Below are 122,233 nucleotides of genomic sequence, written 5' to 3' on the forward strand. Positions count from 1 at the left end.
TGAGTTTTATATGAAAGTGAATAAGAAACAAACCAAGAAATATTGCAAAATATTATGAACTTACATGGATGCTTTGTAACCTTAAAGAACATTATGCATTGATATAGTTTTAAGTTGGAACATTACAAGATTATTCACATATTATATTTTACCGCCTCCCCAACCTGTCATTTTATTTGCTGATTATATTACATGGGATTGAGGAAAAAGAAAACACAGTATGAAATGATAATACACATAGATTCAGTAGAAAATAATATATTACACATGAATTCAGTATAAAATGATAATACACATTAAGTAAAAAATGATAATAGATATGGATTCAGCATAAAATAGCACACATGGATTTAGCATAAAATAGCACACATGGATTCAGTATAAAATTATATAACACAGCAAAATAATAACAATAATAATAATAATAATAATAATAATAACAACAACAACAACAATAATACACGTGGATTCAGTATAAATGATAATACACATGGATTAAGTATAAATGATAATACACGTGGATTAAGTATAAATGATAATACACGTGGATTCAGTATAAATGATAATACATGTGGATTCAGTATAAATGATAATACACATGGATTCAGTATAAATGATAATACACATAGATTCAGTAGAAAATAATATATTACACATGAATTCAGTATAAAATGATAATACACATTAAGTAAAAAATGATAATACACATGGATTCAGCATAAAATAGCACACATGGATTCAGCATAAAATAGCACATATGGATTCAGTATAAGATTATATAACACAGCAAAATAATAACAATAATAATAATAATAACAACAACAATAATACACGTGGCTTTGGTATAAATGATAATACACGTGGATTCAGTATAAATGATAATACACGTGGATTCAGTATAAATGATAATACACGTGGATCTTCCTGACACTGAAATAAGGTAAGAATGAAAGCTACAAAATAAATGGTAATATACCAGTCAAGTTTAATATGGTAACACAAGTACCACATGATATAGACAGAGTAACAAAACTTTTATGTATACAAAGATTATATGCAATTGCATGTATAATTTTTTTAAAGTAGTGGAATATATAATGCCTTCAGGATTATGAAAGATGGTGGAGGAGGTTAAGTTCATTCCTGGATAACATCTTTATACCTCGGTGGAGGAGGTTAATTTTCATCCCAAGATAACATCTTTATACCTTGGTGGAGGAGGTTAAGTTTCATTCCTGGATAACATCTTTATACCTTGGTGGAGGAGGTTAATTTTCATCCCAAGATAACATCTTTATACCTTGGTGGAGGAGGTTAAGTTTCATTCCTGGATAACATCTTTATACCTTGGGGGAGGAGGTTAAGTTTCATTCCTGGATAACAACTTTATACCTTGGTGGAGGAGGTTAATTTTCATCCCAAGATAACATCTTTATACCTTGGTGGAGGAGGTTAATTTTCATCCCAAGATAACATCTTTATACATTGGTGGAGGAGGTTAAGTTTCACCCCAAGATAACATCTTTATACCTTGGTGGAGGAGGTTAATTTTCATCCCAAGATGACATCTTTATACCTTGGTGGAGGAGGTTAAGTTTCATTCTTGGATAACATCTTTATACCTTGGTGGAAGAGGTTAATTTTCATCCCAAGATAACATCTTTTTATCACTGGCAATAAAACTGCCTGCCAAGTTTTCACTTTCTTTTCCTGAATGTCATGGGATATGACTTTCTCATATGTGTAAAACTTCATATGTAATTTATAATCATGTATATGTATACCCTATATTGCTTTCTCGAAAGATTGCACCCAATGAAGAACAAAAATACTACATTATAAACACACAGACACACACACAAACACACACATTTTCAGACAGAAAATAGGCGCAATTCTATACAAATTAAACACTGACACAAATGGAAACTTAAAGCAGGACATCTTAAATATCACATCAAACGTAAAAAATAACAGCAACAAATAAGGTGGCAACACATGCATAAGATGGCAACAAACGAATAAGGTGGCAACACATGCATAAGATGGCAACAAACGAATAAGGTGGCAACACATGCATAAGATGGCAACAAACGAATAAGGTGGCAACACATGAAAATTTAGTCTTTGTTGAAGGAGAAAGCCAAATAAAATGATTTCCTACAAAGTAGTAATGGGTGTTTTGCAAGATCATTATCCACGGTGTATGAATAAGACCTTATCACATACATTTTTTGTGCGCAACAAGTTTTAACTTTTAGAAGAGGTCAGAAACATAACTTTTATTTCAATGATTTGCAGATTGATCTGAGAAAAGTATTTGCATTTACTTAAATATTGCAAGTATTTCTTAATTAGATAATGGTCTTTTTAACGTTACTTTCATATATCCAAATAGATCTTTGCCATGTACAACAATGTAAATATACCATTTTAGACAAATAAAGTGAAACAGTACTGTAATTATTGTTCTTACCTTAGTGGCTATTGGGTCTGAAACTTGTACTTTCATTTCGAGATGCTAATTTACGACATTGGGGGTCAGCAAAATCACTTAGACTGTCGAGTAGTCAAATTCTGATTTAGTAAATATCAGAAATACATCACATTTACTTAATGACTTGTATTTAAAGACTGGAATTTTTCTGAGTCAATAAAACAATGGGCTAACCTACAACACTGATTTTATCAACGCTTGCTTTAATAATATTTGAAAGCAAACCCAGGAAAGTTCAAATTCGGCTCGGGCAAGCTCAAGGCTCTTGCCCACAGGCAAGTCCAACAAACTGAGTTGAAGAGTGTTATTGTTCCATTTATAATGCCACAAAACATATTTCCAACTTGCAGTCGGTGTCGAGTTGATGTTCAGGTCCCAAAAAAAGCCGTTTGTAAGCTGGCTGAGTTTAAATATTGTTTTGATGCACGTTGCAGTCTTTGTGTAAGGTGTTAATTGATAATAATATAACTTGTGCGATTTCATTGACATGCGTGTTTGGAAATAAATAGCACTTGTCACTAACAATTAACAACCATGATTTTAATAAAAGCATAATCAATGAACCAAAAACATAACACCAACACGAAGTGTTTATGATCTGTTGTTTATGTGACAATTAACCAGGGAACAATAGTCATATATAAAATACTGATTAGCAACAATTAAATGGGTAAAATGTGTTCTCAATCTCGAAAGTCGACTAGTCAAATATTTTGATGTATGTCGCTGATTTAAACGTGACTAGATGACAATGGTGATGTGCATTGATAATTGTGACGTGTATTGATAATTGTGATATGTATTGATAATTGTGATGTGTACTGATAGTTGTGATGTGTATTGATATCTGTATTCACAAATCTTTCAGCTGCAAGAATAAGTTAATCATTACACAGAGTATAATTTTTCTTGATGAAATGAGTCTCCTCTCTTATTTAGGCAAGAAAAAGAAACTGGATGAAGTTTCTAGCTCTAATGAACCCTTTTTACAGAAAAATAAGCAGTATGATGCTGCTAAACATACAAGAAAGTGTCAATCATCGTGTAAAATATTGTTTGAAACCATTTTCTACCTGATCATTTTTAAGCAAAGCTTTTCAGAAACAAGTTAGACAATTACTGGAACTTTTCATCACAAAGATTTCTCTATGAACAAAAACTATTACGGTTTTAAGGTTATATTTGATTGTATCACTGAAGTTAAAGGATCTAATGGAATAAATAATGAGCAATAATGACTTTTGATTGGTTCATTCTTGGTATGATGTCCTTAATAAAGTCGTCCAAAGCTTGATAGCAAAAATTACCCATTTTAAAAATGAGTTATAAATCACAGCATTTAAATAACCTTCCCGTTGTTTTACCGTGGCTGAATGTCTAAGTGTGTAACATCTGAATACTGAAACTTCGACATTTCTCAAGAAATCAAATGTTTTTTTATAACACAATTTATACATTTATATATTTTAAGGTGATTCATAGTTAGACTGAGGCAAAAGCTTGGTCCTGTCTTAATGCGCTTATAAAACTAGGGCCTACATTTATGTACTGAACGTACTGTACTTCACTCTAAATGTTTTGCAGGCCATGAAGAACTTTCTTGAAAATAAACTTTTAACACATAATACAGATTTATACAGTACAATTAATGCCCAAAAAACTAATTGTTTTATTTTTTCTGTGTTCAAAATCTTGGTGAGCAAACTGAAAGCAATCTTGTGTTTGAATGATGCAATATTGCGGTGGTGGATTACACCACGAAATAAAAAAAGACAATACCTCAAGGTCAGAAACGTCTTTCAGAGTGAGAAAACTAAATTATAGACGACAGTTTCTTTACAAACTATGTTTCTGATATGTTAGCTAATCTACAGACATATCAGAAACTTGGCTTGCGAAGAATGGATGGCGAAAGGTCGTGATAAAATCAGCGTCTCTCAAACGAAATTCTTTGTGAATCACAAGCTTGTCATTGATGATGTATGGAGCTAATCATCCGCAGACTGTGAAATATATATTCATGAATCTTCTATGATCTGCGAGAAGTGGTCAAGTTTCCTGAAAGTGGAACAAGTCTGCATGTTTGAGATAGTATTGAATATTTGCACCTCTTTAGCCTTAAGTTGCCATATGAGCTCATGTCTGGAGTGTATACTGCTTGTAGTCATTAAGAGCCCCTGTTGCTTGCATGGCAAAACCAGTTCCAATAGCCCCAGCAAACATACAGGGCACTGCCAAGAACGATAACCATGCCAGGAGACCCAATCCAGACAAACCATGACCACTGAAATAATAATAATGGTAATAATAATAATAGCCAGCATACAGATTTTTCATGTTGCATGAATTTTACACTTTCTGTAGATCATCGAAAACTTGGAACAGTTAATGTTGAGCTTTTTGATAAAACATAAATTTGGTTTATATTCTTTTATGGCCAATACTGTCTAGCTTGCTAGAAACCACCCACCCACCCACACACACACACACACACACACCCACACACCCACCCACCCACACACACACACACACACACACACACACACACACACACACCGTGCAATGTTGGATAGTTTTCTTTGCTAGGAATGCTTACATTTTGCACTGCGACATACATTCATAGTGTCAAACGCAATGTCAACCAGTTACGTCACGAGAAGCCAGTCAGTAACACTCTGAGTTTCCAATTTCAGATTACTATCGAGTGCAGACACTAAGCAAACAATATTGGAGCAAGTAATATCTGTGTATTTTTATATTGCTGGACATGACCCTCATAACTGTCCATATTATATTTTAGGTGCCAAAAAAGTGATATGCTGTCTTCAGCAACACCTACTGAGAGATTAAAGGTACCATTTATAACTTTCTGGGGCATCTTATTTCAAAGCAAAAGCCTAGGCAGATATTTTGGCCAAAAATAGAGACATTTTACAATATTTAAATATTAAACAATATACAGACCAAGCTTGAATGAAAGTGGTTTTGGGACTGAAATGGTGATTTGCTTGAAGAAATTTATTTCTTCATTGCTCAGACATATCAAAGAAGGTAAATTTGTTATGAGTATAACAAATGAGTTCTTGTGTTGTTGGACCTTACATGTAACTCCCATGGCATAACACGATATTCCTTATGCACCACTGACTTTGAGATATATTGTACTCTGTAGCAAATGAAATCAAACTTTGTATTTATGCGTCAGTGTTGCTACAGATACAGAAATGATAATTTTTTTATAAAATAGTTGCAAGTTTTGTAATCTTTTAAAGGCGCCACTACACTAATGTATCCAATGAGTATTTACAGCAGCCTATTGTAATCCGTAAAAAAAAATCATTAATATAGTCCTCTGACTTTCATGGAGATTTGCCAGTTAGTGAATAATATTACATACTGCAACAGAGAGCACCATTAAAGCCTAAAGAGAAAATAACATATTTATTGAGTTCATCCTATTGGTTTTTACGTAGGATGACAAAAGCAAACAAATGCATTTCAGCCGGTTCCTGAAAGGTCGTTTGCACAAAGAAATTTTAGTCATTTCATTAAAATCTAATTTTTCCAAAAAATTCGACATTATCAATGCTGATCTCTTATATTTTGATGGTCGTGGCGGTAGCCACATTGGATGAACGACTGGCGCCATTTTCATTTATGGCCAAGTAGATATCATAAGAAGGATATCTGTTAAAAACCACATGTTGATATAGCCAACCATTTGGGGAGTAGTATAGATAACTTTTTTCAAGATATGACTTTCCATTCAGGTGGAGTAGCAATAACAATATTTCAAGATGGCTGTTGTGCCGGCCATACAGGACATCAGATCGTACTCCCTGCCAGAGACAGACATCTAAGGTAAAAGTATTTCGGCACAAAAGTCCATTCCAACTAGTGTCTTGCACAGATGGTCTCCGCTACCAGAAATATCAGAAGAAAAAAAAAACGAGATCTATTTGCTGGTCTACGACAGCTGGGGCTCTCGCCCTTATCTACCATAGTCGGGACTCATCGCTAGTATTGAAAGAAGGAAGCAGAACAAACCTTGTGCATCCTGCAGCTAGTCTAGCACCCCATAACATCAGTACGCCACCAAAGAGGGCAGCTGGTATGCTTGGGCCATGTGCCGTTGCCATGGTATTCGACAAAAGAGCAGATATTGCACCGCCCAGAATGGCACCCGAGACGTAGAAAACCTGTTAATAATAATAATAATAGCAACAACAACAATAATAATAGCAAAACTAACCACCACTATCACTTAGCAAAACTAACCACCACTTTCACTGTCGTTATCCTCATAATCATCATCTGAACGTTTATAAATCATATATATATATATATATATATATATATATATATATATATATATATATATATATATTCATATGCTTTTAAAGTACATGCAAAGTTCTAAACTTGTGTTGAAATGTATTTCTTATGCTCTATTAACCTGAAGCTTAACCATGTATACCATGTATCTCAAGTTTTACCAACTTACGCAATCGCGCTGTCGACGGCTCAAACTTTGGTGCGATGTTAGCATTCTAGGAGGATGCAACCGGAGAACTCGTAAAAGCACTGACCTTGGATGGGCGACCACTTTAGCATGTGCTGGAACCGAGGACTGAAGCCGGAACCATAGAAATGAAAAGCAAGCGTGATACTGTTCACCCATCTAGAATAATAATCTTTAGTGTTACTGTTCACCCATCTAGAATAATAATCTTTAGTGTATAGTTCTTAATCTGGGGAGTGCGTGCAAGCATTGCCTACCTGCCACCAATTCCCCACTCCAGTCCGTTTCTTTTCAAGGTACGGGAATATTTCTTGTAGTTTTTTCGTCACCAACCACTGGGAGACCACTGTAACATAACTGGAACTGCCACCTAGCGAATCCTTGACAGCAAACACAATTGGAAGCTGAAGCAGGCCGATTATAATGCCTACAAATAGATAAAGCCATGATTGTTGATAACATCGTCCAACTACAAATTGTGTAATAGCAGATTCATTATATATTTATTTCAGTTTTCCTCCTGGCCAGGCCAGAACATAAACTTTCTAAAACATTAAATTGCAAATGCAATGTGTAGTTTAGAATAAAAAATTACAGGCTGTCTACGGTTAATCAAGATAGCTCTTACTCTTTCTTGGAAGCCGATTTTATCCATAATGATTTACCATACGGGTTTGTCTCAAGTTTCTCAACATGAAATGGTTTCGTTTTACTGGGACCTTATTTATTCTCTACCTCACTCATTTCCATCTGTGGAAACAAAAAATTTAACACTTGTTATTTCCTAACTAGGATGTGTTCATAGAACAAGAATGCCCCAGCACAGTTTCTAAAAACTGACCTATGAGCAAAACTAAATTAAGGTGTGATGTACATGTGCGCATCTGACGGACAGAGCTAGCACTCTAGAACTTACTAGTCTTATTGAGATGCTGGGGCGTAAAAGCAACTTTTATTTAAAGATTGCGTTTATTAATAAATGCATATACCAATAAGTAAATCGCCTCTTTTAATATACTAATGATATCTGATGTTAATACCAGGAATTAAGTTCATGATAAAAATGTGGATAGCTTAATGAATCGTAAGATTTTGCTTTTGTACATAATAATAATAATAATAATAATAATAATAATAATAATAATAATAATAATAATAATAATATATGAAAGCATTTATAGACTGAAAAAATATGACGGGTTTCAAAACGCCAGTGTGCTGCAAATTGAAGCATTTATTACAATGCAATACTCCGCTCCGGTGGCCTAGTGGTTAGAGCGTCCGCCTCGGATGCGGGAGGTCGCGTGTTCAAACCCCGGTCGAGTCATACCAAAGACTTACAAAAATGGTACTAACAGCTATCTCGCTTGGCGCTCAGCATTGAGAGGTTAGTGTTAGAGCTGGTCGGCCTGGTGTCAGGATAATGTGACTGGGTGGTACGTCTTGTTACATGTCTGCGGCATGATGCCCCAGTGCTAGACATCACTATAAACTCTCACACTGCAGACATCGTAGCGATATGACTGAAACATTGTTAAAGTTACGTTAAAACATCTAAATCACACACACACACACACACTGCAATACAATACAAGGAGGTCCAGATTGATCAGGAAGCCAGGTTATGCAGGGGACCGGTTAAGGAAAGTTTCACTGTGATTCCAGTGATGGAATATCATAAAAACTTGATGATGATAAACCATGTCTGGAATGGGATTTCTTTCAAACTTATATAGAAAACAGACTACAAATAGCTGAAACAAATTCATGCCAGGAAACAATAGTGTTCAATGTACATATTAACGGTTATGGAATATTGTACACAATATTGTATTCATGTATGTATATAATATATAATGAAACTTCAAGAGTGTACAATTTGAATTTATTTTTATATAATGCACATTTATGCAAAATGTTAATCTCATTAGAGGTTTGCTTGTACCTAGCTCAAATAAATAAATAGATTAATTAATCAATTTAATAATAATAATAATAATAATAATAATAATAATAATAATAATAAATCGTGCAGCAAAACTAAAAGCCAAAAATTACGACAAATTGAAAAAATTCAAAACAATTATACCCAAAAGGTATTTCACGTCCAAAGTTTCTATTTACATGATTGAAAAATGTTCTTGGCGGAAAGATGAGCACAGTGTTGACATGAATGCAAACAGATGTAAAGAATAACACTGCGCAGTTGTGATAAAACATGTATATAACAATCTGAAGATCAGGCTCCAGTTTCACTAAATTTCCAAACATGTTCTCTCAAATGGAGATATTGCTTTATCGGGTTATCTTGTATATGAAATTTATGGCCATACTGTGATTTTTGTGATATGTATATATAATATAGAAGATGAAATATCATTGTTAAGTTTTATAACTGTACACAAAGAAGTCATTTTATTTGTTAAAATCCAGTTGAGGAATTCCTTTAAAAAAATATTTTCCTCAGATCTCAAGCAAAACTAATTTCAGAAATATATTATGATTGTATTTTAATCCTTACGCCTGCTTAACGCTAAGACTTTCAATTCGAAACCAAGTTTTAAGGAAGATGTTGAAACTTTCAATTTGAGGAAGAAAGTTGGAGATGTTTAGTGAAACAGGGGGAGGCTCCATTTTCAGACACCACCAGTTAACACAATAATGTGGCCAAAAGATTAAAATAGGGTAACCAACTGTTGATACTGAATTTTCGATGAAATCTACATTGGGTGTACACTCATACGTACGTTTTATAATCAATAGTAATAGTTTTAGAGGTTCCCTTATGATATCACATACACATATCAGTGTTTGCGTTGCCGTCTATTGACTGACCACTGTTATATAACGCAATATGACTTTATCTTATTTCTGAAAGATATCATAGCAATCAGTATCAAACCCTGATAAATATATAAAAGACTTTAACCATTTTTTTAAAAAAAATCAATTTTAATAAATTTGCAAAGTAGCACTTTGAAAAAATGAAAAATTATGAACATACTGTATGTACTCACTCATAAGTCGATTACACTGCAAATAACAAATATCCAGATGTGCTGTGACATAATGCGACTGCAGATCAAGGTCTATGCTGCTTGTTTTACTTATCACTCTTAAAAAACTGCACAGATCCAGATCTGTCTGAGCATTAGGCGACGGCAGATCTGGGTATGTGTACTTTGCAGTATGGCCGTCTTATAAGCGAATAATTATGGTATTTTATCAGCTTCAATTCAGAGTTTTGTCAGGTTTTCCTCCGCAAAACCTTCTGACAGACTGAGTAATTACTATGGTCAAGACTTTTTACATGACACGGGGATAAGGTCAGAGTTAATCGAATGTTTTCACCAACCAGAAATATAATTGTAATCAGGTTAAAAACATGTTGAAGTTACAATTAAACTTTTCAATACCGCACATTGGGACTAAACATTCTGACCGTTTCATAAAGTAGACAGGTGTCAAAAGGGGGCATAACTGGTGTTAGAACCGTCTTTATTATACAGAGGATCCGATTGATAAGAAATGTTTTACTGCATTATAAATTACTTCCTGATGTATAGACCCTAGTTGTACTGAAACCCACTACTTAGAACCCCTACGTGCAGGACAGTGATGATCTAATTTTTATCAGACTGTGCTGTTGGTATGTGTCTGTTGAAGAATTATCGTATGGTATCGTTATATTTTAAGAAATATGACGTGTAAATCGAATGAAACCTGTATATATTTTGATAGCATTAAGTCACTGATTGATGCAGCAAGCCTTGAAAATACTCTTTGTGTCAATGGATACATATTGTGCCGATGATAAGAGATTTACACGTCTGAACTGTATTTCATATTTTAAATTGGAATGTCATCCTGCTAAGTGATTCAATCTGATTAAAATCAGATCTCCCCTGTCGTACATCCGTCCGATTTTAATCAGATTACTAATGTATTATTATTGTGATACTGCGCGTGTGCGTGCTTGTGTGCGCGTGTGTTGTGATGGGTGGTTTAGATGGGTTCTGGGAGTGGACATTTATGCAAGGAGTTGGAATCAGTCAGCCATTTTGAAACTGCTTTGCCTTAGTATTACTTGAAACGAGCAGAAAAGTGAGCAAACAAACACACAAACAAACGCACAGTTGCATTGTTCAACTGTATAGCCAGCAGCGACAAGGGCAGCTTTGCCTACCATCGATATAATTTTGAATAAGTGTATGCGTCAAAGTATCGAGAACAAAATTTGTATTGATTGTTACTGATCCAATGCTTTGTTTCCAAAAGAGAGATAGTGGTGGTGGTGGTGGGGGGGGGGGGGGAGAAGGGAGTGAAGAGCATTATTTACCAGAACTTGAAGGTCGCCAAGCCACAGCCACAAATATATTATCGCCATGAAGTAGAGTTCTCTGAAGACAAAATATAAAACACCTCAAAATTTGATGTCTAATGTAAATATCTATAAATGACCCTATGGCGGTAAATATTAGTATAGCTAATACGACCAAATTCTCTCGATAATAACAAATCCTGCATCTAACGATCCTCTGTTCTAATATATGAAGAATGCGTTTGACCTACTTATAAAATACTTATTAATTTTTTTTGGGAGGGGGGCGGGTTAATAATCAGCGTTATTGCCAGTTGGAATGCAACTAAAGGTGTCTAGATATAAATGTTAACCATAACAATATGAACTTTAAATAACGTGCAGATTTGTTTTTCTAGGTTGAGGAAGAAATTTATTCTTTATTTAATAATGTTATCAACGGTTTTAACCAATCAAAAGTCGTTATTCGTTCGTTTGAACAGATTATTTACCCGTAAAATGTCCTCATTGCTCTGCTTGTGTGTGTGTGTGTGTGTGTGTGTGTGATTTGGATTTTCTAACGTAGCTTTAACAACTTTTCTGTCATATCGCTACGATGTCTGCAGTGTGGCAGTTTATAGTGATGTCTAGCACCGGGGCATCATGCCGCAGACATGTAGCATGATTTTCCACCCAGTCACATTATATTGACACCAGGCCGACCAGTCATAAGACTAACCTCTGATCGCCAAGCGAGGCAGCTGTAAGTACCATTTTTGTAAGTCTTTGGTATGATTCGGTCGGGGATCAAACCCACGACCTCCCGCATCCGAGGCGGACGCTCTAACCACTAGGCCGCCGGAGCGGTCACATTGCTCTGTTATCTTAATGGGTAAAAATGGTCACGAAGGAAGACTATCATGTGTTTAAATGTTTTGAGAACATGTACCAAATTAAGCAGAAAAATATTAATGTTCTTCTTTTCTTGCGGGTTTCTTTATTTCAAATAAGTAAAGCATAAATTACAGTGAGAATTCCATCACGGAAACGGAGGCAAGGACCACGTAATGTGATTCCGATTTGGATAATCTGTGTGTTAAATAAAGATATATAGTTATGCAAATATATCAGACAGAACGGAAAGTGTTATCTCTGGATTCCTATAGAAGAATGCTTGATAATACTAGGCAGAATAATTACTTAAATACAAACAATACTATCATACAGGTTGGAGAATTTTTAATTTGTACTCTACGGAGATTCGAAGCCAGGTCAGCGGGTAAAGGGCACCCATCGCCTTGCCTAGGCACACGAGCCCATATTCCTTCACGACTAAGCACACATCACCAAAAAAATGATGTTCCTCAGTCGGTGTTATATGCTCTCGCGTGTAAGAGACACACTCGCATGACGACCTAGTAATTAATTATCATGTATCTACACAGTCAATCCGGATTACTATGAAAGAAATCAATTTATATAGATTTAATTATAGAGAATCTCCGTAGAGTACGAATTAAAAAATTTCTAATTCTCTAACCTGTATCATAGTACACACACACACACACACACACACACACACACACACACTTACATTTGGGTTCAGGTTACTCAGATCTTTCTGCCAATCCCAGAATATTTCAAGGATAAGTACAACGGCCCCAATAAGAAGTCCCATGGGTAGTGCAATGGCGATGAATGGCCACTTCAACGTTGAATGTACCCTGGAAATTTAAATGAAATTATATTCGAGAGAAAAAATAAATAAATAAAAGTTGGCATCATTATTCTTCTATAGTGGCAACCCTTTTCTGTCATTAAAGAGCTCTTTGGAATTTTCTTTTTTTCTTGTGTGGGGAGGGTTAGATTCACAAAATTGCAGCAGCGGCAAACATGTAGTCAACTGTTTTAAAAAAGAATATGTTGTTTTGTCAGTAAGGATAGGCAGATTACATTAAAAAAAATACATAGCACAGCCTGACATCATTTACTTTGAACATAACATGTAAGCATGTACATGACAGAATTTTCTGACGATATGATTGTCAATAAACTTTGAGAAAAGATGAATAAACAATAGCGTACTTACTGATGATTCTCGGGACATTTCTTTGGCCTTGAGATTTTTGAAATAAATGGGCCAATCAGGCCGTAGGTAAGAGCTCCAAACAAGCAGCCTGTTAATGTGAAAACTGAAAAAGTACGAATATTTTTTTAGTTAATAGACTCAACTTCACTCTAGAATTATAAAAAAGAGAACTTTGTTACACGAGAGCGAAATGAGATTGATACTGCTGTGAAAACTATATGCACACTTTGCAACCTTAGTAACAGTGTGTTTTCAACAATGTTCAATTCAACAAGTATGCATATGTGCAACAAGATGTAAAATTAAACACGCATATTTGCAACAAGCTGTACAGTTAAAACATCCATGCATATTGATATGTTTATTTAATTTGTATTGTTTGCTTGTTTTAATGATTATATGTTATGTATATCTGTATTTTGTACTTGACCTTTGTTAAAAGTCAAGTTAATGGTGTACCTGACCAGTGACACTTATTTTGTAAACAACATAATGCATAGTTATTATTTCTGTATGGCTGTTGAGTAACTATTCAGATAATTATTAAATGTAAAGATATTTACTACCATCTGAGTTAAAGACACAGACTTGATTCTGATCTTAAAAACTTTCCATAATTTAAATTTTCCATTAACATTGTGTATCCAGAAAATGGTAATTGCTACCTAGGTCAAGTAGAGGGTTATACAATCTTGTTTACCTAAGAATTATACAATCTTTCCCTAACATCAAAAGCAGAATCAGTCTAATTGTTGTGTTCAGGTTGTTTCAATTTAGCTGGATTTACTTATTCAAATTATTATTCATTGAAATTACAAAGTGCTCAAATATTCTTGGATTAAACATAATTTTTGGAATTATTGTGGTAATACAGACATGGGCATTTTGGATTATACTACTGTCATAATCAAAAGATTCGCAACACATCGCCACACTCCAGTCCGTTGGCTCGTTAGTACATTCAAAACTGCGTACACAGCAACACATTCAAAATTGGAATTTATCTAGAATACCATTGGAATTTTCAATTTTGGGATGTAGTTCACAATACTCCAAGTTCTTTTTTACATTTTTACTTTGTATTCTAGGGAATTAATTTATTAGTTGAATTTTATAAAACTTGTTGGTTTTCGCTTTTTCTGTTACTTTGTTTAAGTCTATAAAGTAGTAACAATATTTACCACAAGATGTATATTAAACATGTATATTTGCAACAAGATGTAAAATCAAACATGCACGCATATTTGCAACATGACGTACAGATAAACATGCATATTTGTAACAAGCTGTACAGTTAAACATGCATGCATATTCGCAACAACATGTAAAATTAAACATGCATATTTGCACCAAAAAAAATAAAAACATGCATGCATATTTGCAACAACATGTAAAATTAAACATGCATATTTGCACCAAAAAAAATAAAAACATGCATGCATATTTACAACAAACTGTAAATTTAGTCATGCACATTTGCCACAAAACGTACAGTTACATACGCATGCGCATGCATATTTGTAATAAGACGTAAAGTTAGACATGCATATTTACAACAAGGTTGAAGCACATTTCCTTTCAGAATCAGTACTTTTTTCTCCAAGTAAATTAATTCTAATGGTAAATATTTTCCATGAATAGCAATAATTCTAACTGTAATTTTGTATAAGTTCTTGTTGTGTGACTTGAAAGCATTTATTTATTTTTTGTTAAAAGTAAAAAGTATATCGATACAGTCGAATAATGATACCACAGCGTCTCGCCTGTGAACGGTGTTAGGATTCTGCAAAAGGGGCTGCAGCAGTAATTCCTCATACCCAAATAGGTACACACTATAAAACCGTAATAATATTTTTAATATTTTACCAAAATTTCGGTTTATTAAAGCCACATATACAAAAGATTTGTGACTTTAAAAACTTTAACACAACACCCTAAAATTGTTAACAACCCCCACTACACTCACACCCCAGTCACTGACAGCATTGCAGCCGCTGTAAAAGTGATACATATTGTCTCACCCCACCCCACCCCAACATTTGCTGGAGAGCCAGTAATAATAGCGCTGTGAACAATATTTAGGAATGCCGTATACTTATTTATTAGTCCTAGTATTCATGTTGTAGGACAAATACTAGAAGACAAAGTATTTCTTACTCGAATTTGTGCTCCACGCCCCTACTTGAGCCAAAACCATCCCTGGGCACTGTAAAAGAAAAAATGCAAGACACTAATGGGCATATATAAGCTATGCATGGCTGACTCAGAACAATACGTATTTGAAATAAAAAGAGAGGGAAAGGTTACTAAATATGCTGCTGAAGTTAGGATACATATACATAAGCATTGCATACATGAGATTCTTTCTGCGCGCAGTTCACATGACAGCACGTTGTTCCAGATAAAATATAATACATTGAATTTGAAGCAATTCGAATTTCAACTCAGAGACACAGATTGTTGCTCGATTGGTTTATCGGACTATATGTCGCTCGCTCGATCAATTGATAGATAAAATCGATTAAAAGTGCTAAAGTTCACGATCGAGGTCAAACTGTCGGTCGAAGTTCAAAAGGAATTGCAGCTTCAAAATGACTAACCCTGAGTTGTTCTCTCTCTCTCTCTCTCTCTCTGCTTTTGACCAGCACATGTGTTCAATGCCAGTCACTCTCAAATTGTCTTAACATCAACGTTTGCTAATATGTTTAGACAAATATTTGGGTGGGTTTTTTGTGTATCTTTCCAGTCGTAAATGCAAAGACTGACTTTCCACCTAAATGCGTACGTTTATTTCGGTTTTCCATACATGCTGCTTTTCGCAGTTTAAACAGTACCTGACATAATTCACAAATTTTTATCACATTCATTTTATTTTAAAGCTGGTATTGTTTTCACAATTTCTGAATTAAATATAAAATCACACAGATTTTAAGTATCGAGTTAAAACAACCCGGTTTGCTCCTACGAGGGCTCTCATAAAAACGTCCTTCATCCGCTTATTTCTTTTCTAAGCTGTAACCATAGCACATGTTCCAAACGCTTCAGACATATTTTGCTGCATCTGAAGCAACTCGATTTTCCACCTCAGAGAAACGGATTGTTTGTTGCTCGATCGAAACTGACAGATAGAGAGATAGTTTGATATATAAATGGTTGAATGCAACTGGTACCGAAAACAAATGTATGTATATAGTCATATATTCATCAGTCAATTCATATTTATGAACCTACCTATCATACTAATTAAACAAATACCTAACTAACCATTAATTGGTTATCAACGAGATACATAACTAACCATTAACTAACCATTGATTGATTACTCAACGAGATTATTGTTCTTGCCTAGGCGAACGACGACAAGAAATATTTAATGTTTGTTATTCCGTATTAAAAACAAATTCAGGTGTCATAAATAATCGTCTTGTTTCTAAGAATGATATGATGTAAATCGCTGGCGTGTCAATCAAGTTCGACCGTAGATCGTAGAAAAACCAATATAAAATCAACTTAGAAACATTAACATCTCATTCCCAATGAACCGCACCTGTTTTGTTTATGTAAATCGATATCATCAGTGTGATATACTGAATTTAACCCAAGACAGTTATTTTTTATATTGTCTTGGCTCAGCACCAGTGGATATAACACGAGGAACTGTGTTACCATTATTATTATTATTATTATTATTATTATTATTATTATTATTATTATTATTATTATATAGAATATAAGTAAGATTTAAAGTGAATTATTGGGACACTTATTAGACTTGGTTGCAATAAATAGAACACAAGCGGTAATAAGACGAGAACTTACTTAAAACACAAGTAGTAATAAGACGAGCACTTACTTAAAATACCATCGGTAATAAGGCGATTACATAGAGTGTGAATATGAAAATTTCAGGTGACTCATTATGTGGAAATATGATAATCATGTATGAATAAACATTTTGTCTTCTTCAGACTGTGTCAACCATCTCTAACACAATATCACACAATCGATATTCGTTTGCAAATCGAAGATCGACTTCTTAAAAATCGAGCAAAAACCACCAAAGAGAAATATTTTATCGACTAGTAAAAAGAAAATTGTTGCATGCTTTCTGCGGGAAGGTAGTTTTGCCGTATTTTCAATAGATACTGGCATGCTTGAAATACAATGTACCGTATGTAGTTGCATTTAAGTCAAATTCAATTACAAACAACATAGACCCTGATCTGCAGTCGCAAAATGCGCTGGCACATCCGAGTCAATTTATTTGTTTTACTAATTACTCATAACAAACTGCATAGACCCAGATATGCACGTGCATTTGCGATGGAAGATCTGGGTTTGTGTAGTATGCAGTGGTTCTTGACTTTTAAGCAAATGTATACGGTACACAAACATAATCAAGTCCATAGCAATTCACTGTGTTTCATCCATGCTTAAATATACAACAAGAATATAAACATTATATGCTTAGACCATATTATAAAATCTTAAAAAGTTTCATATCAACAAAACGGAACATGACAATTTTGCAAATTTAGTAAATGCCAAATATTGGCATCTTAAAATTGTCGCGAATAATCTCCTGGAAGTATACTACCTTGCATAATGACATCCGACCTTGCTGATCGTGGCTAATTCAATTCGAAGAAGAAAAAAATGTACTCTCCATAAAGGTTTGCCAGATTTACTGCGATCACGTGCTGCTACAGCTAAGTAACAACTAAATGAATGGATCGGCAAAAAAGCACATTTGTATAATTAAGAAAACACGCAAAAACTGATGAGAAATCAGGCCTAAAGAATGGAAGCAAGAGTATAAAAGAAAGAAACAATGCAGGAATAGAGGAAGTTAAACGGAATGAATATCTACCGCTCCTGAAAGGGTCATGCCGATTCCGAGAACGAATGGCCCTATCATACTGGTAAGGATCCCTTTCTCCTTAAAACAACTCACAAATTCGTCGCTCACTGCGATGAAATAAGACTTTGTCGCCGGAATGACGGAAAGCAGACTAAAAATGATTTGACCTAAAAGGTAAAATAAAAAGGATTTGCAATGACTTCATCAAACTTTGAGGAACATGATTAAGTCTTATTGCTCTGGTAAAGAAAAGATTTGGATGAGGGTGTTTATTTACTGTTGTTTTCGGTCAGGGAATCAGTTCAAGAATCATTAAATTGTAGTCCTTTTAAACTAATTTTTGGACATACAGTCTGTGGACCAATGAAGTAATTAAAAGAAAAACTTTTTTTCAACAATTATTGGTCTTGACTATGTCTTTGATTTCAACTGTAATTTGTCAAAGGCTCGTGAAGTAGCAGGAGGTAATTTTCACTCTACTCAGTCAAAAATTAAATTAATGTATGATCGTAATACCAAAGAAAGATGTTTTCAGTCCGGTGATATAGTTCTGGCTCTATACCTCAAAATCCTCTTCTAGCAAAATTTGATGGTTTTAAATAATTGAAAAGAAAGTAAATGACTTAAATTGAATCATTGACACTCCTTGAAGGAGGAAACAGAAACAACTTTATCATACAAATATGTTCAAGGAGTATTTTGGTAAAGATAGTACAGTTAATCATTCAATTAATTTAGTTGTACCTGTCCCACACATTGAGGATATAGACGATGGAATGCAATCTGACTGTAGTGACTGATTTAACTGATCTTCGGTATTCAGAAATATTAAACAATCTGGACCAGAAACATTCACATCTACAACCACAGCAAAAGAGTGAATACAAATATTATTATGTGAATATGATCACTTGTTTTCTGATGTTCCACCGTGAACATGAAAATTAATCATGACGTTTTGTGATTAAAGGTTTTACATCTGTGAAACAGCGTCATTACAGGATGAGTCCTATAATGAAGGAAAGTTTGAGGGGAAAAAATCAGATATTTGCTGGAGAATGATTTCTTAGAACCAAGTAAAACTAAATGGAGCTCTTGTATTCTTGTGTCGAAACCAGATAGTACATTCCGTATGTGCACTGACTATAGAAAAGTCAACAGAGTCACCAAAACGGATATATTTCCAATGCAAAAATGAATGTCTGCATTGACAAAACCAAAATTGTCAAAAATGTCACAAAGTTTGACCTTTTCAGAGGATTCTGTCAAATTCCACTCATGCAAAAAGCAAATGAAATTGTGGTATTTACAACTCTGGATAAGCTTTTTCAATATAAAATTCTCCGTCTACATTACAGCGTTTAATGAACATAATAACATCTGTTCTGTGTAATTGTTACTTGTACATCGATGACGTAATAATCTACAACGATACCTGGAAAGATCACTAGCAAACCACTCGGAAATTCTTTTGTCGACTCAGCGATGCAAATCTGACAGTTAAATTAGGTAAAGGTGAACTTTGCCGTGCTTGTGTTACCTGTTAGGATATATTGTGTGACACGGTCAAGTCAAAACTGAAGCAGTGAAGTGCAATGCTATCTCTCAATTCCAGGTGCCTGTTAGTAAAAGGTGATGCGATTTTGGGGTATGATGGATATTATCGGAAATTTTTATTTTAAAATTTTCATAATTGCCAAGCCTTTGACAAATTGATTAGCAAGAAACCCAGATTTCACTGGTCTGACTAGTGTCATGAATCTTTTAACAAATCAAAAGCCATACGTAAAGGTTCACTAATTCTTTCAGCATCAGATTTCAACCAATTATTTAAAGTGGGGTATTGATCGAAGAAGACAAAAATGGTGTACATAATCTAGTTTCGCATCTTGATAAAATCCTTTTAAAAAACATTCGCGAGAGAAATTCTTCCACAATCGATTTGATTTTGGGTTTGCAACATTTAGAAGTGTATGTTAATTCAGCCCCCAATTGCATTAGCGATCGCAACTCCCTTACTTTCATTAACAAAATAAAAAAAAACAAAAATCAGAGATTGTTGAAATGGAGTTTAACGCTGTAGGAAAAGATTATGTGATTGCAGATGCCCTCTTGAATGTACAGAAATACTAGATTCAATATTGCCTTATTTTGTGTCACTCTTGATACATCTGTAAACGTTTAATGTGCGCATCATTGCTGTAATCCGTAAATTAAAGGCAAATAATAACGTAAATGCATCCGAATGTGTGCTAATCATTTTTTGTTCTGTCTTTTGTGTATTTTTAAAATATTTTTCCAACTAACTTAATAATAAAAATACACACGATGACCAGAAGACTGTGCAAAAGTAGAATCAGACAGACTTATCAGTTTTTATATAATTTTCTAATAGGTGTCATTTAAGTCTGACCTGAATTTTTTTTCCTAAATATTTTAAATGCGAACCGCATGGAACATTCTAGGAAAATGAGGAACCATCAATATGTTTCATAAACCAAGAATGCCTCGCCCCAACGACCTAGATGAAAAAATTTTTTAGACGGGACTTTAAAAAACAGGTAAAGAAGTTGGAATTTTAGGTAATGAATTTGACAAATTCTTCTCAGTGTCTGCTTCAAACGGTAATAGAGCTTGAATGATGACATCGATGACGAAAATGATGATGATGATACTACATAATAATAATAATAATAATAATAGTAATAATAATAATGATGATAATCGTTCGGTTTTGCGGGTTTAATACCATTTTTCAACACATGATATTTTATACGTAGTGGCCAGTATCTTCGGTGAAAAAGGAACTGGAAAACCACCAACCCATGGGAAGCTACTGGCAAGCTTTCTCATATACCGCAAGTTGCCGAGTCGAGACCAACACACGCAGACAGAGGTGAGATATCAGTGATCTGTAAAGGCAAGCCATTAGATCGCTCGGCCACCCGGGGAACCCAATACTTCTACTACTACTACTACTACTATTGCTACTACTACTGCTACTATTGATAATAATAATAATAATAATAATAATAATAATAATAATAATAATAATAATAATTAGTTTATTTGTATTACAGGCCATTTGCCCATGATACAAATCCATACATCTTGTGGTACAATACGATGTTTTAGTCAGTAACAGAAGAACATCGTATTTATTGAAAGTTGTACAATCAAGTAAACACTATTGTATTTTTTTTTTCAAATTGGGTGAAATACAAGCATATGCTACACAGAAATCACACAGTGTACATTAAAGAAAACCCCAAAGCTAAATGGATCAAACCGAAGTGTTGTGATACCGATCTCGAGTCTTTGTAGCAGGAATTGATGATAAAACCACTTCCCTAAACTTCAAGGCTTTCAAAGTCAGCATTGCAAAATTATTCATCAACATTTTACTCGTATCATTTTGTACAAAAGTCCTAAATTTGTCTAACGTTGGATTTTTATATAAAAAGGTGTGAAAATAGTTTCTTCGTAATTCTCCATACAGCGGAAAAGTAGTCATATAATGAAAGTCATATTCGATATTAACATTACAGATTGGACACATTCTCCAAACCTTTCCCTATAATTAACAATGGCTGCCATCTTCGCGTCAAACAAACAGACGAAGCATACTAGTTACAAATAGTATGCTACATTTTGTAAGAATTTGCTTCAAAATATACCTAGCATTAATACTTGCAAAGAAAGAGTTTTCTGGCACATGTATCAGGAGTTTTTGAAGAAAAATTCATTCTAGATACTTGTAGCATGATTCAGTCTTTACCTCTGTATGGTCACAGCACATCATCATCATCATCATCATCATAATAATAATAATAATAATAATAATAATAATAATAATAATAATGATAATAATAATATCAATACTAATATCAACACTACTACTACTACTACTACTACTACTACTACTAATAATAATAATAATAACAATAACAACAAACAACTCACCTGTACCAGTGGCAGCTAGAAACATCTTCAACATTATGAAGCTTTTGAATACCATTTGATCTCTGATAGATTTTGGCTCGAACACTGACAAATAAAGATGAAAGAAAAATGAAAATTCAATCTATTTTAAAATCGAATCACTTTTAATTATTATATTTCTTTTCAACCCTTCAGAAAATTAAAAAGGAAAAACAACGTGAAAACTGTGATATAAAGAGGTACCAAATAGGACTGAGTTTGTCTGTGTTTTGTTGTTGTTGCTGCTGATGCTTTAAAAAAAAATTTATATTAACGCAAAGACTTGTAATCCACCTTCTCAAAATTACGAGCACACTTGACTGTATATATTTCGCTAAACAATATAAAGTAAAATATCACATTCAGCAGAGAACAGTTTTTGCCTTTGAAATCAAAGATACTTTTTAATATGTGAAAGGATGGAAAGCGTGCTATTGTCTTATGCACACAAAAATTAATGCTAGACAAGACGCTGGGCATAATATGTGCATGCACGTGAGTAACCTAACTATCATGTACTTCAAAGTTTAAACACAATGTCTGATCTATTAGACGATTTAAGAGTAATACATTTGAATCAATGAAAATCACGTATCAACCCAGTCAGAACAGCAGACTCACGTTCATTGTAACGAAGACAGCCTATATTTAACAGCTACCTTGTATTCACAGCTTCTTATACACAGGCGTAATTGATCAATGTAATGTGTAATTGTATACTCAAGATCATGTAAGTGTGTTGGCGAGTTATCAAAGCCGCAACATAACAGTTGAGTAGTTAAAGGGGATACTTTACGGACAATGGGAATTAGCATTACAGAACCCCTTGGGACACTTTACGGACAATGGAAATTTAACATGGCGAAAAATCGTGGGTCAATCTACGGACAAGGGGAATTTAACATGGCAATAAATCGTGGGACACTCTACGGACAAGGGGAATTAACATGGGATTTTTTTTAAAAAAAAATTTTTAAAAAAGGGGTAGGCAATTCAAAGACTATCTCTTTTCGAGAAATATGGCTGGCCCTGAAAAGGGCCTTTGGGTTTTCTTCTTCTTCTAATTTCTTCTTTTCCTCCACCAAGTTCTTATTTTATCTCCTACACTCTTCTTCTCTTTCTTTTTTTTCTTCTCCTCCTCTTCTTTCTTCTTCTCTTCCTCCTCTTCTTTCTTCTTCTTTTCATTTTCTTCTTCTTTTTCAATTTTTTCGTTCCAATTGCGTATTCTTATTCTTTCCTCTTCATCCTCCTTCTCCTCCTTGATCTCTTTCATGACACCACTAATCTTGTCCTTTGCTTTCCTTAAGTTATTAATTTCCATCTTCACACGATGGGGACTATAGGAATAATGGTCTTCAACCAGTCTTAATAGCATCTGTTCCATTATTCCTAAGTTGTCTAAAACGTCTTGCAAGGTTTGTAATTTGTCCATTTGGTTTGACGCCATCTTCTTTGTATTCTTTGCAGAATGGTTTGAACAACTAATACTGTGGGTTCTTATACGAAAAGCGCGAACGTGAAGGAAAACATCCCCCTAAAACATAAAATGGATCTTACCTAGATGATGACCCAACATCGCGCGGACGTGAAGGAAAACATCCCCCTACTTTCTCATTTCATATAATATAACCCTAACTATACTCTCCACATTTGCTAAGAAACCCATAATCTACTATTCACACAAACATACCTGAGCTCTTACAAACACATACACTTCCACTATTAATAAAGAGTTAGTGTTTATTTTCACACTACTCTACCTACACAAATTGGCAAATTAATAGTTATTTCTTTTCTAGAGTATTGGGTAGCCCTGAAATCGGCTGTTTGTTTAAACTCCAGATGCACCTATCTAATGGTTGCACCTTCCTGGCCTGGCGCCGCACACGCATCTTCTTCCCCAGTCTTCTTTCACCTTTCTTCTGGGGAGCGCAGAGGGAGGATGATTCGCTTCAGCACCCCAATCCTCTGTTTCAGGAATATTAAACGACATCATCTCTTCTCTTTTCTTTTCCTCCTCTTCCCTCTGTCTTCTCTCCTCTTCTTCCTTCTTTATTCTTGCTTCTTCTACGATAGCCTCCGCTGATAGTTCGTTTACTATGCGCCTGGCATATTCCAGGTGCATCTGGAGTTCTAACAGTTTCACTATTCTGCTAGTCATTCTTCTGGCTGTGTTGATCAATCAACAAGGGTAGCTGGACTGCCGAACGAGTTTCAATTTATACTGAAAGCGCGGACGTGAAGGAAAACATCCCCCTAAAAACATAAAATTCATCTTACCTAGATCATGACCAAAAAAACAACAACAACGCGCGGACCTAAAAGAAACACTCGCTCACTTTTTTATGCTACCCATCACTTCAATAGACTATCCACATACTCAAAGCAATCCAATCTAACCCCAAATATACACCTCAAACAGCCCAAAAAACAAACATCATTTTAATCTACTATCCACACCAACCTACTTTATCACTTACAAACACAAACACACAAACTCATACCCTCACATTTTTTAAGAAAGAGTTAGTGTTTATTTTCACACTACTCTACCTACACACATTGGCAAATGGATCGTTATTTCTTTTCTAGAGTATTGGGTAGCCCTGAAAAGGGCTGTTTTTTTGTTGTTTTTTTTGCTATGGCATTCTTTTTTTAGTTTCTAAGAATGCGATGTCCTCTGAGGATAGACTTTCTGGCGATAGGTCTGCTTCTTCGGAAAGAGAAGAAGAATTCTTTGGTGTCGATACGACAATCGACAAAGCCTCTGTCAGCTTCAGGTTGCTGCTGCTGTTGCTGTTGTTGCTGCTGCTGTTGCTGCTGTCTCTGAAGTCTGTACTTCTCTGTCCATTCTTCTTTCTCCCTGTTCATTTCTTCTCTGAAGAGCTCTTCTATCAGGTCTTCAGTGATTTTTAACATTCTCACATTCTCTATTTCTTCTGGTTTCGGTATCAGACTGTGTCTGACCCTATGCAGATTCACGTAGGCTTCGTTGAGCTTAGCTAGTTTGGAGCACATCTTCTTAGGAGGATGAGTCGACAATGGATGGCTTGACTGGGAACAACCCGGTTCTTAAAGTTAAAGCGCGGACGTGAAGGAAAACATCCCCACACGGTTTTCGAGCCGCAACGTTCATGAGAGGGATAGTAAGAAATGAAAGAGCATCAATCCAACATTCTTATAGCTAAAGAAAAGACAAAGGCATTTTTTTTCTAAACACAACATTTTTTATTCAAAAATCACTTAACACTAAACAACAACATTTTTAACAATAATCCAACACTATAACATCAAACAATTTTTTTCAAATCACAAACATTTTTTTCTTCAAATACAATCTACTTTAAACAAGGCTGACAACGTTGTGAATGAAATTGTGATTTCCACTGTTGGAAATCATTAGGCCATTGATTGACACTACGTTTCCTAGCTTGAGACAAAAGATAAGCATAATGGTCACAAAACCATCGATCTACTTTCACATCGTTTCTAGCAGAAGAACGAGGATCGAAATGAGTCACTAAATGTTCTAAGGAATAGCCCAGGCTGCGATGATGCAGAAAATACACACAGTACTGTCCACACACCAAGGAATCTGTGCCTTGTAATTTCACGTTATTGAATCGGGTGGTTTGAGCATTTCTTCTCATAAAGTCGATGATATCGTCTTCCAAAGGGGGCAATCCATACGAATCGAAATATTCCACACATCCTTCTTGAGGAAAGTAGACGGTTACCCAGTGGGTTCCTGGGAGATGACTGTCGTCCGTGTTGATCACGTAAGCTTGATGGTCTTGAGGTTTGCGATGAGGGAGTTCATCTTTAGCACAGACGACAGGATTCCAAGAAGCCGTATACGAACTGTGGTTCAAAAGGTAATAAAGTTCCCAGGTATCCATTTGTGTGGGTTTTTTTCTTCTTCACAGGTAATAATAAGTCGTCAATTCGATCCTGACTTTTTGCTTGAAAATGTCTGACGAATAAACGGTTATTCGTTCTGTTTCCTCACTCTGATTCAGGAGAGCTTCGATACGATGGATCTCTTGAGTGGTTAATGGTGGACAAGAATGTTCACGCAAGTCTTTATACCACTGGTGCAACACGTCTTTGTCCGAGATGAGACTCCAAGCTTCGTCCAGATACTCGTCCAATTTTTCTTCTTGACTTAACATCAGGCATTTATCGTGTTGAATTTGACTGGGATGATCGTTTTGACATCCATAGCAATTTTTCTTGATCAATTCCGTCATTTTGTCGACCAAGTGTTTGGCAAAACAGGAGACTAAATGGGCTTCTTGTTCTGGCCATCTCGACTTCATCATGATTACTTCTTCTTTTTCCAGGGTCTCCTCACATTCCATCTCCAAAGTTTCTCCACTAGGTAAAGAGGGATAACAGTCTTCCATGGTTTCTAGTAATCTAGAATGACTTCTCTCAAACTGTTGATTTCTATGGTATTATCAAATTCTGCATACAGGATGACGTTCACTGTATCGTCCAGTGGCTTTGCAAACTGAAGTTCCACACGAATCTGGCCTGATTTTATAGGGTGGAAATGTCCCTCGTCGCTGCCCTGGTCTGGAGTGAAATCGAAAGCCCACAAAGCATAGCCTCCTGCATAATCGTCGTACGTAATGCCGTGACTGGTGTTGGTTCCTAACTGGCCCGTGGCTTCGTACAAGGACAAGTACGATCTCAAGTAATTGTTCTTGGCAAAGTCGGGTTCGAAAGGTCTGGTACACAAGGTCTTGCCATCGCGACTGACTTCGATTTTCTTCACGTTGAAGTGCTGAAAGTTGAAAGGATTTTTAGCGAAGTGTCCGTTGAAGGTTGAATTCTCGACCATGCCAAGGATTAAACGTTTGGGTAACTGTCCTTGAAACAGATGATCTTCGATCATGGAATGATGGTTAGCGGGAATGGTGAACGTTTTCACTTCCACACGTCGTATGGGATACTTGGCGGTTGTTCTGCTCAACGTTTGACTGATGTCGTTACCTACTTTGGGTAACACTTCCACGCGTCGTACGTAGAGTTTGGCCTCTTCGATTTTGCTTTTAGGAGCCTTAGTAGCATCAGCCAACAAATGGAAAGCGGTACTGCTTCGATTCAGTCTGAGGCGGACATTGACCCCGTTCAGCAAATACTTCTCTTGCAACCACATGTCCAAATGCAAACGATCCATCAGTTCTAAACTCCTCTTGTCTAAGATTTTGATTTCTCTTTGCTCAAAGCCACTATTGGTTCCATCTACAAGGTCGAACTTGCCCGCTTCGTCAGGTTCCCACAGCACACAGGCATTGAGATGGGTATCCTTGGCATCTATTCCGTACGTCAAGAGATTTTCCAGGTAGGCACGGTAAGGGTAAGTATCCATGCTGCTGCTGACCAGTTTGTTATTCAAGTACAAGTCCACTGAGCTGAACAAGGAATGCATGAAATTGTTGACGGGAGCTATATTCTCAGTGTCATCTATTCCACCATCATCCTTATCTAGAACTTTGACTTTCAAGTACAAGTAACTGCTATTCAAATCGATGTAATCTTCGGGTTGTCCTTTGATTTCAAACTCGATGGGAGCGGAATCGGTCAATGAGGAGACGGGATGAAATTCCACCCACTGGGATTCTTGCATCGTCATCATGGTGGGGGGCATGGTAAACAGATCCAGTTCCGTTTTGGAACAAGCGCAAGACTCTCGGTGCATCATTTTGTTCTGTTCTTTCTCAATAATCGAAAACGTCTAAGTCTCGAACGGTTCTTCTTTTCTTGGCCTTTCTCGCTTGAAGTCTGGTGAAAGGGTGTTTTCTTCGTCGTCTCTTTCTGCCTTGTCCTTGCTGAATGCCTGACTCGGTAGCGTGCAGGGCATTTATAGGTGTGTCTCGTCGACCTAAAATGTCTTTACCCGTTTGCAGCAAGACATTTTTGCCTGCCCTCATGAAGGCTTCTTTAGGGTTTTGTTTGTCGATGATGACATTTTGGAGAAATTCTTTGCCTTGCGTCAGTGCCGCATCTTTCAAGGCGTGCAATCCGCGTGTCACCATCGGTTTCAACACTGGGGCCACCGAACGAAAGGCCGATTTTAACATGTCTCCTAAACCGTGTCCTCGCTGTCGAGCAACCCCTCGGTACACTGGATACATGACTTACTTACGAGTCGTGAGAGAACCGTTTTCGAAAATGGAGTTTCACCGTGACTTTTCCTTTGGTGAATGGAATATTTTGTCCCAAATCTCCTTTTATAGTAATGTTGGCCGTGTCCAAATACGACTTGCTGACCGGCAAATAGTGAGGATGGACAAATTCGCGGTGAACGTGGTAAGTGTTTCCACCTTCCTCGTCAGCGTTCGCGGCAGAATCCACTTTGAAAGGAATGACACGCAGTAACGGCACGGAGGTGTGTCCCACCACGTTGTACTCCACCACATCGGAGTACACGAACATCAAATTCAGTCCTTGGTTCAGTTCTACCGGGGCACGAAATAACTTGTTAAAAGACTCGTTGTCGTAAACGCTGGGTAATTCGTTGTTCTTGAGTATGGTCATTCTCAGGTTCATGTCTCCGCCCAACATGTCAAACAATTCAGGACAAAATAAAATGGACAGGATTTTAGTCCGTTCAAATTTCATCAAGAAGCGACGAGCTACTTTGTGGTACTCCATGGTGACACTTTTGTTCTTGACAATGTCAAAAGCTTTCCCAAACACGCCATTAAACTTGGTAGCTATGGTGTTGACCAAATGTTGACCACTAAAATAATAGCCTGGGAGAATGAACAAGTGGTAGGTCGACTTTTGAGTTTTCTCATTATAGGTTTTAATGTCAGATATGGTAACTCTCTTATCCAACTCCTGTTGCAATTGCTCGTCAAGAACTTCCACATCAAATTTATTTTGATTGGGAAGGACATTGAGGACTTGGGTCGGGTGAATCATTTCCACTAAAGCCACTTCCCAATGGGCTTCGTGGTCTAAGGGGATGGCTTGAGGTAATTTGGCCGTGTAACAGCACAACGTGTTATTGGGAAACACCTCCATGGAACTGTCACTGGGTAAGGTCAAGTAAAATTGGTTTTGGTGACTCATAATTCTAGAGTTCTGTGGCTGTCCGAGGGGTTAGTGGACGTCAGAGGCGTGTCTCCACCCAAAATGGGGTTCTGGTTGTGGTTGTGACTGACACTGGCACTGGACACAAGGTTCCCGGGGTTCCCGTTCGAGGAGAATTTCAGGGAGGGATTGGGAAGCAGGTAACCGATGCAACTGCTCAATAAAATGGTCCACAATTGTTTGTCTCCTTGTTGCAAACTCAAATTGGCAATGGCTGCCCCGATGACACAATACACCACGAAGATTTGGCAGAAAAAGACGATTTGCGTTTTAGGCACACGTTCTCCACACCACACCCACAAGGGTTGTTTTTGTAAATCTTGCACAGAAGAGCTAGGGGAAGAAGGAGTGGTCGACGTAGCTGCGTCTGATGTGTGAAAGGGCATGATGGTCACTTCTTCTTTTTATAGTCGATGACTTGCGAAGCGTCGATCCAAGAATCGAAACTGGGTGGATATCCTTTCCAACGTACTTTGACTTCTTTGACACGTCGTTTGCCCACTTTACGGGTTCTGCGTTCGAGAATGCTTTCGATGTCGTACACGTCGTCTTCTTTTTTGGTCACACGTTGTAACTCGGGCAAATAAAACGTTCCTTTGAGTACTTCTCCGTTCATGTCTTCCAATTTATAGACGGCAGGATGACGGCCATGCACTCGTCCAGTGACGCGAAACAATTCGGTCGTCCAGTTAGGTAAGTAACCTTTGTCGAAAGTGCGTTTGGTTTTGCCAATGCGCACCCAATCTCCTACGGTCAACTCTCCACTTTTCTTAGGGACAGCCCTCGTCGGGGACGTACCGAACAGGCGCTCAAACACCAGCACTTCGTTGTCGGGAGTCACGTCTTGCGGGGCACGTCCGATGCTTCGATGGTAAGATTGGTTGTACGCTTGCACCAGGTGCGGTAAGATGTCGATGTACTTCAGAGTGTGGTGATGCGTAAAATATTTCCACATGGGTTCTTTCAAAGTGCGTTGAAAACGTTCCACGATGCTGGCTTTGGTTTCGGGATTCTCGGTGGTAAAAAAATGAATGTCACGTTTCTTTAATTCTTTTTGGAAAGCTTGGTTCAGAAATTCGGTGCCTTTGTCCGTTTGCCATCGAAGAGGGTGACGACCGCTTTGTTTCAACACCCGTTGCAGGGCTCGCACTAACTCGCTGCTCGATTTGGAAGTCAAGGGCACGACCCAGGCAAATTTGGAAAAGACGTCGATGACACAAAACAAATATTTGTAGCCACGATTGTAGCTGGCCAAATGAGAGACATCGGCTAAATCGGCTTGCCATTGATGATCGATGCCTTCCACTCGGGTGCGACTTCTGGCAAACTTGCGTCGAATGGGTTTGTGTAAAGTGTAGGTAGCTTGTTCTTGTAACCATCGTTGCACTTGAGGTAAACGGAGACTTTTCAGTCGAGTTTTGGCAGCACGATACAATTTTTGAACTCCTGCGTAACCTGCAGGATGTGAGGGATCGTAGTAAATGCTGGCTAAGACTTTTTCCATTTTTTATTTTGTGTTGGCGTGTTAATAAGTCACCCACTCTTCGGTGATGCTACTTTGGGTGGGTCGAAAGGGTGGTTTGGAAACGGATTTACGTGTCCGATGGGCTACGGGAGTAGAAGTCGAAGGTAGTGGTGGTGGTGGTGGTGGCAATGGAATGGCTTTGGTCTTCTTTTCTTTTTTCGCTTCTGGTTTCCCTTCTTTCTTTTTCACTTCTGTCGAAGGAGGCGTGGACATCATCTTTTTAACCCAAGCTTTCATTTCTTCTCGTTGGGGTGTAGGGGACGGGGTCAATAAGGATGCTGCAATCTTACTCGAAATGGGAGCTGCTGACGGTGTTTGAAACACTTCGCGCATCTCTTCTTCCTCAGGTCTTTGTGGGGTAGCATCTCTGGTGACCCTTGGGGATGGTAGTGGTGGTAATGATGATGATGGTGCTGGACTTTTCATCAAGGTCTTAAAATCTTTTAGAGTGGGTAAAGCTGTTTCGTCTAAAGCTTTCTGGTGAAAGAGTTGCAGTCGTTGCAAGAGTTGACCGTACTTTTGCGATTTTTCTGTTTCGGACAAATCTTGGCGATCCATCAAGGACTGCAATTCGTGTTGTAACTGGGACATCTCGCTCAAATTGGGATTGGGAGGTAAATGCGGGGTGCGTTGTTCTTGCCACCGATGGTATTCCATCCATCGTTTGTAAGGCACTAAAGCTAGTTTTCGTCCTTCCATGGGGTTGTCAGGGGTCGATTCTGAGATCTTGGGACTTTCGAAGGCCTTTTTATCTTGCTCCCATCAGTCCTCCCAACATGGTTCCCAAGACTCCTTTCAGTATGGGGCCTAACAAGAGAGGCAAAATGCCTCCACGTTGAACCAACATCTTCTTTTTTTGACGAATGGGAATTTTCTTTTGAACCATTTGGCGAAGAACGTGACGATGTTTGCCTAAGCATTGTTTCTGGTGTTTGGACAAAGGGATCGTGCCTTTCAAAACGTTCAAACAACATTCGCAGACGGTATCGATGACCTCTTTGGAGGCCGTTTGAATGAGTTTTTTTCGTAGGGGTGGAGAAGCTTTGGACAGGACAGATAACAGGTCCCCATGTTTGGCTAAACGTGGTGGCAGTCCTTTCCTTTTCTTTCCTTGGGGTTTTCTGGAGGGTGACATTTTTGCTTGTGGGTTCCGGGACATTCACCGAACAGACACTAACGTCGATGACTTAACGCACACCCTTTTATCTTTTTTTTGGGACTATCGCTTTGTCATAAAGGTGACAATGTTTTTCCCAAAATCGCCAAGGAATCCTCCCCTTTGTTGACGCCTCTTTTTCTTGGAACGACTGTGTCTTTTCTTAGGGTAATGTCGATGCTTGGCTAAGCGCTTTGTCGGATGACGCGTCTGCCTTTGTCTCTTTCTTTTGTGGCTTCTTGGAGGTGACATCTTTTACAAGTTCACTGATACCCCGACTTGGTCACAGGCTCTTTTTATACTGGAACGCGTCGCCACTGATTGTCTTTACGTTTTATCAGTTTGAGGACAGGCATGACACGTCGTGCAGGGGTACGCAACGGACTAAATCGAGCCAGTTCTTGCTTGGACAAATCCAGTAAACTTTGTAACATGCCCGATCTTTCTTGGACTTTGATTTTGGGAGAAGGTACTTTGTGAGCAGCAGCCACTGCCACTAAATTGGAGGGTCCTGCCACTGGGGAAGTTCTTTTGGGGGTCATCAACGGAGATGTTCTTGGTGTGATCAACGTCTCCAAGTACTCTTCAGTTCTGGGTGTCATCAACGGAGAAGTGGATGAACGTGAGGATGCCGGAGACGCAGTCACTGCTGTGGCAGGTCGTGGTTTGCGAGTGTAAGGTTGCGTCCTGGCCGAAGTGCCTCTCTTGGGACTAGTTTTCTTCTGTGGACTTTTCTTTTTCTGGGGGCTTCTTTTCTTTTTCCGGGGTGGTGGTGTCTGGTAAGAGGAGGGTCCTGCCACTGGAGAAGTTATTCTTCTTGGGGACCTGGTCTTTTTCTTTTTCTTCTTGGGGCTTCGTTGAACTTTTGTCTTGGGGATAACTTTGGGGGCATTAGGATCCCATCTTAAGAGTGAACGAATGATGACCCCTCCTAGAGTACCGCTCCCTCCAGGTTTCAAAATGATTTGTTTTTTGGTTTGAGTGTCGATGCGGGGATCGGCCAGTTGGACCAAAGCGACTTTGTTTCGATCGAAAAAGCGTTGGGTTTGATGAGGAATCTGAATGATTCCTTGGAGTAATTGACGTGCCGTCACTGTAAACCATCGTAAGACTTCTTTGAGACTAGCTACTAAGACACGAGCTCGTGTTTGTGGATCTTTTTCTCGACTGATGCCTTACAAGGCACGAATCAATTTGACGAGAAGATGCGACTGAAGGGACGTCATGTTCGCACTGAGTGTGAGACAGACGAAAAAGGGTCTGAGGTTTTTATAGATTTTTTGATGGGGAGTGAAATGAAGTCGAGGACGGAGACGTGTACAGGACAGGCCCTCCGTCTTGGCACCAGTGGTGAAACAAGTGGGTACGAAATCGCAAATCCTCGGGAGTGGTAGGTTTCAAATCGACGAGTAAATAGGCGTGTGGCGTTTGAGTGGCATCGTCGTACGCCTGAGTCAGCCAAGGCGTTCCTAACTGTTTGGCTAAGACTTGCACTTGCGATTTATCTCGAGGGCTTTTAAACAAGACCACGTAATGCGCATTGAGACTGATGGTGCGATGGGCTTTACTTTGTTGAAACAAATTTTGGGTGATGTAAACGACACTGGCATTACGGTGATGCCCTTTGCGCGTGAACCACAATTTAATTTCTTCTTCGTCTTCTCCTAACATGTCGTCGAAAATGACCAAATGGGTTAGACGGGAGTCAGAGACGATGCCGTCGTCTTCTTTAGGAATGCCTTCCACAAACACGATGGAATCGCCTTGACTTTCTCGCAAAAGGCTGTACGCCGATTGCCACTCTTTGTAACACCACACGATCCGTTGAGGGGGCCGATCGATCAAATGATGTTTATGCTCGATCAAACGTTTGACGAATTCGGTTTTGCCTGAACCGCTAGGTCCAGCAATGAGCATGTTAAAGGGATGGCGAAGATACAAAGCCTCCCAACTGGCACGATCTAAGTGTTCGTCGATGACTTTGACAGTAGAGGAAGAGGGAGCAGAGACAGCAGAGGTAGCCATGGTGTGAGAAATGTCACTTGTGACACGAAAAACAAACAAGACAAGAGTTTATATACTTTTTTCAGAACACGTTTATTGAATGTTTCAAATATGAACACGAAAGACAAAAATACATACAACCCAAATAGTGATGTACAGGAATATAAAACACAGCAAAGTGATCAAAGTGGAATATAAACAAGTGTCTGTACAACATGTTTTGGGTAACCAAGATGTCCTAGGGACAGTGTGTAATGTTCTTACAGTCTCTACATGAGGTATTGTCACACAAGTGTCCTCCCGGAATGACCTTTCAGGAATGTCCATGACAGTCCTGTCCTGAAGCGAGTGGTTGTTCTCGGTGACGGGTTCTTCTGGCACCGTCACTAACACAGGTTGAAAAGTAACTTTTTTCCTTGAACAACTCTTGTGCATACTGGGCCACTTCTTGTGTCCAAACCTCAAAACCCCCCTTTTTCCAGTCACGAACATCTGTCCAATGAGGGTGTAAGTCACAAGCTACACACACATCGTCATACACGTCTTGGGTAGCTAAAAGTTGACGAATCTTTTTTTCCTGTTGAGGTCGAGAAGTATCCAGATGAAACCGCAAGGCTTTGAGCAAAAGGAGTTTTTCGTGACCATTTAAGGCCATGGAGGTGGTAAGTACTGATCGTAAAGAGTCCACAAAGAATCGGCTGGTAAACGAAATCCCAGAAAACAAGTCACTAAGACACACACCACTTGTCGTCCCAAATTGAATGGATACAGTTCTTGCAATAATCGATGGTAATGATCCACGGTTTGAATATGGTTATTGAGTTCCTTCCACGGAATCTGTTGGATTACATACGACATAAGTCGTGGCATAGCTGCCTGTTTTTATAGTCTCTTTGTTTCGAAAAGAATACACGTACTTTCTAGCCAGTGATGTTCGTTTTCCAGTGGGTAATGTAAATCTTGCATACTGTAACCGAAACGTCAGAGTTCGATTAGAAGTTTCCTCTTCCGCTAAGTAGATTCCACGTAAAATATGTTGGTAATCCTTTACCTCGTCTTCCTCAATGGGTTGCTCTAGGTGAATCTCGAAGTAACCAAAATGATCAACACGTGAATCATCGGGGGCCTGGAAGTATTGAACAAGGTCTGACCACTGAAACAATTTCTGACGAATCAGTTCTCTTATACCCTTCAGGTACCAGTGGTTAAAGATCTGGTGACGTAACGGATGCAATTGTTCTTTACGTTTGACTTGTATTTTCACCAGCTCTCGGTAAATGCGTTCTCTCAACTACACAGGCAAAGCACGAATGTTCTCTAGCAAAGTATCCATGAATAGGTCATACTAAATCCTCTTTGGTCTGACACAAGAAATGTACTCTTTGCACAAACATGGTTTCACTTCAGTGTCGAATTTAAATCGTTGAGTCACTAATCTACACATTACAATTCGTTCAGAAGTTTCCTCTTTCACCAAGTTGACATTGTGTTCAAGATGTTGGTAATTCGTTAACTCTTCCTCTGGAATTCGATGCAGTACGTTTACAATGTAGTAGATAAAATCGTCAATACCAAACCATTCCTTTTTATAACCAGGAGGTCGTTGATCAATGTCTGTCCAATGGAACACTTTCAATTGAATCAGTCCTTGTATAGCCTTCAGGTACCAGTGGTTCAAACACCGGTGACGTATCGGATGCAATTGTTCTTTACGTTTCACTTGTATTTTGACCAGTTCTCGATAAATGCGTTCTCTCAACGCCACAGGCAAAGCACGAATGTTCTCTTGTAAAGTATCCATGAACAGATTATTATGGTAAAAAGTTACTTCAATGTCTCGGTCCCACTAAAGGTAAGTAATGACAATTCGGTGACCATCGAGCATGTTCTACGTAGGCCGAATCTTGCGGTTCCCAGTGGTGAAGTGACACACTGCAACTGAAGCACTTGACTTTATCTCCTTCGCCCAAGTAGAAAAATCCGGCTCTGGCTAATTCTTAGGGGGTCGGTCCTCCCAGATACTTAGGCCATTTTCCTTTGAACGATTGAAGACGATTTTCAAAGTCGCAGTATTCCGACAAACGCACAGGAAACGAATATTCGTTTTTCACAGGTTCGTTTCGATGAGGGTTGAGTGAAATGGGCAGGAGTTTGCTCAGGGCTGGATGACATCCGTAGGGAGGTAAACGTGAAGGTGAACATTCCCCTTTAAAACGAAACCCAGTAAAATGTCCAAGAGGACGAGCGGCATCACTTTCGCATCCCACAGGTTTGACACGCACAGCATCACTTTCCATGATAGGGGTAGGGGCACTAAAGTTCCCATGATGCTTTACGGCATCGCTCAGGTCACAAGGTACAGCATCGGTCCCATCGCAAGGCTCACAATCGCATTCCACTTCCGAAGCCTCACACTTGAATTGTGCCCTTCTAAACAACTTGTTCTGTGTTTCTCTGAAAGTATTCATCTTGTTCGCTCAGTCTTGGTAGTCACAATGAACTATCGATTTTGCCTAGGGTTCCTTTTTATATACAGACCAATACCGACGTGACCGTACGGTAAGGTGAAATGATTGGGAAGTCGAACTCGCTTCTGGTATACAATTTGATAGATTTTTTCCAAGGGTCGACTGACGATGTGGTGAGTGGGTAAACGTACAATCTTGTTCGGTTGGTGAGTAGTCACTTTAAAGTTTCCATCCTCTCCCGATTGCAAGGCTTCTTTCAATACCCCAAAGTTGACCACTCGACTGGTACGATAATTCAGAGTCAGTCCTTTCACTTTGCACGTCGTGTGCACTTCTCCTTGTTTGTCCCGGTATTCGTAGCCGTAATTTTTGGGACCGCCACTGACGAAACTTAAAATCTTGTCGTCGGGATGCTCGTCTGTCCAGGCTCCTAAACGGTCTCCTTCGATGTTAGGGTGATGTTGAATCGGGTGATGGATGTAAATGCAACTGTCCGTGTCAAAGTACAGGACGCGTTCCCCTAACAGTTCTAAAGCCTCGTACAATTTTAAGCGAGCATGGGCTGTCACGTAAGCCGCAATGATGACATTTCCAAAAGGGTCGTCTTGTACAAAGTCCAGATCTTCTTCGTAATTGACCAAGATCAAATTCTCTCGAACGACGTCCACGTGTTTCATGTATTTGGTTTTGTCGTGAATCATCTGGAAGTAGCGGGAAGGTTCTGTCAAATATTCCGTCTTGGGTAAACACGGTCGTTGTGCCATTTTACCCCACAAGCAATTTAACATCACTTTGGCAAACGATCGCCTGCCTTCGTTTTTCTCGATGTGGTCTAAAGTGATGCCTTCTTGTTCGTAGTATTTCTCTTTGAATTGTATTTGGTCTTCGGGAGTGTGACACCAGGAAGGATAGCCGCTGGCTTCTTGTTTCAGTTTCAAAAAGGCATCCACGTAGTCAGCGAAAATGCCTTTCTGACTGGGATCCCCCTTGTGGTACTGTTGTGTCTTGGGAAAGTGGCAAATTTCGTACACTTCTAACAGTTGGTATCCCATGTCCAGAGCTTTGAACAATTCTACGCTGACCCAGGTTCCCGTCAAGGCCCATTCTTCCTGGCTGTGCTGACAAGGTTGGTCTTGGTTGCACGTTTCGGCACAAGTACGGCACAAGGGAAACATCAGTTTGCCTTGACAATGGTGAGGTAAGACGGGATGGTATAGGTTCGTGGGAGGCAAAACTTTGCACTTGATCAAGCCTTCGTATTGTCGAATGTTTTTCAGGTCGATGTGTTCCGTCAGCAATTGCGGGTGCCCTACAGGAAAGCGACAATATTTGCACACGTAGGGATACAGCGAACACACGTCCAAGTATTTGATTTCTTCTCCTTTCTCTTCCTCGGCTTGGTACAGCAAACAGGTGGCATTGGTCCTTCCTCCGTACAAACTATCCCTCGGGTTCAGCGGGTCCATGAACTGGTAACTTTCCACGAGGCGTTTAAACTCGGGATCGGTTTTCAAACGGTGATCGTACTCGTGTTCCCACATTTCCACCACTTGGTATCCTTGCTGTTCTAACTTTAGGCGTCGCTGACAAGTGTCCTGGTACAAGTCTTCCATGGTTCGTTGCAAAAACTGATTTTTAGTGTCACGGTCAGGGTAACAGACGGGACATCCGTGAAATAAGCAACCGTTAAACTCGTACACGATCTTGGGGTTTTCTAAGTCCCAGCCATCGACCGAATACGTTCCGATGGTTTTTTCGCCCCCTCCGTTGCGGGCATGCTGAATCCACTTGTCTTCCTTGTCGCACAAGTAATGTAACCAACGTAGGGCTTTGACCGAGTATTGACGCTTGACAAAGTGGGTCGTTTGAGGGCTGATGACAGCCACGGTGTTTTCAGGCATGAATCGTTGTCGATACACTAGGGAACACGCTTTGGCAATGGTGCAAGCTTCTTTCAAAGGATCGACCCCTCCGTGTTCCATGAACAGTTCTCGAAATTTTCCACAGCAACGTCGTAAAATGTCCACGTCGGAACGACAATACTTTAGCATTTCTTCCTGAAAGTCGAAAGGGTCCGAGGCGTGAATCTGGTACCAAGCGTAGAAAGCTTCTCGTTGTTCGGTACGCATGTTGTCGGGGTCGTAATAGTGAGCCTCAGGTAAATGGGGTAGAACGGCGTGTTGATTGGCTTCCGTATTGAAAAAGTGTGGAAAGTACCCTTTAGCCATTTCTGTCATTCCAAACGTTTTAGGCATTCGACTCAAAGGCATGGCCAAATAGCTCATCGAATCTTTAAACTGTACTTGTCCCACTTGCATGAAAATGATTTTGGCTCCGTTCAAAGTCACTTTAGGACGCTCGGTGCCTTGTTCCGTATAGTATCTGAGAAGAAACTGTCCATCGTATCCGGAGAAATTGTGAGCCATCACCGTGGCATGGCGATGACAATCTCCGTAACGTTCGATGTCCTCTTGGCTCCACGTCTTGTCGACGGGGTCTAAGACCCATTGGGCAAAATCGGCTAACGTGTTTGGTCCCCGAAAGATTTTTTCACGCCCTCCGGGAATCTTGCTACAGTGAGGGCAATGACTGAAGATAGGTTCTTGAATGCACTTCTCGCACGCTCGATGAGCCACGCAGAAATTAGGAATGTGAATGCCAGTCTCTTGCATGCATTCGAAATCGAAAAAGATGAAATTGCCTTTCTTCTTGTGACCGTCCTCTTTCTCTGGTGGGGGTTGGTATTTTTGCACGTAACATTCGTGTTCCAAGTCCACGATGTGGTGACAAATGTGACATTTTTTCTTTCCTGAACATACGTGTGCCTTGGTATTATTGGTACGTATGCCTTGTCCACACGTAGGGCACAATCTCAGGAGTTGACAAGCGCATTTCTTCTGTGAACCTTGCGTCTTCAAATGTTGTTGGTAACAGGTAGGGCTGACAAACGTGCGCAGACAAGTGGAACAAGGCACTGGTTCTTCGCTCAGACAGGGTGGAGAGGCCAAACATCCTGAGCATTTCCATCCACAATGTTTGTGTTGCTCTCGATTATTATAACCATAGTCACATTTCTCACAGTAATAACCGTATCCCAGGAATCCGGTGATACTGGTAATGGTATCGAAATGGTCATCGTGATGATAAACATGAATGTATTTTCCGTCCTTAAAATCTTGGCCTCGAAACAATAGAGGCCCGCGCATTTCTTGAGGGTGCACTTTCAAGGTGTATCGTGGAGCTAGGACATCTTGCAATTTTTGCATCTCAGGAATGCCGCAGGGTGTGTCTTTGGGCAGTCCGGCTTGTTGTAACAGGAGTTCTGCTTCGTTTCGTTGTTTGGCTCGGTCGGAACGTTGAATAGTGTCCCAGGTTCTTTTCCATTCTACCGTGTTGTTCTTGTTGGCATAGGTTCGTCCCACCACGATGGCACGGGCTAAACACATCTGGTCTTGAGGGTTGTTAATTCGGACGAGACTCTTTTTGGTGTTGCGAAGGTCGTCCACCAATAACATCTTTTTGCGTCCAGTCCCTTGAGGAGGAGAGACGTGGGTCATGTCCAGTGTGGCTTTACCATCGGTGATGTCAAACTGATCATTAGATTGTTGTACGTGTTGAATCTTGTCCATGACTTTGGAAGCAGTTAATTCTGCAGGGGTGCTAAACTCGATCCAAACAGGGGATTTCAAACCGTCGTGTTGTATGGAAAGTCTCAAGCGATCGTCTTCTTTGGGTTGACATTGTCGCTTGAGTGAAGTGAGCAAAGAATCCCACACCTCGGTGATGAACACTTCTGCTTTCTCTAACGGCACGTCGGACTTGAAATCTTTAAACTTCACCGTGTATTTGTAAGCCGTAGTTCTAAATTTTCTAGAGGAGCGCTTTTCCGTCTCTCGAATGGAATAGTACTTTTCAGGGTTGACTAAGGGTAATGAACTTGGTTTAGAGGGTTGGGATTGTGGTTCACTCATGTCCTCTTCAAAATCACTGGCATGAATTTGTGCCAAGATTTCAGCCCTGGTACGAGGCGATAGATCACGTTTCTGCCTCTTACTTTCTTCTTCTTTCTTCTCGAATGAATGGGATCGTTTCATCTTGAAAGCAAAAAGTCAAATGACTCAAGTTCAAACACCATAAACTACTTTATAGTCATAGCAGACCAGCGTATATAAAAGGGTGTGTGTCTTGTCCTTTCACTATTCATTTCACTCTCAAGCCGAGCACAACGATGGAAGAGACTAACCAGATGGAACGTTTCGTCAGAGCTTTGCGAGGGGTCATTAGAAAATTCTCTTCAGACCAGCCTACGGACTACTCTCCTTCCTTTAGAGATAAAAGTCAAGATACTTGCTATATCTGTCAGAAGAAAGGGCATTGGTCTTCAGAGTGTCCAGACCGTCAAAAAAGAAAAAAAAAACAGGGGATAAAAAAGACAAAAGTCAAGATACCTGTTATTATTGTAAAGAAAAAGGACATTGGTCTCCAGATTGCCCAAAAAAGAAACAAGAGGAGTCAGAAGAAAAGAGGAATTCTTCAGAAGAAGAGAGGGATTCTTCAGAGGAAGAGAGGGATTCTTCTGAGGAAGAAAGAAGACAGGTGAAGAAAAAGAAACAGGAGAAAAAAAGAAGAAGGGATGAAAGCGAGGAGGAAGAAGAAGAGGAAAAGAGTGTGACGGTGAAGAAATTAAAAAAACAGAGAGACTAAACAAGGAGAAAAGAAGAAATCAATGAACTTTTAATTAAAGTGTTGTGATGTGAATTGTAAATTGGGTTGTAAAAAAAATGGAGAAAAGAATAAATGAATGATATAAGGTAAGAGTCTTTGAGTTTTGATTTTAAAATAAGAAGCTACACTCACGCACTCATACACAGAGACGTACTATAAGGGTAACATGGGTGAGTTTTTTTGAGTTATTGGCAAATTGAAATTGTATTTCTTTTCGAGAAATGTGGGTGGCCCTGAAAAGGGCCTTTTTTGGTGTTGGGGTGAGTTTAAGCAATCAATTTTAACTGCCTTAAGCCTTTGCCACGGCCAAGGCCTACTTCTGGACTGCGTAATGATGATAATGATTGGGTTGAAATCACTAAGGGTGGTACGGTAGGCTTAGTCACAGGGTTGACATGTTTGGCTCGGGAAGGTCGTATTCTCTTCGGTCGTGATAAAGAAGTCTGATACATTTGTTTCAGACTTCTTAACTCCGCTAAAATGTCCAACAGTACCGTGACCGTTTGATTTTCACCCTCTTGTTTCTTTGCTGCTACTTCTTCTTGCTGTTGTTTTTTTCTTACCTCTTCTTCTTGTTGCTGTTGCTGTAGGAGAAAAGCTTGTTCCGCTTCCTTTTGTCGTTGTATAAATTTCTCCAATTCTTCTTTCTGTCTCTGTCTAAAATTCTCCACTTGCGGTAATGAAGAAGGTAACGCAGGTTCCGGAACAAATTCTTGCGAGGAGAGAAAATCCACAAAATCCCAATTCACCTCTTCTGAAAGTAAGTCCGGGTTCCCTTGGGCGGTCTCCCCTGCTGGTGCACCCCACTGGATCGTTTTCTGAGTTTCCGTCATGTTGAATCACTATCGCATAGATTGACTGCACACAAGCGCTAGCGAATCTATATTGACTACGTGACGTCACAGACTGCTCTCTTCGGATTGGATGCGGGCTGACTGAATTCTGTAACGCGTGTTCGGATTGGTGAATGAACTCAATCCGTTTCAATCCTTTCTGTCCCTATAAATAAGCGCAGTTCACTGCATTGATTCACCTATTCTCGGAGCCTCAACATGTGGACCGACGTTGAATCTTCAACCCTTGTGTCAACAATGATGTTCAGGACGGACATGCTCATGTATGTCCGATCCAAGTGGACCGTTGTCTACAGGACCAACAGCAGTCTGTGGATAAGAAGAGTCTATATAGAGAGACAAGGTTGCCTCAAGAGGACTCTGATGTATGGCCCTGCTGTAAGACGAAGTTTGAGGAAAAGAAGATGTCGCAAATGCCCTTTATGTTAAGGGAATATTAACATAAACCAAAGGCCCTTTTCAGGGCCAGCCATATTTCTCGAAAAGAGATAGTCTTTGAATTGCCTACCCCTTTTTAAAAAAAATTTTTTTAAAAAAAATCCCATGTTAATTCCCCTTGTCCGTAGAGTGTCCCACGATTTATTGCCATGTTAAATTCCCCTTGTCCGTAGATTGACCCACGATTTTTCGCCATGTTAAATTTCCATTGTCCGTAAAGTGTCCCAAGGGGTTCTGTAATGCTAATTCCCATTGTCCGTAAAGTATCCCCTTTAACTACTCAGTTGGGATTTAAACAAAAATAAATATAAATGTACAGATTTTAGTGAAATTAAATTTATGTAATGAATTTCAGTAAAATTTAAGATTTTGGGACAATAGCTATTATTAAAATTCACCAAAGGAACACTGTCAATGATTGGTGCAGAGAGTGTCACCTGGTCAAGGAAGAAAACACCGTGTCCGCCTCATGCGACCGCGTTTCTTTATTTTAATTGATTCGGTTATATAAAATAAACATCTTCTAACAACAAGAGCATTTGATGCATAATATTAATATATATATATATATATATATATATATATATATATATATATATATATATATATATATATATATATATATATATATATATATATATATATATATATAGTCAAATGGACACAACTTCGCTATTCAGTTATTTTCAACAACTCGACCGAGACGATATCTTCACGTTCGCGTCGTTAAGAGACTAAATACAGTTTAGTTTTCGTCTTTGTATATCTGAACTGAATCACTGAATCAAAACAAACTATATATCTTCCCCGCCATATTACATATTGGTTGCCTTTCATTCCCGATGATATATGGGCCATTAGTTTAATAAAACCTCATTACAAAAATCCTGACTTTTTGTACCAAACGCTAAATTTCAATGACTAAGCGTTATATAAATGACGCATACCTAATTGTATTTTCTGCAGGTGCTGTTACGACTGGCATAAATAAGTTTACTATACTGTCTTCACGATGACTTGGCATTAAAATACCCTTTTGACTTCATTTACCATCAAGACGATCGTAGTTAAGAAATGACTGAAATTAAGCAATACACGATATATCACACTATGTTGCTTTTCCCACAGTTTGAAAACCCCCACTATGCAATTAGATTATAAAAGCCCCCACCCCCATAAAATATACAAAGAAAAACAACAAAAACGTAATAAAACAAGCAACCCAAACACTGAAAATAAACAATCAAGCAGAAACGGTTCAAGTCAATTAGCAACTAAATATTTACAAAACCGTCAGATCTCTTTTGCTTTCAGAACCAGGCCGTTGATGAGATTAAATATTCTTCATTCTCAAACTTAGACTAAATTTAAACATTCTGATTTCTGATTGGTCAGAATTAGAGCATTGACCAATCAGAAGTCAGAATTTTGATCTGTGTCTGAGTTTGAGTAACAGAACGGACCTGAAACCTAAAGACTTAAGCTCCAGCTTCATAAATGAAGAAAAAAACAAAACAACCAAAAACAATTTTTCCCATCAAATTGAGATTCTGCATGATCGTGACATAATAATTTTGACAGTATTGGAACTTTTATGAGGTGCATTAGCAACGATGAAAATAAACTGTTTAGTTCAACTGGAAAAAAAAAATTATTCGTGAAGAAAGATCTGATGAATTGAAACTGACAAGAAAATTCTTAATATTTTCCTCAGTCCTCAAAATTTAAAAAAAAAAAAAAAACTATTTGCAGGAGAACTCAGTATAACATGACTACTTAATCCCTGACGGGTTTCCAGTGTTCAGTGAAGAAATCACTGTTGCAATAATCAGTAACAAAGATATCAAAGCAAACAAATCAAATTTGAAAAAAAAAATAGCTTTTAATATAATTCGGGTTTTTAAATTGTGATATTTATTGGGTTGAAGACAATACCGAGCACTATTACCTCTTTTGTCTGACACATGTTTCTCGAATTTTACTGTTTCAATTTCTCACATATACATCAGTTTAAATGATAACAGAATATTCATCCGAACACAGTGGCTACAATTTCATGAAACGAAGTGTTTAACTTGTCTGTGGTACTCGTGCAAGAGTCGTGACATACTTAGCTCCCTTACTTTGAAGGATGCTGGAAAGGGGATCCAAGTTACATTGTCACTTAAACTCTTTTGATGAAATTTTACGTAAGCAGTCATAACGGAAAGAAACAAAATATACGTGACGTATTCCAGGTCATTACCACTGGATCTTTGCCGGAGGAGCGGGATAGGGTGGATGATGTCGAGGATTATGAGTCTAAAACGCCCCTCCCCCAAAAGAATTATGGATATGGAATGAAAATTTAGGTATCAAAGAATTTGCTGCAGCTGACACACGTGGTCAAAGGTCGGGGTCTCAAGCAAAAAGCACAATTCTCTTAAAATTTACTCACGATTGTAACAAGCAGCAATGACGCTAAAGTGGTTAGTGTGCAAGTTTTGAGGGTCCGAGTCTCGTTTAGACCAGGTCAGTTCTACAGACGGGTCGTGCCTCTGCTCAAGACAGTTTACTCCTAGTTTCTCAAAACAATATATCCCTTAACATGTTGATTTTCCTCTGCCACGGCCCCAATCAACCACTCAATACGTCTTTGCCACGGCCCCAATCAACCATTCAATACGTCTTTGCCGCGGCCCCAATCAACCACTCAATACGTCTTTACCACGGCCCCAATCAACCACTCAATACGTCTTTGCCACGGTTCCAATCAACCACTCAATACGTCTTTTCCACGGCCCCAATCAACCACTCAATACGTCTTTACCACGGCCCCAATCAACCACTCAATACGTCTTTGCCACGGTTCCAATCAACCACTCAATACGTCTTTTCCACGGCCCCAATCAACCACTCAATACGTCTTTACCACGGCCCCAATCAACCACTCAATACGTCTTTGCCACGGTTCCAATCAACCACTCAATACGTCTTTGCCACGGCCCCAATCAACCACTCAATACGTCTTTTCCACGGCCCCAATCAACCACTCAATACGTCTTTGCCGCGGCCCCAATCAACCACTCAATACGTCTTTGCCGCGGCCCCAATCAACCACTCAATACGTCTTTGCCGCGGCCCCAATCAACCACTCAATACGTCTTTGCCACGGCCCTAATCAACCACGCAATACGTCTTTGCCACGGCCCCAATCAACCACTCAATACGTCTTTGCTACGGCCCCAATCAACCACTCAATACGTCTTTCCGCGGCCTCAATCAACCACTCAATACGTCTTTGCCGCGACCCCAATCAACCACTCAATATGTCTTTGCCACGGCCCAAATCAACCACTCAATACGTCTTTGCCGCGGCCCCAATCAACCACTTAATACGTCTTTGCCGCGGCCCCAGTCAACCACTCAATACGTCTTTGCCGCGACCCAATCAACCACTCAATACATCTTTGCCACGGCCCCAATCAACCACTCAATACGTCTTTGCCACGGCCCTAATCAACCACGCAATACGTCTTTGCCACGGCCCCAATCAACCACTCAATACGTCTTTGCTACGGCCCCAATCAACCACTCAATACGTCTTTCCGCGGCCTCAATCAACCACTCAATACGCCATTTGCCGCGGCCCCAATCAACCACTCAATACGTCTTTGCCACGGCCCCAATCAAGCACTCAATACGTCTTTGCCACGGCCCCAATCAACCACTCAATATGTCTTTGCCGCGGCCCCAATTAACCACTTTGTTTTTCCTACCGTGCGCTTTGTAGACAATAAAATTGTTTACAACCATCTGTCATGATTCAGATCGGTAGCAGCACTACGATGTACGGATATTATTAGGTTTATAGTTTTCGATAAGTTGCTTGACCGGCAAGGCAAACTATAGTGTACAAAGACATATTCAATGTGAATATTTTCCATTCATTTGATGTAAAATCCTTGCTTAATCAGGGTATAAGCATAAATTATCCTGTTAGTTGAATATACATCATCGTATTGTATGTTACAGAAAGCGTGACTCACAATTGTATCTATTTAAATCTCAACATAAAGATCACATTTACTAGTCAAGATTTGAATGACATATTCTAGTAGACAAATTATATCTGAAATAAACGGCTAGATATAAATATCATAGTGCAGGTTAACAAGCTATCATTTGAATGGAGAAAATATCTAATGACAGAAAGCTGAAATTTTCATCTCGAGCGGTGAAGTAATAAATAAATGAATAAAGAGAAGAGACAGTCACTGTGTTAAATCTTTACTATATTTTATGTTTCTAAATTGTTGCAAGAAATACATATTTGATAATCATTCGGACCAACTCTGTTATTTCTGCGATAAATATATAGTCTTCGGATGTATGACAGCGTAAAAGGTTACGGGGAAGAAAAAAACATGTTCATCAGAAATGTCTCCGCAAAAACTGAACCGAACTCTATTCTGACTACCATGGCTAATTCTGAGATTCAATTTATTGAAGGACTGACCGAGAAGTTACGAATGAAACAAAAACCCAACTAGTTAAATGCATTTGCTACTTTGAGATCAAGCCTTGTTTCCTAAATAGCTTAGGTGGTCTTAATGGCAGCTATCGGTACACATTCAAAGTATAATTTGTAGGATTAACCTAGAAGTTCCGAATACTTAGATGCTTATACTGGCAGCCATGATACGGAGACAGACGTTATAATGATGTTATCACCGTAACCACTTTCTAAAGGTCACTTGGAATGTTGGTTTGTATAACATAATCTCAACAATCAACTGTACTCCAAATGGAACTATTTCATTGCCGCTGACGATAAGTCCTTGATTTCAGTTTTACTACCAAGAAATATCGCAAAACGTCGTGGGACGAGTTCTAACAAGTTAGGTACATATAATATTCCAGAGAATTACAATAACGCTTTGCTTTGACGATGCTCCATAGTTCAACGACATTTTACTTTTACGAATTCACGTTTTTAAGCCCTACAGTCGTACATATGTATCTATATGGTAGAGATCAGGATATCTCCCAGAGGGGAGGTCACTCGGGCTAGGACACATACATTATATACAGGACATAAAAATATAGAAAATTCGTTTCGTAGGGGAGAAACAAAAGCTCAACTGGCCAGACCTTTGCTCGAACCAACCCTTTCATCACATGGTTCTTGTAATATTTCCCCCACCTTCCCGTATTTTCTTTAAATAATTTTTTTAAATACAACCCGTGTCTTAATGAAACTTGGTCATGCAAACCCAAGGGACTTTATATAGGTGATCCCACTGCTGTCACCGATTGCCACAGTGTGAGATCTGACCCAGAAACTTCTTAACGCTAAACTCTGCCATCAGAACCATCCAATACGCCTAGCTAGTCTTGCAACATGTATGAAGCATATACGCATAATTTCAGTACTTCAAGGTACGTAGTAACTGATATAATTTTTGTCACTATGACACAGCAAATTCACTGACCATTGGATTTACACAATAAAGCCAATTTTGTTTCCTTGTTGAAAAAAAAAAGTGCTGACTAATTGTTGATGAGGCGTATTTCTTTTTGTCATATGTTTTTCTCGTACTGACATTAAAAATACCCCATATCAATCACATTAGCTTACAGCGTTGTATGTATATCGTTACATTCATTATTTCCTATTTCAGTCTATTTTTATGCATAGCGAAGAAATATTCACATCAACACGCTTGCATTTCCTATTCAAAAATGAGAATATCTAAAAATGTACAGATTAACGGAATGATATGATTTCTGTATCGCTGTACTTTTAACTGCAAGTTGTTTGACTATAATATGTATTATCGGAATAATATTAAGCATATAAGTATAATCTGTAAGTTAGAATTAGGTAAGTGTATTCTCTCTCTCTCTGTTTGCATTGTAAAGCGGATTGTGTTGGTGAAAAGAAGAATAGGTTGCCGTTGCCATCCCTAATACAAATTTGCGGGAAACTAGGGGTGGTTTGGGGCTGAGTAAACGAAACGATAACTTAAACAATGGGGATGGCAATGAGTGCATCTCCCTTCATCTGTCATTTTCCTTCGGTAAATTAGAAACAGCTCGTAATTAGCATCTCGAAAGCGGAAATGACGAAAATGATAATGACAATGCTGAAGAAGACGAAGATGAAGAACTGGAACTGGAAAAAGCAAATTAAGTATGACGGAATCGACAAAAAATAACAGACATGGAAACCGAACAGAAAAATGAAACTGTCCTTACAGAAAACAAAGCGACTAATATATCGGAAGCCGGGGGGGGGGGGGGCGGGGCAGTGCCCCCAACTAACTAAACATTTTTTCTTTAAACAACCACTAATAACAAAAAATAACCCATATACATAGTGTAATAATTAGAAGAAAGCGGCCACCTGAAGGAAACAAAAATGGAAGGAACAAACTTCCGAATTACTTCAATCAACACTAATGGATTAGATAAAGATAAAGTCAAAATAAATTAATATGCTTGACTGAGTATAATGTAATCCTTTTACAGGAGACTCATAATAATTTTACCATAGAATTTATAGCCATGATTGAAGAAGAAATGAATGTAATTGTAATTTTAAATAATTTTAAGCAAGATGATATACGAGCAGGGGTAGCCACAATTATTAAAAACAAAATTGGTTTCTGTTGGGAAAGAATAGAAGAAGGGGACAATTTGAAGGGAAGGGCAATACATATATACTTTTAAATAAATTACATATAATCAACGTATATTGTCCAGCCACCAGATACAAGAGACATGAATTCATCCAAAATTAAGTAAACATATCAGTGACTACACAATGAAACAATTAGTTATAGGAGGTGATTTTAACTAGGTGGGGGAGAGTGCAGATAGAACAGGGGGACTATCAACAAATGACTACATTTCAAGGGAAATAATGGAAAAACTTTTGAAAGACCACAATCTAGTGGATATATATAGAAGATTAAATTTATTAAATACAGAATACACACATGAATACAAAAACAAGGAGGCTAGTAGATTGGATAAATTTTATGTTACTAAATATGAAGAAAAAATACACAAAAAGCAGAAATTATTGATTTCATAATTTCAGATCACAAATTAGTAAATTTAGAATTGAATTTAAATAATAGGTAAAATGGGGGAAAGGGGTCTGGAAACTAAATAATAGAATACTAGAAGAAGATGGTTTTGTGAGAGAAGTTAAAAATGAATTAATCAAAATAAAGAATGAAAAAGGGGACATTATAAGTAATATATTATCAGATTGGGACGTACTAAAAGATAAAATAGCAATTTATCATTCAAAGAAGCGTAGAGAAATACAATAAATGGAAAAAGAAGAATTAACTAAGACTTAAAGTTAAAACATTAACAGATGAGAATAGGAAAACATATACGGATTGGTTGAATCAAATAGCAGAGGAAGAAAGAACAAGTTTAGAGATAAGAGCAGGAAAGTTTAATAACATTTATAAAAAGGCAGAAGGTCTGTATAAAAGTGAGGAGAGGAGGAGAGAAAACTATAGATAAATTAAAAGATAATGGGATAGAAATTAAGGATAAAAAAGAAATAATGGGGAAAATAAGAGAATACTACACTAACTTATATACGTCTCAAAACGTAGATACACAGGTAATATTAGATTTTTTAGAGGGGTACCATGTGAAATGATATCGTCAGAACACAGAAACCTGTGTGACGATTTCATCACAAATGAAGAAATAATATCCACCATTAAAGAACTAGCAAAAGGCAAATCTCCAGGGAGAGATGGACTCACTGCGGAATTCTTCAAAAAATTCCAAAGTGAGTTAGCGCCGATTCTTGAATGTTTATATAATAATATACTTTTAAAAAATGATACCATGTCTAAATCCATGAGGGTAGGGTTAATAACAATTGTATACAAAGGGAAGGGGGACAGTGAAGAACTTAAAAATTGGAGGCCCATCTCCCTCCTAAATGCAGACTATAAAATATTAAGTAGAATTTTAGTAAATAGAGTTTAAAAAGGAATGAATGAAATAATACATATAAATCAAACTTGTTGGGGGAAAGGTAGAAACATTCAAAGTAATATTTTAAATATAAGAACTATAATTGACTTTGTAAATGAAACGGGTACGAAAAGTGCTATGGTACTTTTTGACCAAGAGAAAGCTTTCGACAGATTAGAACATAACTACATACAAAAAGTATTAGAAAAATTTGGTTTTGGAACAAACTTCCTAAACTGGACCAAAATCCTGTATAACAAAATAACTGCAAGTGTACAGGTCAATGGAGCTGTAACGGAAAAATTTGACATAGAAAGATCAGTGAGGCAAGGTTGCCCAGTATCAATGCTATTATATGTAATAGCAATAGAAATTCAAAGTATTAAAATCAGAACCAACAAAAGAATAGAAGGTATAAAAATTCCAAATTTAAAAGAAGAGTTTAAATGCTTCAACATGCTTATGATTGTACAAACTTTACTAAAGACTCCAATTCCTTTGAACACTTGGAAAAGGAATACGAATCTTTCGGAAAAGTGTCGGGGTCAAAAATCAATCATGACAAAACTGAGATACTAAAAATAGGGAACTGGAGGGGAAACCACCCGGGTTTAACACCACACTTAATTAAAGACAGGGTTAAAGCCCTAGGAATTTTTTTTTTTTAAAATGAAGAAAAGGAAAACTGCAAAAATGTAAAAATGAAAATAAATGAAAATATCAAAATCTGGGCACTTACGCCATTATGCATAATGGAGCGAACACAAGTTGCAAAAACGTATTTATATTCTAATATGACTTATCTTTTAAATTCTGTAGATGTAGGGAACAATGAACTTGACAAAATTGATAATGACATTATAAAATATATTTGGAATTTTAAAACATATTATGTTAAAAAATCTGCACTATATAGAGCCATGAATAAGGGAGGGCTGGCATTACCAAGCCCAATTTTAATTAAATATTCCAATATTTTAAATAGATTTAAAAATCTAAATAACCAACCAAAAACTCTTTGGGAAGCGTTATATATTTATTGGTTTGGTTTTACCATTAGGAATAGAAGTGATATTTACAAAAATAATAAGTTAGTCAAAAAACTGGAAGTACCAAGGAATTTTAGGAATATAAAAGAACTTTTATGTAAATATAGGGATGTTGATGAACTATGGGGAATTGAAACGAAGAAAACTTATAACTGGATAAGGGAAAATTTAACCCTAAGAATAAAAAATAAAGTAGAAGAAGAAAATATCTCCGTTAATTGGGATAGAGTTTGGAGGCATTGGGCCAACATCGGCTCACCCAAGATTCAAAGTATAATATTCAAATACTTACATAACGCATGGTTAAGTGGAGAAGTCGCACTACGAAGAAGAATGATTAGAACAACTGTTAAATGCCCCATGTACAAAAAAGCAAATTTTACGAAATATCATGCTATAGCACAGTGCGAAGAAAGAAAAAAAAATGAAAGAATTCAATTGATAATGGAAATCTATAAGAATGAGAAATACAGAAGAAATCAAATCCTATATTTAGACGGCAACTTCGATAAAAATTTAATAAGGAAGATTACAGATTATATAACTAAAAGAACGATGGCATGGACTTGGGGTGAGGATAAGGGGAGTGGGAGGGGGCGCTTCGGAGGGCACCCTTTATGGATGTCACCTTGAAACGGACCGGAGATCCCAATCTCGCTCCTTGACTCTGAGGCTCTCTGGGCCGTGAGGCAACAGGAATCTCTAGATGTGTTTTAAGATTATAATAAATGTAACAATTCTAAAAATAAATAAGTGTGTACCTTAAAAGCTATCTTTTTAGATTAGGGAAAGTTTTAAATACTCTAAAAAAATATAAACAGGGAGGGACAGGGATCCTTAATGGGGAAAGTACGAGATAAGGACATCATGGGGCTATGTCACATGGCGCCACGCGAAGTGAACAGGCCTATGAAAGAGTTTTGGAAAACTACCCCAGGTAGGAAAACTTACATGAATAACATAAAAACAAAGACTCTCGTGTAGTTTTCTCTTCTATTTCTTTCCTTCAACTGTACAGCTCCCGTACTGTACAGTTAATCCCCTTTGTATGTGAAACTTAAATCCTCTTGGAACTTTGGTAATAATCCAATAAATAATTAGAGGCGGCCTAACTCGAGTTGAGAGAAATACAAATGAAGAAAGAATGTGTGGATCCCAACTCGAGCACAGCCGACCTCAGTCAATAAATCAATTATGCGAAGAACGACACAGATTAGCACTCACATAAAACAATAGGGATTTTTCTTTCTTTCTTCAATCAAACCAGTATTACACCGTTACTTCGCCGAAATTCAAAATTCAAATGAATTAATATAAAAGTAAAGTTTTGATCCAATTATCATCTGGATCGCAAGACAACTGGAGACGATTTGACAATAACTGACTATCCCTACACGAAAACTATATATATAGCACACATACAATATAGCATATACTCATATAGCACACATACGATATAGCATATACTCATATAGCACACATACAATATAGCATATACTCATATAGCACACATACAATATAGCATATACTCATATAGCACACATGGGATATAGGCGACCTTTAGCCAAGGTCTACTTGGAATCTAGGGAAGGGATTTCGAGTTAGGTGATAGAAACCCACTCGGAAGAACAACCCTATAGATAACACTAGGGATTTAAATACCCCATCTAAAATTTAATCTAAATAAATTTTTGATCTAAATTCTATCTTAAAGTAAAACAAACAACATATCTGCGGGGGGGGGGGTAACACTTACACATAAAACACCTTTTATTTATTTTTTTATACGTGGGGGGGAACATCTGTCTGGTGCCCCCCCACCACCCCCCCCAAAAAAAGTAATTAGCATCACTTAACTTTCTTGTAATTAGTGATATATTTTGACTCCCTGACCAAAATCAGGGATATTTGTTTATGTTGCAACCTAACGGTAGACAACCGGAAATACGGTTTGTTCAAGAGCCGAAACATAAGCACTTTCATGACGCCTTCATGTCAATCATTTTGCTAAAAGCTTCACGTACTATGACTAAATATTCCGGACCCATGTGTCCCTCCAAACTTTGACATACGCTTGTAGGCATGACTGAGGACGAAACAGTTTTATTTGTAATTAATCTCAGTTATATTTGTATCCGTGTATTTTATCAGTACCCATTATAGTGTTATTATGATGCATTTATAACGGTCAGTATAATTAACGAATTCGACCAGATGCCGACCAATTTTTGAAGCTTCATTCAGACAGATTCTCGTGCTGTTCTGTCAGGTCTCCGCTGACCTAGTGCGAGGGAAATCTCACAGAACCAGTGAGATCCTCGTTGAATTAAACTAATTGCTGTGGGCGTTTGCAATTCTCAGTCAAAAATATTACCCTCTTCTTTATAAATTGCCCAAAGCTTGCAAGTAAGAAACTTTAAGCACTAAAGTATTTAAATCTTACGATGTCTGTTTTTGCATAACGCTTCAATTTCATATTCAAATGAATCATAATCAGCCAACCTTTCTCATGTTCAATAACGTTATGGAAAAAGTACTTTTTCGAACCGATAAATATAGAATGATTGACAGCTTTACTGTATTCACGCTTCCCATATTCAAGTACGACTATTTCTGATTTTAGCGAAGAGACTGAATATACGAAGTTTTAGTACCTTCATGTGTGTTTTTAAAACAATTTTTTATTTATTTTGTACGAATATTTCAGGCCGACGGATAAGGATAATACATCAGCAGAAAGTTTAATTGACCAAAGGAAAAGAAATAGTACTATTAAACAATATTGAATGAAATATTTTAATGAATTTGGAGTATGCATCTTTTGTATATACCTCTCCATTTTAAGGTTTTATAAGATTTTCGTGATTGCCTGTTTGATTATGGGAAGTCCGTGTTGGAGAAATAGTCCTCAGCCCGAGAAATTAGCCAATTACTAGGAGCAAATGTCAAAGAGTGAAGTGTTGATGAGATTTCATGATAACATGGTTTAGTTCAGGTCAAAGCCGCATAAAATGGAGCCAAGTAGTTCCTTTTAAAATCTAATTGTGTTGATACATTGTGTATCTCCATGTGAAGGATTTGTGCTAGAGGCTGATAATTTTTACAATGGAATAATTTAGAAAGGATTGTTCCATTATCTGGAGATGCCCTTTATTGTTGCTATGATGGTAAATATGGTGTCGAGTTACAGGTGAAATGAGGCTTAAAATCTTGCGATGACTCTTCTAGGGTAGAGTAAGAAAAATAGTTCCCCATATTTGGTGCTTGAATGGTATATTGTCAAGGCATGAAATACTGGAGCTACGTTACTGAAATGTAATAAATAAACACCATGTAGTTGTGTGGATGGTATGCAACTGTGAAGTTGTGATGTAAATGTGTCGTGGTGATATTTGTGGTCATGCACTGATTAGAGGAAAAGCACTTAAAGTCAGGGTGCGTTGGAATTCCCGGTTGTTGTCGAGAAACCCTTGAATATAAGGAGAAAACAAGTGACTTCTAGCATGCTTCTTGCAAGGGTTGAATTCGCTCAGTAAAGAGACCCTCTTGGCTTTTAACACTATAATAAATACACAGTAAAATTGATCTCTAACATTGACGTTCTCCAGTGTTAATTTGTAATCCGGCATACGTGTGAATAGCTTCATTGTAAAGTCAGGGAAATTGCAGACACGCATTAAGAAATGTATAAGGCTCTCTTTTAAAAGCCATTTCAGAGAGAGAGAGACAGACAGACATACAGTCAGACGGACAGAGATTTCACGACCTTTCCCCTTTTCAGCAGCGATTCCAAATACAATCCCAGCTGTAAACACCGTCACCACTTTTAGTATGGCTAACAATCTTGTCCTCATATTATGAGAAAGGGTATACCCTGAATCGAAAACCATCTTTGCTGCAAGCGAAATTTCGTTTGTCTTCTTTTCGTCCATCTCATCCACGGTACGAATCTGTTGAATTTCACTGATCTCCATTACCATTTAGAAAATTCAAAACAAGGTCTCAAGATTTTCATGGGCTGTTCAGGCCAGTGATTTGTCGTAGCTTATCAGGTAACATCCTTTTCATTTTCGTTCTATATGTCATGTGCACATTGCTAAAAGTTGATATCATCGAAACTTGAACAATGGGAACGCTGATAAAGTATTGAAATAGGATGTTTTCTTTTCTTTAGAATCTCACTCGGTATGCACATTTCAATTCCTTGATTTGACCTATTGCTACAGTTATAAAGCTACGAAACATAGATAACGTACAATTTAATATAAAGCAGGTAATAAATCATGATTCGCTGATACATCTGTTCAAAATTTCGTGCGCATGGCGCGGGTGGATCACAACAGCGTTGAACTAACATAGTTACACGCCAGAAACAAATGATGATGATGTCCACTAATATTGTAACTATTATGGAAAGAGTTAAACGATTAAACAACCTTGGTTGGATATTTATCGAGAAGGAAATTACCAAATCACATATAAAGTAAATACAGTCTGTAGTAATACTTGCAAATTTTGTAAGTTATTAGATAAAAATGTACACTTCGACAAATACCCAACTAAGTGCATTGAATGCTTATGATTCATATTGTCTTCTGTCTGTCGTCAAATCAGCAGATATCTTAAACAAATCGTTTGACTTTGGGTAGCACAAAGTTTTCTTTCACTACCTTCTTCACATGGCGCCAGAATATCAATCCGCATCTTTGCTAGAAAAGAATCGTTGACCAACTCGATTCATTGCCGATGTAAAACTATATGTAACCCTTGACCTGCGAAGATGACCTAGCCAGTACATAGTCACAACAATCGAAATAATAAAGGTGGCTATAAATGTCAACTCAGCAAATATTTGCTTTGCTTTCGTTGATATTGCTTTCTACGCCTTTCGGTCTTTCCAAAAAGTGCGTTTATATTTAGGTTGATCCTCTGCTCGTACACACTATAATCATGCCTCACAAAAACAGCTCTTCTGATTCTCCAAAAAACACCGTCAAGCTAAAAACGCAGTAATTTATGTAGCTAATGTTGCTTCTAAAACCTGCCACGTGCTTTGTTTAATATCAGAGGCGAGTGTTGGAGTGCAGAGAGGAATGCGCTATTAGCGTTTGAACATCTTATCGGCGATTTTATCTACGGTTGGAGATTTTGAATAGAAAGTCACATGGGGGATTTCTTCTTGTTGTCGCTATTATGTTGGAAGGACCTGATACAGACAAACATTGACTGATAGAAAACCGAAAGTAGATCTCAGAATTTATAATTTTGTATAAAATTTCGGCTCAATATCATATGACCTTTTTCTAACAAATCACATTGCGCAAAACGCAGTAAATTCATAACAATGGGAACTATTTTCCGATATTTGTTCAGTTTTGTTGTTTAAAAACTAAAGAGAAGCATTCTTACGGCACATGTGGACAACGCTAATTACCCGTTTAACTTTAAATGCAAACACGTTTTAATAGCTTTCGAAAGAAAAAGGAAGACGGTTCTAATGGACGATTTTAACTTCCACTGATTATTAATGACTTCTAAAATTTATATGACACACTTTGGCAAATATAAACCAAAGAGTGTTCTCATCTTGTTGTCATGCCTTAATCTGAGTATGCTTAAACATATTTTAGCCTTTGTGATAGCTAAAATTATTTGATTCAAATTTTCTCCAAATATTAGACTACTTGAACTGACTGATTTATCCTGTACTTATCCTGTACAAGAATAACAACAACAACAATAATACTATTACTACTACTACTACTACTACTACTGCTACTACTACTACTACTACTAATAATAATAATAATAATAATAATAATAATAATTACATATTCTTTGATGATCAATCAGTAGAGAATTTAGGTAATGGTGCTGAATGCGATCCATTATAACAGTAATAATTACACATTCAAAACGTAGTGCAGCAGATATGTGAAATGATGCGGATTAAAGTGGCTTTGGTGATATAAGTATGAAATAGGCATACAGATAAGGTATGTCACACACAATAATGCCAAATTTTTTAGTCATCACAGATTTTTTTCCTGGGACGGAAATAATAGCCATTTCCAAGATGGCTGTCATCAATTTAAATGTTGTCATAAATCTGGTAAAGAGAATCCACTAGTGCGGTTGTACATCGATTAGGCTGCAATATTCAATTATATTTGCATGCATAATAATTGTACAAGGATCATATAGATTTATATAATTTATATATTTTATATTTTAAGGTTGAAACATATTAAGTGTTATTCTTGTTGTTTGTTTTTCTTTCAGGTGATAACCCAATGTTGGTGACAATGACAAAGATATACAAAATCGTGGATCATCATCAACTTGGGATGTCAAGTACGCAGCATTATATAGACAGGGATATATTTGTTCTTTGTCAGATGGACACGGCCGTCGTACTCAACTGTCCAGCTAACTCAAGACACTGGAGAAGATTACAATACTATTGGCTGCTTAACAATATAGTTTTCACACCTGGATGAAGGTGAAGGCATTGAGGCTACCACACCTGGATAATTGTGAGTACAATGAGGCTACCGCTAATGGTGCGGAGATATTTTGTGTGAAGAAAACCATATGAGCCGCAACATTTTTTAGCTATATGTGTTTGAAATATGTATTTTCATTTCCGAACCTAAACAATTCAGGTACTAAATCATTAATGAGTGTTCCAAATCAAAACTGTAAAAGGTCAGAAATTCCATCAATAGAACATTGTGTATACATACTTTAGTTACAAACATGAAAAGTTCTCAAAGATTCTTTTAACTAAAAGGTAATTTTTCATAATCGACCAATCATGGCCAGTCAAACCCATCTCTACTCATGTCATGTTTACCCCGACCCAGAGTAGCCCAGTTGGAAACATGTATAATCAAGGTAATTCTGACAAGCCATTGTTTGATGTTAAACATTGCCGAAGGCTAGCACTAATCCATTACGTAAGATTGACGTAGCTAGAAGTGGAGAGCCGGACCTCGGAGTTGCGAAGCCAATTATCACCTAGGTGTGGAAATGTTTGTCCAAGATCAAAAGAAGTTGCCTGAAGAAGTGGGAGTGTCTTAACTTCTTTTCCCTGCAGACAGACAGACAGGTTGAACTGGCCGCTAAGACGATTGGACAGGGTCACAACGCCACCCAATCAGAATCGAGATAGAGGAGAGACCCTGATTTGAGTAGAATGATATCTCCGCGTCTTCCGGCAAGAATTAGTTCGCTTAGAGAAATTACCCAGAGTGGAGGTTAGCGTAACTCCGAATAGCCATTCGTTATTGGCGGGAAAATCTTAGAGCAGGAAATTCTAAGTACAGAGAGAGCTTCAAATAAGGAAGCTTTGAGGGACAGACCAGTTACAGTTTGGTCCCGTAGTCTCAGATAGAGAGACGGAAGAAAGGAGAACAAAAGGAGAGAAGTTAGGAAGCTTTGAGGGACAGACCATTACAGTTTGGTCCCGTAGTCTCAGATAGAGAGACAGAAGAAAGGAGAAGTTGAAGTCTGGGAGCGAAATTGGAGGAGGAGATAGTAGAGACGGAAACGGAGTTGAAGGAGGTGTTAGAGGAACGGAAATAAGGAAGGAATTAGCGGGAAAGAAAGAGATGAGTAGATGCAAGGACAGGGGGAAAATCGAACTGACACTGTAAATCACGGGATGAATTAGGCTGTCACTTGGTCGAGGGAAAGACGAGTGATTGGAAGTTATCGTTTTAATTAATCGAATTTATTAAATTGTTATTGATTGAATTTTCATCTTCGTGTTCTCTATAATTTAACCGTCGGCATTGCTGACTGGGGGCTCAGAGCTGTAAATCTACCTCGTCACTAATTTAACTTTCTAACCTCACGAGCCAGGGTGGAACGTTCATCATAATTTAATTAAATTATATTGGAAGAACCCCACCCCAATGCGTGCAAACGTCACAACTCAATTTTATATTTTTACGTTTAGACTCTTACAAAATGCGACAAGAAAAGAGTTAAGACAATAAGCTTTGTAAAATTTAAAGAATAATTTATTTCTCAAGAAAAACAAGATAACAATGAGAAAAAGAACTTACGGTTTTAAGAATCAAATCCAAAAATAATCCAAGAATTAAAAATAGAAGTCCTCGTAATAAAATGTCCTAATGAAACTGAGTTCGAATCCCGATGAAATACAAAATCGAAGGCGATGACGTATGCTGTGGTCTGCATCGTACTGATGTATCAACAGTTCTTTGCTGAATCACAAAAAATAATATTCCAGTGTTTGAACTCTGTATAAATTTCAATAACTGTCTTTGTCCATGAATTAATTTAGAGCACAGGTATTTCAAGGATAAAATAATCTATTAGAACACAAATAATGTGAAGGAAAATGAGAAATTCGACTCAAACTGGTCACAACACAACAAAACACATTTAAGTGTCAGTGGTTTAAAGCCCGACTGCCCAAATTCTCTATAGAAAACAGTTATACACTAATTTAAGACTCAAAACAGATTCCCGGATAAGGGTCACATGGTCATCTTTCTAGAACAAGATGGAAACTTTTTATATGCCTAACATCACGCACTCCTAGAATGGCCTCAATTTCACTTATGAATCTTAGTCTGAGAAAGAATTTAATTTTTTTTTTAAAAAAGAAGACGTTACCTTCAACTCTTACTGATTCTGAATCAATGTCTGGAATTAGGTCAGCATTAGATATAAAGTTTCTATTATTAGATGTTTACGAAAAACAGTCAGGTCAAAATGAATTTCTGGAAAATGTCACATCCAGTAAATAAAGTTACATTACAATAGCATATAATGGAATAAACAAAAAACTAAAAGTAACAAACATGCAATTAAAATAAATCAAATATAAATTAAATCAAATATGCATGACAATATTCACCCTTTTCTAGACTGGTTCCCATCCTTCCATATATTTAGTACCCTAATTCGTTAAACAAACATCGTTAAATGTTGTGATCAAAATCTTTTGTTAATATTTAAAGTTCACGAATTCGGTCATTTTCGCATATTTGCGAAATGATATTTACGAGATTTGAGCATTGGCATTCACCCATATACTGACATACACCCATATATTTGCTATGCTTGTAAATTCTTAGATTGATTACATATTAGTTTATGATGAGAGAGAATGATATCAAATTTGAGTGATGTTAAAAGTAACACGAGGCAAGGACCCTGTAAGAGAATATGCGATACTCTTCTTGAACTAAAGTTGATCATGCAGCATGCCAGTATGCCTATTTCGCTTTCTGTACGCATGTCTGTTACAGTCAGTTTAATATACATATTTATAAAAGTTCAGCTGTATTATTTACCAAATCATTAATGTACTACTATGTAACAATATATGTATATATAATTGAAGTTATAACCATTAAGTTGCGACATCCAGCACTTTTATGATAACGTTTATATTACTGTCCTATAATAAAGGTAGTTAGTCCACTGAAACTGAGCAGGCTGCTCAGATTTTGTTATCGTCACCTTGTCCTAATAGACTACACAGTATTGCTGCTGCTCGGATTTTGTTATCGTCACATTGTTCTAATAGACTACACAGTATTGCTGCTGCTCGGATTTTGTTATCGTCACATTGTCCTAATAGACTACACAGTATTGCTGCTGCTCGGATTTTGTTATCGTCACATTGTCCTAATAGACTACACAGTATTGCTGCTGCTCAGATTTTGTTATCGTCACCTTGTCCTAATAGACTACACAGTATTGCTGCTGCTCGGATTTTGTTATCGTCACCTTGTCCTAATAGATTACACAGCATTGCTGTTGCTCGGATTTTGTTATCGTCACCTTGTCCTAATAGATTACACAGTATTGCTGCTGCTCGGATTTTGTTATCGTCACATTGTCCTAATAGATTACACGGTATTGCTGCTGCTCAGATTATGTTATCGTCACATTGTCCGAATGGATTACACAGTATTGCTGCTGCTCAGATTTTGTTATCGTCACATTGTCCTAATAGATTACACAGTACTGCTGCTGCATAGATTCTGTTATCGTCACATTGTCCTAATAGATTACACAGTATTGCTGCTGCTCAGATTATGTTATCGTCACATTTTTGTGAACAAAAGAATGAAATTCATCCCCTATATCTCCAGAGGCACATAATTCACATTTTCTGTTTTTTATATATCCGAATGTTTCCACCTTCTAGTTTCAATTGGAAACCTGTGATTCATTGTAAGGTATTTTATTCAAATTATTCTATACTTTTGTGGCTTACGTTTTATAAAAGGTTCGAAATTAGTTTATATTTTTGTGGCATATGTGTTCAAAATGATTAGTTAAATATTTAATGAATTCTGCTTTTAGAGTGATCAAAAACTATAATACAAAGTTTGCTATGTTCATCTTTCAGCCAACCAACAGAGAAGAATGATAACCATTCAGTCTTAAATCACATAAAATTTGTTTGCTAAAAACCATTTAAAAAATTGCGACGTGGTGTACCTTATCACTTTAAAAAAAAGTTTTACTCTTATTTTCAGACACTAGTCTATCTCAGTATATAACGGCTCTAAATTTGATTGATATTATCAGTTATGTGTTTCCAAAAGAGAAACAGTAAAATTGCCTTGCTACAAAAAATATTGCTATTTTTTATTTACAGGTAATTGTTATCCATTGACTGGAGAAAGGGAATTTGAACAGGTAAAAAAGAAACACACACACACACACTTATACTATGTATCGTCTGTAGTCACTTATAAGTCGAGTCAAACTGCAAACAACAGATATCCAGATCTGCCATAGCATAATGCCCCTGCAGATCAGGGTCTATCTTGTTTGTTCTACTTATTACTCCAAACAAACTGTACATAAAAACAATCATATACGGTTTATGATATTTAAACATTTGCAAGAACACTCAGGGCAGACTTTGAACTAAAAGCCTGAACATATTCCTGTGCACTGCGACCTTCAGTCTCAGACCAAGATAAACTTGTGAGGGTATTGTGCCATGATAATGATATGATTATAATTTTTAATGTAGTGACTTCTACAAGGAAAACTAAGACCGTCCTCTCCAAAATAGCTTCTGACTGTGTCTAAAAGTTATGAGTTTCTGATTGTGTAAAATATGTATAGTTTTTGTGATGATTGCTTAGTAGATGAATCTACTTATCGATTTATCTATTATTCTCATTTTAAGACTGGAACATATCGTTCCAATTACTTTATTCTGCTATTCGAATTTCAAGATTGTCTTTGACAAAACAGATTATATTCCTTATTATGACTTTGTATTATCTACTTCCTTTTATTAAACGGATTAAAACATAATTGACCACGGAGATGATACCATGTATCGGGTGTTGGTTTTTATATTAGTGTGTATCATAGATTGCTAACATCAAAGATTTGAATGAGTTTTCTTACCAAGAAGTGCCGAATGGAGAACCAAGAAGTGCCGAATGGAGAAAGATTGAAAACTGATATATAAATGCTATTTTCGTGACAACAGCAATAACAAACATCATACGTTTACGGTTTGGATCTGATATCCTGAGATAAATCTAGAGCTCATTCAGTGCCTCTCAAGAGCAATACAGTGACATGAAATATAATGTTGTTCAAGAAAATAAATCTAACGAAAAAAAATTGAAGGACAACATATTTTCTGAGTCATACTGCCTGCATCCATGATCAAAAAAATTACTCGGACAAGTATTCACCATGTTCGTAACTCTCAGTTAACGTATCTGCAATATAAATGTAATGAGTGATTGATTGTGTCAGCCAGTCTTTCAGTGTGAAGATTTTGATTATCTGTGTCAGTCAGTCTTTCTGTGTGTAGACTTTGTTTGTCTGTGTCAGTCAGTCTTTCAGTGTGTAGGCTTGGATGTTCTTTTTCAGCCAGTCTTTCAGTGTGAAGATTTAGATTATCTGTGTCAGTCAGTCTTTCTGTGTGTAGACTTTGATTGTCTGTGTCAGCCAGTCTTTATGTGTGTAGACTTTGTATGTGTCAGCCAGTCTTTTAGTGTGAAGACTTTGATTGTCTGTGTCAGCCAGTCTTGGACTTGGATGTTTAGACTATCAACTAGTGACATTAATACATATTCTGTAGCATATACATGTACATGAGTTTTTGTCAATTGCTGATTCACGTCGTATTTAAGTTCTGTCGTTTCTTAATTGATGCGTTGCTGTTTTGTTTGCTTATTGGCTATTTGTAATATTAGCAGACTTAACAGGGGTGGATATGGTGTTGCTTAATATAGCGTATAGTACATAATAAGTGAAAAATTGTTCATTAGTAACTTAAGAAACTGTCATTCATATGTTAGGGACAATCCAGGAAATAGATCACGGGACTGAGATAGTATCCAACTACAACAATATAATTATCTTGTTGCATGACGACTAAGCAATATGCAACGAGTGTTACATGTTGCATATACCTTAGGCCTTGTGAACAATTCACGTGGCAAGCACCACGATGCCATATAATGGGGACTGCCATTTTGGTCTTCTTCTGTCAACCCTGTCCCTTGATAGTCATATGACATTATTCATGAGTGTCAATGGCATTTCGTTTTCACTACATACAGACTCCACATTACTATAGAATACTGGATACTTAGCTGAAAGAAATGGGGCATCACTATTACCGTAAATTTATTTCAGCAATTTCTTCCTACTCAGAGTACCATCCCCACCCACCTGTACTAAATTACGCATTATCAATAGCCCTTAATTCAAGAAATGATTTCAAATTAGAGATCTCCTCTGGAACAGGGCTGGGTGGGGTGAGATAATACGAATGGGGGGGGGGATCTATAATCGAGAAAAGCGCTGTTGCGTGCTCCTTTCTCCACAACAATAATTATTTACGTCTAAATATCAATATTTGACAGTAGGACAATAGCTGTGTTAGATTCGAGACAGCTGTATAACGTCGTACATAAAGCTTATTAGGTTTAAATCGATATTAAGCCAGAGACCTAAGTATAGAATTCATACATAGGTAAGAAATATACCTGTATAATCAAGTTTACGGACGGAGTTTAAAGTACACCAAAGTTCTAAATTGTCAAACTTAAAACTGGATATAAAGACAATTTGTGATTCATCATGCAGACTGTATAATAAAAAACTAATAACGCCTAGAATTTTACATTTATTATTGCCAATAAAATGTCCCGATCTATTTTTTCTTCTAAAGTCATCTCACGAAATAGTTTCTCATACTTAATTCGGCGGATTATTATTAGACTGAGATTTGTAATTTCGTCCTGTCAGTGGTTTTACATATAGGAAATTTACGTGCATATTTGTTGTTTTATATAGGTAATATATTATATTAGTAGCTCGTATAAGTAATTGAAAAGGAGATCAATTATTTAAGAACATATATCACGGATTGTTAAATTTAACGTTTGTCAAAATACCAGGGATGATATTCATCCTATATGTGAAACCGGTATTCCAATCCATTCCCTCGTTTACCTGATAAACAGTTATATAAACACACTAATACGAACTCTTTAAACGTATTACGCATTACAAAAAGTACTATGCGTACCCTAGCTGCTTGCAACGTGTCCATCTTGATTAACCCATCATGCAAAAGTCCATCCGTCACTAGACGTTTGTTACCATGATTTAAAAAACCTAAATGAAATTTGGCTAGTCTATTTGTCTGCGTATGTAGATGACCCGATATTATTTTTAAGCAATCACAAAGAATTTCTGATTTGTTTGCACATTATTTGGAACTTTGAAGAATTAAATTTTTTTGACAAAGACCTTGTTGTCACATTTAATTAAAATCTACTTGAGATAGACAAATACAATTTCCAATACGTATCTGTATTTGCGTTTGAGTGACTTGATTATCTTTTCGGGCCATATTTTCATTTTTTTAAATCAAAGTCTATAATGTTCGGGACTTTAGACAGACCAGTGACATTCTGTAGGCAATTTTTCATCATTTGCAAATGACCTGAGTAGAGTACTTTCTCTTTTGATAGCCATGGTGAGCAAAAGATGAAATTTCTCGACGAGTTTCGTAAATTGCATTTTAAATGAGCACAAATAGAAGATTATATTTATCACATGATGAAAAATACAGTTGTTCATTAAAAGAACAATATATGTTAGTGATCGACTTTTAAGTAAAGTTGATGCCTCGAACATAACGCTTCTGCCTTACATGACACAATGACGTCATTTATAACGTTACGAAGCATTATCAAACCTGGGTAATTGGAAAAGAAAAACTGTATTGTTGTATAACTTAGTTGTCATGTGGAAAAGAACAACTTCAGAATAAAGAGGAGTTTAGACGGAAAAACGAGTCAGGAAAAATGAATTTTATGTATGTATTAGATCTTGTCGGTAAAGAATAAATACTTGTTAGTGATAAAGTATGCATGTGATGACGGGGCAAAATACAGGCAAAACCTGTATTTAAAAAAACAGTAAAGTGACTAAAATTTTGTTCTCATAGGTGCCCTTATACAGAGGTCGAATATATCAACAAAGCTAGGAAAATAGGCCCACAATATTGTCATGTATGAGTATGTGTCCATTTTAAAGAAGTTTCTGCTGAGACAAGTTTCTCTGCATGTTGATAAGTACCCCAAAAATATAAAATTAGTCATGTGTTTCCTTTTTCATGAGAAATATACAAAATTGACAATGAAGTCCCCACAATTACTGAAATTCCCAAAGAAATGCAGAATGCGCAGAGGTGGTGAAGATAATGACAACATCAATAATAAATATATAGATAAAAAAAAACTTTAACGATACGCTTACCTCGTCCTTTTTCCAGAGCAAATCCAAAGACTATACCGGTGATGAAACAAATGCTAAGTTTAACCACGACCACAGGAAGAGACATTGTCTGCTTTTCATCATTTGCGTCGTCTTGCATCTTAAGCTTCGTGCAACTTCCATTGCTACTGGAACCAGTCGAACTACTATCAGACACTTTGTTTTCGTTTTGGAACGATCCTTTCTCACTCATTTTGAAATAAGATAATGTGTATATATTTTTCTATACTGTGTTATTCCACAGTATATAGTGTACACTAAGAGGAAAACTGATCAGCGTTGAATAAGCCTTACTCCCGCCAGAAAAGAGTAAATGCGCGTGATGTAACTTCGCCCAGAATTATCAGTTCAATGACCTAAATTAACCCCCATAAACACTTCTATGGCTTTTATCTATCAATACCTACATACGCCACCCTTACAAACCTGCTTAGGTAGAATGAACGGTTTACTACAGTTCCAAAGATAATATCCCGGGTTTTTTGTTTGTCGTTTTAAAAAAAAAAAAACATTTTTATTTAGGATACGACTTAACCAACCATAGCCGCTTGTAGGTGAATGCGTGTCAGATTTAATTATCGTTCTGCATTAATGCACAGTTGTACAATATAGCAAATACTCACTTCGTACGCGAAAATTTATAAAAGAAGAACTGATTGCAGTTTCGCGTTCTGTTGGTCAATTCAGCAATCTTCTCTATTATTATTATTCGTGATTTTTATGCCGAGTTTTGCAGCTTTGGACGTTTACAATGTAACTGATTAAAGCGACTGTAACATATATTTCACTCAAGACCCGTTCTTTCATTCGTTATTGACAATCTAATTGCCTGTGTTATTGAATATTATATTAAAATACCAAACACTTGGAAAGAGAATGCATATAGTATACTCGAAGTGGTATATTATCAACAGTAATCAATAGAGGTCCCTACCTGCAGTGTTTAAACAAGAATATCTACACATGAAATGTGGAATTCTGCTTCTAATCGCGTCACTGTTATAATGAATACATTTGCGCTTTTGTTAACACAAAAATTTAGAAGGTGAAGGTCACCCTGTCAAATTGTAGGACACAGTCTGGGATACAGGTAGCGATTATCTACCTATTCCTCAAAGCTGTGTAACTCATCGTTAGATGTGGCAATCGATATATCTCAGGGTTTTTTTTCCCCCCAGTCAATAATACTGAATTATTGTCAGTGTGTCCTGACTGTATTGACCACCAGTACATTTGATGCACATTCTTCAATTTAAATGAAAATTTAATTACATATACTTTAAACAAGAGGTAATTTACCAATTTACTTACTGTTTTCTCACGATAGAAAAATGCTCACGTATGTTAACAAACCTTGAAATCGACATCTACCAGTTTTTCTCTCTCTCTATCTCTTTCTCTTTCTCAATAAATTACCACGTTTGCTTTCATTTTTCGAAGGCGTATACCATTTTAGATTAAAATGAAACGAAAACGGTTGTTGTTCAGAACTTCCCTTAGTGATAAATTATTATAGTGAAACGTAACCAATGATAGTTATTTAATATATTGGTCATTTCCCTTATGAAAAGTAGAAGAATGCTAAACATGTAAAGAAAACGAGCATCTGTGCTTTTTGGAACCAGTCTAAGCCGTAACTTTGTATTAGAGAGTTGGATAATCCAGTACAAAATTAATCACACTTGCCTCCAGAGGTTAATAGTGCGTGCTATTGAATGTGGGTATGAGAGATACCTATAATTGGATATATACTGCTAACATATGTGCATCACTCTTTTTCCCGCCAATATCAGACGACACTGTGCGCTGGTGATGGAAGCCTTGGTTGGGTACATCGCAGCTTATTTAATATGAACGACCTTACATATCATCTTAATATCTTTCTTTTAAAATGTGTAGTTTTGAATTGTTTTAATATAACCTTTCACATAACTGATAGCTTCATTCATTCATTCATTCATTCTCATGTATTGCATGTCCAATGTATGTATGTACGTACGTACGTATGTGTGTATATATATATATATATATATATATATATATATATATATATATATATATATATATATATATATATATATAATGTTGTAAAATATGTGATATGTGTGTACTGTGGAATTAGATCCGGGTTTATCCACAAAGCAATGGAACGATCGGGTTACAGTACAAGTCAGGTAAACTTGCAAATCATCATATGGCTGATGAATTAAAAAATCACGTTCGCATTTTGATTAATAATAATGAATGGGTCGTTGTTACATTCACTGTGGCCGAGTCGGTTAAATATTATTTTTCGCCCTTGACAAACCTTCCATATTCCGTCCCCCCCCCCCTTCCCGGGGGCATCGCTTATTATAAACTTTAAAAAATGAACACTACATAATGTGACTTTGTTCAGTAGTATTAATACACTTTCGGCTTGATAAAAATATTAATTTCATTACTACAAAAAATTCGGGCACCGCTTTTTGACGCTCCCCCTCCAAAAGAAATATCTTGATGCCAGAGAGAGAGAGAGAGAGAGAGAAATGATAGTTCCGGATCAACATAATGCGCACTTGGGATAAATCATTTTTGTCTCATCCGTGCTAGGCAAAGACATCGTCATCAGCGCGGTGCTAGTCAAAAGCGGCGTCGTCAGTATGGTGCTCTAGCATTTTTAGTGTTTGACACTTAAGTTTCTCAAGTTTATGTACTGAGACGGGGTATGGTTGGGTTAGGGAATATATCAGCAGGTCAGACACTGGGTCATGTCGAACAATTGTTTTCATTGCATAGTTTACAAATTTTGTTTTTAAAGAAAATATATTGCTATGCGTGATATTGGTTTGCTAATAGATTCTCTTCAAAGTAAACCCGCGTCCTCTCTTTATATCGTTTGCAATTGTTATTTTGGGCTTTAATACAGCGTTGGCAACCAACAGTTGTCATTGTTGCTATTTTTGTTCTTTTATGCGGCTCGAAAACATATACCCATCACAGTCTGGACCCTTAGAACATCTGAATATTCATATACTGGCAAAATGGGTACTTCGCCTAACCGGAACAAAACAGTTTTGAAACAAACGAACAAATAAAAAGACATACCTAGAATCCTGAGAAATTTATTATAATGCAAATATTTGGAAAGTTTTTACAGGACAGGCGGTTTTTTTTTCTCCAAAGTAAGTCAGCTGTCGGTTTGAAACGTCCACCAAACATTCGTCGAACGCAAGGAAAAATGAATATTCGCTTTTATTTTCTCTGTCTTTTTCAAGTCAGTATTTTCTTCTAATTTCATTACCATGGAAACTCTATTCTAATGCTGAAAAATGTTTTGGTTGTACTAAAACGGAACCACAAAATGTGTACATGTAAACTGATACTGAAATACAATGTTTCGAACAAAAACATAAATGTGAATATAATAATATAAATATCACACATTCCATAGATTGCGCGAGAAATGAAAGAGCACTTGGAAGGTTTGAAATTATAAAAGGCACGAGGAATGAGGCGGGGACAAAAGTTAAACTTAGGTTTCAAATGTACATTATGCGAATACAATGCAGCCTTTGAAAGCACAAGACTCCATTTACTTACACGAATTTCGTTGTGCAAATCCATACAGACGAAACTAATTAAGGCCAGTAGCCTCGAAACGGTGTTAGAAGATACAAGGTATACATCATAATTTAGACAAGAAAAAGTACCATAAATACTCGCGTATAAGTTCAGTTCGTCTCATAATACGCCCGCAGATCTGAGTCTATGCAGCTTGTTAGGAGTGAACAGTAGAACATACACCATAGACCCTGATATAAAGAACCCAATTATGATAACATGGTCACATAAATGGAGTGGAATAATTCGTGGAACTTTGGTACCTTAATGCTGCCTAATTATTTAAAAACTAGTCAAGTCGTTAACGAAACATCAAGCAATCACGAGTAGTTTTACGCGTAATTTCTCGACTACTTTCCATTGTCCATAGCCTGCTTCATCTTCAAAATGTATTGCTAAAGGTTTTTTTCCCTATGTTCATCGTGTACGTGCATTTCTATTCGTGTTGTCCGCATCTGGAAGGTAGTCCGCGACCGCTCAAGTGAATATACTAGTTTGAACCTTGCTTTGTTTTAATGTATAGCACATAACGTTTTACTCCTGAGGAAAGTACGTTTTGTTTTTATATCTTCTGAATTCACAGAACAAATATAATCAATAAGAAAAAGGAGAATCAGCAGCAAATTTGAAACTTAAAATCTGTTTTCATTCATTTCCTTTTCAAAACCTCATAGATGCGCATATTCAAAGCGAAGGACTAGTATGCAGCCAACTTCATGCAACATATTTGCCATAAAATTGACCAACGTGACTGTGTATGAAGAATGACTACTGTATACAAAAAAATAGCTACTATACTACCCACGTAATGCCGAAATACATGAAAAGAGCACGTATAGGGCTAGGCCGATAAATCGGACCTCCAAATCCGAGTTGGTGTTGAATAATAATTTGTAGTCCTTCAGTATCAACACAGAAGAGAGAGAGAGAGAGAGAGAGAGAGAGAGAGAGAGAGAGAGAGAGAGAGAGAATGCAGATTTTAGAGTAAATAACTATATTCCCAACCGCGTAATAAACAATGTTTCTAAATGCATCGGTCAATTTGAAAGATCGTGTTCGTCAGGCACAGAAAAATTATGGTACGGTGCAGAGATAATATTTTTGCCCAGCCTTTGCAGAATTAATGGAATATACATCGTGTCTTATTGCCTTCAGCGTAGTGTAACTACAAAGCTGAGATTCAGATTCTAACAAACACCGAATTTCACACACTAGGAACACTTTAATCTCCACTTTAACAGAACTACTATAAAAACATACTATTTATCTTAGAACTGGGGTGGTATATATACTAGGACTTTTTGGAATACTTTCGTCTCTATACCGACATGTTAATTTGCATGAATTTGAAGTAGGTTTAGCCACACACAGACACGTTATTAATTATTAAGGCAATGTTTAATTACTCAAATAATGTTTGGACTTTCTGACCAAAAAATATTGCTCTAAGCTCACAAATCGAATATAAATTGTTAATACATTCAAGCTTGTACGATCAGGAATCCATTGGAGACAGACATTTGAACGGATATATGATCATCATCAGGGCAAGTGATGCTAATTTGACGACCAACTGTATGTCCAGAGGACATTTGATTTATCGGGATGAAGGGTCCTCTGTGCGAGCGATTGTAATATAAAGTACATGTCCCAGAACATTTCATTCATCCAGATGAATGAATAGACAGGATAAGCATATACAGCTATTTCCTTTTTACCGTACCATGTTGGTAATATAAATCTCTTTGCTTGAATGTGAAGGCTTTTCAGTCTTCCAAACTTATTGTGAAACAGTAATTCCGAAAATAATACCGATCAATGAAGAAATTATACGGGGTATATAAAAAATGTTGCCTATAATCTCGCTATATTTTCAACTGAACTTAACCAATCATTCATTTGTTGTTAGGATTTTTTTTTTTTTGTTGAATGAACTAGCGCATGCGCAATGGCTTTACTGTCTCACGTTCAACAATTATATATATATATATGGGTTACTTTATTGATATAACACTGGGTCACTGAGTCGAACATCGATAAGAGGAAATTTACTATCTATCCAAAGGAATGTGGACCAAATTAATTATAGCCCTGGACAAAAATTTGCTTTGATAAAGCTAGTGTGACGAGAATTAAAATAGTAACGCATAAACAGGGAATAGAAAATTAACACATATACGCAGTATTCGTTTGGCAGTTACATAACTAGAAACAAAAACACCAGTAGATGACTAAAATGACGATGGTGATAATGACAATGACAAGAAGAAATAAGAAAAAAGTGAATAATTTAAAATTTTATATTTTTCTTAAATTGTAGAAATGTAAATATTTAAAATTCTCATACAAAGGTAGATAATGTATAATTGCAATTTATTAATGATTGTAATCTCTAACTGTCAAGGAAATTGAATACCATATTGAATTTTTCAAAACTACCGCTACTACAGTTGATACGAGTTCTTGCAGGTAAGAAACAACGCCTGTTTACGACTTTACTCACATAAGTAAACACTATTATAATTCAATTCAAGTTGCAAGGTCGATTGTATATAAAGATATGGAGATTACATATATAATTAATTAATAGCTTTCAGCAAAGCATATGATAATGTTTGCAAAGATGTGAGTAAGTCACCTTGTCTGTTAATATCCATTATATACATTTGCAGGGTACAAAGGCTTCAAACACACACTGCTCCTGCTACTACTACTACTATTGACACTACTGCTACTAATATATTTATATATGTATGCATATTTGGTATGCAAATGAGATAGGTAGGCTGGTAGGTAGGTAGTGTTATATTTATTATTTAATTATTGTGAACAATTGTTCCACCTTATTGGATTTATGACAATTATTCCACTTTATTGGATTTATGACACCGGCTCAGACTTACTGAGGACACAATTATTATGGAGTTTATGTATTATTGCAATCATTGTGCGATGTAAAACATTGGAAAAAGACATTTTTAAGACACTATATTAAGTTCTTCTTCAAGGGGAAGGCACAATAGCAAATTATAATACATACATGCATATTAAAGTAATAGGTAAAACATTCATGCAATACAAGTTTCCTAATTTTTGACGCAGTATTTAAATATCTGGTCAAGGTTTGAAAACATAATTGACCAAAAAATATTAACTTTATTTTACCCTTTTAAAAAACGTTATGAACTATTTTTCAGAACTTATACTAAAAACCACATGTTAAAGCCATTACACACAATTTGTAATTTTTGGTGTGCATAACAACTACCGTAATTTGCTTAAGTGTATGTTAATAGTCAAGTGTTTTTATAAAATAGTTGTTATAACAATAATAGCCTTGGTCACTAGTTGCCAATGTTTTACTAACAAGTCTCATTCAATAGTCATCCAAATTTTACTAAAAACCTGGGCCACCATTCGCCAAAACAATATTTAAAACCAAAAACCTTGGCTACTGGTCGTTCAAGTTTGCTAAAACTCCCGTGCCGCTGTGACCTTTTTGTGATGCACTGGTCTTTAAAAATGTTTTACGACTTTTATATATCAGGGCCAACGCACGAAACAGTACTAGCAAAGCGTATACCTGGCGCACCGTCTGCACAAAAAAACAAAAACAACACCAGATCCTATCTCCGTTGTATTAACTACTATTATTTACTATGACATTTTCATATATTATTTTATCATTAAGTATATGAAAAAAATGTAGCTTCTTTCTAAATGCTCGCTACAAAAATGTAACAATTGTGCAAATGTTATGAAATCTTACTCATATTATACTTAAGGAGATAAGAAAATCGGAGAATATATCCAACCATAATTATATGAGAATGTTCAAAATTGATTATTACGAATCTAAGGTCTTATTCTAAGTAAAACAAACAAGCGAAAACCAACAAGTTTTCTAAAATTCAACACATCATTTATTTCCCTATAATACAAAGTGGAAATTTAGAAGGAACATACAGTGTTAAAAACTAAATTCCAAATAGTCATACAAATTCTATCACAAGTGCTAAACTATAGTGTTCGGAATGAATTCCATTAGTGTTATGAATAAATTCCAAGAATTAAAAGACAAGTCCTAACAATGAAAAGTTCTAAGTGAATCTTAGTTCAAATCCCCGATGAAATTCAAGATAGAAGGCGATGAGCACTTTTGTATTTATAGGGAAAATAATCTCTCGAATTCAATAATTTGAATAAAATATTATTCAGCCTAAACTGGACACAACATAATACAACTTAACGTGTCAAGTGTTTTACGCCCAACTGAGAAACCTTATCAAAACATCAGTTATACGACTAATTAAGACGCAAAACAGATTTCCGGATGAGGGTCAAAAGTTCACTCTTCTTGAAAAAAATAGAAGTTTGATACTAAATGACACATGATAAATATCACATAGTCCAGGTATGACCTTGACTCAACTTAATGATTCTTACTCTGCAAAAGATTAAAAAATAAATTAAAAAAAAGTTGTTTACTAAAACTGTCAATGATTTTGGAACAAGGTGAGCAACTAGATACAATGTTTCATTACCCATAGCATATAAAGAAATTACAAAAATATATTAAAAAATATTAAAAACTAGCAAACAAATTGAACTAAATTAAATATTCATAACAAAAACATCAGGTGCACCAAGTTTTTCTGAGGAGAAAACAAATGTCCTGAGGTCAGATCCACGTAATCATATTTTCAAGTAAAATGATCCCGCAATCATGGTCAAAAACAACTATTTAATAAGTTGTTTACAAAAAAACCTTTACAATCTATGGTCATAAAAATAACAATTTTAATAATTAATAATAGTAATAATAACAATAGTTTTATAATGGAGAAAGCTCTAAAAAGGGACCAAATGTTATTCACATACATTTTGATATATGTTGTCTTATCAAAGGAGGTACATTTCATAACACTCAAAAAGTTATATGTACAATGTAAAGTATACAAATGGAACAAAAAAAGAGCACCATAATAAATGATACAAAACTTAGATAATAAAATAAACCCAACAAAATCTGAAAGATGCAAATTACAGATTCCTGTAATTCGTCTTCCGACAAGAAAAGAAATAAAAAGAATTGTAAATGAAACTAAAAAACTTAGGAACTGTAGTGAAAACAGCTATACAACTCGTTTAAAAAAATACGAATTGAAGCTGTAAAAGAAATTAATTTAAAGGGGAGTTATATGACATATCTAATATACTTGATAGAAAATTCAATATTTAGATATAGTAGAAGTCTAGCTAGGTTTATCGATTAAAGTCTCAAGAAATGGTACATATATAAATGGTTATTTCAGCATTCGTCGTTTGTTTAATTGGTTCTAATAATTACTGTATGTTTGGTATATGTTTTATGTTTGATTCAGCTCCAACAATTTGTAAAGCTTGTAGTGCAGTTGATAAAGTCTTGCTAAATAGATCTTGAGCATATGAAATTGTTGTCGTATAATCGTCTATTCGTTTTGCAGTTCTGAGAGTTAAGTTGTCTTTTGTGTTATAAATTGATAGACAGGTGGTCATTTAAACTTAAATTCTTCTTCCCATCATTATATATATTTCAAATTATTATCCTCCAAAGTCGTATATATTTATACGTCAACACGTTTTCATACGAAACCTCTATTAGCTGCATCGGAATTGTCTGTGGAATCTTTGGATTTAGTAAATCGTGGGATTGCCATGCTTGACGTTTCCGTGTGTGTGGAAAAATAGGAGCAGGAAAGGATATTTGCACAGACGTTATCGGATTCTTTTGCACTTCTTTGATTTCTTTTTTCTTGTCTTCCATTCTTTCTTTTTTGTTCTGCTGAAGAGTGTGGCTGAAAAATCTTTTCAAGTTTTCAAGTTTCTTGTCTCAAATAGGAGTAGGTGTCAACAAGGCTACCACAATGGGAGAAAAAATTAGATGGATTTTGAGACACTTATCTTGTTTGTTTTTCCTTTTTCCATTAACATAACAATGTCTGACATTTGTTTTTCTTCGGATTTCATGGTCTTCTTGAAATCTCTCATAATGGTTTAAACCATCTCGTCAAAAGCTTTCTAATGACACTGTTTAAGAGAATACAATAATGTTGTTTTTTTTGTTTCTTCTTTTCTGATAAATCGGTTTGAACCATCAACGATTGTAACTCGTACTGTAAATGGGTCATCTCGGTGGGATTGGGATTAGGAGGTAACTGAGGTATCCGTTGCTTGTAATAAGGATGAATTTCAATCCATGTTTCTTAACGACCTAAATTTAACTGTCATTCTTTTAAAAGATCCAGGGGTCAAGTGTGATGTTACCCAAGAAAGATCAGTCCATTGTATCTTCACCTTAGCGTTTCTATTATAAAAGAGCAGCGTGTTACAACAACGGTCATATCAGTGTGGAAAGATCTCGATGAAAGAAACATTTTTTATTTTCACTAACTGGAGTTTCTTTTCACCATTTGGTGAAGAGCGTAACTACGTCATCGCTGTTTTTATATCTGGTCATGGAAACCGTTCGTTTCAAGGCGTTGAAGCAGCACTCACAGATCGTATCGATGATTTCATTAAGTAATTTTTAAATGATTTATTTTCGCATCGGCGCACTGGATTTGATATGTATTGGCAAGATATTCCACTGTGTAGCTGAACCAGAAAAGAAAACCCCGTTCTCTCCATTTCCCCTTTGTTATTGTAAGGTCTTTTTGGACAATGACGATAGCGTAAAGTCGGACACATCTTTCTTCAGAAGAAACTTGAAGTGAATCTTATCCAGCACGTCTTCTTGTTTAACTGGAATCTGCACTTACAATCGAGACGTAACAACCCGACGTCTCAACGGATTTAAACGTTTCAGTTCTTGTTTGGACAAATCCAGCAAACTTTGTAACATCCGTATTCAGTTTTGTGTTACAAATTGATGGTCTGAAACTAAGTAACAGAAAAAAGCAAAACCCATCAAGTTTTGAAAAAGTACACAGAGAATTTATTTCCCTAGAATACAAGTGAAAATTTGAAAAGAAGGTACAATGCTGTGTATTAAATCCCAAATAATCCTGAAAGTTTTATCACAAGTCCAAAAGTGTAGAGTGTTCCGAATGAATTTCAGTGCTTTTACGAATGAAATCCAACCCTGAACGTGCCGATTTGCCAATAGTCTTAAACGTGTTAAACTGCCAATAGTCTTGATGTACAACAGTGATATAATTAAGTATGTCCTTGAATGAATTCACAATTATTCCAAAATAGTGATTAAATCCCAAAGGAACGACGACTTCGTAATTCCAATTAATAACTGAAATAAATAGATCCTCAAAAATTATAACTAAACGCAACTAAAACAGATTCCATACAAGACTGATGGAATGAATAATTCAGGTGTATTTTTTAAATATACTTCCCCACCTGATGTATGTCTCAACAACCATATTCTGAAAATACCCTGTCACCTTAATGGAATATTTCTCTAAGCTGCAAACAAGGCCAGGTTTGTTTACTTAAACATTAGAAAATTAACTTGACAAACATCAGGTAGATCATGAATTCTGAGGGGTGAACCAATATCCTGGACTCAAATCCAAGTAAATGTATTTGCTCACAAGTGATTATTATCTTAAAAAGTAACCTACAATCATGGACAGAAGTTGGTTATGAGAGGATTAAACAGCCAAGGAGATTCCTAATTCTTTAGCCAAAACGTGAAGCTCCGATTGATCTCGTGGACTTTTAAACAACGCTATGTTATATGAGCACTGTGACAAACTGCACGAAGCGCTTTATTTTGTTGAAATACATTTTGAACAATGTAAATAATACTGGCATTAAGATGATGTCCTTTTCGTATAAGCCAAAGTTTCTCGAAAATGGCTAGATGAGTTTGACTAGAGTCAGAAATGACGCGAATAATTCCTTATACAAACGAAATGGATTCTCATTGACCTTGGAAGCCGTTTGTCACTCTAGGTAATGTAACACGAAAAGCCTTGGAGCCAGATCAAACAAAAGTGTTCGATCACACGTTTAACAAATTCGGTTTTTGCCTGAACCACTGGTGCCATCAATGTAGACTTTCAAACAGATACAGTGCCTTCCAATTTTGACGATCTGACTTTTTGTCAATCATTTTGAGAATGAAAGATGCAGACATAACTCTCGAGTGGTTTGTAAATGTCTGAAACAATCACCAAGAACGTAATATATTTGATACATATTTAATTTCATAGTACAATAAAAAATATTCACAATTGAACAAAGTTCATGTTCTCTTTATTTCATCAGTCGCACACGACGTCTTTGGCATATTTTTGAGTCGCAAACACCGTATCTCTCAGTAAGTAAAACAAGTTGCATATGAACGTAAGTTTGTTCCGGTAGGCGAAAATAGCGAAATTCGTACGTTTCGGAGCGCGTAACTTCACTTTGGTGCAACGAAGAAAAATCAGTGATATATTAGTGAATATAAAAATATAGCAGGAGTAAACCAAGTCATATATTATGGTCGTATGCCTTAAAAGACGGCAATATCAGACGCAGACTGAGGGTCAAGCGTAGAAAGATTTTTGGAAGTTACTTAGCTTGTCTCTTTTGTATGATAGGGTCCAATGTCAGAATGGGTGGGTCATGGTGGTAATCTGAGTTAATTTTGTCACTCGTGATATTTTCTTTCAGGTTATTGCTCTTTTTAGTAATAAGCTCGCGTCGAGCACCCGTGATTGAAGCACATTCGTTGCTGCGAAGTCAATCCCCCAGATAATACACGTGTTAGTCTCGCAGAAATAGCCGAGGTAGTACCAAACGGTCTGTTGCCAAACTAGTCTGGTTCCCTGACCTCTCTCCACTCCGTTATGAGGAGTGGAGAGAGGTCAGGGAACCAGACTAATGTCAAATCTACATTTTCGGAGGTGCCTATTTAAACTTTATATCTTCAGTTTTGGAGGTAAGTAAAGTTTGCACGTAGTGCGCAGTCCCATAATGCCAAAATAAAAATGGTCGGTTTTGAAATGCACTGCAACTAATGCAGGTTGGCCACGGACATCACTTTACAGCAGCGATTATTAGAAGCAAGATTTTAACATCTGAGTGACAGGTGGGTTCAGCGGATCTTCATATCAAACTCCGTGACAAGTCTAAGGTGTTTTGAGCATATCACTGACCTTTAAAATATACGTACATGGTGACAATGTGATGTTCTGTCTAAAGTGTTTTGAGCACATCACTGACCTTTAAATTATATGTACATGGTGACAATGTCATGTTCTGTCTAATGTGTTTTGAGCACATCACTGACCTTTAAAATATACGTTCATGGTGACAATGTGATGTTCTGTCCGTCTTTTACAAATTTTTGTCACTGATTCTTTTTCTGAGCGTTTAAGTATGTACATTTATCAAATTTATGTAATTTGTGTGTGAAAAATAACTGACGATGATTACAATCAAAGATTAGTAGGACATCTATAGATATAAAACTCGACCGCTCGCCCTTAGTTTTACACCGAAGGAGTATTATTAAAAACTAATACTACTACTACTACTACTGATGTTGCTACTACTATTACTACTACTACTACTACAATTGCAATAAGCTAGAAACTGTTTAGGAACAATTCCAAGTTGTTATCATTTCTTCCTTGTATTACCTTCAGTTTCTGTCTTGTTACCGATCTTCATTGAATTGGTCACGTTTTCTGCAGCAGTCTTGTTACCGATATTCATTGAACTGGTCAGGTTTTCTGTAGCAGTTTTGTTACCGATCTTCGTTATACCTAAGTACAAAATATTTCGTGTTTCCAGCTGAAATCCGACGTAACACACACACACACACACACACACACACACACAAATCATATAAAAAATCGCACATTTCAATCCAAGTTAAACCAGCATGATCACGTTAAACTTTGTTGTTCGTTTCACTCACTTTCATTTTACATAGAAATCTGCTAGATCCGTTACTTCTTTAAGTCCATTGGTTATTTTAATACGGAGCATTTTTTTTTTTTTTTTTTTTATCGCAGTCGCATCATTCTTATCATACAAAATTAGTGCAAAGAACCATTACAGTGTAAATTTGTTGTATGTTTCTTTCTTTTCTCTCCCACTTTGCATTTGTCAGAATGAACGGAAAAGGCACGGGTCAAGATGAATTATTCCCGCTATATAAGAATGAGCGGTAACACGTGCATTCACCGTGGTGCATCTACTCTGCTATCAACATCGACAGAGGAAGAACAGTAATTCGTCGTATATGCAGAACCCAAGTAAAGCACTGTGTTGGTTTGCCTTGTTATTGGCCTATATTTTAGTCATTTGTGCATTTTAAAATTCAGTTGAGTAAAGAAATAAATATACACGTAAAAATTGTGTTTAATTGGGTAAAAACACAAAACCAGTCCTTAAATGCACACTTACATGGAATCATTAGATTGTGAATTGCTGTTAATAATAATAATAATAATAATGAGAACTTTGTATAGCGCCTAATCTTTAGAAGCTCTAAGCACTTTGCAACATTAGACAACACATATAAGATATATAAAAAAACAATTATAATGATATGATTACAAAACAACCCACCATGAAATTAGAAAACATATTAAAAAAAAACACGCTGAGAATATTTAAGGTAGGAAACATTATTAGGTCTTTAAGTTTGTTCTTGCAGTCGAAAATAAGTGAGTTTTGATAGCACTTTTGAATGGGATCACTGTGTCTTTGTGTCTAAGTTCAGTGGGCAATTCATTCCACGTTGATGGTCTCTGGTATGCAAAAGAACGCTGCCCATATGACTTTGTTTTCATAGTGGGAATAATGAGTATACGATTGTCAGAAGAGGAGCGTAAGTATCTTGCTGGTGTGCACACATAGGTGAAGTTCGATAGGTATGTTGGACTAGAGTCCGTCAGTGAAACGTAGCACAGAGAACAAATTTTGTGTTTGATTCTGGATCGAATGGATAGCCAGTGTAGGGTAGAGAGCAGCGGGAAGGTGTGCTATGATCGTGGTACTCTAAGTATGATCCGAGCAGCTGTGTTTTGAACTTTTAGAAGTTTATGGAGTAGATATTGCGATAAACTAGACATAATTGAGTTACAATAGTCCAGTATTGAAAGAACGAATGAACACACAAGTGTTTTAGTGGCACCAACTGAAAGATATTTGCGAATGGAGCTGATGCGTCTCAGCTCAAGATATGCAGCCTTGCATATGTTCATGACATGTTGGTGCAGTGTGAGAGTACTGCCCAGAATAACACATATGTTTCGTACTGATTGTGTGAATTTAATGTTGGTGTTGCTGATATTTATTGTTTGAGGTAAAGAATGTGAATGAGAAAGTCTTTGTGTTGTGATCAGAATGGCCTCAGTTTTATCATCATTCATCTGCAGCTTGTTACAAGTCATCCATGATTTCACATCAGAAATGCACCTCTCTACACCTTGGATGGTAGCTTCACCTTCAGTTGGGTAGCTAGATTTGTATATTTGGGTGTCATCAGCGTACAGGTGGTGAGACACTGGATGATGATCTAGGACACTTGGAAACGGCTGAGTGTATATAATGAAGAGAACAGGTCCAAGAACAGACTCTTGTGGAACACCACAACACAGATCAACTGGGTTGGAGTGTAGTCCATTTGCAGAGACAGTTTGTGTCCTGTTGACCAAGTAGGACTTGAAGCACAGTAAGACTGTATCATGAATGCCAAATACATGCTGCAGACGGGGAAGTAGTCTAATGCTGCAGACAAATCAAAGAGGGTGAGGACTGTAATCTTTCCGCTATCCAAAGCAGAGAGATTGTCATTAACTACTTTTAGAAGAGTAGTTTCAGTACTGTGGCAAGGGCGATATGCAGATTGTACATTGCTAAAAAGACTGTTTGAATTCAGATGAGATATAAGCTGGGATAGAAAAACCTTTTCTAAGATTTTTTATATGAATGGGAGATTAGAAACTGGGCGGTTGTTTCTTTAAATCGTTATGGTCTAGGGTTGGTTTCTTCAGCAGAGGCTTTACAATGGCAGTTTAAAAAAATGATGGGAATTCCCCTGGTGAGAGAGAGAGGTATTAAAACGTCAGTTAGTGAAGGCAATACTGGATCTGAGTACTCAAACAGCAGTGATGTTGGAATTGGATCAAGTTCACGTGACTTTGGTGCACTTTTCATCAGGATTGTACGTACGAAATCCATAGAGACAGGTTCAAATGATGCTAATGGTTGACGCTCAAATTCTATATCCCAACTGTATGGTGACGAGTCATTTGAAATTGTGGTGTCAAGCTTATATCTAATGCTGTGTACTTTGTCACGGAAGAAATTTGCAAACATGTCCGGAAGGTCAACTCGAGAGAAGGTAGTTGGAAGTGGTGTAGATTTGTTCCTTGACATTAGCTTGTTAGTCATCTCGAAGAGCTCTTTGCAGCTGGAACTTTCCATGATCTTAGTAGTGAAGTGGGCTGATTTCGCTGCATGGACTATATTCGTGACGTTCTTCTTAGCGGCTTCATAGATTTGCTTATGAATAGTGAGTCTGGTGGAAAGCTAAAGCCTCTCAGCTTTACGGCGGTCTCTTTTAGCAGTGCGAAGCTGGTCACTCACACTGCTATACCACGGAGAACACGTTTGAATTGATGCTCTGCACTTGGTAGCTGGGGCATGTTTGTCGAGCAATGAACGCAGGCAGTTATCGAGTTGTTCTGCTGTAGGAGGTAAGCAAGTTGTTAGGTTTGCTTGGATATCACGCATTAGTTTGGTTCTATTTATCATACTGAGGTTACTCTTAGTAGCAGATAAAGGTGGTGGGTTAGTGACTGATACGTCAAGATGGCATATAATGCAGAGGTGATCTGATGCAAGTTTATGGGATACCAGGGAGGACCGTATAATGTTATCATCAGGTCTATGCAGAATCCAGTCTAAAATGTGACCATATTTATGGGTGAGTTGGTTAACTGACTGTTTGAGGTTGAAAACATTGATGGAATCTAGGCGTTTTGATGTGTTTGGGTTTCCGGGACAGTCAAAATGAAAGTTGAAATCTCCAAGAATAATCAGGTTGACATCTATCGAATTTCCATACTCCAGGAGATTTGGAAACTGCTCCAAAAAGAGAGATTCAGTCAGTTTGTTTTTTCTACTAGGAGGAGGGCGGTATAGGCAGAAAAAATGTACTGGCCTTTGCTCCAGTGTGAGTGTGGTTTGGACTAGTTCAAACGATGTGTGGTCGAAAATGAATGCTGTTGTATGGTTAAGACGTTTAATCATTGTGTTCTTTGTGATGACAGCAATTCCACCTCCGCGAAATGAGGTTTCTAGGTTTCATTTTTATTTCATATTTGAAATAATGATATTTACAGCTCAGTGTCAGCGTTAACAAAGTAGCTACTATTGTTAAACATAAACTGCTTTTAAAAAAAAAATTAGACTTTAACTGCAATTTCAAACATAGCTATATTTATTTTCAGTCGCCCTAAACAGCTAGCCCTAAATTAATATAGTATTTGATGTTTAGCAGGTCTAGGCTTGACTTCACTATATAAACTACCCTTCCTCCTCTTCTTTTTCCTCGCCTAATGAATGATGGCTGGACTTGCATCATATGAGGCGGCATTCGGACCCAACATGTCAATCATTATCAATGTGTTTAACATGGCAACAGAAGCTTTGGATTTGCTTTTAAGTCTACTTCGGGTACTAGAACTTCTTTTGCATTATACACATTTAGTCTGCATGCACAAAACTATTGCAGCTAAATTTACACAGTTTGCCATAATACCCTTATCCACTAGGATAATTCGTTTTCATAGCTTGGGTGTGTCCAGTATGACATATGTACCCTTAGATCATGCCACGCAGCCTTGGCCATTCATCTTGAAGTTTCACTGGATCCATGTCCATCAAGGCTGCAAGGTGTACCTCTGCATCATTACACTCTGCCTCAGATGTATCATTAACAGTTACGGGCTCAAGTACTTTGCTGAGATCATCATAGAAGGCTCTGTCCTCTTTCTTAAACCGGTTCTTGATATATTTGCTCATCCTTTTGACATAATCTTTCCTAATATTTTCAAATTCAGCATCCATTCCACCTGTGGTATGTCAACTTTTCATCATTATAATAAGCTTCAACGGCATTGATCTGTATTTCAGACTTCATATATGAGAAACAGTTACCATCAACTCTATATAGTCCCTTTTATTAATGGTCCTACTTCACTGAATATCAAATTTCTCCTCTAAAATTCACCGCTCAATATAAATACTTCATCATGCTTATCAAATACAAATGCAACGACCAAAGCAACTTTGTAGGATGAAAGTGTTTGTACAACCAATTTGCTCTTGTAATCTTCTCGGCTGCAAATTCTGAAAGTGTGGCCAGAACAGAGTTAATTGATTCAGATACAATGGCTACTGCATTCCTTATCCCTATCCATCTTATTGAATCAGGTTCCTTAATTGACAATTCTGGATCCCGCAGCAACTGTTAAATATTTTTAATGTAAATGTTCTCAGACTGGATGCACTCACGAAGTGATACAATGTAAGGTAAATCTCTTAAATTATTTTATCATAAAATCGTTTTACCTGATCGAATCTGTGTCTGCAAGATTGAGTCTATGAGCGATACAATGTATCTGAATGCAGAATGGTGAATACTGGCTCTGTATTTGTTTTCCAATGCCTGCAAGTTTGCCCATTGTTGCAGGTGCCCCATCGGTAGCCAGATTAATACATACCAATGCCCATTTTCCCAAATTCATGTGCAACAGAATTAGCGATAGTATGCGAACAACCATCATAAATTGGAAGATTTCACAACAATTTGGTAATTGATTCCCACATCAGAAATGCACCTCTCTACACCTTGGATGGTAGCTTCACCTTCAGTTGGGTAGCTAGATTTGTATAATTGGGTGTCATCAGCGTACAATTGGTGAGACACTGGATGATGATCTAGGACACTTGAGAGCGGCTGATGTATATAATGAAGAGAACAGGTCCAAGAACAGACCCTTGTGGAACACCACAACATAGATCAACTGGGCTGGAGTGTAGTCCATTTGCAGACACAATCTGTGTCCTGTTGATTCCCATGTTTTTACATATCGAACACGTATAGTGAACCTCTTTTTCCAGTGACATCAGTATCCTGGTGAAGCATAATAGAAATACGGAGAGGAATTATTGTTAGCAATAAGGTCTTTTGGTAAAATATGGGCTACATAATTCAGCATCGCTGTAATGGTGTCCAAACTTAGATTTCTGTATTTAAGGCCAGTATTAGTCTGTAGGTGGAGCAAACCATAAATACTCTCTGAAGGTAGTTCAGACTTTGCAGCGAAATGCACCGTGCTGGAAACAATTTTGTCTTCTTAAGTGACAATAATAGGGTGACAGGGACGTCGCCATCTTCAGTATCAGAAATCGGTGCAGTTTCTCCCATTTCTATCTTTAATAATGAACACGCATTTTTATGCTCGATGCTAATATCGTGTCTTGTTGCACTTGAAATTTGAATATTATGGTTTCCATCATTCGCCCAAACACTTGTAAGTTTTAACTTGGATTTCATTGATTTTAACGTGGCACGAGTTAATAGCATAGTATCATCATCACAAGCCATGTATATTAACTCTTCCGTTTTCGGAGGGTTTAAGGACCGACACGACTGGTGTCGTGATTTTGTTTTTCTCTCTTTTTTATGGTTGAAACTGACGATAAAATGCGGTCTAAAACATGGCAACAAGTGCTCATGCCGGCTTCACGCGTTCCTCAATTAAATTGCCTAATATACATGATACAATAATTGTGGAATCTGTTGGTTTAGAAAGTCCAGAAAATCCCTCCATTTTACGCAAATACGCAGCTTATCTGGGACTATATATATATATATATATATATATATATATATATATGTTGCTGAAAACATACGTTTACAAAATTATTATCCCCCATATTCTTTCACCGTAAATCGAACTTCTAGTGGTTGTCTGACGGGTTCAAAGATAGACGTCTGCTTTAATTGATTTGTGCCCAGATGGTAGTATTGATCGATGTCGGGACCCATCTCACTCGCCGTGATACGAAATAAGATTAGCGGGGTGTTGCGGGGCGCTTTTGGATAGAGCGGCGGTTTGTTCATGAAGCATACGCTGGCAGCAGAAATGAGACTGTAAATTCTTCTTATACGGACGCGTTATGTAACTAGCTAAAAGGTTCGGATTCAAGAGTAACAAATTTACAAACACAATTTTGGTCATTTGGTCATTTTCGAAAAAAAATCAGCTGTAGCCCCGTCCATCTCTCCCCCAGTTAGTACGCTGATGCATTGTGGGTTTGTATCTCAAGCTTCCCACATTAATCCATAAACTGCTTATTCTGCGTAGCAATCATTTATTGCCTTTGAAATAATATTTCCGCCACAAATCGTGTATTTAATGAGAGAGAGAGAGAGAGAGTGAGAGAGAGTGAGAGAATGAGGGGTGGGGGTGGGGTGGTTGGAGGGAGAGAGAGCACACCATACTTTGACGGTTGTCAAAATCGCGAGTGAAAACAAGCCTTTTCATTTTTGGTTATCATGAATACTTTTAAAGAATTGCAAAAAAATGCCGATCAATGTCTGATTTAACCTCTCTCTTGTTATTTAAATCTTCGGCATTCAGAATTTCATAGGATATTGCTGTTGGTCCATATATATATATATATATATATATATATATATATATATATATATATGCAAACAATACTAGAGGCATATCCTGTACTAGATATACCGTATTTGCTTATGTATGCATCTGCATCACATAATACATACGCAGACTCTTATCCATTCGCTAACGGGAACGTTCACAAAATGACTAGCACGATAACTTAATAAAGTAATTTATTCCTAACGTCATTGTATATACGATTAATTAATTATATACGGTTTCTCTATGGGCAAACGTGGCAATTAAGTAAACCAGTCAAGAGATGCGAACAATATCCGGACGCACACCTCATATTTGATTCAAGATTGGAATGTCATGCTTATCCAATAAAAGTATGACTTAATGGTAAAATACCGTAACCTCAGTACTTATAAATGGACGTGACAAAGCATATGCGCTTGCAAATTAGTCTTTAGATCAAAATGACCATTTGACATCTTAATCTCCTTGTCTGATAAGATCTAACATCTAATCCGCACACTATGGTCTTTTATCTACTGAACAAAAGCCGACACAAAACTTCTAAGGGATGATACCGACGCACAACGATGATCTTGTTTATTGTTTAAAAAGAGCTAAACTTAGAATGGGGGTGGGGGTATGTCCTATCTTTCAAGCCTGGGGGAAATGGAGGGGATTTATTTTTTCTTCAGGGATTGAGTCGTCACCTCATTGTTAAAGTATTTTTTTTTTAATTATTAATAAAAATAAAAAATGAAAAAAGTCCGAAGACTTTGCTATATTTGATTCATTCTGTTCGGTTAGGAATGAAAGAAACATCACAATAGGAAGTGGCAGAGAGCAGGAGAAGAAGCACAGGAATCTATTCATGTTATACATATTCTTGTAAGTTTTCATCATTTTGGGATGTTGCTTTAGTAAGACTACGTACGTACTGCTGTCAAGAGAAGAAAAGTGGATAATTTTCACGCTCTACATGTCACAGGTTCATTTTGTGCACTATAGCACGACCAGGTCGGACTGATTAGTCCAATCGCATGTTCACTGAGCTACGTGTTTGTTACGCGTTTATTCAGGGTGCAAGGGAAAGGTTTATGCACAAATTTAATCAGGCACTCACCTGCCAAGCTTTAAAATAATCATTAAAAATATAAAACACAAGTGAGGTGAGAAAGTTCAAGATTTTTGGATAGTTATATTAAAATAAATCAAAAGAATAGTATTCACTTGACCAAAGAAATCAATGGTAGTTCATAGAAAAAGTTTATTGACCCCACCCCCCACCAATGTATACATGCATTTTCACGTCCGAATGTCATTTTGACACCATATGATACTGTGCAAACACTGTGTACTAAACAGTTTGATGCAGTTCAAAATAGTTGCCACCCAAGCCATGTTCTGAGATATTTTACTTGCCTTGAACCCGCATGTAAAGCAACAATGGGAGGTCTCATGCCTCGATCAGTTTCAAGAACAACACTAGCCCGAAACACCCAATTCACAGTTCGTATCTTTAATTATTAAACAGTAATAACTTTTAAAACAAATTCACACCATAGCCTTGGAGGCGCCCGGGGGCAGTGTTCTTTACTAGAGCCCTGACGTTGCTATGGAGTAGTTTTCTTTTTGTCGGTTGCCATTATCCCATACCCATTCTTCTCTCTTTTCAGCAATTCAGAAATATATTTTCATAATTTCTGCTGCAAAGAAAGAAAAAGATAAAAAGGAAGAGAGACAAAATATCTCAGCTGTCCTTCCTTTAGCCTGGTGCCTGGTAGCAATTAACCCTACCCGCCCCACCCCACCCCACCCCCTCCAGCAGTCACTGATTGAGACTTCTTTACATAGTGAATTAATCGATGGTTTTATTTGCATCACAGATCGGAATATAGAGAGCTTAATCTCTGCTTGAGACAGCAATATATTATACATGTACAGAGATCAAATCCTTCCATAGGCATGTTTCATTTCTTTGAATATACTTAGATACAGTCAAAATAATAGTATTGCTTTGTAATTAGAGCATTAGACAGAGATCGTAATGCGCTGGCTGGAGGATCGTGATCTATGCTGTTTGTTTCATTTACGATTGAAAGCAAACAGCGTAGATCTGATCTGCTCTGTCCGCGTGTTATGCGAAGGCTTGTGCCGAAGTTGTTTGCATTTAGTCGCGCGTTATTAACGAATCAATACGGATGAGGTTCCTTGAGTTGCTTTTACTGACAAAATCAACATCGAATAGTTATGAATGATAAACAATATGAGCTAGAAAGAGAAACGAGTAGACAAAAGAAATATCAACGCATTTATGATGACACAAAAGTGTAACGTTTGTACCGCCAAAAGGCAAGAAAACAAAACCGATTGAGCAATAAAGGAATGTCTTGATTAATTTTGAACAAAAAATTATTTAAGTAACATGTGCAAATAAAAATTAAAAATCCAAAACTTGATTTTTCAAAAAAGAAAGAAAAAGGCAATAAGAGAGAAAGCAACACACGGTACATATATCTATTTTATAGTTCTCGCACACTGAACACGAGGATGTTATCACATTTGACCTACTTGTATGGGAGGAATGAAACGGAAAATGCTATCAAATACCGAATTTTTAGTCGCTTTTTCTCTCGTATAACTAGGGCTATTTATAAAAAATGTAACTTCCCCAAACATTGATTTTTAGTTATCTATGTTAGATGGGTAGGTACAACGTCGTTCACAGCCACATACATACATACATACATACATACAGACAGACAGACAAACAGACATGCATACCTATCACCCTACCTACCTACTTACCTACATACATGTCGAACTATTAGGGTCAGACCAGGTCTTAGGTGAAAATAAGCTTTGTCACGATGACTTCATGTCATGACCTTCAGTTCCACATATTTTGACCTTATTGCTGGACTGATATTTAACACTACCTTTGTACTAGATATTAGTATTATTGTGTATTCAATGAACTGAACAAAACGCAGTACCTGACAACGCGAATGTCGAAAAGACGAACGTGACAACCGAAATTACGAACGTGAGTGATAAAATTGCAAACGTGAGGGAGAGCTGAGGAAACTCCCGCAATTCTGTTAACACTCACTCCGCGCCTAATAAACTATCATCACTCCCCCCCCATGTTCATAAATGTTTCCTAGCTTGACCGCATTTACTGTCAACAGCACGCATCTACCTGTTGACAACTTATAGCCATGTTATCTAGTAAAAATGGGACGATGCTCTCCATATAGCCTGTTAAACTTGATACATACGTAAAGATTATGTATTCGCTTATAAGTCGAATCAAACTGCGAACAACAAAGATCCTTATCTGCCGTAGCATATTGCGCCTGCAGATCAGGGTATATGTTGTTTGTTGATGGCTCCCAACAAACTGCACAGACACAGATCTACAGACGCATTACGCAACGGTCGATCTAGGTCTGTGCTGTGTGCAGTTGTTAGACTCGTTTTATAAGCGATTATAGCCTGTATATCTAGTACCGTATTACCATTTAAAGCCTTGTAACATTTTCCATTTGCTATGTATTACTGAACATCAGTGATTTCTAGTTAACGATTGGTTCCTATATCATTGAGGCACTTCACACACACACACACACACACACACACACGTCTTATCTTTCGTCATTTTTGTTTTTGTTGTTATATATGTTGTTCTTGTCATTGTTATGATTACCGTCATCGTTATCATTGCCGTCATGATCGTCTCACATTTTCACGTATATTTATTTACCCAATTCATAATTAAAAACTGGTTAACTATGAAAGCTGTATTCCTTACCAAAAACCGACGTTTAATTAATATTACTAGCATGTACTTTGATGCGTCTAACAATAACAAATATTAAAATTAGTTCTCTTTGAATAATATACCTCTGAAGTCCAGGAAGTGAAAATGACCAAACCGGAGCTTGCATTAAAACAATAAATATAATTGCACATCTAAAGTAAGACTTCGTTGTGTACTCTATAACCCATATTACACACATCAATCATGAACCAAAAGAGAGGGTTTTAAAGGTCTTTTTAACAATACTTAAGATATATGAGGTCCTTTTTTAAATAGTCTGTGAAGAAAATAGTTGAAATTCTTTTCTTTAAAAATATAATGAAAAATACGACACTGTAGATAGAGCGCCACCATTATTTATAAGAAAGGTCATTTTAAAAAAAAATAATAAAAAATCACTTTGTCTAAATTGCAAAGTTCACATCATTACATCCTATATCTAGATTTTTCATCCGTTTTATAGATAAAATCGTTTGTTATACCTGACTTGCCCCAAAATTAAATTTTCTTAAAATTTGGAATGTCCAGATATTTATGAGCCTCTTGGACATTCAATAGAAAGTGTTTTTCATTTTAGGTCATATTTAAAATGTTACCATTTACTATAACAGCTCACAAATAAGCACATTGGAGAAATTACTACATAAGTATTACTCATTAAATTTAACAACAGTTTGACAAAATGTGACTAGATGCCACCTTAATGTAATCTGTCGTGCAACTCATGAGATTGTAGTACTAACCATTGTCAATGTACCAATTTACCCAAATCACAGGATGATCTCTCGTGACGTTCATCAGACTGTAGTACTGGCCCTTGTCAGTGTACCAATTTACCATAATCACGTGGTGATCTGTCATAACGTTCAGGAGATGGCCCTTGTTAATGTACCATATTTACCCAAAATCACAATGTAATATGTCGGGAAGTTTATGAGATTGTAATACTGACACGTGTCAATGTACTAATTTACCCAAATCACAGGGTAATATGTCAACCCGCTCATGAGACTGTAGTACTGACCCTTGTCAATGAAACAATTTACCCAAATCACTGGGTAATATCGTGACGTTCACGAGAGTGTAATACTGGCTCTTGTCAATGAACCAATTTACCCAAATCACAAGGTAATCTGTCATGACGTTCAGGAGATTGTAGTTCTGGTCTTTGTCATTGTACCATATTTACCCAAATCACAAGGTAATATGTCGTGACATGGATGAGACTGTAATACTGGCCCTTGTCAATACACCAATTTACCCAAATCACAAGGTAGTCTGTCATGACGTTCAGGAAATTGTAGTTCTGGCCCTTGTCAATGTACCATATTTACCCAAATCACAAGGTAATATGTAGTGACGTTGATGAGACTGTAATACTGGCCCTTGTTAATGAACCAATTTACCCAAATCACAGTGTAATCAGCAGTGACGTTCATGAAACTGTAATACTGGCCCTTGTCAAAGTACCAATTTACCCAAATCACCGGGTGATCTGCCATGACGTTCATGAGACTGTAATATTGGCCCTTGTCAGTGAACCAATTTGCCCGAATCACAAGTTAATCTGCCTTGACGTTCATGAGATAGTAATAATGGCCCTTGTCAATGTACCAATTTACCAAAATCACAAGGTAATATGTCGAGACATTCAGGAGCTAGTACTTCTGGCCCATGTCAGTGTATCATACTCACCCAAATCACAAGGTAATCTGTGGTGACGTTCATGAGATTCTAATACTGGTCCTTGGCAATGAACCAGTTTACCCAAATCACAATATAATCTGTCATGACGTTCAGGAGATCGTAGTTTTGGCCCTTTCTAATGTACCATATTTTTCTGAATCACAAGGCAATCTGTCGTGACGTTCATGAGATTTTAGTACTGGCCTTGTCAATGTACCATATTTAACCAAATCACAAGGTAATCTGTCGTGACCTTCATGAGATTGTAATACTGGCCCTTGTCAATGTACCATCTTTACCCAAATCACAAGGTAATCTGTCGTGACGTTCATGAGTGTAGTACTGGCCTTTGCCAATGTGCTATATTTATCCAAATCACAAGGTAATCTGTCGTGACGTTCATGAGATTTTAGTACTGGCCCTTGTCAATGTACCATATTTACCCAAATCACAAGGTAATCTGTCGTGACGTTCATGATATTGTTGTACTGGTCCTTATCAATGAACCAATTTACCCAAATCACAGTGTAATCAGCAGTGACGTTAATGAGACAATCGACAAAGCCTCTGTCAGGTTCAGGTTGCTGCTGCTGCTGCTGCTGCTGTTGTTGTTGCTGTTGCTGCTGTCTCTGAAGTCTGTACTTCTCTGTCCATTCTTCTTTCTCCCTGTTCACTTCTTCTATGAAGAGCTCTTCTATCAGGTCTTCAGTGACTTTTAACATTCTCACATTCTCTGTCTCTTCTGGCTTCGGTATCAGACTGTGTCTGACCCTATGCAAATTCACGTAGGCTTCGTTTAGCTTAGCTAGTTTGGAGCACATCTTCGTAGGAGGATGAGTCGACAATGGATGGTTAGACTGGAAACTACCCCGGTTCTTAAAGTCAAAGCGCGGACGTGAAGGAAAACATCCCTCTACGGCTTTCGAGCCGCAACGTTCAATGAGTGTCATGAGAGGGATAGAGAGAAGTCAAAGAGCATGAATCAACATTCTTATAGCCAAACAAAAGACAAAGGCATTTTTTTTCAAAACACAACATTTTTTATTCAAAATCACTTAACACTAACCAACAACTCTTACATTTTTAACAATAATCCAACAATATAACATCAAACATTTTTTTCAAATCACAAACATTTTTTTTCAATTAACACTCTACTTTAAACAGGGTTGACAACGTTGTGAATGAAATTGTGATTTCCACTGTTGGAAGTCATTAGGCCATTGATGGACACTACGTTTCCTAGCTTGAGACAAAAGATAAGCATAACAGTCACAAAACCATCGATCTACTTTCACATCGTTTCTTGAAGAAGAACGAGGATCAAAATGAGTCACTAAATGTTCTAAGGAATAGCCCAGGCTGCGATGATGCAGAAAATGCACACAGTACTGTCCACACACCAAGGAATCTGTGCCTTGTAATTTCACATTATTGAATCGGGTGGTCTGAGCATTTCTTCTCATAAAGTCAATGATATCGTCTTCCAAAGGGGGCAATCCGTACGAATCGAAATATTCCACACATCCTTCTTGAGGAAAGTAGACGGCTACCCAGTGGGTTTCTGGGAGATGACTGTCGTCCGTGTTGATCACATAAGCTAGATGGTCTTGAGGTTCGCGATGAGGGAGTTCATCTTTAGCACAGACGACAGGATTCCATGAAGCCGTATACGAACTGTGGTTCAAAAGGTAATAAAGTTCCCAGGTATCCATATTTTTTTCTTCTTCACAGGTAATGATAAGTCATCAATTCGATCCTGACCTTTTGCTTGAAAATGTCTGACAAGTAAAAGGCGTTTGGCTCCGACTTCTTATTCTGGTCAAAGAGAGATTCGATGCGACGGCGCTCCAGAGACGTTAATGGAGGAGAAGAATGTTTATCCAAGCCTTTATACCACTCGTTCAACACGAATTCTATCTCGATGACACCCCAAGCTTTGTCCAGATATTCGTCCAATTTTTCTTCTTGGCTCAACATCAGACATTTGTCGTGTTGAATTTGACTGGGATGATCGTTGTGACATCCATAGCACTCTTCCTTGATCAATTCTTTCATTACATCTGTCAGGAATGTAGCAAAACAGGAGACTAAATGGGCTTCTTGTTCTGGCCATCTTGACTTCATCATGATAACTTCTTCGTCTTGGGAGTCTTCTTCTTCTTCTTCTTCTTCCATGGTCTCCTCACATTTCATGTCCAAAGTTTCTTCACTAGGTAAAGAGGGATAACAGTCTTCCATAGCTTCTAATAATCTAGAATGACTTCTCTCAAACTGTTGATTTCTATGGTATTATCGAATTCGGCATACAGGAGGACGTTCACCGTCTCTGTTAGATTTGTCGTAAACTGAATTTCCACACGAATCTGGCCGGATTTTATATGGTGGAAATGTCCCTCGTCGCTGCCTTGGTCTGGAGTGAAATCGAAAGCCCACAAAGCATAGCCTCCTGCGTAATCTTCGTACGTAATCCCGTGACTGGTGTTGGTTCCTAACTGACCGGTGGCTTCGTACAAGGACAAGTACGATCTCAAGTAATTCTTCTTGTCAAAGTTAGGTTCGAAAGGTCGGGTACACAAGGTCTTGCCATCGCGACTGACTTCGATTTTGGACACGCCAAAGTGTTGAAAGTAGAAAGGATTTTTTTCGGCTGCTCCGTTGAAGGCTGTATTCTCGACGATACCAACGATCAAACGTTTGGGTAACTGTCCTTGGAACAGATGATCTTCGATCATGGATCGCTGTCCCTTGGGAATGGTGAAGGTTTTCACTTCCACGCGTCGTATGGGATACTTGGCGGTCGTTCTGCTCAACGTCTGACTGATGTCGTTACCCACTTTAGGTAACACTTCCACGCGTCGTACGTAGAGCCTGGCTTCCTCGATGACAGTTTTGCAAGCACTAGTACCTATCAAATGGAAAGCGGCACTACTACGATTCAGTCTCAGGCGGAGATTCACTCCGTTCAGCAAATACTTTTCTTGTAACCACATGTCCAAATGCAAACGATCCATCAGTTCTAAACTATCTCCACTTTTGATTCTGTCTCTTCGTTCTACAAATTGTGTTCTTTGGTTGTATTAATTTCGAATTCTTCAAACTGGCCTGCATCGTCAGCTTCCCATACCACACAGGCATTGAGATGAGTGTTCTTGGCGTCTATTCCGTACGTCAAGAGATTTTCCAGGTACGCTCGATAAGGGTAAGTATCCATGCTGCTACTGACTAGTTTGTTATTCAAGTACAAGTCCACTCCACTGAACAAGGAATGCATGAAATTGTTGACGGGAGCTATTACCTCATCACCATCCAGGGGCGTATTATCCTCATCGACAACTTTGACTTTCAGGTACAAGTAACTGCTATTCAGATCGATGTAATCTTCGGGCTGTCCTTTGATTTCAAACTCCATGGGAGCTGAGGCTGTCAAAGAGAAGACGGGGTGAAATTCCACCCACTGGGATTCTTGCATGGTCATCATGGTGGGTAGCATGGCAAACAGATCCAGTTCCGACTTGGAACAAGCGTAAGACTCTCGGTGCATCATTTTTTGTTCTTTCTCAATAATCGAAAACGTCTAGGTCTCGAACGGTTTTTCTTTTCTTTGCCTTTCTAGAAGTGTGAAGTCTGGTGAAAGGGTGTTTTCTTCGTCGTCTCTTTCTATCTTGTCCTTACTGAATGCCTGACTCGGTAGCGTGCAGGGCATTTATAGGTGTTCTCGTCGGCCCAAAAGGTCTTTACCCGTTTGCAACAAGACATTTTTGCCTGCCCTCAAGAAAGCTTCTTTGGGATTTTGTTTGTCGATGATGACATTTTGGAGAAATTCTTTGCCTTGCGTCAGTGCCGCATCTTTCAAGGCGTGCAATCCGCGTGTCACCATCGGTTTCAACACGGGGGCCACCGAACGAAAGGCTGATTTTAACATATCTCCTAAACCGTGTCCTCGCTGTCGAGCAACCCCTCGGTACACTGGATACATGACTTACGAGTCGTGAGAGAACCGTTTTCGAAAATGGAGTTTCACCGTGACTTTTCCTTTGGTGAATGGAATATTTTGTCCCAAATCTCCTTTTATAGCAATGTTGACCGTGTCCAAATACGACTTGCTGACCGGCAAATAGTGAGGATGTACAAATTCGCGGTGGACGTGGTAAGTGTTTCCACCTTCCTCGTCAGCGACCGTGGCAGAATCCACTTCGAAAGGAATGACACGCAGTAACGGTACGGAGGTGTGTCCCACCACGTTATACTCCACCACATCGGAGTACACAAACATCAAATTCAGTCCTTGGTTCAGTTCTACCGGGGCACGAAAAAACTTGCTAAAAGAATCGTTGTCGTAAATAACTGCTGATTCGCCTTTTTGTTGTTCTACATTCTTCCTCAGTTCCATGTCTCCGCCCAACATGTCAAACAATTCAGGACAAAATAAAATGGACACGATTTTACTCCCGTCAAATTTCATCAAGAAGCGACGAGCTGCTTTGTGGTATTCCTTAGTGACACTTTTTTTTGACACTTTCCAAAGCTTTCAGAAACACGACATTAAACCTGGAGGCAATGGTGCTCACCAAATGTTGACCACTAAAATAATAGCCTGGGGGAATGAACAAGTGATAGGTGGTCCACTTTTGATTTTTTGTGCCAGGGGTTTTCTTGTCATATTTGACATGGGTATCCAAGTACTGTTGCAATGAATCGTCATGAACTTCCACCGTAAAAAAATTTTGATTGGGAAGGACATTGAGGACTTGGGTCGGGTGAATGATTTCTACTAAAGCCACTTCCCAATGGGCTTCGTGATCTAAAGGGATGGCCTGAGGTAATTTGGCCGTGTAACAGCACAACGTGTTGTTGGGAAACACCTCCATGGAACTGTCACTAGGTAAAGTTAAGTAAAATTGGTTTTGGTGACTCATAATTCCAGAGTTCTGTGGCTGTCCGAGGGGTTACTGGACGTCAGAGGCGTGTCTCCGCCCAAAATAGGGTTGTTGTTGTTGGAGTGGTGACTGGCACTGGCACTAGACACAAGGTTCCCGTTGTTCCCGTTCGAGGTGAATTTCAGGGAGGGATTAGGAAGCAGGTAACCGATGAAACTGCTCAATAAAATGGTCCACAATTGTTTGTCTCCTTGTTGCAAACTCAAATTGGCGACGGCTGCCCCGATGACAATACACCACGAAGATTTGGCAGAAAAAGACGATTTGCGTTTTAGGCACACGTTCTCCGCACCACACCCACAAAGGTTGTTTTTGTAAATCTCGCAGAGAAGAACTACGTGAAGGAGTGGTCGACGTAGCTGCGTCTGTGTGAAAGGGCATGATGGTCATTTCTTTTTATAGTCGATGACTTGCGAAGCGTCGATCCAAGAATCAAAACTGGGTGGATATCCTTTCCAACGTACTTTGGCTTCTTTGACACGTCGTTTGCCCACTTTACGGGTTCTGCGTTCGAGAATGCTTTCGATGTCGTACACGTCGTCTTCTTTTTTGGTGACACGTTGTAACTCGGGCAAATAAAACGTTCCTTTGAGCACTTCTCCGTTCATGTCTTCCAATTTATAGACGGCAGGATGACGGCCATGCACTCGTCCAGTGACACGAAACAATTCGGTCGTCCAGTTAGGTAAGTAACCTTTGTCGAAAGTGCGTTTGGTTTTGCCAATGCGCACCCAATCTCCTACGGTAAACTCTCCACTTTTCTTGGGGACAGCCCTCGTCGGGGACGTACCAAACAGGTGCTCAAACACCAGCACTTCGTTGTCGGGAGTCACTTCTTGCGGGGCACATCCAATGCTTCGATGGTAAGATTGGTTGTACGCTTGCACCAGGTGCGGTAAGATGTCGATGTACTTCAGAGTGTGGTGATGCGTAAAATATTTCCACATGTGTTCTTTCAAAGTGCGTTGAAAACGTTCCACGATGCTAGCTTTGGTTTCGGGATTCTCGGTGGTAAAATAATGAATGTCACGTTTCTTTAATTCTTTTTGGAAAGCTTGGTTCAGAAATTCGGTGCCTTTGTCCGTTTCCCATCGAAGAGGGTGACGACCGCTTTGTTTCAACACTCGTTGCAGGGCTCGCACTAATTCGTTGCTGGATTTGGAAGTCAAGAGCACGACCCAGGCAAATTTGGAAAAGACGTCGATGACACAAAACAAATATTTGTAGCCGCGATTGTAGCTGGCCAAATGAGAGACATCGGCTAAATCGGCTTGCCATTGATGATCGATGCCTTCCACTCGGGTGCGACTTCTGGAAAACTTGCGTCGAATGGGTTTGTGTAAAGTGTAGGTAGCTTGTTCTTGTAACCATCGTTGCACTTGCGGTAAACGGAGACTTTTCAATCGAGTTTTGGCAGCACGATACAATTTTTGAACTCCTGCGTAACCTGCAGGATGGGAGGGATCGTAGTAAATGCTGGCTAACACTTTTTCCATTTTTTGTTTGTTTGTGTGTTAATAAGGTACCCACACTTGGAAGATGCTACTCTTTTTCTCTTGGGGTACTTTCTTGGATTGCAATGCTTTGCGTGTGCGACCAGCAATAGGTGTCGAGGAGGATATCGGAACAGGGGATATTTTTTCTTGTTTCACTTCTGTCTTCACTTTCTTTTTCTCTTGTGATGAAGAAGGGGTGGTCGTCATCTTTATAATCCATCCAATTCTGGAGGTAGGTGGTGTTGTTAACTTGCGTACTTTTTCTGGTGGAGTTTGAAACCCTTCCTCTTCTTCTTCTCCTTTTTCTGTCTTGGTCACTGGTAGTAGTGGTGGTAGTGGTACTGGTAATCTTGCTGGAATTTTCATCAAGGTCTTAAAATCTTTCAGAGTGGGTAGAGCTGTTTCGTCTAAAGCTTTCTGGTGAAAGAGTTGCAGTCGTTGCAAGAGTTGACCGTACTTTTGCGATTTTTCTGTTTCGGACAAATCTTGGCGATCCATCAAGGACTGCAATTCGTGTTGTAACTGGGACATCTCGCTCAAATGGGGATTGGGAGGTAAATGCGGGGTGCGTTGTTCTTGCCACCGATGGTATTCCATCCATCGTTTGTAAGGCACTAAAGCTAGTTTTCGTCCTTCCATGGGGTTGTCAAGGGTCGATTCTGAGATCTTGGGACCTCAGAGCGCCTTTTTATCTTGCTCCCACCAGTCCTCCCAACATGGTTCCCAAGACTCCTTTCAGTAAGGGGAATAACAAGAGGGGTAAAATACCTCCACGTTGGACCAACATCGTCTTCTTTTGACGAAGGGGAATTTTCTTTTGAACCGTTTGGCGAAGAACGTGACGATGTTTGCCTAAGCATTGTTTCTGGTGTTTGGACAAAGGGATTGTGCCTTTCAAGACGTTCAAACAACATTCGCACACGGTATCGATGACCTCTTTGGAGGCCGATTGAATGAGTTTTTTTCGTTGGGGTGGAGAAGCTTTGGACAGGACAGATAACATGTCCCCATGTTTGACTAAACGAGGAGGCAGTCCTTTCCTTTTCTTTCCTTGGGGTTGTTTAGAAGAGGGATGTTTTCTGGAGGGTGACATCTTCAGGAGTACCAAAACACTGATACCCTACTTGGTCACACACCTTTTTTATACTGGAACGCGTCGCCACTGATTGTCTTTACGTCGTATCAACTTCAGGACAGGCATGACACGTCGTGCAGGGGTACGTAACGGACTAAATCGAGCCAGTTCTTGCTTGGACAAATCCAGTAAACTTTGTAACATGCCCGATCTTTCTTGGACTTTGATTTTGGGAGAAGGTACTTTGTGAGCAGCAGCCACTGTCACTAAATTGGAGGGTCCTGCCACTGGAGAAGTTCTTGGGATCATCAACGGAGAAGTTCTTGGTGTGATCAACGTCTCCAAGTACTCTTCAGTTCTTGGTGTCATCAACGGGGAAGTGGATGAACGTGAGGCTGCCGGAGACGCAGTCACCGCCGTGGCAGCTCGTGGTTTGCGAGTGTAAGGTTGCGTCCTGGCCGAAGTGCCTCTCTTGCGACTAGTTTTTTGTGGACTTTTCTTTTTCTGGGGACTTTTTCTCTGTTTCTTTTTCTGGGGGCTTCTTTTCTTTTTCCGGGGTGGTGTCTGGTAAGAGGAGGGTCCCGCCACTGGAGTAGTTCTCCTTGGGGACCTGGTCTTTTTCTTCTTCTTGGAGCTTCGTTTGACTTTTTTCTTGGGGAGAAGTTTGGGGGCATTAGGATCCTATCTTAAGAGAGAGCGAATGATGACCCCTCCTAGAGTACCGCTCCCTCCAGGTTTCAAAATGATTTGTTTTTTGGTTTGAGTGTCGATGCGGGGATCGGCCAGTTGGGTCAAAGCGACTTTGTTTCGATCAAAAAAGCGTTTAGTTTGATGAGGAATCTGAATGATTCCTTGGAGTAATTGACGTGCCGTCACCGTGAACCATCGTAAGACTTCTTTGAGACTAGCTTCTAAGACACGAGCTCGTGTTTGTGGATTTTTTTCTCGACTGATGCCATACAAGGCACGAATCAATTTGACGGGAAGATGCGACTGAAGGGACGTCATGTTCAAAATGTGTGTGAGACAGACGAAAAGGGTCTGAGGTTTTTATAGATTTTTTTGTGGAGTGAAGTTAAGTCGAGGACGGAGACGTGTACAGGACATGCCCTCCGTCCTGGCGCCAGTGGTGAAACAAGTGGGTACGAAGTCGCAAATCATCGGGGGTCGTAGGTTTCAAATCGACGAGTAAATAGGCGTGTGGAGTTTGAGTGGCATCCTCGTACGCCTGAGTCAGCCAAGGCGTTACTAACTGTTTGGCTAAGACTTGCACTTGCGATTTATCTCGAGCGCTTTTAAACAAGACCACGTAATGCGCATTGATACTGATGGTGCGATGGGCTTTACTTTGTTGAAACAAATTTTGGGTGATGTAAACGACACTGGCATTACGGTGATGCCCTTTGCGCGTGAACCACAGTGTAATTTCTTCTTCGTCTTCTCCTAACATGTCGTCAAAAATGACCAAATGGGTTTGACGGAGTCAGAGACCATGCCGTCGTCTTCTTTAGGAATGCCTTCCACAAACACGATGGAATCGCCTTGACTTTCTCGCAAGAGGCTGTACGCCGATTGCCACTCTTTGTATCATCACACGATGCGCTGAGGTGGTCGATCAATCAAATGATGTTTATGTTCGATCAAACGTTTGACGAATTTGGTTTTGCCTGAACCGCTAGGACCAGCAGTGAGCATGTTAAAGGGATGGCGAAGATACAAAGCCTCCCAACTGGCACGATCTAAGTGTTCGTCGATGACTTTGACAGTGGAGGAAGAGGGAGCAGAGACAGCAGAAGTAGCCATAGTGTCAGGAATGTCACTTGTGACACGAAAACAAACAAGACGAGAGTTTATATACTTTTTTCAGAACACGTTTATTGAATGTTTTAAACATGAATACGAAAGACAAAAATACATAAAAGCCAAAGGCTTAAGTACAACGATAAAAGGCACATGAAAATCATTAACGTGGAATAAAAACAAGTGTCTGTACAACATGTTTTGGGTAATGTTCTGACCAGTTCTATAAGGGGCAAGGTCACACAAGTGTCCTCCCGAAAGGGTCTTTCAGGCCTGTCCACGACAGTCCTGTCGCGGGTGACGGGTTCTTCTGGTACTGTCACTAACATTGGTTGAAAAGTAACTTTTTTCTTTGGACGTTGAAAGGAAGGATCACAACTCTCGAGCATACTGGACCACTTCTTGGGTCCAAGCCTCAAAATCCCATTTTTTCCAGTCACGGAGATCTGTCCAATGGGGGTGTAAGTCACAAGCTACACACACATCGTCATACACGTCTTGGGTAGCTAAAAGTTGACGAATCTTTTATTCCCGTAGAGGTCGAGAAGTATCCAGATGAAAACGTAAGGCTTTGAGCAAAAGGAGTCTCTCGTGAACATTTAGAGGCACCACTTTCATGTTAAATGGGGTGGCAAGTACTGTTCGTAAAGAGTCCACAAGGAATCGGCTGGTAACCGAAATCCCAGAAAACAAGTCACTAAGACACACACTATGCGTCGTCCCAAATTGATTGGATACAGTTCTTGTAATAATTGATGGTAATGATCCACGGTTTGAATATGATCATTGAGTTCCTTCCATGGAATCTGTTCAATTACATGTGACATAAGTCGTGGCATGGCAGCCTGTTCTTATAGTCTCTTTTTGTCGGATGCAATACAGGTACTTTCTACCTAGAGATCTTCGTTCTCCCGTGGGGAATCTAAATCTTTCATACTGTAACCTAAACTTCAAACTTCTTTTAGGAGTTTCCTCTTCCTCTAAGTAGATTCCACGTAAAATATGTTGGTAATCCTTTAACTTGTCTTCCTCAATGCGTTGCACTAGGTGAATCTCGAAGTAACCAAAATTATGAACATGTCGATCATTCACTAAATCACTAACAAGATCTGACCACTGAAACAATTTCTGACGAATCAGTTCTTTTATACCATTCAGGTACCAGTGATTAAACATCTGGTGACGTAACGGATGCAACTGTTCTTTACGTTTCACTTGTATTTTCACCAGCTCTCGGTAAATGCGTTCTCTCAACTCCACAGGCAAGCCCAAAATGTTCTTTTGTGAAGTATCCATAAGTATGTACGCTGTTTTTGGAATGAGTGGGTGGTGGCCAATAGCCTCGTTTACCTATGTGACTGATGTAATATCCACTCATAATCAGTCTTCTTATACTTTGGGAAAGACCATAATTTAAAAATCGAGAAATGACTTTGCGTTTGCGTTTCACTTGTATTTTGATCAGTTCTCGGTAAATTCTTTCTCTTAACTCCACAGGCAAGCCACGAATGTTCTCTAGCAAAGAATCCATGAATAGGTCAGTCCGTACAATTCACAATCTTCTCCTAGAGCAAAAGTAATCCACATAGTGAGTAATTTCTGACCACTGCCATTCAGGGTAACGTCCAAGAATGTCACTGAACTCTTTTGATGTAAACGGTCTAGAGTAATACAATAGGACGAATGCACCCTTGGCCCAAAGAAATCTAACACACTGGTTCACTTTCTTCACTTTCCTCTTATGAATTTCTCGGCACAAAAGTTCTACAGTGACCCATTGAGATTTCACTCTGGCAAACCCCTGCCAAACTTCCTTGTAAATCTTCTCTTGCAGTTCTTTAGGTAATGATTCAATATTGTTTTTGAAATGCAGTTTAAATACTGGTCTCGGTGATGTCCAACATTTGACTCCTAACCAATCTGTTTTCTTCTTCGTCAACGACATGGTAAGTTCCTTCAATGTCTCGGTCCCACTAAGGGTAAGTAATGACAATTCGGTGACCATCGAGCATGTTCTACGTAGGCCGAATCTTGCGGTTCCCAGTGGTGAAGTGACACACCGCAACTGAAGCACTTGACTTTATTTCCTTCGCCCAAGTAGAACAATCCGGCTCTGGCTAATTCTTCGGGGGTTGGTCCTCCCAGATACTTAGGCCATTTTCCTTTGAACGATTGAAGACGATTTTCAAAGTCGCAGTATTCCGACAAACGCACAGGAAACGAATATTCGTCTTTCACAGGTTCGTTTCGATGAGGGTTGGGTGACATGGACAGGAGTTTGCTCAGGGCTGGATGACATCCGTAGGGGGGTAGACGTGAAGGTGAACATTCCCCTTTAAAACGAAACCCAGTAAAGTGTCCAAGAGGACGAGCGGCATCGCTTTCGCATCACTCAGGTTTGAAACGCACAGCATCACTTTCCATGATAAGGGTAGTGAGAACAAAGTTCCCATGATGCTTTACGGCATCGCTAAGGTCACAACGTACAGCATCGTACCCATCGCAAGGCTTACAGTCGCATTCCACTTCAGAAGCCCCACACTTGAATTGTGCCTTTCTAAACTTGTTTTGTGTTTCTCTGAAAGTATTCATCTTGTTCGCTTGGTCTTGGTAGTCACAATGAACTATCGATCTTGCCTAGGGTTCCTTTTTATATACAGACCAATACCGACGTGTCCGTACGGTAAGGTGAAATGATTGGGAAGTCGCACTCGCTTCTGGTACACGATTTGATAGACTTTTTCCAAGGGTCGACTGACGATGTGGTGAGTGGGTAAACGTACAATCTTGTTGGGTTGATAGGTGGTCACTTTAAAGTGTTCATCCTCTCCAGATTGCAAGGCTTCTTTCAATAGCCCAAAGTTGACCACACGACTGGTACGATAATTCAGAGTCAATCCTTTCACTTTACACGTCGTGTGCACTTCTCCTTGTTTGTCCCGGTATTCGTAACCGTAATTTTTAGGACCACCACTGGCGAAACTTAGAATCTTGTCGTCGGGATGCTCGTCTGTCCAGGCTCCTAAACGGTCTCCTTCGATGTCAGGGTGCTGTTGACTCGGGTAATGGATGTAAATGCAACTGTCCGTGTCAAAGTACAGGACGCGTTCCCCTAACAGTTCTAAAGCTTCGTACAATTTTAAGCGAGCATGAGCTGTCACGTAAGCCGCAATGATGACATTTCCAAAAGGGTCGTCTTGTACAAAGTCCAGATCTTCTTCGTAATTGACCAAGATCAAATCCTCGCGAACGACGTCCACGTGTTTCATGAATTTGGTTTTGTCGTGAATGATCTGAAAGTAGCGGGAAGGTTCTGTCAAATACTCCGTCTTGGGTAAACACGGTCGTTGTGCCATTTTACCCTACAAACAATTTTACATCACTTTGGGAAACGATCGCCTGCCTTCGTTTTTCTCGATGTGGTCTAAACGGATGCCTTCTTGTTCATAGTATTTCTCTTTGAATGTCTTTTGGTCTTCGGGAGTGTGACACCAGGACGGATAGCCACTGGCTTCTTGTTTCAGTTTCAAAAAGGCATCCACGTAGTCGGCGAAAATGCCTTTCTGCGTGGGGTCACCCTTGTGGTATTGTTGTGTCTTGGGAAAGTGGCAAATTTCGTACACTTCTAACAGTTGGCATCCCATGTCCAGAGCTTTGAACAATTCCACGCTAACCCACGTCCCCGTCAAGGCACGTTCTTCCTGGGTGTGCTGACAAGGCTGATCTTGGTTGTACGTTTCGGCACAAGTACGGCACAAAGGAAACATCAGTTTGCCTTGGCAATCGTGAGGTAACACGGGATGGTACAAGTCCGTGGCGGCAAAACTTTACACTTGATCAGACCTTCGTATTGTCGAATGTTTTTCAGGTCGATGTGTTCCGTCAGCAATTGTGGGTGCCGTACAGGAAAGCGACAATATTTGCACACGTAGGGATACAGCGAACACACGTCCAAGTATTTGATTTCTTCTCCTTTCTCTTCGTCGGCTTGGTACAGCAAACAGGTGGCATTGGTCCTTCCTCCGTACAAACTAGCCCTCGGGTTCAGGGGGTCCATGAACTGGTAACTTTCCACGAGGCGTTTAAACTCGGGATCGGTTTTCAAACGGTGATCGTATTCGTGTTCCCACATTTCCACCACTTGGTATCCTTCCTGTTCTAACTTTAGGCGTCGCTGAGAAGTGGCCTGGTACAAGTCTTCCATGGTTCGTTGTAAAAACTGATTTTTAGTGCCACGGTCAGGGTAACAGACGGGACATCCGTGAAATAAGCAACCGTTAAACTCATACACGATCTTGGGGTTTTCTAAGTCCCAGCCATCGACCGAATGCGTTCCGATGGTCTTTTCGCCCCCTCCGTTGCGGGCATGCTGAATTCACTTGTCTTCCTTGTCGCACAAGTAATGTAACCAGCGTAGGGCTTTGACCGAGTATTGACGTTTGACATAGCTGGTCGTTTGAGGACTGATGACAGCCACGGTGTTTTCAGGCATGAACCGTTGCCGGTACACTAAGGAACACGCTTTGGCAATGGTGCAAGCTTCTTTCAAAGGATCGACCCCTCCGTGTTCCATGAACAGTTCTCGAAATTTTCCACAGCAACGCCGTAAAATATCCACGTCGGAACGACAATACTTTAGCATTTCTTCCTGAAAGTCGAAAGGGTCCGAGGCGTGAGCCTGGTACCAAGCGTAGAAAGCTTCTCGTTTTTCGGTATGCATGTTGTCAGGGTCGTAATAATGAGCCTCAGGCAAATTGGGTAGAACGGCGTGTTGACTGGCTTCCGTATTGAAAAAGTGTGGAAAGTACCCTTTAGCCATATCTGTCATTCCAAACGTTTTAGGCATTCGACTCAAAGGCATGGCCAAATAACTCATCGAATCTTTAAACTGTACTTGTCCCACTTGCATGAAAATGATTTTGGCTCCGTTCAAAATCACTTTAGGACGTTCGGTGCCATGTTCCGTATAGTACCTCAAAAGAAACTGTCCATCGTATCCGGAGAAATTGTGAGCCATCACCGTGGCATGACGATGACAATCTCCGTTACGTTCGATGTCCTCTTGGCTCCACGTCTTGTCGATGGGGTCTAAGACCCATCGGGCGAAATCGGCTGGCGTGTTCGGTCCCGAAAATTTTTTTCCCGTCCTCCAGGAATCTTGCTGCAGTGAGGGCAATGACTGAAGATAGGTTCTTGAATGCACTTCTCGCACGCTCGATGAGCTACGCAGAAATTAGGAATGTGAATACCGGTCTCTTTCTTGCATTCGAAATCGAAAAAGATGAAATTGCCTTTCTTCTTGTGACCGTCCTCTTTCTCTGGTGGGGGTTGGTATTTTTGCACGTAGCATTGGTGTTCCAAGTCCACGATGTGGTGACAAATGTGACATTTTTTCTTTCCTGAACATACGTGTGTCTTGGCATTATTGGTACGTATGCCTTGTCCACACGTAGGGCACAATCTCAGGAGTTGACAAGTACATTTCTGCTGTGAACCTTGCATCTTCTGATGTTGTTGGTAACAGGCAGGGCTGACAAACGTGCGCAGACAAGCAGGACAATGTATTCTTTCTTGTCCTTCGCTCTGACAGGGTGGAGAGGCCAAACATACTGAACATTTCAATCCGCAATGTTTGTGTTGCTCTCGATTATTATAACCATGGTCACATTTCTCACAGTAATAACCGTATCCCAGGAATGCAGTGATACTGGTAATGGTATCGAAATGGTCATCGTGATAATAGACATGAATGTATTTTCCGTCCTTAAAGTCTTGGCCTCGAAACAACAGAGGCCCACGCACTTCTTGAGGGTGCACTTTCAAGGTGTAGCGTGGAGCTAGGACATCTTGCAATTTTTGCATTTCAGGAATGCCGCAGGGTGTGTCTTTGGATAGGTCAGCTTGTTGCAACAGGAGTTCTGCTTCGTTTCGTTGTTTGGCTCGGTCCGATCGTTGAATAGTTTTCCAGGTTCTTTTCCATTCTACCGTGTCGTTCTTGTCGGCATAGGTTCGTCCCACCACGATGGCTCGGGCTAAACACATCTGGTCTTGAGAATTGTGAATTTGGACGAGACTCTTTTTGGTGCTGCGAAGGTCGTTCACCAGTAACACCTTATTGCGTTGTCCGGTCCCTTGAGGAGGAGAGGCGTGGGTCATGTCCAGTGTGGTTTTTCCATCGGTGATGTCAAACTGGTCATTAGATTGTTGCACGTGTTGAATCTTGTCCATGATTTTGGAAGCAGTTAGTTCTGCGGGTCTGCTAAACTCGATCCAAACAGGGGATTTCAAACCGTCGTGTTATATGGAAAGTCTCAAGCGATCGTCTTCTTTGGGTTGACATTGTCGTTTGAGTGAGGTGAGCAAAGAATCCCACACCCCAGTGATGAACCCTTCTGCTTTCTCTAACGGTACTTCGGACTTGAAATCTTTAAACTTCACTGTGTATTTGTAAGCCGTAGTTCTAAATTTTCTAGAGGAGCGCTTTTCCGTCTCTCGAATGGAATAGTACTTTTCAGGGTTGACTAAGGGTGGTGAACTTTGTTTAGAGGGTTCGGATTCTGGTTCACTCATGTCCTCTTCAAAACCACTGGCATGAATTTGTGCCAAGACTTCAGCCCTGGTACGAGGCGATAGATCACGTTTCTGCCTCTTACTGTCTTCTTCTTTCTTCTCGAATGAATAGGATCGTTTCATCTTGAGTGACAAACGTCAAATGACTAAAGTTTAAACACCATGGGCTAATATATAGTCATGGCAGACCAGCGTATATAAAAGGGTGTGTGTCTTGTCCTTTCACTATTCATTTCACTCTCTAACCGAGCACAACGATGGAAGAGACTAGCTAAATCGAACGTTTCATCAGAGCTTTGCGAGGGGTCATTAGAAAATTCTCTTCAGACCAGCCGACGGACTACTCTCCTTCCTTTCGAAATAAAAGTGAAGATACTTGCTATATCTGTCAGAAGAAAGGGCATTGGTCTTCAGAGTGTCCAGACCATCAAAAAAGAAAAAAAGGGGCTAGAAAAGACAAAAGTCAAGATACCTGTTATTATTGTAAAGAAAAAGGACATTGGTCTCCAGATTGCCCAAAAAAGAAACAAGAGGAGTCAGAAGAAGAGAGGGATTCTTCAGAAGAAGAGAGGGATTCTTCAGAGGAAGAAAGCAGCCAGGTAAAGAAAAAGAAACAGGAGAAGAAAAGAAGAAGGGAAGAAAGTGAGGAGGAAGAGGAGGAAAAGAATGTGACGGTGAAGAAATTTAAAAAACAGAGAGACTAAACAATGAGACAGAAGGAGTGTAAGAACCTTTTTAAAGATCTCTGTTGTGAATTGTGAATTGGATTGTAACTATTGATAAAATAATACATTAATTATATAAGGTAAGTGTCTTTGAGTTTTGATTTTTAAATAAGAACCTACACTCACACACTCATACACAGACACGTACTATAGGGGTAAAATGGGTTGTTGTTTTTTTTTTAGTTATTGGCAATTGAAAGTGTATCTCTTTTCGAGAGAAGTGGGTGGCCCTGAAAAGGGCCTTTTTTGGTGTAGGGGTGAGTTTAAGCAATCAACTTTAACTGCCTTAAGCCTTTGCCACGGCCGAGGCCTACTTCTGATGATGATGATTTGGTTGAAATCACTAAGGGTGGTATGGTAGGCTTAGTCACAGGGTTGGCGTGTTTAGCTCGGGAATTTCGTATTCTCTTCGGTCGTGATAAAGAAGTCTGATACATTTGTTTCAGATTTCTTAACTCCGCTAAAATGTCCAACAGTACCGTGACGGTTTGACTTTCACCCTCTTGTTTCTTTGCTGCTTCTTCTTGTTGTTTTTTTTCTTACCTCTTCTTCTTCTTGTTGCTGTTGCTGTATCAGAAAAGCTTGTTCCGCTTCCTTTTGCCGCTGTATAAATTTCTCCAATTCTTCTTTCTGTCTCTGTCTAAAATTCTCCACGTGTGGTAATGAAGGTGACGAAGGTTCCGGAACAAATTCTTGCGAGGTAAGAAAATCCACAAAATCCCAATTCACCTCTTCCGAAAGTAAGTCCGGGTTCCCTTGTGTAGTCTCAACGGCTGGTGCACCCCAGTTAATCGTTTTCTGAGTTTCCGTCATGTTGAATCACTGTCGCATAGATTGACTGCACACAGGCGCTAGCGAATCTATATAGACCACGTGACGTCACAGACTGCTCTCTTCGGATTGGATGCGGGCTGACTGAATTTTGTAACGCGTGTTTGGATTGGTCAACAAACTCAATCCGTTTCAATCCTACTTCTACCTATAAATAAGCGCAGTTCACTGCATTGATTCACCTGTTCTCGGTGCCTCAAGATGTGGACCGATGTGCAATCTTCTACGCTTGTGTCTTCAATGATGTTCCAGACGGACATACCCATGTATGTCCGATCCAAGTGGACAGTTGTCCACAGGACAGACACCAGTCTGTGGATACGTAGGATCTACGTAGAAAGACAAGGATGCCTCAAAAGAGTCCTGATTTACGGTCCTACAGTGAGACGAAGCCTAAGGACAAGAAGAAGTCACAGATGTCCTTTATGTTAAGGGCATATATAAACCCAAAGGCCCTTTTCAGGGCCACTCCAATTTCTCGAAAAGAGATCGACTTTTAATTGCCAACCTCCTTTTTTAATTTTATTTTTTTATTTTTTTTAAAAAAATCCCATGTTAATTTCCCCTTGTCCCTATACAGGCCCACGATTTATTTCCATGTCAATTTCTCATTGTCCCTATACAATCCAGCGATTTATGTCCATGTTAATTTCCCATTGTCCCTATACAGTCCCACGATTCATTCCCCATGTTAAATTCCCCTTGTCCCCAGACAGTCCCACGAACTATTCCCCCATGTTAATTCCCATTGTCCCTATACAGTCCCACGATTTTTCTCCATGTTAAATTTACATAGTCCCTATATCGTCCCAGGGGTGTTTTTAATGATAAGTCCCATTGTCTCTGAATCGTCTCTGCGCACGTTTGTCAGCCCTACCTGTTACCAACAACATTTGAAGACACAAGGTTCATAGCAGAAATGTGCTTGTCAACTCCTGAGATTGTGCCCTACGTGTGGACAAGGCATACGTACCAACAGTGCCAAGGCACACGTATGTTCAGGAAAGAAAAAATGTCACATTTGTCACCACATCGTGTACTTGGAACACCAATGCTACGTGCAAAAATACCAATCCCCACCAGAGAAAGAGGATGGACACAAGAAGAAAGGCAATTTCATCTTTTTCGATTTTGAATGCATGCAAGAGACCGGTATTCACATTCCTAATTTCTGCGTGGCTCATCGAGCGTGCGAGAAGTGCATTCAAGAACCTATCTTCAGTCATTGTCCTCACTGCAGCAAGATTCCCGGAGGGCGTGAAAAAATCTAGCCGATTTTGCCCGATGGGTCTTAGACCCCATCGACAAGACGTGGAGCCAAGAGGACATCGAACGTAACGGAGATTGTCATCGTCATGCCACAGTGATGGCTCACAATTTCTCCGGATACGATGGACAGTTTCTTTTGAGATAATATACGGAACAAGGCACCGAACGTCCTAAAGTCACTTTGAACGGAGCCAAAATCATTTTCATGCAAGTGGGACAAGTGTAGTTTAAAGATTCGATGAGTTACTTAGCCATGCCTTTGAGTCGAATGCCTAAAACATTTGGAATGACAGAAATGGCTAAAGGGTACTTTCCACACTTTTTCAATACGGAAGCCAGTCAACACGCCGTTCTACCCCATTTGCCTGAGGCTCACTATTACGACCCTGACAACATGCGTACCGAAAAACGAGAAGCTTTCTACGCTTGGTACCAGGCTCACGCCTCCGACCCTTTCGACTTTCAAGAAGAAATGTTAAAGTATTGTCGTTCCGACGTGGACATTTTACGACGTTGCTGTGGAAAATTTCGAGAACTGTTCATGGAACACGGAGGGGTCGATCCTTTCAAAGAAGCTTGCACCACTGAAAAAGCGTGTTCCTTAGTGTACCGGCAACGATTCATGCCTGAAAACACAGTGGCTGTCATCAGTCCTCAAACGACCCACTATGTCAAACGTCAATACTCGGTCAAAGCCCTACGCTGGTTACATTACTTGTGCGACAAGGAAGACAAGTGGATTCAGCATGCCCGCAACGGAGGGGGCGAAAAGACCATCGGAACGCATTCGGGCGATGGCTGGGACTTAGAAATCCCCAAGATAGTGTACGAGTTTAACGGTTGCTTATTTCACGGATGTCCCGTCTGTTATCCTGACCGTGGCACTACAAATCAGTTTTTACAACGAACCATGGAAGACTTGTACCAGGCCACTTCTCAGCGACGCCTGAAGTTAGAACAGGAAGGATACCAAGTGGTGGAAATGTGGGAACACGAGTACGATCACCGTTTGAAAACCGATCCCGAGTTTAAACGCCTCGTGGAAAGTTACCAGTTCATGGACCCGCTGAACCCGAGGGATAGTTTGTATGGAGGAAGGACCAATGCAATGCCACCTGTTTGCTGTACCAAGCCGACGAAGAGAAAGGAGAAGAAATCAAATACTTGGACGTGTGTTCGCTGTATCCCTACGTGTGCAAATATTGTCGCTTTCCTGCAGGGCACCCAAAATTGTTCACGGAACACATCGACCTGAAAAACATTCGACAATACGAAGGCTTGATCAAGTGCAAAGTTTTGGCTCCCACGGACTTGTACCATCCCGTGTTACCTCACGATTGCCAAGGCAAACTGATGTTTCCTTTGTGCCGTACTTGTGCAGAAACGTGCAACCAAGATCAACCTTGTCAGCACACCCAGGAAGAACGGGCCTTGACGGGAACCTGGGTCAGCGTAGAATTGTTCAAAGCTCTGGACATGGGATATCTACTGTTAGAAGTGTACGAAATTTGTCACTTTCCCAAGACACAACAATACCACAAGGGTGACCCCACGCAGAAAGGCATTTTCGCCGACTACGTGGATGCCTTTTTGAAACTGAAACAAGAAGCCAGTGGCTATCCGTCCTGGTGTCACACTCCCGAAGACCAAAAGACATTCAAAGAGAAATACTATGAACAAGAAGGCATTACTGTAGATCACATCGAGAAAAACGAAGGCAGGCGATCGTTTCCCAAAGTGATGTTAAATTGCTTGTGGGGTAAAATGGCACAACGTCCGTGTTTACCCAAGACGGAGTATTTGACAGAACCTTCCCGCTACTTTCAGATCATTCACGACAAAACCAAATTCATGAAACACGTGGACGTCGTTCGCGAGGATTTGATCTTGGTCAATTACGAAGAAGATCTGGACTTTGTACAAGACGACCCTTTTGGAAATGTCATCATTGCGGCTTACGTGACAGCTCATGCTCGCTTAAAATTGTACGAAGCTTTAGAACTGTTAGGGGAACGCGTCCTGTACTTTGACACGGACAGTTGCATTTACATCCATCACCCGAGTCAACAGCACCCTGACATCGAAGGAGACCGTTTAGGAGCCTGGACAGACGAGCATCCCGACGACAAGAGTCTAAGTTTCGCCAGTGGTGGTCCTAAAAATTACGGTTACGAATACCGGGACAAACAAGGAGAAGTGCACACGACGTGTAAAGTGAAAGGATTGACTCTGAATTATCGTACCAGTCGTGTGGTCAACTTTGGGCTATTGAAAGAAGCCTTGCAATCTGGAGAGGATGAACACTTTAAAGTGACCACCTATCAACCCAACAAGATTGTACGTTTACCCACTCACCACATCGTCAGTCGACCCTTGGAAAAAGTCTATCAAATCGTGTACCAGAAGCGAGTGCGACTTGCCAATCATTTCACCTTACCGTATGGACACGTCGGTATTGGTCTGTATATAAAAAGGAACCCTAGGCAAGATCGATAGTTCATTGTGACTACCAAGACCAAGCGAACAAGATGAATACTTTCAGAGAAACACAAAACAAGTTTAGAAAGGCACAATTCAAGTGTGGGGCTTCTGACGTGGAATGCGATTGTGAGCCTTGCGATGGGAACGATGCTGTACGCTGCGACCTTAGCGATGCCGTAAAGCATCATGGGAACTTTGTTCTCACTACCCTTATCATGGAAAGTGATGCTGTGCGTTTCAAACCTGAGTGATGCGAAAGCGATGCCGCTCGTCCTCTTGGACATTTTACTGGGTTTCGTTTTAAAGGTAGATGTTCACCTTCACGTCTACCTCCCTACGGATGTCATCCAGCCCTGAGCAAACTCCTGTCCATGTCACCCAACCCTCATCGAAACGAACCTGTGAAAGACGAATATTCGTTTGTCGGAATACTGCGACTTTGAAAATCGTCTTCAATCGTTCAAAGGAAAATGGCCTAAGTATCTGGGAGGACCAACCCCCGAAGAATTAGCCAGAGCCGGATTGTTGTACTTGGGCGAAGGAGATAAAGTCAAGTGCTTCAGTTTCGGTGTGTCACTTCACCACTGGGAACCACAAGATTCGGCCTACGTAGAACATGCTCGATGGTCACCGAATTGTCATCACTTACCCTTAGTGGGACCGAGACATTGAAGTAACTTACCATAATCTGTTTATGGATACTTTACAAGAGAACATTCGTGCTTTGCCTGTGGAGCTGAGAGAACACATTTACCGAGAGCTGGTCAAAATACAAGTCAAACGTAAAGAACAGTTGCATCCGTTACGTCACCAGATCTTTAACCACTGGTATCTGAATGGTATAAGAGGACTGATTCGTCAGAAATTGTTTCAGTGGTCAGACCTTGTTGAACAATTTCAGTTAGTGAATGAACTAAACGTTCGTAATTTTGGTTACTTCGAGATTCACCTAGTGCAACGTATTGAGGAAGACGAGTTAAAGGATTACCAACATATTTTCCTTGGAATCTGCTTAGCGGAAGACGAAACATCTAGACAAACTCTGACGTTTCGGTTACAGTATGCAAGATTTAGATTCCCTACTGGAGAACGAAGATCTCTAGTTAGAAAGTACCTTTATTGCTTCCGAAACAAAGAGACTACAAAATCAGGAATCCATGCCACTTCTTATGTCACATGTAATTGAACAGATTCCGTGGAAGGAACTCAATGACCATATTCAAACCGTGGATCATTACCATCGATTATTGCAAGAACTGTATCCATTCAATTTGGGTAGACAAGTGGTGTGTGTCTTAGTGACTTGTGTTCTGGGATTTCGTTTACCAGCCGATTCCTTGTGGACTCTTTACGAACAGTACTTACCACCCCAATGGCCTTAAATGGTCACGAAAGACTCCTTTTGCTCAAAGCCTTGCGTTTTCATCTGGATACTTCTCGACCTCAACGGGAAAAAAAGATTCGTCAACTTTCAGCTACCGAAGACGTGTATGACGATGTGTGCGTAGCTTGTGACTTACACCCCCATTGGACAGATGTCCGTGACTGGAAAAAAGGGGGTTTTGAGGCTTGGACCCAAGAAGTGGCCCAGTATGCACGAGAGTTGTTCAAGGAAAAAAGTTACTTTCCAACCTGTGTTAGTGACAGTGCCAGAAGAACCCGTCACCCAGGACAGGACTGTCGTGGACATGCCTGAAAGACCCTTTCGGGAGGACACTTGTGTGACCTTACCCCCTATAGAACTGGTCAGAACATTACCCAAAACATGTTGTACAGAGTCTTGTGTTTATTACACGTTGATGGTTATCATGTGCCTTTTATCGTTGTATTTAAGCCTTTGGCTTTTATGTATTTTTGTCTTTCGTGTTCATATTTGAAACATTCAATAAAGGTGTCCTGAAAAAGTATATAAACTATTGTCTTGTCTGTTTTCGTGTCACAAGTGACATTCCTAACACTATGGCTACCTCTGCTGTCTCTGCTTCCTCTTCCTCTACTGTCAAAGTCATCGACGAACACTTAGATCGTGCCAGTTGGGAGGCTTTGTATCTTCGCCATCCCTTTAACATGCTCACTGCTGGACCTAGCGGTTCAGGCAAAACCGAATTCGTCAAACGCTTGATCGAACATAAACATCATTTGATCGATCGACCACCTCAGCGCATCGTGTGGTGTTAGAAAGAGTGGCAATCGGCGTACAGCCTCTTGTGAGAAAGTCAAGCCGATTCCATCGTGTTTGTGGAAGGCATTCCTAAAGAAGACGACGGCATCGTCTCTGACTCCCGTCAAACCCATTTGGTCATTTTCGACGACATGTTAGGAGAAGACGAAGAAGAAATTACACTGTGGTTCACGCGCAAAGGGCATCATCGTAATGCCAGTGTCGTTTACATCACTCAAAATTTGTTTCAACAAAGTAAAGCCCATCGCACCATCAGTCTCAATGCGCATTACGTGGTCTTGTTTAAAAGCCCTCGAGATAAAGCGCAAGTGCAAGTCTTAGCCAAACAGTTAGGAACGCCTTGGCTGACTCAGGCGTACGAGGATGCCACTCAAACTCCACACGCCTATTTACTCGTCGATTTGAAACCTACGACCCCCGATGATTTGCGATTTCGTACCCACTTGTTTCACCACTGGTGCCAAGACGGAGGGCCTGTCCTGTACACGTCTCCGTCCTCGACTTAACTTCATTCCACAAAGGAAATCTATAAAAACCTCAGACACTTTTCGTCTGTCTCACACAACGTCAACATGACGTCCCTTCAGTCGCATCTTCCCGTCAAATTGATTCGTGCCTTGTATGGCTCAGTCGAGAAAAAAAAATCCACAAACACGAGCTCGTGTCTTAGAAGCTAGTCTCAAAGAAGTCTTACGATGGTTCACGGTGACGTCGCGTCAATTACTACAAGGGATCATTCAGATTCCTCATCAAACCAAACGCTTCTTTGATCGAAACAAAGTCGCTTTGACCCAACTGGCCGATCCCCGCATCGACACTCAAACCAAAAAACAAATCATTTTGAAACCTGGAGGGAGCGGTACTCTAGGAGGGGTCATCATTCGCTCTCTCTTAAGATGGGATCCTAATGCCCCCAAACTTCTCCCCAAGAAAAAAGTCAAACGAAGCTCCAAGAAGAAGAAAAAGACCAGGTTCCCAAGGAGACCCGTGTCTCCAAGAACTTCTCCAGTGGCGGGACCCTCCTCTACCAGACACCACCCAGGAAAAAGAAAAGAAGCCCCCAGAAAAAGAAACAGAGAAAAAGCCCCCAGAAAAAGAAAAGTCCACAGAAGAAAATTTGTCGCAAGAGAGGCACATCGGCCAGGAAGCAACCTTACACTCGCAAGCCACGACCTGCCACGGCGGTGACCGCGTCTCCGGTAGCCTCAGGTTCATTCACTTCTCCGTTGATGTCACCAAGAACTGAAGAGTACTTGGAGACGTTGATCACACCAAGAACTTCTCCGTTGATGACCCCAAGAACTTCTCCAGTGGCAGGACCCTCCAATTTAGTGGCAGTGGCCGCTGCTCACAAAGTACCTTCTCCCAAAATCAAAGTCCAAGAAAGATCGGGCATGTTACAAAGTTTACTGGATTTGTCCAAGCAAGAACTGACTCGATTTAGTCCGTTACTTACCCCTGCACGACGTGTCATGCCTGTCCTGAAGTTGATACGACGTAAAGACAATCAGTGGCGACGCGTTCCAGTATAAAAAAGGTGTGTGACCAAGTAGGGTATCAGTGTTTTGGTGCTCCTGAAGGTGTCACCCTCCAGAAAACATCCCTCTTCTAAACAACCCCAAGGAAAGAAAAGGAAAGGACTGCCTCCACGTTTAGTCAAACACGGGGACATGTTATCTGTCCTGTCCAAAGCTTCTCCACCCCTGCGAAAAAAACTCATTCAATCAGCTTTCAAAGAGGTCATCGATACCGTGTGCGAATGTTGTTTGAACGTCTTGAAAGGCACGATCCCTTTGTCCAAACACCAGAAACAATGCTTAGGCAAACATCGTCACGTTCTTCGCCAAATGGTTCAAACGAAAATCCCCCTTCGTCAAAAGAAGATGTTGGTCCAACGTGGAGGCATTTTACCCTTCTTGTTAGGTCCATTGCTGAAAGGAGTCTTGGGAACCATGTTGGGAGGACTGATGGGAGCAAGGGAGAAAGGTCCTCTGAAGTCCCAAGATCTCAGAATCGACCCTTGACAACCCCATGGAAGGACGAAAACTAGCTTTAGTGCCTTACAAACGATGGATGGAATACCATCGTTGGCAAGAACAACGCACCCCGCATTTACCTCCTAATCCCCATTTGAGCGAAATGTCCCAGTTACAACACGAATTGCAGTCCTTGATGGATCGCCAAGATTTGTCCGAAACAGAAAAATCGCAAAAGTACGGTCAACTCTTGCAACGACTACAACTCTTTCACCAGAAAGCTTTAGACGAAACAGCTCTACCCACTCTGAAAGATTTTAAGACCTTGATGAAAAGTCCAGCACCATCACCAGTACCACCACCACCACTACCAGTGACCAAGACAGAAAAAGGAGAAGAAGAAGAAGGGTTTCAAACTCCACCAGAAAAAGTACGCAAGTTAACAACACCACCTACCTCCAGAATTGGATGGATTATAAAGATGATGACCACGCCCTTTTTCATCACAAGAGAAAAAGAAAGTGAAGACAGAAGTGAAACAAGAACCGATATCCCCTGTTCCGACATCCTCCTCTGCGACACCTATTGCTGGTCGCACACGCAAAGCATTGCAATCCAAGAAAGTACCCCAAGAGAAAAAGAGTAGCATCTTCCAAGAATGGGTGCCTTATTAACACACAAACACAAAATGGAAAAAGTGTTAGCCAGCATTTACTACGATCCCTCCCATCCTGCAGGTTACGCAGGAGTTCAAAAATTGTATCGTGCTGCCAAAACTCGACTGAAAAGTCTCCGTTTACCTCAAGTGCAACGATGGTTACAAGAACAAGCTACCTACACTTTACACAAACCCATTCGACGCAAGTTTTCCAGAAGTCGCACCCGAGTGGAAGGCATCGATCATCAATGGTAAGCCGATTTAGCCGATGTCTCTCATTTGGCCAGCTACAATCGCGGCTACAAATATTTGTTTTGTGTCATCGACGTCTTTTCCAAATTTGCCTGGGTCGTGCCCTTGACTTCCAAATCGAGCAGCGAGTTAGTGCGAGCCCTGCACCGAGTGTTGAAACAAAGTGGTCGTCACCCTCTTCGATGGGAAACGGACAAAGGCACCGAATTTCTGAACCAAGCTTTCCAAAAAGAATTAAAGAAACGTGACATTCATTTTTTTACCACCGAGAATCCCGAAACCAAAGCCAGCATCGTGGAACGTTTTCAACGCACTTTGAAAGAACGTATGTGGAAATATTTTACGCATCACCACACTCTGAAGTACATCGACATCTTACCGCACCTGGTGCAAGCGTACAACCAATCTTACCATCGAAGCATCGGACGTGCCCCGCAAGAAGTGACTCCCGAGAACGAAGTGCTGGTGTTTGAGCGCCTGTTTGGTACGTCCCCGACGAGGGCTGCCCCCAAGAAAAGTGGAGTGTTGACCGTAGGAGATTGGGTATGCATTGGCAAAACCAAACGCACTTTCGACAAAGGTTACTTACCTAACTGGACGACCGAATTGTTTCGTGTCACTGGACGAGTGCATGGCCGTGATCCTGCCGTCTATAAATTGGAAGACATGAACGGAGAAGTGCTCAAAGGAACGTTTTATTTGCCCGAGTTACAACGTGTCACCAAAAAAGAAGACGACGTGTACGACATCGAAAGCATTCTCGAACGCAGAACCCGTAAAGTGGGTAAACGACGTGTCAAAGAAGTCAAAGTACTTTGGAAAGGATATCCACCCAGTTTTGATTCTTGGATCGACGCTTGGCAAGTCATCGACTATAAAAAGAAGTGACCATCATGCCCTTTCACACAGACGCAGCTACGTCGACCACTCCTTCACGTAGTTCTTCTCTGCAAGATTTACAAAAACAACCTTTGTGGGTGTGGTGTGGAGAACGTGTGCCTAAAACGCAAATCGTCTTTTTCTGCCAAATCTTCGTGGTGTATTGTGTCATTGGGGCAGCCATTGCCAATTTGAGTTTGCAACAAGGAGACAAACAACTGTGGACCATTTTATTGAGCAGTTGCATCGGTTACCTGCTTCCCAATCCCTCCCTGAAATTCTCCTTGAACGGGAACAACGGGAACCTTGTGTCCAGTGCCAGTGTCAGTCACCACTCCAATAACAACAACAACCCTATTTTGGGCGGAGAGACGCCTCTGACGTCCAGTAACCCCTCGGACAGCCACAGAACTCTGGAATTATGAGTCACCAAAACCAATTTTACTTAACCTTACCCAGTGACAGTTCCTTGGAGGTGTTTCCCAAGAACACGTTGTGCTGTTACACGGCCAAATTCCCTCAGACCATCCCATTAGATCACGAAGCCCATTGGGAAGTGGCTTTAGTAGAAATCATTCACCCGACTCAAGTCCTCAATGTTCTTCCCAATCAAAATTTTTTTGATGTGGAAGTTCATGACGAACAATTGCAACAGTACTTGGATACGTATGGCAAATATGACAAGAAAAGCCCTGGCACAAAAAATCAAAAGTACACCACCTATCACTTGTTCGTTCCCCCAGGCTATTATTTTAGTGGTCAACATTTGGTGAGCACCATAACCTCCATGTTTAATGTCGTGTTTCTGAAAGCTTTGGAAAGTGTCAAAAAAAAGTGTCACCATGGAATGCCACAAAGCAGCTCGTCGCTTCTTGATGAAATTTGACGGGAGTAAAATCGTGTCCATTTTATTTTGTCCCGAATTGTTTGACATGTTGGGCGGAGACATGGACATGAGAAAGGCCATGCTCAAGAAAAACGAATTACCAATCATTTACGAGAACGAGTCTTTTAGCAAGTTATTTCGTGCCCCGGTAGAACTGAACCAAGGACTGAATTTGATGTTTGTGTACTCCGATGTGGTGGAGTACAACGTGGTGGGACACACCTCCGTGCCTTTACTGCATGTCATTCCTTTCAAAGTGGATTCTGCCACGACCGCTGACGAGGAAGGTGGAAACACTTACCACGTTCACCGCGAATTTGTACATCCTCACTATTTGCCTGTCAGTAAGTCTTATTTGGACACGGTCAACATTGCTATAAAAGGAGATCTGGGACAAAATATTCCATTCACCAAAGGAAAAGTCACGGTGAAACTCCATTTTCGAAAACGGTTCTCTCACGACTCGTAAGTCATGTATCCAGTGTACCGAGGGGTTGCTCGACAGTGAGGACACGGTTTAGGAGATATGTTGAAATCCGCCTTTCGTTCGGTGGCCCCGGTGTTGAAACCGATGGTGACACGCGGATTGCACGCCTTGAAAGATGCGGCACTGACGCAAGGCAAAGAATTTCTCCAAAATGTCATCATCGACAAACAAAATCCTAAAGAAGCCTTCATGAGGGCAGGCAAAAATGTCTTGCTGCAAACGGGCAAAGACCTTTTGGGCCGACGAGACACACCTATAAATGCCCTGCACGCTACCGAGTCAGGCATTCAGCAAGGACAAAGCAGAAAGAGACGACGAAGAAAACACCCTTTCACCAGACTTCACACTTCTAAAGCTAGAAAGGCAAAGAAAAGAAGAACCGTTCGAGACTTAGACGTTTTCAATTATTGAGAAAGAGAAGAAAATGATGCACCGAGAGTCTTGCGCCTGTTCCAAGTCGGAAGTGGATCTGTTTGCCATGCCCCCCAGCATGATGACCATGCAAGAATCCCAGTGGGTGGAATTTCATCCCGTCTCCTCTTTGACGGATTCCGCTCCCATCGAGTTTGAAATCAAAGGACAACCCGAAGATTACATCGATCTGAATAGCAGTTACCTGTATTTGAAAGTGAAAGTGATCAAAACGGACAACACCAATCCAGGAGGCGATGCTAGAGTAGCTCCTGTCAACAATTTCATGCATTCCTTGTTGAGCGAAGTGGACTTGTACTTGAATAACAAACTGGTCAGCAGCAGCATGGATACTTACCCATATCGTGCCTACCTGGAAAATCTCTTGACGTACAGAAAAGAAGCCAAGAATACTCATCTGGATGCTTGCGTGGTATGGAAACCTGACACGGCAGGTGTAGGCACGTTTAGCGACACAGTCCTGACAGAAGATGACAATCCTCACAATGTGGGGTTTAACGACCGTCGTAAGAAAATTCTGCAAGGGCGAAGTTTAGAACTGATGGATCGTTTGCATTTGGACATGTGGTTACAAGAAAAGTATTTGCTGAACGGGGTGGATATCCGTCTGAGACTGAATGGTAGCAGTGCCGCTTTCCATTTGATGGCCCATGCCAATGAATACAAAACTATCCTTCAAGAAGCCCGACTTTACGTGCGTCGTGTGGAAGTGTTACCTAAAGTGGGAAACGACGTCAGTCAGACGTTGAGCAGAACGACCGCCAATTATCCGATACGACGCGTAGAAGTGAAAACGTTCACCATTCCCGCTGGACAGCGATCTATGATCGAAGATCATCTGTTCCAAGGACAGTTACCCAAGCGTTTGATTGTTGGTATCGTCAGGAATTCAGCCTTCAACGGAACCCACGATCAAAATCCTTTTGAGTTTCAACATTACAATGTGTCCAAGATCGAAGTCAGTCGCGACGGCAAGACCTTGTGTACCCGACCCTTTGAGCCCAACTTTGGTGTCGCGAAGAATTATTTGAGATCGTACTTGTCCCTGTACGAAGCCACCGGACAGTTAGGAACCAACACCAGTCACGGTATTTCGTACGACGATTATGCAGGAGGCTATGCTT

At 39.0% G+C, this 122,233-nt stretch overlaps 1 protein-coding gene and 1 pseudogene across 1 annotated transcript; both read right to left on the reverse strand.

Moving 5' to 3' along the window:
- Positions 1–242: 242 nt before the first annotated feature.
- LOC149793757 (uncharacterized) lies at positions 243–66,775 on the reverse strand. Its single transcript, XM_089967742.1, has 10 exons — positions 66,377–66,775; positions 22,233–22,316; positions 18,279–18,436; positions 15,566–15,614; positions 13,409–13,511; positions 12,914–13,043; positions 11,359–11,419; positions 7,277–7,446; positions 6,545–6,696; positions 243–4,781 (listed from the first exon to the last, which is right to left on the reverse strand). The coding sequence occupies exons 1-10, from the start codon at positions 66,585–66,587 to the stop codon at positions 4,634–4,636; spliced, it is 1,266 nt and encodes a 421-aa protein (XP_089823868.1). The 5' UTR covers positions 66,588–66,775; the 3' UTR covers positions 243–4,633.
- A 16,703-nt stretch (positions 66,776–83,478) lies between these two features.
- On the reverse strand, positions 83,479–84,835 carry LOC149793758 (uncharacterized; annotated as a pseudogene).
- Positions 84,836–122,233: the final 37,398 nt, after the last annotated feature.

This window comes from Sinohyriopsis cumingii, chromosome 8 (genome assembly GCF_028554795.1).
Source record: "Sinohyriopsis cumingii isolate HCF-2022 chromosome 8, ASM2855479v2, whole genome shotgun sequence".
Classification (NCBI taxonomy): domain Eukaryota; kingdom Metazoa; phylum Mollusca; class Bivalvia; order Unionida; family Unionidae; genus Sinohyriopsis; species Sinohyriopsis cumingii.

Excerpts from the sequence above, each read along its gene's own strand:
- LOC149793757 (XM_089967742.1), bottom strand. The coding sequence starts at position 66,587 with ATGAGTGAGAAAGGATCGTTCCAAAACGAAAACAAAGTGTCTGATAGT. Across the intron at positions 11,420-12,913 it reads TGAGTAACCTGAACCCAAAT|AGAACTCTACTTCATGGCGA; the intron begins GTAAGTGTGTGT and ends TTTTGTCTTCAG. Across the intron at positions 6,697-7,276 it reads GAGTGGGGAATTGGTGGCAG|GTTTTCTACGTCTCGGGTGC; the intron begins GTAGGCAATGCT and ends TATTATTAACAG.